Source organism: Elephas maximus, chromosome 12 (genome assembly GCF_024166365.1).
Source record: "Elephas maximus indicus isolate mEleMax1 chromosome 12, mEleMax1 primary haplotype, whole genome shotgun sequence".
Lineage (NCBI taxonomy): Eukaryota > Metazoa > Chordata > Mammalia > Proboscidea > Elephantidae > Elephas > Elephas maximus.
In genome coordinates, this window is record NC_064830.1 from 57,356,203 (window position 1) to 57,487,067 (window position 130,865).

Below are 130,865 nucleotides of genomic sequence, written 5' to 3' on the forward strand. Positions count from 1 at the left end.
TGACTCACCACCCAGTACTTCTGACCCGGCTAGTCCCCTCTGGGAGCCCCTCCCTGCCTGGCCCCTGCACCCCCATAACCTGACACCAGAGGAGGCCCTCTATCTTGCTCCCTGTGATCCCCCCAACCCAAGGCCCAATTACAGAGCTCAGCACACGCCAGGTGTCCAGAACTGTTTTCACAGAAGAAGCAAACGAGTGAACAAACTCCCAAGCGGAGACAAGAAACCAGGCAGCTTGGCCAGGGACGCCAAGTACCTCCCATGGACTCATGAGGGGTCCCTCATCAGTTGCCCTGGTTGCAGCCACTTCCTCCTTTGGCAACTTGGGAGCCCCCACCTGGCTCAGCCTCATCAAAGACCATGGTGGACAGGGGGTGGGGCAGAGCATCCAGGGGCCTAGGGGTTTGGCCCTTGGTACCCCCACCTACCACACCCACCACACTCCTTGCTACACACCTGGGTGACAACTTGAACAGGAGGTAGATCAGGCTAGTCAGCAGGAGAAAGATGGATACAGCAATGAGGGTGCTGTCTGGCTGCACCCAGGGTAGGGTCAGGGGGCCTGTGAGCAGTAGGGCCAGGGCTGTGAGCAGCTGCAGCACTGGGAGGCTCACCCATCCGTGCTCTGGGCCAAGGGGACAGGGTTGGGACAGCCGGGAAGTTTGGTTCCTGCCTGCTAAAGTACCCCTGGCCTATTTCCCCACTTGAAATTCAGTTGTCAGGGTCAGGGCATTCCAGTACCTTCTTCTGTGTGCAGGGATTGGCCCAGCCTCCCCCTAAGGAATGTCCAGCCCTCCCCGCCCACACTCCACCACCAGATACACTCACTTCTAGCTACTGGGTCCTGGAAGTCCCTGCAGTTTGGGTGGGGGGTTGTTTCATGGTGATTAACTGGGGCGGGGTTGGGGGTGACTGCCTCAGGAAGGGGGTTCCAGGGTGACAGGGGGCAGACAGGGGCACCGCCCCACCTGGTCTCTGGGGAGTAAGGAAGCACACAGGCAGGCTCCACTCGCTCCACTGGCCCTCGTAGCGCTCCTCCTCAGCCACGTCATTCTCCTGCGCCATCTGTACACGCAGCCTGGCCTCATAGGTGGAGCCAGGATCCAACTCCATGGCTTCCAGAATGAGCCAGGTCACCCCGACAATGTGGTCCTTGTGCCGGGCCTGCTGTGGGGTCAGGACAGTTAGCAGATACTGGGGGGCTGGGGGTGACCAGCTGGGGTCAACCCTTGAGGATGTACAGGCATGCACAGGCAGGCACACACAGGCACAAAGGCACACCCATGTGCACACAGAAACACACATATGCACACACAGTGATATGCATGCACAAAGATACACCCATGTGCAACATGTGTACACAAACACACATGTAGTCACATGCACATACACACACAGGCACACACATTCACATGCACATACAGGCAAATACAGGCTCATAAACACAGAGATACAGCCATGTGTACACATGCACATACACACCCACGTGTCATTGCACACAAATGCACATATACACACACACACAGGTGCACACACTCCTGGCCGTGGTCCCCTCTTGTTCTCATGGCCAGGTCCCTCCACACTCCACAATTACATCTCCCATTGTGGGTGGGCTGCCTGCTAGGAGAAGCAGTCGAGTGTTACCTCCCAGGTCTCCTCCTGCCTCTTGAAGGCCAGCTCATAGGTAAGTAGCCCAGCCATGGGCTCCAAGGCAGGGCTGATGCTCCAGGTCAGGACACAATAGTCAGAGCTAACATTGCTCTGCAAGGCAGATGGGGGGTCCAGCTTGACTGGAACAGAGGGAAGCACGTGAGGCTGCAGCCCCAGGAGTCCTCCCGGGCCTAGTCTCACATGGCAGGACTGGGGGTATCGGCTGAGCCAGGGGTGGTGGGGCATGGGCTACAGGGCCTGTCCAGCATTCAGGGCACCCGGCTCACCATGTCTCCGGGGCAGGTACTGCAGGTCCACCAGGCTGACCTGCTCCTGCCCAGCAATGCAGCGGTGCAGCGTGATGGTGAAACTGTCAGTGGGCACCAGCACCTCCTCGGGCGGCAGCTCCACAGAGCAGGCACCGGCCCGAAAGACACACCTGTGTTTGCTGCCTGGAGTGTGGTCGCTGGGAAGGACATATGTCAGCACCACTATCGTGGCGACCCCACCCTTGCCCCTGCCCCACCCAGGCGTGCCTGCCCTTTTCCCTCACCTGGTGAGGAGGAGCCAGTGGTCAGCGCCCTGGTCCAGCACTGAGGCTGACCAGTAGCAGTCGATCCGGAGGATGTTGTTGTTCAGGCAGGTGACAGTTCCAAGCCCTGGCTCTGGGACAGTGAATGACAGGCCGTGGCGGGCTGGCAACTGACACCCTAAAGAGCCATCCTCTGGGGATGACCCCAGGAGAATTCACCAAGGGCAGGGCAGGGGGACAATGGGCTCGGGCCCCTTGTACTGGGCACATCAGTCCCAAAGAAAGCCCCTGTGGGACAGACCACACAGAGGAGGTGCAGAATGCACCCCCAACAGTTTTGACAGATGACAGCACCTCCCCCACCCCCACCCAAGCACCTGGCCCTCACCTTCTCCTTCCCCTGGAAGAGGGGCTCCCCGGCAGACGCATTTGCAGACAAAGGTGCAGACCAGGAGCCACGCACCCGCTTCCTGCATTAGGGCCTTGCAGGTCCACCCTGCAAGAGATCCTACACATGAGGTGCCCGTATGAAGGGTGCCACCCATGAGGTCCTCCCTGTAAGGTGCCCCCTATGAAAGATGTTCCCTATGAGGGTACTCCCCATAAGGTCTTTCCTGTGAGGATGCTCCCCATGAAGTCTTGCCCTTGAAGGGTGCCACCGTGAAATGCTCCCTGTGATGTGCTCCCTGTAAGGTCTTCTCCCGTGAGCATGCTCTCCCCTGGGGCGCTAACAAGCTTCCAGCAGAGTGCTCTAAGGGGTCACTACTCCACCCTCACCATGTCCTGTGGGGCAGGTAGGTCACCACCAGCTTTCTTTCACCAATAAGGAACTGAAGATCCTAATGGTCAAAATCACTTGACCTGCCCAGGCTCATGGCTACGACACTCAAGCCCCAAACTCCTGGGTGGGCCTGGGCTCTGGACCAGCCACATCTCTGTGTCTGCCAAGGATGGTCCTGTCTGGGCCCAGGTCCCACCCTGCAGGGGTGGCAGGACAGGGGCTGGTCGTTACTGACAACAACCATGGGTACGATTCATTAAGCTCCTGGTGCCACATCCCAAGATGACTGCATAACACCCATGTTCCACGTTAAATCTCAGAGCAGCTGTGTGAGATACAGCATTGTCAGGGAGGAGACCAGCCCAGGGCCACACAGCCTGGGTAGGTCCAGCCAACCTCTGCACAGCCCCCTCCTCTCTGTCTCCCTCCAATAAAGACCAGCCCTGAGGTTCTGCACAGGAAGATGGAGGGCAACACAGCAAGCGATATGTACAACAAACTGCCCCTCCTGAACTCCTCTTCTTACCCCTGCCCACAGTGCCCTGTGAAGAAGAGCCCCCCAGGCAAGACTGGAACCAGACTGGGTGTCAGGAAGTGCCTAGGTGCTGGGGAGGCTGCCGACACCCTATCACCCTATTTGCAGCTCCAGATGGCACACTGATAGCCCAAGGCAGGAAGGCAGCTGGCCTGGTTATGCAAGTCCAATGCATGATAAGGAGACTAAAAAGTAACAGTGTGCACACAGACTATAGCATGCAGGTCTCAGGGAGCCAGCACAGAGCCACACATCCTCACAGAGCTGTACACCCTACCAGGCAGGAGACACCACACCAACACCTGACCCCCCACACACACATACCCTGGTAGCCTGCCCACATGCCCACAGGACAGACTTCCGCTAAGACGGATGAGCAAGAAGACCTCATCTTTCCCTAGAACTGTCCCCAAGTCTCACCTGTCCCCTCTTGGAGCAGTCTGCTGACATCCCAGCCAGCTCTCAGGTGCATGAGAGCAGGCCGAGGTGAGAGGAGGCTATGGGGCAGCTGAGCACCACCTCCTGCTGAGAGCTGCCCAGGCCCTAGGTGAAGGGACCCTGTGTCTATACAGTCAGGCAGCCATTAGCTAACCCAGGAGCAGGGTGGCTCCAAGCTCTGGCCCCGTGCCCACCCCAACAGGAAGGCAGGACCCTCCCAGGGCACCAGCAGGGGCCAGCACCCAGCCTGGGAGAGCACAGAGACAGGCATCCTGAGGGTGGCCTCTTTCACCTGTGCCCAGACCACTGTCTGTGCACCCTCCTACAGACAAAGAGACTGAGGACATGCCAGGCGCCTGTCCCCTCTGTTCCTGGCATGTGCCCCTCTGGCTCCCACACAAGCCTGTGTACCCTCACAGGGCCCACACTCCCTTCAGGAGACACTACGAATGCTTTATACACTTCACCTTCTCTGAGATGAAGCTGCAGGCAGACCCAAGCCTCCCTCTTCCCAGGGGTCCTCAGGCATTGGGAGGGGACATTTCCAAGGCAAGGCTACCCCAATCCTTGGCCACAGACACCCCCACCCACACACTTCCCAGTCCAAGAAAAGTCACCGGATGAGGCCAGGGAGTCCTGACCACACCTGGGACAACCCCAGGTCACATGACAACTGTGGACAAGAGGGGAAGCGGTATCTGCCCCTCTGGACAGAGCTCACCCCACCCCCGAGCACCTCCTCCATATTCTTGCTCCCCCCACGGCCAGTTGGGTCACTTCTCGGGGCCCATTTCCTCCATAGCCTCAGAGTCAGGGTCTAGCCTGCACAGTTACCAGGACCAGCCCCGGGAAGGGCCTCAGGCACTGCTCAACTGGCCTCACACTTGACTGTGCTGACTCAAAGGCTCTTTATATGGGGGGTGTGTGAGGGATGCCCTCAGGGAGGAAAAGCCAGGCTGGAGCTGGGAAGGGACGTGGCCAGACACAGACACCAGCACTGCAGAGACCTCAGGGCACCAGGAGATCAAGGGTAGTAGGGTATGAGCTGCGTCGGGAGGAGGGTCCCATGAAGACTACCCATCAGACCTCAGGAACCTGGGCAGGGTGCTCCGGCCACACACCCTCCCCTGCTGTCTCTTCCTCACCACAGGATACACCTGCCCTACAGCCCTCCAAGGCCAGCAAGCCACGGGCTTTGCCTGTGGCCCAGGAACACCCACCCACCCTCATCTCAAGGGTCATCTCAGCCATGCAGGAAGTAGTTTCTTCCATAATTAGAAACTCTAACAAACTCAGTGCCCCAGCCGTCCTGTCCAGAGCATTCACTCGGACCACCCCCTGGTCAGTGCAGCAGAGTTCGCACCTCTCGTGATTTCCAAGCAAGGGCACCTGAGGATGCCTCAGACCCGGGGCATGAGGCTATGGTAGACGCCACCCATCAACCTGAGCCATGGTGGCCTCTCTGACTGAGACTACCTGAGACACTCACCTCCCTGGAAGCACCTGCCCCATCCCATCATGCCTCCGGAGCTGGAGGTGTGCAGTACAGCTGTCCTGGTGAGGAACAAAGCCCCTCGCCTGGCTCAGAGACAAGTGCAGCAGTGATAACGTGAGCCTGCTCATAGGCAGACACGCCGCCTACATGGAAACCATGAGCCACCGCAAACCACTGTCACAGAAACATACCAAGCAGCTGGGGGCCAGGCGGGTTGCAGGCTGTATCAACCAGTGAGGTGACTCCTCCCAGCAAATGCAGCCCTGAGGCAGCCCAGCAGGTGCAGGCCAGGTCAGGCATGGAACAGCTAGCCTCGTCCTTCTAAGGGCAAGCTCTCCTTCCCCCAGGTAAGGCAACCTGTGTGAGTTGGAGGTGGGCGAGTGGGAAGTATTAAACATGAAAGTAATGTGACTCATTTAAAGAAAAACAAGTAACACAGGAGATGCATACGGGAGTCCTCTTTCATCTCACCCAGTGCTTCTTCAAGCAGTGAGGCACACACCCCTCCCCCCCACACCTTTCCAGGTCAACATCTGCCATTAGCAGCTCTGCAGCATGACTGATAACCCCCTGCCAATGGACCTTTGGATTGTTTGGGCTGTTTGCTTTTTTAAATGAAGGGAGTGAGCAATTCTGAGCACAAATCTTTCATCCCCAGAAGTACTTCTGTAGAAAAATGCCTAGAGGTGGATTGTGTGCTCCAAGCGTTAACAGGTTTAAAGCCTGTTTAAGACATTGATCCATACTGCCAAAATACCCTCCAAAGATGTCCCACTGCTAACCCCATCCACAGTGAAAGAATGTCTGCAGCCAACAGAATACAATGTCAGCCTTTTTAATCACTGTGGATCTGACTGGTGAAGGAAACTAGATATTGTTTTAATTTGCACTTCCTTGATTATTAGTGAAGATAAACACCTTTTCAGATAGTTACTGGCCTATGTTTTTTGTGGTACCAAATAAGGTCACGGTGTAGTGTATGTAAGTGTATGTGTATGTATATGTAAGCGTACCAAGGAGCTGAGGCCATATGCACATGTGGGTATGCATGCATATGTGTATACAGATACATGTTTGCATGTGTGTGCATGCATGTGGGTGTTCATGTGTATGCATGTGCATGTGTTTGTATGCGTGTGCATGTATGAATGCGTTACGTTTTTAGGTGTATATGAGTGTGTTCACATATACTGTGCATCCCAACATATTGGGCAAGGTTTGAATACCCCAGATCTACAGCTCTCTGGAATCTGAGAATGCCAGGATGCATCAAGAGAGACGGAATCAAAGGCTCAAGCCCATGAAACACCTAAGCAATGGCCAAGGATGCATCATATTTTTCTAATCTTCAAATTTTAGCCAGCTTGGCCCCATCTTAGCTATCACAAGAACATACTTTTCTACTCACTGGAGCCACAACTAGCTTCCTTCTGTCAGAGCCCCTCAAACGTTGCTGAAGGAGACAGAACTCACTAATGTAAGACCAGCAGAGCATATGACCGCACATCATGACCCCAGAAGTGGAGACTTCAAAGGCTAGGCAGTGAGGGAGGAAACCCTGAAAGGAAAGAGCCAGAGAGGAAAGCCCCAATCCCACAAACTCTACCCACATCTCTGGCTGACTCTGAACCACATCTACAGGCCAACTCCAAGCATCCCACCTAAGGCTCAACAACTCAAACAGATTTCAGCTGCTGTCCAACTTGGCAACACAGAGTTTAGAGCCTGCTAAAACAAAAAAAATCAACACTCTCCAAAGGATCGTAACCAAATCAAGAGAGTGTATATTATTCACAATTTACTAGATAAATCCAAGATTATTACACATATGAAGAAACAAAACTATGCGACCCAATCTTAAGAGGGAAGACAATCAATGGAGAACGACCCCAAGTCCAGTCGTTGGAAAAAGCAAAGGTTTTAAAGCAGATAGTCTAACTATGCTCACAGATATAAAGGAAAATATGTTCATAATGAATAAACAGGAAATTACAACAAAGACATAAAACTATAAGAAATAACCAAAAGTATATGTGAAAAACATGTCTGAAATAAAAAGAATAAATCACAATGGTACAGAAAACAAAATGAAGTGTCAACCATAAGGAATGCCTGAAAGAAGAGAAGCAACTGAGGTTTGATTGGCTTGACAGAGGGGAAACCAGAGCCTAAGACTCACAGGGGGGAGGACTCGTGCGGAAGTGGGCACAGGGCCTTTCTAGGCAATGGGAGGGAGCCGGAGGGGGCCTAGACAGCAGCTGGGGTTAGTCACGGTCCTGAATGTGGAACGGCCCAGGGTACAGCCCGTCCCCATATCTGCACATGTGCTGGCAGTACTAGGAGTCTGCCCACAGCTGCATACTCATGAGGGAAGAAGGCCAGCACCTCTGGGCCCAGGAAACACACTGGAGACACACCCTTGCTGACACCCACCCTTCTGCCCACAGAAATGGAGACAAGTAGGAAAACAACATCCACAGATGGTGGTGGTCCTCAACCACAACGAGCACACAACCAGGAGGCACCAAATGCCCACAGAAAACAAGCACTGTGAAAAAAAAGGCCAAGTAACACTGTAAGTCAGGCATGTTGTAAGCATTTCATATCGTGAACTACAGAAATCCTCACACCAAGGGTCAGCAAATTACAGCCTGTAAGCCAAATCCAGCCCACCACCTGTTTGTGTAAAACCTGTGAGCTAAGAATGGTTCATATTCTTAAACAGTTTAAAAAAAAATTGTCAAAATTTCATGAAACGTTAAAATGATATGAAATGCCAATCTCATTGTGCATATGTTCAGTGTGCACAAATGAACCGGGCTCTATGGCCGCTTTTGCACTAGAGCAGAGATAACTAGTTGCACTCTTCCCAGTAAAAGTGTTTCGAGTGCCACATATACTGCCACACTGCAACTTTTTATTTTTTATTACCAGCGCATACTCACCATGTCAAAACAAGAACAGGAAAGTGGACTTTGAGTGTCACGTTTTTAAAGAAGCAAAGTATGGATTATATTGTTACTGGATGCCATAGATTGAATTATGTTCCCCCAAAAATCTGTATATCAACTGGGCTGGGCCACAATTCCCTGTATTGTGTGATTTTCCTATATGTTGTAAATCTTGCCTCTATGATGTTAATGAGGGAGGATGGGCGACAGTTGTGTTAGTTTGGATTGTGCCTTGAGGCAATCTCTTGAGACACAAAAGAAAGATGCAAGCAGAGAGATGGGGAACATCATACCACCAAGAAAACAGTGCCAGGAGCACAGCGTGTCCTTTGGACCCAGGGTTCCTGTGCAAAGAAGCTCCTAGTCCAGGAGAGGATTGATGAGAAGGCTGACAGAGAGTAAAAGCCTTCCCCTGGAGCTGACACCCTGAATTTGGACTTTCAGCCTACTTTACTGTGAGGAAATAAATTTCTCTTTGTTAAAGCCATCCACTATTTCTGTTACAGCAGAACTAGATGACTAAGGCATTGGATAACATTGCAAAGAATGGGAATTTCAGCACATTTAATTGTGCTCACGAGGAACCTATACACAGACGAAGAGGCAGTTGTTCAAACAGAACAAGGGGATGCTGTGTGGTTGAAAGTCAGCAAAGGTGTGCATCAGGGTTGTATCCTTTCACCATACTTATTCAATCTGTATGCCAAGCAAATAATCCAAGAAGCCAGACTATATGAAGAAGAATGCAGCATCAGGATTGGAGGAAGACTCATTAACAAACTGTGTTATACAGATGACAAAGCCTTGCTTGCTGAAGCACTTACTGATGAAAATCAAACACTACAGCCTTCAGTGTGGATTACACCCCAACATAAAGAAAACAAAAATCCTCACAACTGGACCAATAAGCAACATCATGATAAAGGCGGAAAAGATTGAAGTATCAAGGATTTCACTTTACTTGGATCCACAACCCAACACCTACAGAAGCAGCAATCAAGAAATCAAATGACATGCTGCATTAGGCAAATCTGCTGCAAAAGACCTCTTTAAAGTGTTGAACACCAAAGATGTGACTTTGGGTGCACATGACCCAAGCCTCGGTGTTTTCAATTGTCTCATATGCATGTGAAAGCTGGATAATGAATACTCCTTGATGTTGAGTCCATCTGACTCATAGCGACCCTAAAGGACAGAGTAGAACTGCCCCATGGGGTTTCCAAGGAGTGCCTGGTGGATTCAACCTTTTGGTTAGCGGCTGTAGCTCTTAACCACTATGCCACCAGGGCTTCCAGATAATGAATAAGGAAGACCAAAGAACTGACACTTGAATTATTAGAGTGTTGGTGAAGAATAACGAATATACCGTGGACTGCCAGAAGAATGAACAAATCTGTCTTGGAAAAAGTACAGCCAGAATGCTCCTGAGAAGTGAGGATGGTAAGACTTCATCTCACATGCTTTAGACATGTTATTAGAAGGGATCAGTCCCTGCAGAAGGACATCATGTTTGGTAAAGCAGTCAGTGAAAAAGAGGAAGACCCTCAATGAGATGGGTGGACACACTGGCTGCAACAATGGGCTCAATCATAACCACCATTGTGAGAATGGCACAGGACCAGGTAGTATTTCATTCTATTATACATGAAGTCACTATGAGTCAGAACCAACTCAACAGCACCCAACAACAAAAAAGGTGGCAAAGCACCGGGTTTGTTATGCAGTGACCTTACAGCTATGCTGAAATACACTATGTCCACATTATGAGACCAAGCACTCATCACAGGAAATATTCCCAACTCACAGGAAAGCAACAGTCAGAAAAATTAGAAAATGTAAAAGAGTATCTCGTCAAGCTGAATTTCTCAGCAAAAAAGGAAAATGAGACCATAACGAAATTGTCTCTTAGGGGTTCACTTGTTAACTAAGCAAGGAAAGCCATTTATGGATGGTGAGTTAACTAACTCATGTTTTATTGCAGCAAAGACTGTTCAGAGAAAATGAATTTTTAAGACTCTCAGCCTTTGGGCAAGAACAGTTGTTCCAAGGTTAAGTGCAAGGGGACCAAAATCAGTAGTCACAATCAAGAGCCACGGAAGCAGCAGTCAAGAAATCAAAAGACGCATTGCATTGGGCAAATCTGCTGCAAAGGACCTCTTCAAAGTGTTGAAAAGCAAAGATGTCACCCTGAAGACTAAGGAGCGCCTGACCCAAGCCATGGTATTTTCAATCACATCATATGGTGTGAGAGCTGGACAATGAATAAGGAAGACTGAAGAAGGGTTGATGCTTTTGAATTGTGGTGTTGGCGAAGAATACTGAATATACCATGGACTGCCCAAAGAACGAACAAATCTGTCTTGGAAGAAGTGCAGCCAGAATGCTCCTTAGAACCAAGGACGGCGAAACTGCGTCTTACGTACTCTGCACATGTTGTCAGGAGGGATCAGTCCCTGGAGGAGGATGTCATGCTTGGCAAAGTACAGGGTCAGCAGAAAAGAGGAAGATCCTCAACGAGGTGGATTGACACAGTGGCTGCAACAATGAGCTCAAGCATAACAACAATTATAAGGATGGCACAGGACTGGGCAGTGTTTCGTTCTGTTGTGCATAAGGTTGCTATGAGTTGGAACCGACTCGACGGCACCTAACAACAACAACAAGAAATACAGTTATAGGTCTTTCATATGGAGAGTAAGACAAGCGATAAAAAGAAATAAACTTTAGGTTAAAACTTAAAAAAATCGGGGCAGATATTAAGGTAATCATAAAGAAGCCTAACTATCCTACTAATCAAAATAAAATACAAGAAAAAAACAGAGACTCAGCAGAAACAAAATCAACAACGAATAAGAAGAAAAGACAATATATAAGGATAAAACACTCAGCAGAAAAAATTAAGTGGGAAAAAGAAACTGTCAAAAACACACAAAAAAAGACATCAAACTGACAGCACGAAACTCACACCTATCTATAATTACACTGAATGTAAACGGACTAAATGCACCAATACAGAGACAGAGAGTGGCAGAATGGATTAAAAAAAACACGACCCATCTATACGCTGCCTACAAGACACAAACAAACTAAAATTGAAAGGACGGAAAATAATATATCAAGCAAATAACAATCAAAAAAGAGCAGGAGTGGCAGTATTAATTTCTGACAAAATAGACTTTAAAGTTAAATCCACCACGAAGGACAAGGAAGGACACTATACAATGATTAAAGGGACAATACACCCGGAGGATATAACCATATTAAATGTTTACACATCCAATGACAGGGCTTCAAAATACACAAAACGAATGTTAACAGAACTGAAAAGTGTGATAGACACCTCCACAATTATAGTAGGAGACTGCAACACACAATTTCCGATGAAGGACAGGACATCCAAAAGAAGTTCAGTGAAGACACAGAAGATCGAAATGCCACAATCAACCAACTTGACCTTATTGACATATACAGAGCACTCCACCCAACAGCAGCCAAGTAAATTTCTTTGCTAGTGCACGTGGAACATCCTCTAGAACAGACCACATATTAGGTCATAAAGCAAGCCTTAGGATAATCCAAAGTATTGAATAATTACAAAGCATCTTCTCTGACCATAAGGCCATAAAAGTGGAAATAGCAGAAAAAGCAGGGAAAAGAAATCAAACTCTTGGAAACTGAACAATACCCTGCTCGAAAAACACTGGATTACAGAAGACTTTAAGGATGGAATAAAGAAATTCAAAGAATCCAATGAGAATGAAAACACTTCCTATCAGAACCTTAGGGTCACATTGAAAGCAGTGCTCAGAGGTCAATGTATATCAATAAACACACACATACAAAAAAGAAGAAAGTGCCAAAATCAAAGAATTATCCCTACAACTTGAACAAATACAAAGGGAGCAACAAAAGAAACCCTCAGGCACCACAACAAAGTAAATAGTAAAAATTAGAGAAGGATTAAATAAAATAGAAAACAGAAAAACAAATGAATTAACAAGACCAAAAAAGCTGGTTCTTTGAAAAAATTAACAAAACTGATAAACCACTGGCCAAACTTATAAAAGAAAAACAGGAGAGGAAGCAAATAACCCAAATAAGAAATGAGATGGGCGATATTATAACAGACCCTCCTGAAATTAAAAGAATCATATCAGATTACGAAAAACTGTACTCAAACAAATTTGAAAACCTAGAAGAAATCGATGAATTCCTAGAAGCACACCACCTACCTAAAAACTAACGCAAACACATGTTAGAACAACTAAAGAGACCCATAACAAGAGACTGAAAAGGTAGTCAAAAAACCCCCAAGAAAAAAAAGCCCTGGCCCAGAGGGCTTCACTGAACAGTTCTACCAAACTTTCAGAGAACAGTTAACACCACTACCGAAGGTATTTCAGAGCATAGAAAAGGACAGAATACTCCAAAACTCATTCTATGAAGCCAGCATATCCCTGATACCAATACCAGGTAAAGACACCACAAAAGAAGAAAATTACAGACTTACATCCCTTATGAACTTAGATGCAAAAATCCTCAACAAAATTCTAGCCAATAGAATTCAACAACATATCAAAAAAATAATTCACCACGACCAAGTGGAATTCATACCAGGTATGCAGGAATGGTTCAACATTAGAAAAACAATTAATGTAATCCATCATATAAATAAATCAAAAGACAAGAAACACATGATTTTATCAATTGATGCAGAAAAGGCATCTGACAAAGTTCAACACCCATTCATGATAAAAACTCTCAGGGAAACAGGAATAGAAGGAAAATTCCTCAACATAATAAAGGGCATTTATTATATAAAGCCAACAGCCAACATCATCCTAAAGGGAGAGTCTGAAAGCATTCCCCTTGAGATTGGGAACCAGACAAGGATGCCCTTTATCACCACTCTTATTGAACACTGTGCTGGAGGTCCTAGCCAGAGCAATTAGGCTAGATAAAAAAAAATAAAGGGCATCCAGATTGGTAAGGAAGAAGTCAAAGTATCTCTATTTGCAGATGACATGATCTTATACACAGAAAGCCCTAAAGAATCCTCAAGAAAACTACTGCAAAAATAGAGTTCAGCAGAGTATCAGGATACAAGATAAACATACAAAAATCAGTTGGAGTCCTCTACACCAAAAAAAGAACACTGAGGAGGAAATCACCAAATCAGTACCATTTACAGTAGCCACCAAGAAGATAAAATACTTAGGAATAAATCTTACCAGAGATGTAAAAGACTTATACAAAGAAAACTCCAAGACACTACTGCAAGAAACCAAAACAGACCTACGTAAGTGGAAAAACATACCTTGCTCATGGATAGGAAGACTTAACATTGTAAAAATGCGTATTCTACCAAAATCCATCTATAGATACAATGCAATTCTGACTCAAATTCCAATGACATTTTTTAATGAGATGGAGAAACAAATCACCAACTTCATATGGAAGAGAAAGAGGCCCTGGATAAGTAAAGCATTACTGAAAACAAAGAACAAAGTGGGAGGCCTCACACTACCTGATTTTAGAACCTATTATACCGCCACAGTAGTCAAAACAGCCTGGTACTGGTACAAGAGATACGTAGACCAGAATTGAGAATCCAGACATAAATCTAACCACATATGAGCAGCTAATATTTCACAAAGGCCCAAAGTCAGCTGAAGGAGGAAAAGACACTCTCTTTAACAAATGGTGCTGGCATAACTGGATATCCATCTGCAAAAAAATAAAACAAGACCCATACCTCACACCATGCACAAAAACTAACTCAAAATGGATCAAAGATCTAAATATAAAATCTAAAACAATAAAGATCATGGAAGAGAAAACAGGGACAATACTAGGAGCCCTAACACATGGCATAAACAGTACACAAAACATTACTAACAATGCAGAAGAGAAACTAGGCAACTGGGAGCTCCTATGCTCATCTAAAGACTTCACCAAACGACTAAAAAGATAACCTATAGACTGGGAAAAAGTTTTTAGCTGTGACATCTCCAATCAGCATCTGATCTCTAAAATCTACATGATACTGCAAAAACTCAACAACAAAAGACAAATAACCCAATTGAAAAATGGGCAAAGGATATGAACAGGCACTTCACTGAAGATGACATTCAGGTAGCTAACAGATACATGAGGAAATCCTCAGGATGATTAGTCATTAAAAGAAAAAAAAAATTTTTTTTTTTTTTTTTTTTGAGAAATACAAATCAAAATTACAATGAGATTTCATCTCACTCCAACAAGGCTGGCATTAATCCAAAAAACACAAAATAATAAATGTTGGAGAGGCTGTGGAGAGACTGGAACACTTATACACTGCTGGTGGGAATGTAAAATGGTACAGCCACTTTGGAAATCAATTTGGCACTTCCTTCAAAAGCTAGAAATAGAACTACCATACAATCCAGGAATCCCACTCCTTGGAATATATCCTAGAGAATTAAGAACCTTTACACGAACAGATATGTGCACACCCATGTTCACTGCAGTACTGTTTACAATAGCAAAAAGATGGAAGCAACCACGGTGCCCATCAATGGATGAACGGATAAATTAATTGTGGTATATTCACACAATGGAATACTATGCATCGATAAGGAACAATGATGAATCTGTGCAACGTTTCATAACATGGAAGAATCTGGAAGGCATTATGCTGAGTGAAATTAGTCAGTTGCAAAAGGACAAATATTGTATAAGACCACTATTATAAGAACTGGAAACATAGTTTAAACTGAGAAGAAAATATTCTTTGATGGTTATGAGAGGAGGGAGGGAGGGAGGGAGAAGAGTTTTCACTAATTAGATAGCAGATAAGAACTATTTTAGGTGAAGGGAACAACAACACACAATACAGGCAAGGTCAGCACAACCAGACTAAACTAAAAGCAAAGAAGTTTCCTGAATAAACTTAATGCTTCGAAGGCCAGTGTAGCAGGGGCAGGGGTTTGGGGACCATGGTTTCAGAGGACATCTACGTCAACTGGCATAATAAAATCTATTCAGAAAACATTCTGCATCCCACTTTGGACAGTGACTTCTGGGGTCTTAAATGCTAGCAAGCAGCCATCTAAGATGGCATCAATGGGTCTCAACCCACCTGGAGCAAAGGAGGGTGAAGAACACCAAAGACACAAGGTAATTATGATCCCATGAGACAGAAAGGACCACATAAACCAGAGACTACATCAGCCTGAAACCAGAAGAACTAGATGGTGCCCAGCTATAACCGATGACTGCCCTGACAGGTAATACAACAGAGAACCCCTGAAGGAGCAGGAGAGCAGTGGGATGCAGATCCCAAATTCTCATGAAAAGACCAGACTTAATGGTCTGAGACTAGAAGGACCTGGAGGTCACGGTCCCCAGACCTTCTGTTAGCCCAAGACTGGAGCCATTCCCAAAGCCAACTCTTCAGACAGGGACTGGCCTGGGCTATGGGATAGAAAATGATACCGGTGAAGAGTGAGCTTCTTGGATCAAGTACCACATGAGACTATGTTGGCATCTCCTGTCTGGAGGGGAGAAGAGACATGAAAATAGAGAGTGGAGGGAAGGAGTGTGCTGTCTCATTTGGGGGAGAGCAATTCGGAGTATATAGCAAGATATATATCAATTTTTGTACGAGAGACTGACTCGATTTGTAAACTTTCACTTAAAGCGCAATAAAAATTAAAATAATAAAAAGACTATTCAAAAATCAACTAAATTCAATGCAATCCTCGGAAGCAAATCAGGAGTCTTGGGTGATGCAAGCGCTTGACTACTAGCTGAAAGGCTCACGCTTTCAGTCACCCAGAGGCACCTTGGAAGATAGGCCTGGTGACCTGCTTCCAAAAGGTCACAGCCATAAAAACCCTATATATGCAGTTCTACTCTGTACACATGGGTTGCCATGAGTCACAATCAACTCAGTGGCAACTAGCAACAACAAAAAGCAAATTGAGGGTTTAAAAAGTGAATTAAGGAACGATAAACAGATTTAAATCTGTGTTATTAGCATTTTTGTAACCAGTTTAGAATTTAGTCATCAATCTTGTGATTTAAGGTATGCTGTCAATTTAAGGTATTTAAAACACAGAGAAGGTAATATTGTACTTTTCATTTTAAATATTCAGGAGAAATTTTGCTTAAGTTTGCAATAAACAATTAAATATTTAGGCAAGTTCAATATACTAGGTTTCTATGTCTTTATTATCTGCATGACAGTATAAATATTGAAGACTGCGAGCTGACAGTGAGGAAATGTCAATTGCTTGATACACAGAAATATGAACAGCCTGGACCTTACGAAGGGCAGACATAGTGGAGCGTGTTTCTTCCCATGCACAAAAACTCCCTGGACATCAACGAAATTGTCCACTCCAACTGGCAGATGGGCTGCATGCCTACACTCCCTGTCTCTTCACACAAAAGGGTTGCCTTTCCATCACACCATCAAAGGCCCATGGCACTCAAGACACAGATCACAGTCCCACTGGGGAGTCATCACATTATAGGGGACCAGAAGCCAACACGGCTGGGCCTGCCTGGCCCCTAGTCCCTCCAGCGGTGTCCACACTGGACATTGCAGCACTTGTAGAAGGTGGTCATTGGCTCATCAGCAGAGCGGGTCTGAAGCTGCATGAAGTAGGCACGAGGATGTTCACATTTGGGACACAGCTCTGGCAATAAAAAAAAAACACAACAGTGACCCACATAACACAGAAACGATGCTCATGACCAGCACACCTGTTGAAGTCAGTGGCACTGGGGCCAAGGAAGACCTCTGCTAATATGACCTTCCTCACCAACAATGCCTTATAGCTTGGTGAAGGCACAGCCAGTGATCACAGAATTAAATCTACAAATGGGGGCATCATTCCCACTGTGCTCCAACCATAGGGGAATCAGGGGACATGAGACCTTAAAAACTCCCCTCCTCCCTTCTCAGGGTCCCATTTTCCTATTCATGTCTGATTGGAGGCCCGTTGGGGAGATAATACAGAAGGTGACTCTGGGCCTATACCTGCTGATTTCCCTGGCAAGGGTGTCATCCTCCCCAGGCATGAACACAAGCTTTCTGGTATCCCAACTAAGTTCCTGTAATTCTTCAATGACCCACCCTTGACCCACCATTTCCCATCACATTCAGGGGCCCATTTTGGCATTTGGCACTAAGGCTGCTCTTATCAAGATCTCCTGACACTTCCCATTCCTCTTCAAAGTGCTCCAAGGGACATGTTTACCTTCAAGATGTCACTCTGAGAAACTGACAGCCCTCTAAAAAGAACATTCCCAACACTGAGCACACATTTCATCTTTCCACAGCAGATTCTGCAGATGTTAATCTTTAACCTAGCGAATTTGGATGTTCCTCTCTATAGGACAGAAAAAGGAGTGCTAACCTTGAGTTAGCACTTCCCCCTCTCCATACAGGTTAGATCTGGGGCTCTCCTCTTTCCTTCCCTGGTCACAGCTATCTCTCTCGGCAAGGAGTGATTAAACATTTAAACATTCAAACAAAAAGACCATATTTTCTCCTTATACTCTGATTTTTATTGCCACTGTGACCCCAGCTACCATCTGCTGAGTGCTTCCTGAACTCAAGCGCTGTAAAACTCACTTAATCTTTGCACAGCCCATGAGCATGTATCAGCCCCAGAGAGGCCAAGGGGCTCACCAAGGCCCCATGACAAAAAGTCACCAAGAATCTAACCCAGTCTGTATGACTCCAAGGGTTATACCAATATTATGTGTCTTACGAATAAATTTTTAAAGAAGAAAGCACACAGTATGACTTCTACTTTTAGAAGCCCCATGAGAAGTACACCGTTACAGACTCTGACATGGAGATGCAGCGGGCAGCCTTGTAATTCTCTACAGCTTTGTAATGAAAAGAGCTCCCCTCACCTGCAGTGGAGTCGACATTCTCCCAGGCAGCTGCTCCCCCAAGTACATCATCTACTTCTTTCAGCTTGGGATACTTCCGATTTGTCACCTAACAAACAAAAAGTCTTCAGACTCTCCAAGGAAGTGATTGGTACAAACCCTGGGCCACCAAACCAGAACAGTCCTCAGGTGTCTTCCCAGACTTGCTTCCTCCAACAAGCAGTGGAGGAACAGTAAATAACAACAAAGTTCCTGCTCTCACAGGCCAGGGCTGTGAATATAGAGAACCTGTGACCAGGTTGGAAACCCTGGTTGTATAGTTGTTAAGCGCTATGGCTGCTGGCTACTAACCAAGAGGTCGGCGGTTTGAACCCGCCAGGTGCTCCTTGGAAACTCTATGGCGCAGTTCTACTCTGTTCTATAGGGTCACTATGAGTCGGAATCGACTCAACGGCAGTGGGTTTGGTTTTCTGGTGAACAGGTTGCCCACCAAGAGGAGAGGGGTAGTTTGAGCAGTCACAGATCTCTGGGAGGATTACCAAAAAAAAAAAAAAACCCATTTCCGTCGAGTCAATTCCGACTCATAGCGACCCTATAGGACAGAGTGGAACTGTGCCATAGAGTTTCGAAGGAGCGCCTGGCAGGTTCAAACTGCCGACCTTTTGGTTAGCAGCTGTAGCACTTAACCACTATGCCACCAGGGTTTCCCTGGGATGATCAGAGGAAGAAAAATGGGTTAGGTGTGGCCCTCCTTCTCTCCCACCTCTCCAGGGCACATGATAATCCAATATGAGAGAAACGTATAAAATGGAAACCAAAGAATACCACTTAGCTGGGTAGCCCAGACACCCCCCACCCAGGTAGAGAGAGGTTTCAAAGCAGCTTACAGTTGGCTTCTTTTATCAGACATCCCTGAAACTTTCAGGGTTACATAAGGGTTCGCTCTTCCCGTCTTTTGGGACTCTAAACTCCCACAACACAGTTATACACTAGAGTGTATGCAAATAACAAAACTGAGGCAGCACAAACATACTCTACTTCTGAAAAGTATAGTGTTCCAGATGTATTAAACCCAATGCTGTTGCACTGATTCTCACTCACAGCAATCCTATACAACACAGTAGAACTGCCCATAGAGTTTCCCAGGGAGCAGCTGGTGGATTTGAACTGCCGACCTTTTGGTTAGCAGCCATAGCTCTTAAACACTGCACGACCAGGGCTCCTCAAGATGTATTATCAATGGAAAAATACTAAAATATTGTCCACTTATAATACAGTATACCCAAAACCAAACCCATTGCCACAGAATCAATTCCAACTCAGAGAGACCCTCTAGGACAGAGAACTGCCCCATAGGATTTCCAAGGCTGTAAATCTTTTCGGAAATAGACTGCGACATCTTTCTCTCCGAGAGGCAGCTGGTGGGTTTAAACCGCCAACGTTTGGGTTAGCAGCCTAGCGCCTAACCACTGTGCCACCAGGGCTCCTATAGTACAGTATGCAGCCTTCTTTTACTAAACACCCATTCTAATGCAGGTTCCATTCCAGGCATTCAGACTAGGATACAGAAAGGGACAGAACAGAGAAAAACTCCCTGCACTCCTGCAGCTTATGTTTTAGTATTAATAAACAAAGCACATGAGTAAATTATAAAGTATATTAGAAGGTACGTGTCCCATGGAAAAAATAAAACCGGGTAGGAGAATAAAATTGAGAGGGCTGTAACTTTAGTGTAATCATTTAAGTAAAGACGGGACCACCAAGTCACGTGGATCCAGAGCAAAAGTGCGCCCAGCTGAAGAACCTATGCAAAGGCCCTGCAGGTAGCAGCGCCGGAGCATGACGGGAGATACCGCAGTGGCCGGTGCTGTTAGGGAAAAAGAGCGAGAGGGAGAAGGACGTGAGGAGGCGAAATCCGAGAAGCAGGCGGGCGGGGTCAGGGCTAGAGCCTGGGGGTGCCCTGTAAGAACTGCTTTTACTCCCAGCCGGCCGGGAACCACTGGAGGTTTCTGAGCACGGACTGCTGGGACTTGACTCGGCTCAGTGAAGAGCACACTGCGCAGGGAGCCTAGCCAGCATTTTTCTGCGATAACCCCGGGACTGTTCTACGGGATTAGAGGCTGGCTCCGATCGTCTCAAAGGCAGAGCCGACATGGGCATGAGCGGATAGCGGGTGAGGGTGGGACCCACCTTGCGGGTGATGTTGTGCACGTAAGGGCAGGTATTGCAAGCGAAGCGGTGGCAGCGCTGCCCCTCCTCCACAATCAGCCCGTTTCCGCAGCCCGGGCAGAAAAGCAGCATAGCCGGCGAATCAGCCCGATTCCGCCAGCCCCTGCAGCATCCTGATTCCCGGCAACCTCCGCGTCCGCTGGGCGCCGGCGCTCGCCCGGCCTCGAGCTCTCATTGGCCCAGGCAAGGCACTCCTCAGGCCACCAATAGGCACGCTGGCCTCGCGCTCCCAGCGTGCCCAGCAGCAGACGGTCTTGCACTTCTCATTGGTCAAGGTGGCCCGCCCCGCCCCCAAGCGCACCAATGGCTGTCCAGGCTTGCTCTGCGGTCCACAGTCCTTTTGTGCACGCAATTCGTCTTCCTCTCGCCGACTGGCCGGGGCGAGAGACCCACGGCGGACGCAGCCCTGGAGGGGGCTGAGGCTGAGGCGCGTCCCGAGGCGTCGGAGGTCGACGAGGACGACGACGAGGCGCTCCCGCACTCGGAGGTGGTGGACGTGTTCCAGGAGGGTCTCGCCATGGTGGTGCAGGACCCCCTGCTCTGCGATCTGCCGATCCAGGTGCGCAGCCGGGGTCTTTCCCAGCGAGGCCGGGGCAGGAGCGGCGGGGAGCGGACCCCGAGGTCGTGTGGATATTGCAGCCCCTGAGCTGGAGGAAGCACAGGGCTGGTCCTCGGAGGGCGCATTTTCCTGCCTATTTCTGTTGTTGTTAGGTGCCGTCGAGTCGGTTCCGACTCATAGCGACCCTGTTTCTGTGCCCTTCTTTTACTGGAGCCTCTGTCCACTTTGATCCTTAAACTTGAAAAGTATGGGTGAAATTCGAGATCGGGGTGCTGAAGAACTGCGAGCCCTAATATAAGCAAGGATCCTTTCCTCTACTTGCTTGTCGTAAAATATGGACACCCCTTTTTGGCCTCTGTCAACTTGTTTTGTTCATTGTCATTTGGGATGATGAGAAGAGCACCCCACTTTTGTCTTTTCCAGGTTACTTTGGAAGAGGTCAACTCCCAGATAGCACTGGAGTATGGCCAGGCCATGACTGTCTGTGTGTGCAAGATGGACGGAGAGGTCATGCGTAAGTGATGCCCTCCTCCCTGCCACTGTGCTTTCTCAGGGCTGCCAGAGACATCAAGGCCACCACGAACCTGCCCTGCCCCGAGGTTGGCCTGTGGTACCCACTGACCTGAGGTCTTCTCCCATTTGTATCCCTGGCTGCAGCTGTGGTCGTCGTGCAGAACGCCACAGTCCTGGACCTGAAGAAGGCCATCCAAAGATATGTGCAGCTGCGGCAGGAGCGTGAAGGGGGTATTCAGCACATCAGCTGGTGAGTGGAGCAATTCCCAAGCCAGCATGCACACGTGCTGGACCTGTGCTCTCTGGTCCTCTGCCATGACTGAGGGGTGAGTGCCCTGTCTCGAGCTCTTTCAGGCAGAGACAGGTCTTCCATGGATTCCTGCCACTGCCTCCTTTCTAAACATGCTCATCTGTGTTGTCCCGCCTCCGCTGCTTGACTCTTCACTTGGGGGCACCTTTAGGCATTTCCAGTGTGACATGAAATGGTCTCCCTGGTTACAGACAGCACTGCTCGGTCAGGGCCCACCCCTCCCTCCCTCCCTCCCTCTCTCCCTCCCTCCCTCCCTCTCTCTCTCTCTCTCTCTCTCTCTCCCCTACTCTGCACCAGTGCATTTCTGCCAAGGGTGTTCGACCCCTATGCAGCCCTTTGGGACCAGTGCCCCTTGTAGCTCCTTCAGGCCTGGTGTGCACATCATGCAGGAAGAGAACTCCTTGTTTCCTGAGTCTCCCTCTTGCAGGTCCTACGTGTGGAGGACCTATTATCTGACCTTTGTGGGAGAAAAGCTCACAGAAGACAGGAAGAAGCTCCGAGAGTAAGTCCTGGCCACATCTTGAGCTGCTGAGGGGTGTCTGGTCCTTGTCTGCCTCTAGTCCCTGTACTCTCGTAAAGGAAGGGGCTTCCCAAAAACACCTATGTGCCGGATCTCAGCCATCCCCACTAAAAGGGCAGGCAGAGGAGTTGGCTACAGCAGTCCTGGCTGGCTCTCACCACTGTGAGAACATCAGGGTCCTGTGGATGTGCACAGGTCAGATGGAGGGAAATGTAAGCATGTAGAGGGGAAGGGCCACCCACTGAACAGCATGAGCCGCTTCCTCGCTCTGCCTCCTTCTCCCTGGCACCACCCCCTCTTCTCCCCTTTCTTTCCCTTCTTTTTCACAGGCCCCAGGTAGGAGTCACTGGTGTATCTTTCTGCCCATCAGACACATCCGACCTTTCTTTCTCTTTCAGTTACGGCATCCGGAATCGGGATGAGGTCTCCTTTATCAAAAAGCTGAGACAAAAGTGAGCCTCCAGCAAGGACAGAGGTGTGGGGGACAAACTCTTCTCCTCAGGACATTACCCTTGGCCACTGTCTCCTTCACAGAAAGGCAGGTTGCAGCCTCACCCCAGTTGTGCTCTGCCTCCTCCTTCCTCCCCCATCTGGAACCAACAATGTGAGCTCCATGACTGTCAGGTCCTCATTTCTCTTCCATTTACTTGATCTGAAGCCCTCCTGAGGCCCAAACCTGACTACATGTGGATCCCACAGGACAGCCTCATATACAAAATAAATGTTTGCTTTTTAGTTTGAAAGTCAAAAAGCCAGAGTACCCCCGCCAGGAGGTACAAATGCTGCCCCATAGGGAGGTGGAGAAAGGGAGCAGGGTTGGAACACATGGGCCCTGAGGTCCAGGGTGACCACCTGTGCCCTGTGGCTGCATGGTTCCCCAGATGGCAAACTGCTCATGCCGTGATCTGTACAGCAAGGGGGACAAGCAGAGCAGCTGTCTTTGTTTCTGTTTGTGGGACCAGGGTAGAATGTGTGTAACACAGATATGGGCTGGACCAGAGGCCCCTTGGGGCTCACTGGGTGAAAAGGAGGGAGCATGGGACTGAAACTACAGCTGTTGGCTGGACCAAGCATGGGGGCTCTCCAGCAGGGCTGAGGGCAAGGGCATCATTGGGGCACCCCACCCCACCATCACCTACCAGTCACCAAAGGAAGGGCACCGTGCATCCACCCGGCTGAAGGACCTCCCTCCACAGCCACACGATCGGATCCCAGAAGGAGGAGGCAGCTAGGATTAAGGTAACGGCAGCTAAAACGCTCCCATTCGTTTACTGGCCGCGTGAGGTGGTTGTCAAAAGAGACTAGTTAGAAGGTGATTATGGGCATTAGTGTAACAAACATGGTGACATGAGAGGTTCAACAGAAGTGAACAAGGCACAGAGGTCTGTGTTCAGAAACATGATCTGGCCAGCCAGCAAGGGCAGAGGCAGGCTTGGCACCGGGCTCCAGGCCTGCTGGAGCATGGCTGCAGCCCCCACCCCTCGGGCCTAGCTCAGTGCAGCTGCGTATCTAGCTCGTACTTCTCACAGAACTTGTCAGTGAAGGGGATACAGGTGAGGAACTCACACCACTCACAACGTACAGGGTAGAAGTAGAAGAGGACCACCAGGCTGCCGAGCAACCCCAGGAACACGGCCTGGAAGATGATGATCTGGCAGCGCTTGCGGTACAGGTCAAACTTGCCAAAGCTGATGTATGGCAGGAAGGCAAAGGAGAGGAAGAGGCCACTGACAAAGCCAGAGATGTGGGCAAAGTTGTCGATCCAAGGCAGCAGCCCAAAGGTGAAGAGGAAGAGTACCACAGCCAGCAGCTTGAAGAAAGCACGCCACGGACTCGCCAGGATCTGCCAGCTCTGGAACAGCTCCACAAAGAGGCAGGCCAGAATGCCAAACTGCGACCCAGCCGGGCCCACCTGTGGGGGTTCGAGGCACCGGAGCTGACCCAGGTCTCACTTCCTCTTGCCCCACCTCCCTGGCCTGGAACCAATCAGAACCAAGGGCCAAACAGAGGGACCTGATCCAGTGCTGGACGTGGACAGATGTGCATGAGTGTACCCACCCGAGGGACACCTCACCTCTGCACGGTAAGGCAAGAAGATGGCACTGGCCAGGTTGCCAGTGATGCCACTCAGCAGGTAGATGATGGAGATGCGGTGCCAACCGGCAAGCTTCTCCAAGTCCCGCAGGATGGTCATCTGGAAGCAGACGGACACCAGGCAGTGCAGGATCCTGAGGTGGGGGAGGGGAGGGGATACTCAGGACGGTGGGAGCCTGCCATCCCAGCCTGGCCACTCCCCAGCACACCCCACCATGCCCAGTGTGTCACTTGCCCTGCGTGCAAGAAGAGGGACAACCACAGGCGGTAGAACTGGTCGGGCACCTCAGGGTTGAGGAAGGGCAGGAGCCCGCACACATCATCCATGCAGTGCACCTGCACAGAGTGGCCATTAGCACCCACGGTGGCGGGGGGGATCACCCTCTGCCCCAAGACCTACCTGAGAGCAAAGTGTGGCCTCCTCGTGAAAGTAGCCCCTCATGAAGTCACAGTACTCCCGGGAGGTGATCTCACACCTGGAAAGTCAGGCTGAGGGTGGGAGGGTGCCCCCCATGGTAGGGGGGACTACTGAGGCCCCAGGGTCAGAGGCATGTGCCCCCCACCCACCCGCCTGCCTTTGATGACCCCAGGTAAGTCCAGACCATTTTAAGCACATTCCCCTTGGTGTCTTGGATTGTTTCGGAATTCTGTGAGAGAGAAGGGCATAGTCCCTCGCCAATGCTGAGCCTGGGGACCAGCTGCACGCAGCCACGTACACACATCCTCATGCATGCATGCACCTATGCCTACATGCGTTTATACACATCTGTCCTATGTGTACACACACATATGCATAGGCTCATGCATGCACATGCATCCATCCTGCATGCACACTCCCATCCTACAAGTACACACATGGCACACACCTGCCCTTGGTGCCGATGCAGCAGGGCCGACCTGTGATGGCACAGTCCATGTGGGGATGGTTGGTGTGGTTCCCGGCGCTGTTTTTGGTGCAGATCTGGGTCACAGATGGGAATGAGCTGGAGCTGGACCAGGGCCTCCCCCAACTCTGGGCACCACACCACGCTTGGAGGGAGAGGTTAGTAGGGTAGGAAACAGGCCTCCCTTGACTTGGCACAGGCTGCTGCACCCTAAACCTCAGCCAGCCCATTTCTGTATTTGGAACAATGCCACTTGATCTCCACATGTCTGCGGGCCTTGCTCAGATCATTTGCTCAAAGGCAGGCACTGGTGGACAAGCTGGTGAAGGCCAGGCCACAGCACCAGGTAGCTGTGGTGGAGCCTAGATGGAGCCCTCAATGGTATCACTGGTGGGTAAAATGTGGCTCCCTATCCTCCATGACAAGGGTGACACCTCCAAGATCCCTACTCACCGGCCACTTGGTGATGTCATCAGGCCACTCATGGGGGTCCTCAGAGGAAGGCTCATCACACACCCTACAAGAGCACAGCACCTGGTCAGAAAAACTTCAGGCCCCTGGAAGCCTTCCTGTTCCACAGTCCTCCCCTCGCAGTTGGTGAGGGGTAGCCGTGGGGACTAACCTGGGGTCCTGGTGGCAGACAGAGCCAAACTGCCTCTTGTGGCCAGCGAGCTCTGGGGCGCTGGGATGGATGGGCCACTTAACCCAAAGTGCCAGTGTGGACTGTGGAAGACACAGGGCTCAGCCCCCAGTTAGCAGTGAGGGGGCCGAGGGAGGCAGGAGTCAAAGCAAACTATTTTTATCCTCCCTGGAGGGCAGCCTGGCACCCTCTGACCGCACAACTCGACCTCTAGGAATTTACACTCCGGAAATGCACGTGGATTTCAGGGGAGATTTTATTCAACAGCATAATTTGTATTAGATTAAAATCAGAAAATAACTGTGTCAAAAATCAGAACTAAACTACTGCCCCTCATAATGAAAACGTAGATGGGTCTTTTTTTTTTTTTTAATTGCTTCGTGAAAAAATAAGGCAATACCACTTATGTAAAAGTAAGGCGCGTGCACACAACCAGGACACATGGTGAAAGATCGTACCCACATCTGAAAACGCACATTAAAGTGGACGTCATAGTGTGGCGCGCTTGAGTAGTTTGAGGGTAAAAGGAAGGAATGCGCAGGGAGGCCTGCGCAGACCAGGCAGAGGTTCCATGAAGGTGGAGAGCAGTGACTGGCTCCACGCCAACAGCAGCGCGGAGAAGGGGGTGGCGGCCACACACACCGAGCACTCTTCCTCGGAGGTCTGCACACAGCCAGAGCGGTCGTTGCGCACGCAGCAGGCGGAGTGCCTCTCGCGCTCGCGAGCCGCGCGGATGAAGCTGTGCACCTGCGGGTCCTGTCGCATGCAGGGTGAGAACTTGGCGCCCAGGTGGATGAGGGCCTCCTGCGGGCGAGCAAGCGGAACGTGGAGCTGCGGCCAGGCACCCCCCCCGAAGCGCCGCCCAGCCCGCCGCCCTCACCCCTACCTGGCCCGCAGCCCTCACCGAGCTGGGCCCGATCCAGAAGTTCTCCTGCTGCACGTACTTGACGTTTTCATAGACGCCGCGATTCCGCAGCACCTGGGCGAGGGGGGCGGATCAGGCCACGCCCACTGGGTCCTCTAGTTCCCAGAGCCGCTAGAGGGGTGTACAGCCTGAACCCACACATCAGTCTGGGGAAGGCGGGAGGCTCACCGAGTCCACCGTCTCATGCTGCGAGAAGCCCACTGGAGCGATGCCGTAAGTGCAGACCGCCAGGATGGTGACAAGCGAGTGCACAAAGGTGAGCCAGTAGGTGAAGAAGGGCCTGTGTGGCGGAGAGTCAGCGGGTCACGCCCACCCAGCCCCTCCCGCGGACACCGCCCGCCCCGCTCGCCCACCTGTGGTCGTCCATGTCCTCGATCTGCCGCTTGACGTAGCTGTCGATGCGCTTACGATAGGTGCGGTTGGTGAGCCGGCCCACCATTCCCAGTCCGTAAGGACGCTTCTCTCGGGCGAAGAGCTTGCGCACTGGCACTGCGATGCGCTGGCCCCGCCGCGGCCCTACTGCGCTCACCACCTCCTGCCGCAGCCGCACCTTGGGCTGCGTGGCCACCGTGCCGCCCTCCTTCTGCTTTCGCCACCCACGCTCCAGAGGCCTGGAGGGCGTCACGGTTAGCTCCCGCCCGGATCCCCGCCTGCTGTGGTCCCTCCTCGGCGGGACCAGGACGCCCGTCTGTCTGTCCTACCCCTTCCTAGTGGTGAAGCAACAGCCGCGCCCCACTCCACATGGCAGGAAGGAGAGAACCAGGAACAGACATGAGGCCACAAGTGTTAATTCATGCTCCCACTGCCGCCTTGGTCCTATTCAGCCCATGGGCTCTAGGATTGAGCTCCTCTCCCACAGGGGGCATCCAAGACTTGTCCGCACACAGCCCTGGGTCCCCAGCCGTGGTGACCGAGCTGGGCTCCCAGTAACAACGCGGCCCCTTCCCTGGGCACTCCGGTCCCTGAACACCCCATCGGGTTCCCAAGGGCCCACCACACTCACAGCATCAGGTGGCTGCGCTCCAGCTCGCTGCGCTCCAGAGCCCCGCCCGTGAGGTCCGCCTGCTCCGGGGCCTTCTCCCAGTCCTTGAGCGCCGCCTCCGATGGGGTCTCAAACACTTCATCTGGGTAGGTGGACAGCTCCTCGTGGAGGACTCCTTCCTGAGCAAACACGCGTGGTCAGGTACACGGAGGAGGACGGAGCAGTATTCGGCATTGCCAGGGGTTCTTACCCGGGCAAAGAAGGACGTGTCCAGCTCGTCAGGGAAGTCAGCCGTGTCCTCCTCCAGGAAACTGGCGGGAGTGAAGCTGCAGCGATGTGCCCTGCGCCCCACGCCATCCCGCACCGAGCGGCCCTACGTGCAGTTAAGGGAGTGGCCAAGGGGGTAAATGGGGGGCTGCCACATTACACCTTTTCACCCCACCCCCTCACTTCACCCCACCCACCTTCACCAGTGCCGCAGCTGCCCGGAAGCTCATCTTGGCCACCGACTCTCGCTTCCGCCGCCGGGGGAGCCGGTTGAAGCCCGAGCGGGAGCTGGAGAAGGAGCAGAGGGAGGTGGCGCCAGGCGTGATGGGTGTGTGCGGGGCGCTCAGGCCATCAGAGGTGTCATCCACCAATCGGAAAGCCCTGCCCCTGGCCAGGGGGTCAATGATCTGTGTGGGAGAAGGCCTCTGGTGTCAGGGACGGGGATGGGCACTGTGAGGGCTCCCTGCCCACCAGACCAACCTGGGCTTGCATAGAGAGGGATCAGCTTCAACCTGTGGGCCCCTGGTCAGCTGTGCAGGCCTCATCTCCACCCACAGTATCTGGGGGGAGGTTCCTCCCCTAATCAGTAGGGCCTGTGCATAGGCTACTCACTTGGCCTGGGATACTCTCCATGGCGCCAAGGCACAGCCCAGGACTCTATCCCCTCCTCCAAGGCCCCTTTGCCTACAGTGTATCTTTAGGTGCCTTCGCATTACCATTTGCTGAGTACCTGCCCTCTCCAGACTGTGAGCTCCTGAGGAGCCACCTCCGCTCAAGACCTTGTGCCCCCAGCCCCAGTGCAAGACAGTGTCCACTGCACATCCACACCATGGGGGCGGGGGGAAGGGTTGCAAGGGCAGCAGCAGCAGGCAGGGCACACCTTCTGCATGCCCAGCTGGCACGGCCCCACGTACAGTGGGGGTGGTGTCTCGGTGCTGGTCAGTGAGATGTTGTCCTGGCTGGGCAAGTCCAGCTCCCGGATGACCTGGGGCTTCAGCTTCCCATAGCGCTGGCTGCAGTGGCGGATGCTCTTGCGCTGCCACTTCTGGGTACTGTCACTGTCCTTGCTCACTCCAAACCAGTCAGCAGTGCCCCTGCCACAGGAAGGCCTTAGCACAGGGCCATCAGACCCCCTTCCCAAGCCCTCAAGCCCTCTTCCTGGGTGTTTGGCCTCCCTCACCCCAGGCCTCTGATCCCTCCCTGGGGCAGGGGTGTAGTGGGCATGATCTGATTAAAAGAGTAGAAGTATGAGTTTGAGCCTTTGTTAACCCACTAAGCAGTAGCCAACTCCAAATTCCCACTAGAAACACAGCCACCTTGCTCAGGTGGGCATTTCAATGAGTCCTCACCCATCCCTGAGACAGGGGAGGAGCTGGGGGCTCAGCCCTTAGGTCAGTTCAAGAGCCTGGTCCAGGTAGCAGCCATGACCTGGGACACTACAGGTTCAGACAGCAGCCACTGCAGCCTGGACAGGCTGCCCACACCACTCAGACATACAAGCAGAAACATGGCCAGCACCTGCCACTAGGAGCCCCAGGGCTCGCCAGCCATGCTGGCAGCTCCCAAAAGGCCACGTGCCATGCACATGCCAGAGCATGCATACCCTGGAGTACCTGAGCAGGGACCGAGAGAGAGACTGGCGCTGCAGGAGGGCCCTGCGGGCAGCCTGGGGGCCCCAGACAGGCAGAGTGTGGACACGCTCAAAGCGTACCTGTCGGCTGCTGGGAGGGAGGCCAGCAGTGGAGGTGGGAAAAAGACAGAGAACAAGACAGCATGCACTGAGGGGAGCAGAGTAGGTGGGGGGACACAGTGGGTGCCGGAGGAGGAGGTCAGGGTCAGGTGGGGATGAACAGCAAGAACAAAGCCTGACAGGAGGGCCTACCCACAGCGCGAAGGCCTACCCAGGAGCAGTACCTGCGGATGGTCTGCGTGATGGACGTCTGGCGCTGCAGCACAGGTCTCCGGAGCTCAGGGTGGGGCGAAGGCACGCGGACGGTCTCGGCTGGCATGCTCACACTCCGAAGGAAAACCTGGCGCCTCAGGGGCTAGGAAATGAGTCAGGGTGAGGGGGCAGTCAGGGCGTCCCCAAAGCCCGTTAGCCAAGGCTTACCTGCAGGTAGCTGGACTCCTCTGTGGCTGGGGGTGCTGCAGCTGGAATGTCCAGCTTCAGCCAGGGCGGCTTCTTGCGCTGCAGGCTGCTTGTGCTGTCCCTGCGAACCTCACTCATGGTTCAGATTAGCTAGGGCGTGGCAGGCCTGGGGGCACAGGGTGTGGCTCAGTAATGACCATGGAGCCGACCTCTGACCACTGACACTTGGGCCTATCCCTGGGGAGGTGGGAAGGGAGGATGCCTGCAAGGATTTGGCATGGGTATGGGAGCCCCATGGGGCCCAGCCACAGTTCTGTGTTGCCATGCTCCCCCACAGGCCTTTCTGGCACCACTAGGTCCAAGACAATGTGGATTCACATGGCCAATATCTGAGCACCTGCTATGAATCAAGGCTTGTTCCTAGTGCTTGCAACACAGCAGTGGAGAAATAAGGAAAAACAGACAAGAATCCTGCATTCCTAAGCTTAGGTTCCAGACCAGAGGCAAACTGCTAAGTCGGTGCTGAACGGCACAACAGTGGGCTGGGGACAGCAAGGCCACCCTGAGAGGTGATACCTGAGCAAAGGCTCAAGAAGGTGATGAGGACCCAGGCTGGGGGACACAGACAGCCTGGGGTGTGCTGCTCAAGGCCCCGCCTGAGATGGGACCACTAGCGCCCAACACGCTACACGGGGTGCGGATGCATTGTACAGGATGCTGTTGCTCCATATCACAGACCAATAGCCACATGCAGACAGACTGGCGTGAATGCCAAGGGACATGCCCTTCCAGATCAAGAAGCAGCAGGTGGAGGCACCACTCTGCTCAGTGGAAGCCACCAGGGCGCAGACCCCGCCGCTAACACCAGGGGGCGCCACGTGCCCAGCGACGGCAGAAAGGCAGCTCGAGGGCCGCACCACCCCCCACCCACCTGGAAACCAAGACTCAGAGGGATCCTTTCACCCAGCCAGGCTGCCTGTCCACGGTGCCCATCCTGGGCACCTCATCCCTGCACAGGACACCAGTGCCTTCAGGAGGCCGGTGCGGTGCTCCCTCATCCAGGCCCCCAAGGCCATGCATGGCCCCGTGGGGCCTCATAGGTTAGCACCAGGCACTGGACAGGATGCGCACCTCCTTAGCAATTCAGGGGGCTATGCTGTCTACAGTGTGCCTGAGGCTGGCGGGCAGGGCCTTCGCTGCCCCCTGAGCCCACAGACTTTGTGCCCACCACCAACCACCACATGACTCAGCCTAAAAAGGGGCCAGTGCAGAAGGGAAGAGGGGCCACTGCTGGGATTCGCAGATGAGCAGGGCGGCCACCCTTCCAGGAGCCTCTCTCCACCTTTGTCCAGTATGCTTTCCACATAGGACTTTGAGGATCCTTTGCTACTGGACCCCTCACACCTCCACACGCACACACGCACCCGCACGGGCTTTCCTCACTCACCCCTCCTTTATCATGGGGCCTTTCCCTGCCGCACCCCTGCACACAACAGGGGCCGACCCCCGATTCTAGAAGGCTCAGTGGAGGGGGCTCTGGAAAGAGCTGAGTGGCATGAATGAGGAGGCAGGATCTGTAAAAGCACAGGGAGGGACTTGGGCTGCAGGGGATGTCCAGCGCAGCCCTGAGGCCAGGGCCTCCTGCCTGCATCCCCGCCCCTCATCCTTCCTCCTCACTCCCGCTCTGTACTGGGGTGGTGGCAGGAGGGTTTGCAGGGACAGGCTGGCCCCACCCCTGTGTGCCCAGCTCCCCATCTGGACCTCAAGTGAATGGGATTCATGGAGGCAGGGGTCCACAGTGGTTCAGAGGGCTGTTGAGGGGGCAGGACCAGGCTGAACAAAGGGTTGGGCAGGAAGGGTGCTGAGCCAGAGGAGACAGTGGGCTCAGTGTCTGCCTCCCCCCCACCGCAGCTGTACAGTGGGTTCTTGTTCCAAGCAGCCCCTCCTGGGGAATTCCAACCGCATCAATACAGCTTGGGCTGCTGACCCATCAGTGCAAGGTCACACAGCTCACAGCCACCCTTGTGCCCAACCCAGCCCATGGGACACCTCAGAGGGCTTGCAAAGGTGAGAACCACATAGGAAGCAAATGCTAACGTGGGGCCTAGTCCACCAGAAGGCACAAAACTGTGGGCACCCAGGGCTCCAAGCGGCTCAGGAGGAGTACGGGCACAGGGACAAGGATCCAGTCCCGGGGGCCACAGGGGCCACTGCGGCTCAAGGCTTTGAGCAAGAGGGTCAGCCCTGCATGTCGAAGCCCCACAGACTCACTCAGAAAGGGGGCTGCTGCAGCCATAGGAGGCAGGGCCTGGGGGCAAGGAGACGGTCCCAATGACTCAGGGCTGTGGACTGGGACAGGGACTGGGAATCATTCAGGCTGGCCCTAGCGTGGGTGGAGGAGGAGCCAGTGCAGTGATGCCCAACCCCACCACTGGTGCAGGCACCCTCAGGGTTCTCTACTGAGAGCCAGGGGCCATGTCGGAGCCGACACACGGTAGGCACCCACAACTCAGTGAATCAACCACAGAAGGGCTGGAGCTGACTGTGGGCCCAAAGAGAGGTGGTGGCCAGGGTGACAGGTATGAGGAGTGAGCAGAGTCCATGGGGGGTGCTGGGAACAGGATCTTTCACCTTCTCATGCAGCTGACAGGCAGGAGGGGTCAGGGGTGGACAAATTCTGCCCCTACCCACCCTTAGGTGTGAGCCACGGACACAGGACTCCGGCCTGCATCCCCCCTCCCCGACACACACACCCACAGGACAAGGCAGACAAGTATGGTTAGAAACAGAGTGGATGGCCGAGGGCCAAACCCACCAGACCCAGGCACTCCCCCACCCAAGGGACTGTCCACTGTGCCGCCAAGGTCAGCTGGAGCAATGGCCCCACCCTGGGACACCTGTCCAAACGTGTCCTTAGATCACCTGAGCTGTCCCAAGAGGGCCTATCTCCTCTGGCCTCCCCGCCTGCACCCCAGCCTCTGATCTTGACTTCTGCCTGACACCTAATCTGATCTTCAACCCTTGCTTCCCCTTGGGGTGGGGGCCACCAGCTGGCCAGCAGCTTAGAACCCAGTCCTTCTACACATGTGTTGCTATGTGGCCAAGGAAAGGCACCTGGCCTCTCTATGACTCAGTTTCCTCATCTGTAAACAGTATTGTGTGGGGAAATAACATTTGCCAGGCCCTTTGCAAATACAAACCATAAAAAAAAACAAACCCATTGCCATTAATTCCAACTCACAGCAACCCTATAAGACAGAGCAGAATTGTCCCATAGGGTTTTCAAGGAGTGCCTGGTGGATTCGAACTACTGACCTTTTGGTTAGCAGTCAAGCTCTTAACCACTATGCCACCAGAGTTTCCTTGTAAACACAAGACACCCCTCAAATGTTCCAGGGACCCTGAGATACAGTCGCTTCTGCTTTTCCGAGGAGGAAACGTGGTTTTGCGCAGGGGCCCAGCCAGCAGCCCACAGGACAATGTACAGGGGCAGAGAGGGAGCACTATCCGGAGGTAGCGGGGGACACGGCCCATGGCCCACTGCCCACCCCACACATGAGGCCTGGGGACTCAGAGAGCCAGGATGGAAGTTCCTGACTCGATGGCCTCATACAGGCTTAACCCGGGGGTTCAGAGAGGCTAAGGGACCTGTCCAGGCCACACAGCCTGCAAGGGGGTAGAGCTAGAATTTAGTGAGAGCAGATTCAGGGTATCCGGCCCTCTGAGATGGACACTTTGGGTCCCCAGTCTGGAGTATGGCCAGGCCCCAGGAGTTAAGTGAAAGCCCCCCAGGCTGGAAAGGGGAGAGGCTGCACTCCAACACAATGGCCCAGAAAGGCCCCTGACTGACCCCATACAGGCTCTCTCCTGGTGTGGCCCCTACATCAGGCAGAGCCAGAAATGAGAACTTAGGGGGACAGAGTCACCATACCTGCCTCAGTCCTGACCCTGCCTGACCCCACTGAACTGTCACAGACCCTGAAGGAAAACAGGTCACAGAACCTAAAGTGGGTTAAAAGCCTCATGCCATATCCGACAAGGGGTTGGAGGTGGATGGGACCCAGCCTGCTGGCACTGCGAGCCCTGGCCAAAGACCCCAGGAAAAGGCCAGACCACCTAGGCTCCTCAGCCTCAGGGCTGTGGGGGGCTGCCAGGTCCCCGAGGCCCCCACTCCTCCACCTCCCACTGGGGGCATCTCAGTTGAGGGAGGAGGGAGCTGCCCCCAAACAGACCCAGCCCAGGAAACAGAGGGGTCTCCAGCCAAGGAATTCGATCCTGGGCCAAGAGTCACTTCTGTCACTGATATGAGGGTGGGGGCAGGGTGGGTAACTGGAGCCAGCACTGGGAGGGGGGGTCCTCACATCTCAGGGAGGGGGCTGAGGCCCCACAGGAGCAACTGAGAGGCCCCTGAGGAGCCACTGGGGCTGGGAAGATACAGGCAGAAGGCCCAAGGTAGTCCCTGAAAGGCAGGAGGCAGCCTGGGGGCTCCGCCTGAACTGAGCCCCCCCCAGATGCACGCTTCCCAGGGTGGGGAGTTGTGCCTGGAAATGAAGCTGGGTCATGTAGCAGCTCTTTGGCCTTTGGTCTGCCTGTCTCGGCAGTGGTGGGGGGAGGTGGCCAGTCGGCTGGTGAAGAGGTTGGAAGGGGCCCAGGCCAGCGCCTTCAGTCTGGAGCCAGCAATTCCTGTGCCCTCCCCCTTGCCCCAACCCCATTCTCAGGGGACCCAGTACACCCAGAATGTTTGTGGTGAAAGGGGTTCTGGCTCAGGGAGCCTGTTCAGCCACAGCTAGGTGCTTGGACCCCCCGCTGCACACAATTCAGGGTCGGGGGCAAGGGGGCTGGAGATGGCTCCATGGGGGTGGGGCGATCTCAGCAGGGACTCTCCTGGCTTCAGCATCCAGCTGGGCCAAACCTGAAAAGCCAGTTTCATCCTTGAATCTTGTCTCTGCCAGGAAGTCCCAAGGTGGGGGGTGAGTGGGTTCCCAGCATGGGGCTGGGGCCTCCAGATCCAGGCCCCACCCACCTAGACAGGCTCACAACTCAGAGCTGCACACCCAGACGAAGGAAACCCTTCTGGTTTGGACCATTTGGGCCAAGGCCTGGCCTAAGTGGGGGCTCTCCTACCCCACAGACATGCCCCCAGCAATACAGACAGACAGCCTCCCACCTCTGCCCTGAGCGCTGGGGTCTCGCTGTCACCCCACCAAGGGAAAGGGCCTTCTCCAAGGCACTGGGCAGTGGCTGAAGGCTCACGCATGGCCTGCTGCTCATGGCCTGGGCTGGGGTCTTTGAAGGAGCTCCTGGCACCCCGTTCAGTGTTGGCAAATGAGGGGCTGAAGCCGAAGGTAGGTCAGGTTCCCCACGCTTGAGTGGCAGCTGTTCTTACTACAGATATTATTCCCATCTTTGGTCAGTCCCGGAAAGTTCCACCCTCTGAGCTGGAGTTTCAACTGGGAGACACCGACAGCCGCGGCCGGCCGGAAGGGAAGTGTGAAGGGTGTCCAGAAAAGTCTGGGGACCCCTGGACTTCGAGCCCTCCCGCTGCCTGGGTCCCTCAGCTGTTGGGCGGCGGTTGGAGCCGAGCTGTCCTCAGGCCGCCGGACGTGTTAATCCGGCCAAAGGCTATTTTTGCGGCGCGCCGGTCCTGGAGGAATCCAGCGGGGCTGGGCCGTCTCCGCGGGCGGCTCGGGAAACTCCGGGAGGAAAGTCCGGGCCCGCCGGGCGGGGACTCGCCGCAGACCAGACCCTGGACCACAGACCCTGCCTCGGACCCCACCCGGGCCGCCGCGCTCGGAGCCTCCCGGGGACCTCGCTGGGCCGAGGATGGGCCCCCCGTTGGGCTGCCGCCAGCCCCGCCGAGCCCCATGCCCCCTCCCGCCGCGCCTCTCACCGCCGCCGCCGGAGGTCCAAGGATCCTGGGAGGGGCCGCCGCAGCCGGCCGGGAGGTGCGCCGGGGCGAGTCCCAGACCGCGCGCCCGTCTGCCCGCCCGCCTGGGAATGCCATGAAGCGAGGGGCGTGCGCGCCGGGGGCGGGCCCGGCGGGAGGGGGCGGCCGCACTGACTCAGGGCTCTGGAATGCGCGCGGGCTCACCGTCCCCCCCCCCCCCGGCCCAGTCACTTCCTCCGAGAAGGCCGCCAGGCTCCGCTCTCATGCCGCGGAGGGGCGCCTGCGGGGCCACCTGCGGCTGAAGGGAGGGGGGGATCGCCTTGGTTGGGGAGGGATGGGCCGTACTTTGAGGATCTGGTGGCCCACCTGGAAAGAGCCTGGTGGTCAGCGAATCAATTCTGGCACCCAGAATCCAAGCTCTCTGGGACCCCAGAGTGAATCCTGACCTCATCTTGAGACCTGGGGACACAGGCCTGGGGAGGTGGTATTGCTGCGTCTCCTTAATACTCACACTAACAAGCCACTTATCCCACAAAAATCCAATCCCATGGGAACACACTCATGGGGAACATTTACTCACACATGTATATACACAGGCTCATGCTCACACATTTGCTCATATATCACTCATGCATGCACACAGTAATTGTATACTCACGCATGTATACACACACGTTTGTATACCCACTCACGCTTGCACACAGTAATGGTGTACGCTCATGCTTACTCACACATGGACTCATACACCTGTCCATAGACTCACACTCCGAACAGTTGCCCCTCCCTGTGCCCCTGTGCCCCCACAGGCTGGGAAGCAGGGCCCCACCAGTGGGATCTCAGGTGCTGCTGAGGCTTCTGAAACCCAGAGAGCAGAGGCAGCAGAGCCACTTCCTATGTCCACTCTGTGCCCTGCCCTTGGTCCCAGCCTTTGCCCACCCTCCCTGGTAAGGCCTTGTGGCTCATTCTGCACTGTCTGAGGTGGACACAAAATGACCTTTCTGCTTTCAGCTGAGGCTGCTGGTGGGAACTCCCTAGCATTCCTCTGACCTGACATGGCAGGAGTCGATGGGGCTGACCCACCCAGAGAAAGTCCTGGAACAGGCGGGTCTGTGTGTGCACCAGCATCGGGGCCCAGGCGTTTCCATCTGCTGTGAACACTCCTGCTGGTGAGTGTGAATGTGTGAGTGAGAGTGTAAGTATGAGGGAGAAAGTGGACCAGACTCTCTGCTCCCAGGTTTTGAAATTATACACATCCTCCCCTCACCTTCCTCCTCCACTGAAAATCTCCCTGGAATTGTCACCACAAGCTGGACACTCTGAAGGCCATGGTGGCCCAGGTACACGCCCAATGCCCGACCTGGGGAGACAGGTGCACAGGACAGTGTGAACATGATGCCAGTCAGAAGTGCAAGCTGTCCATGCAGATGTTCAGGGTGGACCCACCCCAGGGCTTGGGCCAGCAGTCCAGTGGATGCCAGGAGTGAAAGAGCTAGCTTGTTGTGGGTCACGGGTACAGGACGGCCCTTCCTTTTGCTGAAAACATAAGTTCACACTCAGGTGATGGTGATGTGTGTCCACTGGCCATAGGACCTTGTGGGCACAAGTTTTCTTGTGGGCACAAAGGACAGGGTGATGCTGGTCAGTGTGGGCCCTGTGAACTCGGATGGAATCCACTTGATTCTTAGAGTGAGAGAGAAAATCTTCGAGGGGTGGAGGGGTGACAACCAGCAGGTGGGAGCCTGCTCCTGTGGCCTCAGATGCATCCCTTTCGCTCCAGGCTCTCGCCCAGAGGCAGGACAGTCCTCATGCCCAGCATTCTCAACCCTGCCAGGGATGACCTCCTGTATGGCCTGGGTGCCCAGACAGGTGACAAATGTGGTGGGTGGACCAGCAGGGGGTACCAGCTCCCTGGGACCAGCTCACTTCCAAACCTGCACAGCTGGATTCCTGTGGTGGCAGGGTCCCCCTACAGGGACACCCCTCCAAGGTGGCACCAGAGCACTGGCCTTAGCGTGTGCTCAATGGGGCCTCCCCAGGAGCTACCTTCAGTGGAGGGCTGCCTTGCCCAACCTTGCCCCCTCACGGGGCAGGGCCATCTGCATCCAGAGACAGGGATAAAAGCTGCCTCAGCATTGATCCAGGGGATTCCAAGGGCCCTCCCACTCCCTTGCCTTCTCAGGGGCTGCCCCACTGCATGCAGTCTCTGACTTAGTACCTCATGCCTGCCCTACAGGTACCCACGCTCTGGTGGAGGAACCCTGACTTGGACACACACATCCACCCTTTTATTTCCCCTTTATGAGGCCCTGAAGACATGGCACTGCCAGACAGGCATCTGGACCACCCTAGAGCTCTCAGACCCTAACTCCAGGCCACCCTGGAATCCTCGGCTCAGCTCCCAGGCCACACTGCATCACCCCACGCAGTTGCCTCTGCCAGGGGACAAAGCTGCAGGGTTGACCAGGACAAACCCTGGCTATTTGGGGAGGAGGCGGAGGTGGGCCAGGCCAGTCTGAGGCCTGAAGTCACTGGCTATTTCTGAGGCAGCTGCCCCCTTGGCTGACTCAGGGCATGGCAGGGGGAATCCTCTAGGCATCTGAGCCCAAGGCCCAGCAGCTTGGCAGCACAGCCCCAGGAGGCAGGACAAGCCCAGTGGCTGGCCCCTCTGCCCAAGGAGCCCCTAATCCCCCAGGGCCCATCAGATACAGTGTGCCACAAAGGCCCAGACATTCAGGGTGCCAGGAGCCACTCTGCCAAGAAGCTCAGGCTGACTCCAATGCTGACCACAGGCCCCATTCCCACATCCAGATTCTCAAGGCCTGAGGTGTCCTCACCTCCATCTTCCACTGACATCCTTGCCTCCTCCTCTAAGCCTCTCCCCGCCTGGACCCAGGGGACAGAGGAGGGCCAGCCCTTGGCCTGTACCACCTCCCCTCACCCCTGCCTGCCCGCCCTCCAGACCACAGTGGGAATGCTCAGCCCACCACTTCCAGTCTGTGGCAAAGGCCCCAGAGCACAAACCAGGAAGTGGGGGCGGGGGGGGGCAGATGTTGTGAAATCCCCCACAGCTTAGGCGCAGGAACTTCTGGAGAAGTGTTTCCGCCTCAGGACCTGCCAGGCTGCCCTTGGCCCAGCCTCTCCTCCTGCCTCCTGCTATGTCTGGGTCCTCCAGGAAGAGAATCTGGATGGCTACAAGGAACATGCACCACTTGTGAAATCAGAAAAAAATTAGCACAAAAGAACAGTACCCTTCCCCTGCCCTCACCAGGGAGATAGTCCAGGCCTGCTAAACACCTGGCCTCAGTTTCCCTCCCATAGACAGGGTGGGGCTGGACCCACAGGAAGGGGGGTGGGATTGTTGGGGTAGAATGGGTGTGGGAGGAAGGAGGTGGGGAGGGGTCACGTTCAGAAGCCGATGGTTTATGACCCATTGTTCACCACCTCCACCCCGCTCCCCCACCCCATGGGAAGCAGCACACAGTGCCACAAACAGCAGGCACTGCCCCTCCCTCCCCAAGAAGTCCTGGTTGGGGCTTCCTGGGTGGGACAGCTTGATTGGGCTGGGGTAAGCTAACTGGGACTCGGGCCTGGGCTGGAGCCATTGGAGACCAGGGTCCTGCTCTGCTGGCCATGACCTGGGACAAGGCACCAGGCCCATCTGACATGGGCCTGTCCTTCCCTATACGTCCCACCCAACACCAGCTGTTTCAGGCCCCTAGGGCTGCCCTGCTAAGCAGGTAGCCCCCACCCCCACCCAGGGTCAGAGAAATCAAAGACAGCTAGGGACAAGTCCCTCAGAGGACTGGGAAGTGGGGTGCCAGGGTGGGACTGTGCCTGTCCTAGCAGAGAGGCAGGGGTGAGGAATGGCTCTGCTGGTGTCAACTGAGCCACAGTTGCTGGTTGTGTGTGCCACTCCCTCCTGGGGCTTCCCCACAAACCAGCCCTATGTGTGAAACTCCACCATGGTGGTTTCCTTCCTCTGGGCCTGGCATTTCCTTTCCTAGCTACCCACTCATGTGGGAATCACTTGATTTGGGAGTTTGCTGCCTAGACCCAGGGCAGAAGAGGGAGAGGTCAGAGTGGCGGGGAGGGGGTGTCAGAGGTGGAGGGCGAGACCTTCCCCAGGCTGCACCTTCTCCGGGCCTCAGACCTGGGGTCAGCACAGCCAGCCAGATAAGCAGGGTGGTGGCGATCCCACAGGTCACCCCCAGGAAGTGGACCTGGTTCCCCCAGCATCCTTAGCTGCAGGAGTGGTCGGGGCTCCCCTGGGAGACAGAACCCTGCTGCTCCCTCTTTCTTTTCTCAGGCTAGCCTGTGAGCACCGGCCCGCGTGGGGGCTTCTGGCCAGGCCTTCCATCCACTTCCTGGACAGGGTATCACCAGCCCACTCCGCCCCCCAAGCTGCCGTCTGTACCCAAACGCCTCCACTCACTCTAGCCCTCCTGGAGCTACTCACAGACCCCAGTGAACCCTCAGAACACTCTACAACCTATCCGCCAAAACCATGACATCCCCAAAGGGGTCCGTCGAAGACGGAGTCAAGGTTCATGTCGGACCCGTCCTCTTGGCGGTCTGAACCACTGGCTGCAGGTAGGGTGGGCTCTGCAGCAGTCGGGAAATCGGGTTACAGGTGGGGGCGGATCACTGGGCGTGGAAGGCAAGGGTCTCGCCCCGCCCACCGCTCCCTCTCTCCTCCCACGCCACAATGGGAGGGGCCAGGCCTGGAGGCTCAGTCAGACCCCGCCCACAGGACTCCGCAAGGCTCCGCCCACAGACACCGTCCCTCCCTGAGGCGGAGTCTGCGCCCTGCGTCCGCCCCGACCCGGCCTCCTTCCCCGCTGCGCAGGCGCCGACTCCACCCCCGGCCCCGGCGGCGCTTCCTGACCTGGTGTCGCTGCTGGTGTTCCACCTGCGTGTGTTCCGGATTCGGTTAGAGGCGGGATCCGCGTCAGGGATTCCCGCCCGCCCTAGCCGCCTGATGCCTGCGCGAAGCGGGGCCCAGGTGAGTGCTCCCTGGCGCCTCGCTGGGAGGCGCTGGTAGGGTTTAACCCCAGGAAGCTCTGCTGCCCCACGTCTGGCCACACACACTCGGCGGTTCTGGGGACGGACGCCCCCTGGGCGGACCCGTAGCGTCCAGGCTGTCGGGAATGGACGCTGCCGCGACTGTCTCTGCAGTCCGGTCCACTCCTGCCCTGGGTTTCGCTCCGAGGCCTCCCCACAGGAGGGATCACTTTGGTTCTTCCTAACGTCCAGCCAGGGGTGCACCTGGTCCTGTTTATCCTCAGAACCGTGTTGTGCTGCCGATGTGGTTCTTCCCTGTTCTTGCAGTTGAGGAAACAGGCACAGATGCCTGGTGGCATTTCCTGGGGCCCCTCTCTCCCCATAAGCCTACATTTCTCACCAGGGCTAGGACTGGGAGGCGCGCCCGCGAGGAGCCTAGGTGCACAGTTCAACTGCGAGTGGAGGGTGGCCTTTCCACAACCCCTGCCCCAAACTTCCATAACCTGAAGGCAAATTCGAATGCTAGGTCTGGGATGGGGAAGCCGCGGCCTGGCGGAACCTCCGTCCCCGAGGGGAGACCCGAGCACCGGGCGTCGGGCCTCGTGGGGCAGGTGGGTGCTCAGCCCTCCCTCCAGCCTGAGCCGTTTCACAAGTGGAGCAGGGGCCAGAGCTTCCAGGGAGTCAGAGCCCATGGCCTTGGTAGAGCGGCTGGGCTGCAGAGACAGACACGTCAGCATCCATTCCCAGCAACCTAGACCTGTCTTGGTCCAACGTGGAATCTCAGCACCTCAACACTTAATGTTAGAAACAATGGGTCTGTCATGTGCAGAGCGAGATGCAGGTTCCAGCTTAAGTTCTAGTTCTGTTTTTATGGTTCTAGTTCTTATGTTTAGGTCACTGATCCATTTTCTTTGTAATGTGCCCTGGTGGCAGAGTGGCTAAGTGCTTGGCAGCTAACTGAAAGGTTAGCAGTTGGAACCCACCAGCTGCTCCTTGGGAGAAAGGTGTGGCAGTCTGCTTCCATAAAGATCACAGCCTTGGAAACCCTATGGGGCAGTTCTACTCCGTCCTGTAGGGTCGCTATGAGTAGGCATTGACTCAAGAGCAATGGGTTTGGGTTTTTTTTGATCCATTTTTGATTTTGCTATACGGTGTGTGGTGTGTCCAACTTCATTCTTTTGCATGCAGAGATAGTTGTTAAAGCACCATTTATTGAAGAGACTGTTCTTTTCCCACTGAATGGACTTGGCATCCTTTTTGAAAATCAGTTGACCATAGATGTATTGGTTTATTTCTAGACTGTCAACTCTTTCTCATTGATATGTAAGTCTATCCTTATACTAGTGCCAGATTGTTTTGATTATAATCCATTTTGAGTTAATTTTTGTGAAAGATGTAAGGTTAGTGTCTAGATTCATTTTTGGCATGTGGATGTCCAGTTGTTTCAACTCCATTTGTTGAAAAGATTGCTTTCTCCATTGAGTTGCCTTTGCTCCTTTGACCAAGATAGGTGGACTATATTGTGTGAGTCCATTTCTGGGCTCTCTATTCTGTTCTAGTGATCTGTTTGTTTCAGTGGCAATGGGTTTGGTTTTTTTGGTTTTTTTAATACCACAGCGAGGAGCTCTGGTGGCTCAGTGGTTAAAAGGATTGACTGCTAACGGAATGATTAGTGGTTTGAAACCACCAGCGGCTCCGCGGGAGAAAGATGTGGCAGTCCGCTTCCGTAGAGGTTTACAGCCTTGGAAACCCTATGGAGTCACTACAAGTCAGAATCAACTCGATGTCGGCGGGTAGTGGGTAAATACCACACTATCACTAAAGAGCCAGTCCTCAAACTCTGTCCTTATTCAGTGTTGTGTTGGCTGTCCTGGGTGTTTTGTCTTTCCTTATGAACTTTAACATCTGTTTGACAATATCCACAAAATACCTTGCTGGAATTTTGATTGAGATGCATTGAATTTATAGATCAAATTGGGAATAATTGACCTAATAATATTAAGTCTTCCTGTCCATGAACACAGAGGGCAGCGGCAGAATTCTTACCTTCCATGCAGGAGACTTGGTTTTGATTCCTGGCCAGTGCAGCCACCACTTGTCTATCAGTGGAGACTTGCAGAGCTGAAATTCATACATCATGTATCAGGCAAAAGGAACTGAGGTTCTTTTCATTGTAATCTCCTAAAAGCTCTGTTGATGTTGATGTTGATGTGCTGGCAAGATATGGAAGGAGGGGAAGTGTTCTATAACCCTATGATTAGGTCTAAGTTTTTTAGAGAGCCTGTGCCACTGGCTGTGATCATCACAAGTGTTCTCGGCTTTTTTTTTCTTCACTCCTTAAGTGAAAGGAAGGCTGGAGGGGGCTGGAGTTGGGTATTTCCCTTCCTCCATGTCAGTTAGGCTCTGATAAAAACCCTGTTGGTTTGGCTCTGGTCAGATAGTTTCCCTTGAGGGCAGGCCGTTGTTAAGACAGAGTTATTTCAAAATGGTTATTTCTCCCCCACCCCTGCTGCAAGTACTGGAAGTATGGGGAATTTTTCTCTGAGCTTCACAGTGAGAACCTGGTGGAGCTCCTGGAGGCTCCTCACAGAAGCATGGGGACCATAAGTCTGGGCGTCCAGGAGTTTTTACCTCTCCAGGTCATCCACATTCAGTCTCCAACACTTAGTCAATTGCCCTTTAAGTGTTCCTGCCCTGTGCTGAATCCGGAGCTGGTGGTTCCTAGTCCTGGTAAGCAGTGATTATCTGTATCTGCCTGTCTGTCCAGTTTTCTGGGGGATGGTTTGCCCTGTGACCTCAATTCTCTGACGGATCTAAGAAGAGTTGTTGATTTTCAGTTTTTTTGTTTTTTTTTTATTGTTTTTAGCTTTTCTCTTCTTGTGGACATGGGAGTGAAGACTTCTAAGCTCTCTACATGCTTGACCAGAAACTAGCAGTCTGTATTTTTAAATTCTGGATCAGGGTGGAGAGCAAATAGCAAGGTTCAGGAAACAAGCTCAGGAAGTTTGCTCAAGGGCTGAGTGATGAGTAGAAAGTGGAGGGGGTCCAGCCCTGATGCCTGAGGCTCAGGGTGACCACCCTCGGAGAAGTCCAGAGCCTTAGGGTGCCATCACCCCCTCCCAGGTCCTGCAGACGGTGGCCTTGCACTCTGTCTTCCGCCGTGTGCAAGGTGCTCAGCCTTCCCTCCAGCCTAGGCTGTTTCACATGTGGAGTAGAGGGGCCACCCTGCTGCTGCCTGCCTGTCCCCATGATCACTGCCCAAGGGCCTCCTGGTGTCCAGCACTGGGCTGTGTACATCAGGTGCAGCATTCTGTTTGCACTTCAGTCCTATGAGGTGGTCACCCCACTTTGCAGATGAGGAAACTGAGGCAGAGCCATCGAATCCAGTCTTCAAGCATCTTGAGCCTGATTCGCAAGCGTACACCGACCTGTCTCCACTCGTTCAGACAATTTGCTTCTGTTTTTTCCCATTACAGCTTTCCCGCAGGGTGGGACAAAAGAAGCAGCGCCTGTCAGATGCAGAGACGAGCCAGATCCTGCCTGACGCTGCCAGGACGCCTTACCCCAAGGAGCCCTGTTCGGGGCCTCATGCCTGCTTGGGGCCACCCGCTACCACAGGCCCCCAGCGTAGCATCTATTTCTTGAACCATCCGGCCCGACTGGGATCTGAGTTTTTCGACCAGCCGGGGTCTCATCTGGCGCGGGCATTTCTGGGACAGGTAACGTACACACAGCTTCTTGGGCAGACGCAGCCTCTGTGGAAGCAGTCATCACCACGCAGGTGTCTCACCTGGCTTTCACCACTGGACTTAGGTTTGAGGCCAAAGGCTGGATGCCCCAACTGGGCCCACAGTTGTCCCTGCTCAATGCCACATCTGTTGCTTGTCCACCTGGGTCTCCTTCAGGGCAGGTTTCTTGACAGAACCAAAGGCAGTATTAACCTCTAGCATCTGTGAGGGGCTGCCTCTCTCTACTCTGAACCCTCACAGCCCCCAGTGTAAGTGCCACCTGAGGCTCAGTAGTTTTGGTTTTTACACACGTGAGAACTGTGGCTGACACTGGGCTCAAGCATTGAATTTGCCTTGAGACAGGGCAGGAGCCACCCCACAGCTCAAACACTGGTCCTGGATCTTGGCTTGCCCATCAGACGTGCCCTCCCTAGGCCTGGAGTGGGAGGTCCACCTAGGACCCATCCCAGCTGCAGCCTCCAGGGTCTGTCCCGGCAGTATCTGGTATGGTTTACATCATGTGTGAACACACATGGTGGTGTGTGCCAGCAGCAGAACCTTTTCCGGATCAGTCTGGAGCACCAGTTGGGCGTTGTTCCTGATGCAAAAAAACCCAAGCCTGGCTCTCTGGTCCTCCTAGAGGTGCTCTGACATACTTTTAGGTTAAAATAGCTAAGGAGAGTTGGTTTTTGTGGCTAATAGAAAAACTAGTATGAAGAGTTGGGTGCTGAAAGGACCAGACCCTAAAATGTGGACTTGGCTGAGTGGAGGAGGAACCAGAGTTTGTCCCATGAGGTTTTAGGCTGCAAGGACCAAAGACTCTTCTGAAAGCACCTTAACTTATAGGGGGTTTATGACCTCACATAAAAAGATATGTGGAGGCAGGTGAGTCCTGGGATTGACCAAGAATTCAGGGAAGCTGTCAAGGACCAAGATCAGTCTCTGTGCAGCTGCCCTTGGTGCATGGCAGGGTCTCCCAGTAGGCCCCCGTCATCCAGAAAAGAGGGTGGTTCACCCCAAGGGCCCTTTTGAAACAGGGAGGGCAGCCTTTTCCAGACCTTCTCAGACCCTCAGTCAGCCAAGATCAGGTCATTACTCATGCTGGAAGCAGGTCACTTGCAAGAAAAATGAGTTGCTGTCGTGACCCATCTGGGGCTGAAGAGAGGGTCACCTCCCCCAGGACCCAGGGTTCTCGGGCTCCCCAACCAAGGAGGAAGTGTGTGCAGTGCTATCAGGGTGAACTTCAGAGCAGAAAACCAGGATGGGGCTGAAGGAGCCTCTCTGAAAGTAGGACCCACCAGCGTGGCTCAGAAAGGAATGGCAGGAGCACACAGTGACCGGCCGTTGTGCTCAGGGCAAGCACTGCCCATGGATACTGGGTTGATGCCACGTGAGGAACACTCACTCCAAGGCTCCTGAAGAGATGGTCTGGAAAAGCCCCAACGTGTTTGCTCCCATCTTTCCCACTTTGAATGCACAAGGAGACTCCTGGCTTCCAGTGGAAACATCAACCCCCACCTCTCTCCACTCTCCTCTCTTGGTAGAGGTGCTGCTGTCCCCAGGAAGGTCTCCTAGACTGCTTCCCCCACTGAGCCCTCCCAGGTCCCCTCCCAGTCCCATGACACAAGCACCATGGGGAATCCTGGGCTGCAGCATGGGCAGACCTAGCCTCTGGCTGATGACCTGGCCTCAAGACTGGGCGGGTGCTGGAGATGCCCCTGGGGACATAGGCTGGCCTCAAGAGTCCACTAGGAACCCCTGGAGGAGTTAGGCCTTGGGGCTCCTGGCAGTGGGCACAGCCTCCAGTCATCCCTGGGCTCTGGCCAGTCATGCTGCACAGCCAGGCAACAGTCACCATGTTAGGGTGAGAAAGGTTCACAGGCTCAGAGGCCTTGGTTCTGGGCACACTTGGCATCGGACAAGGCCTTCGCCCTTCTCTGTGGCCTGGGCTGCTTTCCAGTGTATTCTGCTGACCCAAGAGCCCCTGCCCTCCAGCGATAGCCCCCAGCTGGGCTCAAAGCTCGTCGGTCCCAAAGGACAGGCATCTCTCTGCCTGCCCCAGGTGTGGTCCCAGTGAGTGGACTGTAGCCAGCTTTCCCACTCCTGCCTGCACTGACCAGGGCACTGCAGGGGCAGCTTAGAAAGGCTCTTTGAAAAGACCTGGAAACCCAGGCAGCCTTCCAGAGCCAGGCTGGTGGAAGCCATGTGGGAGTCCTTTGTGGCTGCCCTGCAGCCTGTAGAGTGTGGGCCCCATGGGCTCTGGAGGATTCCAGGTGGCTCCTGTCAGGACACACTCAGGGCCATGTCCTCTGTGCCCACCCACCCAGCCCCGTGCTAAGCACTGGGGTCCCTCTTGGGGGTTCTGGGGGAGGAGGCAGGGGGACAGGTGCTGGTTTGCTTGAGGGGGCTGCAAACCTGTGGGCAGGACTGGTGGTCTGGGAGGAGACAGCTGGTGGCTGAGGCCTGGACAGTGGCCTTTTGGCTCCCAGAAGGGAGGAGGCAGCGGGGGCGCCTGGCTGAATCTGGCGCCTTGCGGCACTCCTGAGCCAGAGTGTGGGATCCAGGCCCAAGGGAGTGGCAGGGTGGTGTTTGGAGGCCAGCCCTTCCTGGCCCCAAGCAGAGACTGAGTGTGGCCTGCAGGTCCTCGTGCGGCGGCTCACAGACAACACGGAGCTGCGCAGCCGCATTGTGGAAACTGAGGCGTACCTGGGCCCAGAGGATGACGCTGCACACTCGAGGGGTGGCCGGCAGACAGCCCGGAACCGAGGCATGTTCATGAAGCCGGGCACCTTGTACGTGTACACCATCTACGGCATGTACTTCTGCCTGAATGTCTCCAGCCGGGGTGAGCAGAGGGAGTGGGGTGGGGCGGGGGAAGGTGTGCGGGGGCTGGGCCAGCAGGAGCCAGGGCCGGGCAGAGCCCCTCAGCTGGCATACCCCAGACATGGGTGAGCGTATGACCAGGCAGGTTTGGTTTCCAGGAGCACAGTCTGTGGCACTGACCAGGGAGAATGTGAGGGGCTGAGGGGACAGGACCAAATACAGAACAGACGGGTCTAGGCCCCTGGCATCACTATTGGCTTCACATGGACTCCGGAGGGGCTGGTCCTGGGGAAAAAAGGGTAATAGGGAGTTGAGGTGTGCTCAGCTCAGGCAGAGCCCTTGCCAGGCAGCCAGTTACAGGGTCTAGACTAGTGCTTCTCACAGGGGCCACTTTACCCCCAGAGGACCCTGGGTGATGTCTGGAGACATTTTTGGTTGTCAACAGTTGGGTGGGTGGCAGAGGCCAGGTATACTGCTCAGCACCTACAGTGCACAGTTCAGCCACAAACATCAACAGTGCTGAGGTGGGGAACCTGCTCAGCTCCCTCAGGGGCTGTCTGGGTGGTCTGTGCTCAGGGAGGAAGCAGCCGAATGGGCCCTCAACCCCTGGCACTGTCTAAACCCTCACCTCAAGATGTGCAATTACCTGGGGGGGCCATAAGGGGTAGGTCTCATGTTTGTTGGATGGGTTAGGAGCCGGGCCACTGGAGCAGGTAGTTGGTGGCCTGAGCCATGCCACAGCCAAGGGTGAGGGTGAGAACCTGAGATTGGACCCCAAGTTTACACACAGCAGGTGTTTATCAAGACTGGAAAGAGTGGGTGTCAGATGGTGGGGGCCCATCTGGCTGCACCCTGAAGAGCTCGGTTGTCACTGACAAGGCCCTTATGCAGGGCAGGACAGAATTCAGAGAATGGGGAGAGATGTAGAGACAGAACCCAGTAAAGAAACAGGGAGGATCCCAGGGGGGCTGGGTTTCCAGGGTAGGGAACGGGGGTGTGACAAGTCACTTCCTGGGCATATAACTAAGCTGCCCCGGGGATGTCCAGGCCTGGGAGGGCAGGACCCTACACACAGACCTGATGACGGTAAGGGCCAGCATCATGCAGGGGAGCAGAGAAAGGGGAGGCTGAGGACTGGCTGGGGTGTCCCCGCTGAGGTGGAGCAAAGGGGCTGGGTTTGAGGAGGGAGGAGGGTTGAGGGATGGTCAATGGTAGGGGAGCGAGGGATCGGAGCGTCACAGGAAGAGCAGGATGTCAACGTTGCTTTACTGGTTGCGATGTGGAAACTCATGCTCCGTGGGAAAGGGCCCAGAGTGGGAGCGTGTGCTGGGCAGACGGGCAGCCAAGCTGCTTGTCTCTGAAGTAGGAAAATGAGATGCATCTGCGGGACTCAAAAGATGGGGGTCCTGGGGATCTGCTCCTGCCCAGAGGCAGCCCTAGAGCTCTGCACACGGGTGGGCTGAGAGCAGCCCAGAAGCTGCAGACAAGGGCCATGTTTCAGGACTTCCCTAGCCCACTACCTTGTATTTTTTGAAACTGGTTAAGGGACACCTGTTCACAAGCTTGGGCCTAGGAGGCTGGGCTGGGCACATGGCTCCTGCGTCTACCCACAGCAGGCTCCCAGGTGCCGTCAGGATGGTTTTGAACCAAGGCTCCAGGGAGGCTCCCGTAGGCCAGTGGTCCTGAGTGCAGCCCTGGCCTCACGTAGGGGTCTGAATCTGGGAACCTTGGGCTGGGAAGGGGGCCCAAGAGCGGGGCTGAGCCTCTCAGACCTGCAGGTGGTTCTGGCCAGTGTGGTGTGGAAGGTACACAGGTGAGTCTGGGTAGGGGTCCCAGGGGAGGGGTCCACTGGTGGTTATCAGTTATTTGACCTTTGGCCTTGGGAATCTAGGGGCCTTCCCTGCCTCCCAAAACAATTTGGATAGACACATCCCTGGGCTGTGGAGTCACCACCTTAGGCCTCTGAGATGGGTGGGGGAGGGGATCCCAGGAGGGTCAAGGGTCACTATGTGGGCCTCCCACCCTCTGGAACCACAGGGCAGTGGCTGCTCCAGCCAGCTTCCCAAGTGCCCAGCATGGATTCAGGTGTGTACGGTGGGCAGGGATCTGTGGAGCCTGGCAGGGAGCCTGGGCCAGCCAGGGGTGGGAGTAGGCTCTGGGACTTCTTTGGTAGCTGCTGATCCCAGACCAGGGGAAGGCCCAGGAGGAAGGAGGCCCAATGCCAGACACCGCCCCCACCAGGTGTGTTTTCACAGGTTCTCCACAGTGGGGTCCAGGGCGGGCCAGTCAGTGGGTGTAGGCTTGGAGTAAGAGGAGTTGGGCCAAGGGGTCTAAAGATGAGGAACCCTCCCTCCTCCCACATGGGAGGCAGCTGCATCCTCCTGCAGCAACAGACATGCACGGGGGTCTGGGGGGAGCAGGAGCCCTGGGAGGCTTCCTGTCCAGCCTGTCCATCTATCCTGCAGGGGATGGGGCATGTGTCCTGCTGCGAGCGCTAGAGCCCCTGGAGGGCCTGGAGACCATGCGGCGGCTCCGTAGCACCCTCAGCAAGGGTGCCTCTGGCCGGGCCTTCAAGGATCACGAGCTCTGCAGTGGCCCCTCCAAGCTGTGCCAGGCCCTGGCCATTGACAAGAGCTTTGACCAGCGGGACCTGGCCACAGATGGGGCCGTGTGGATGGAGCGCGGCCCCCCAGGACCTGAGCCAGTTGTGGTGGCTGCAACCCGGGTGGGTATCGGCTGCAAGGGGGAGTGGGCTCAGAAGCTCCTACGCTTCTACGTGCAGGGCAACCCCTTTGTCAGTATGGTGGACAGGGCAGCCGAGCAGATGCGGGCCTGAGCCAAGGGTCTGCTCCAACAGGCTTTTAATTCTTTAGGAACCAAATAAATCCTTTTGTTTCTAGAACACTGGTGTCTGAGTCCTGGCTGGAGTCCCTCAGTGTCAGCACAGTCTGCAGCCAGCCCTGCTCACTGACAGAAAGGGCAGGGGTCCTGTGCATGGGGGGCCTGGCTTGGATGCTCCTGTCAGCCCTGCTGTGGAGGACCCCCCCACCCCTGCCTGTCCTGCAGGGACCTGCAGAGATGACAGCTCAGGCCCTAGCATCCAAGTGTGGAGGTTCTCAGCAGGACAGGCAGAGGCAGGGCCACAAAGGGCAGCCGTGGAGGGAGGAGTGACAGGTAAGGTGTTCCTGCCTTGTTGGGGGAAACACAGAGGCTGGGAGCAGTCGGGAAGAGGGAGGAGGTCTGAGGGAAGTACACTGGGGCCATCAGAGACTGCTGGCCCCCCCACTGTTGTGCCTCAGGGCCTGGTGAGCTGGGGCTCACTGCAATAGCGCCTGGAAGACGGCAATGATGGGGTCCTCATGGGTGGTCACCACCAGCACGCTTCGGAACTTGTCAAAGAGCATAAGCAGCTGGGAGCGCCGCGTGTTCTCGTTGTACATGATCTCCTCCAGGTGGTGGCGGCCCCGAAAGTAGTGTAGCAGCCTGGGAGTTGGGGGTACCAGCCTTAGCCCTGCTTGGCCCCAGGCCCTAACCCCCACCCCATGCTACTCACCCCACAGGAGGGTCACATCCCGGCCAGGGAGCCCTACCTGGCGAACATGCGCAGGTCTTCGGGGTTCTGGGCAGCGGGCACGCTGAGGATGGCCTCACGCTCATGCTCCGATAGGCTGGCCAGCAGGTTCTCTGTCATCCTCTTGTTGAGTGGTGAGTCCCCACTGGGGAGCAACTCAGCACTAGAGTTGTCCATGCTGGGGCTGGTGAGGGTCATGTCATCACTGCTGGCTGTGGGGCACACAGGTCAGGGCTCTGGGTTTCCAGACCCTGAGGACCCCAGATTGAGAATGCCATGGCCCCGTCGAAGCCCCTTCAGTGCCCATGAGCTCAGCTGAACCTCATCCCCAAGGTGTGACACCATCTCCATGAACCCCTGGTGTGGTGGTCAACCCAGAACATGGAGCACCTCCCCCTGAGGAGCAGCATGAGGGCCCTGAACAGAGGCTCTGAGTAAGCAGTTCTTGCACTGAGAGGGGAGTAGGGTGGAGTGTGTAAGCACTTGTGTGTGGGGATTACATACGAGAGCATGAGACTGCACGTGTGACTGTGTGTGTGTGTGTGTGTAGCCATGGGAACGTACCCTGTCACTCAAAGTACCCATGTGCCTCCTGGCCCCCCGCCCCCACTGCCAGAAGGATGTCCTAGGGGCCTTCTTACTTGGGGAGCCAAAGCTGAGGGCGTTGGGTGTGCTGAAGCTCCGGCCCCCAACACGGGCAGCAAGGGGCAGATCTTCTTCTTGGGGCCGGGCCTCTTCCTCATGGGGCGCGGCCATCAGGCAGACGTAGGTGTGCAGCTGGACGAGGAGCCGGCGCTGCAGCATCCACACCACCATCTGGATGAGCTGTGTCTGCAGGTGGGGTGAGGTCAGCAGTGGGGAGGGGCTCCCCCACCTCGTTCCCTTCCCAGATGTGACCCCACAAGTCACCTCTGGGGGCAGCCAGGACAGGAAGGTCCCTCACCTTAGAACAGGAGTCCTAGCAGCTGGCCAGATCTGCAAAGCAAACTTTCCCTCCAGGGGGATCAGAGAGCACCCACTCGACCCAGATCACACCTGCAGCGCCCACCTCACCCCTGGGCTGTCCCAGAGTGGGGCAGGATGGCCCAGGTGTCTCACACCCCTCAAGTGACTTCCACCTCCTACTCTGTTACCGCCTCCCCCCAATCACCTCATGGAGCTGGGCCTACAGGGACCCCCTTTCTGCAGTCTGGAGCCAAGAGCAGAAAGGCCCTCCTTCGATCAACCTGAAAGCCTGCACCAGTGGGTGTCAGAAGGAGGCCGGGGACAGGGACCCAGCTGAGGCTGGGTAGCCCCTGGAGTGTGACGCTGACCTCACCCCTGCCCTCCCTAAGCAACAAAGAGTACCCTCCCTGGCGTGCAAGCACTTCCCAGATGTGGAAGGAGCCATGCGGCATGCATCATCAGCATAGACACGACAGTCTGTGCTGACAGCACATTCACAATGTCCTTGCAAAGACCAAGGAGCTGCTTTCTGGGCTGCCTCCTGAGAGGGGCTGGGCGACCAGAGAAAGGGCAGGAAGGGACGAATCATGGTCAAAACCAAACAAAAGGTAAAAGGAATGTAAAATACCTACACTAAAAATCAAAGTAAGAAATAAAACAAGCTTAGTAAGTCTTCAATTGTGTATCCCAACCGCATGCAGGGGGTGGGGAGTCAGGGAGGCCCCAACCTGGGCCTGTGAGGGCCTGACGGGCTTACTCCATCCCTTGAAAGGGCCACAGCCTGGAAAATCCACCGTATACAGACCATGGAAGCTTCTGCCGGAGAGCCGGCTAGCCCCCAGGACTGCCTGGGACGGAGGTGTGTGGACACACAGGGGCTTTCGTTCAGCCCAGCCTCACTCAGTGCCCGGAAACAGCACCAGGAGAGGCTGTGTCCAAGCAGAGAAAACTGGGATGTCTCACTCAGTCTCAGAGTGAACATAGCCTGGCCAATCTGGCACTTACTAACAAGCACTTTACTTTTGAAGATGAAATCTTGAGAATACCAACCACCCATCCCCAACACCTGTCCCATTGGGCCTGCTGCTGCGATGAAGGGACATGGCCAAGTCATAAAGGAAGCCACCGTCCTGGCCACAGACCTCATGCCTGCCACCTCTTAAGCCCCAGCCCTTGAAGGGGGCCCTGGGCCTGTCCTAGTCAGACCCTCTCGGTGCCGAGTGGATTTGGAAACAACTGTCCCGACAATCACATCCTCAAACCCTGTGGTTACTGGGCCCAGGCTCCAAGAGAAAAAAAGCCATCTTTGCCTCCTCAGTCTGGGGAAAACCCCTAGGCAGGACCAACACAACTCTGTCCTCTGTCAAGCTGGGTCTCCAAATGTGCCCTGACTAGAGCTCCACCCACCAATGCCGGGTTGGCCTCCCTGGGGGAAGGGAGTGGCCCAGTGCTGACCCAGCAGAGCATCCACGTCACCCTGGACAGGCAGGCGGGAAGTCACTACAGGTCAGGCCTCAAAAACAAAGCTTGCAGCAGCAATGGTGGCACTGAGGGTCCCTGTGGTCAGGACTGCCAGTGGGCATGGGGCCGCTCTACCCGCAACTGCCACACCTGGCCCCCCACAAGCTCTGTGACTCACCTCCGGCACTGGGGAGGCCAGGGGGCTCCTGAATTCCGATAAAGAGACAGGCAAGGAAAACTTGGCGAGAACGGACGGCAGGTCGTGCGACGGGAACTGGCGAGAGAACTGTTCGGCTAGTGGAGAGTACCTGAGCAGCAGGCAGCATGCGGGGGTCAGCAGCAGAACCCCCACACTGTGTTTCAGGCTTCATGCTGAGCTTTCCAGGGAACTGTGCCCTGCAAGGCGTTGCAGGGATGGCGGGGCTGCGGTCTAGCAGCAGTAAGGGGTCACAGGACCCCAGGGGAGATGGCACACGTCCACCTGTGACACTGCCCTCAGCTAGGTGGAGCTCAAGGACATTCTCTGGGGTGGCCAGAGCCAGAACCCCTTAGTTTTGGGCCTTCCCCTCTGAGCACAGGCCACCTGCACCTCCCTAGGGTACAAAGCTGGGACATGGGGCATGGGAAACCCACCCCACCCAGGCTTCTTCACCCAATTCTGCACTGACAGCCGCTGCCACAGCAGTTCGGGGCACTCACAGACACACACTGGCGTTGGGTGACAGCATGTAGACGTTGTTCTCACACAGCGGGTAGATGATGATGGCCTTGCCCCAGTACACCAGGTGGGCTGCAAGCTGGAACACCTGTGGGCACAGATGGGTGGCTGGGAGAGCACCCCACAAGGCCCTCTGACACCTGGTGCTGTCTCACCATGCCTCAGCCTGAGGCTGTCCTGACCCTCACCCCTGGAACACAGGCACCCACCAGGGCCTGACATGGGGACAGTCTCCACATTCTAGACCCTCCCACAGTTGACCAGAGCCTGTAAACAAACACTATTTTGAAAAGCACAGACCTGCCCATCCTCAGTGTGCTCTCTGGCTCAAGGCACACCTGGGCTTGGCTGAACTGCCTGTGGGGCCAGTGCCATCACCCCCAGAAGTCAACAAGTATCTACAGGGCTGGAGCCCCAGGAGGCTATGTACAGCCATACCAGGAACAGACACAGGCAGAAGCCACCAGTAGCAAATGAGGGCTGCAAGGAGGCCAGGCAGAAAGTGAAGGGGATATGAAAAGGATATCAAAGCTCTGTTCAACGCAGCTTCCACTGCAAGGGCAAGGCAAGATGTCAGGACACATGGACTTTACATCAGACAGCCCTACAGACAGAGCAGCCGGCTCCTTTCACAGCTTAAATGTGATCAACAGGCATGTCCTGGGTGCCTCTGGGACCACTCCTGCAGCTCCATTCACTCTGCAGCACTGGCCTATGCCACACTGATGCCATGCGATGGTAGGACAGATCTTGTTGGGTTCTTCCATCCAGACGACCATATGGAAACGGCCAGGTTGAATCTGGTCAATGCCCTCACAGATGTGGCTCACAGGTGTGGGGGGAGAAGTGAGACAGAGGAGGAGGGGCTTAGTATGAACATAAACCCGCTGCTGTTGAGCTGAATTCCAATTCATAGCAACCCTATAGGACAGCATACAAGTGTCCCCATAGGGTTTCCAAGGCCGTAAATCTTCACGGAAGCAGACTGCTGCATCTTTCTCCTGTGGAGCAGCTGGTGGGTTCAAACCACTGACCTTTTGTTTTGCGACTGAGTGCTTAACCACTGCGCCACCAGGGCTCCTTTACTATGAACAAGAGACCTCAGAAAGGCTTCTTTGGGAAAAAGACAGCATGCTTTGGGCCTCGTGGATGTGAGGGAAGAAAGGTACTGGGGGCTCCCACTTTCTGGGGGAGCAGCTCAGCAGGGATGGCCAACAGAGCCAGAGGGGCCCACATCCCCCCAGGGCTGCCCTTTCCCAGCCTGGTTTGGAACTCTGGGTGCCACGTTGGCAGTGCTTGGTGGGGTCCCAGGACTGGGCCTCTGCTGCCCCCTGGTGGCCACACGGTGCACACTGGCCCCTGCATTTTCTTCACAGCCCTGTGTCTGTGGACCCTCCACTCCTGAACCCTTGTCTGGCCTCACATGCACAGTGCCTACTGCCAACCCCAGCCACCAGTACCACTGCCCTGCTTGGTCCTGAATGCTCCTGAACGACTAGCAAGGTCAGTGGTCTGTTCCCTAAGATCGTCCCCTCAACGGCCTCTGCCCACAGCCTCTGGCTTCCCATGCTTTTCCTCACCTTCAGATACTGCACCCAGACCTCAAAGCACTGCTGGCTGATCACAGACACAGTCCAGTGGTCAGGGCCATGGGTCTAAGCCAATGCCCTGCACTTAAGTCCTGGCACTGAGTGTGGCCAGAACCTGGTCTGAGCTTCCAGGCCATTCCCCCCGTAAGGTGAGACTGCCCAGTGTGAGGCTCTGTGGCCTCAGCAACCACACGTGCTCCTGCCTGAACTGTGCCCCCAGCCCCGGCATGGGAGTCACCTCCCTCACCCCTCATACAGCCAGCACCACCCTCGACACACAAGGAGGTCAGTCCCATGGACCTGAACCCGGTCTGTCTGACTCAGATACCAGAACCTAAGCCTAAACCAAAGACCGCCCTGCTATGGGAGACCCCCTTCACCCAGGCCCTGGGCAATACCTGCAGCAATGCCAGGTCAGCATCCTGGGCCAGTTGCTGCAGGTTCTTCACGGCCGTGGTGGTCTTGATCACGCGCACCAGGGCCGGGGAGCAGTCGACGGGCAGCTGAGCCAGCAGGGACTTCTCATCGCTGAGCAGCAGCAGGGCGTGGTAGGGGCTGCAGGCAGAGAACACAGAGGTGTACAGGGCAACTGGAGCCCATGAGTGAGGAGAGTCTGCGGGGTGAGAGAGAAGGACCATGAGGGACACTCACCGGATGGCCTTGAGGCTCCGCTCGATGGCTTCAGGTGGGATGAGGCTCGCAGCCACATAGTGGATTTTGTGGGGCAGGCAGAAGCTCACCTCCAGCCAGTTGTTGATGTGGAGCTGCACCACGCCCGAGGAGCAGAGGCTGCAGTGGGCACAGGGGACTCTGGGTGCAGTGTCCAAGGCGCCCCCTGTACTCCCAGACACATGGTCAGGCTTGCCAGGGGACGTGGGGCAGCCCGCGAAACAATGTGTTGGTAACCTCAAACTATTTCTGGCAGCCTTGGAATCTCTAGTCCAGCCAGAACACCTGGCGCTGCCTCTGTCCTGAGGCTGAAAGCACTGCACAGGGTGAGAACTGGGCGCACTCCTGCCCCCAGGCTCCTCGGGCCCCCTCATCCACACAGGCCCCAGCCGTGACCAACAGCCATACCCAGGGCCTGCCCTGACCCCTGACGGAGGCCTAGTCACAGGTGTGGCCAGGCCGAGGACCTGTCTCCAAAAGTGAGGGGCTGGCAGGAGGGCCCAAGCAGGTGATGCCAGGTCCCATGAGAGCTTGCTGGTGCTGGCAGCTCCCCCAGTGCAGTGCTGGGTCCTCTTACCTGCAGAGATCAGCAGCCACTGTAAGCGACCCATCAAATCAGCCTGACACCTCTGCAGCTCCCACATACTCCCCATCTCAGAGATGGTGACTCCATTCCTTCAGGCCCTTAAGTGTGACACTGTCCACACCCCACTTTGAACCATCGCCAATCCCGTCTGCTCTACCTGCAGAACACAGCCAGAACCCAGAGCACCGCCCGGTCCTGGCTGCCCTACAACACGCCTTGACCCAACATCCACCTTCCGTCCAACCATCCGCCCTCCATCTGTTCAGCCCTCCATCCACCTGTCCCAATGTCCCTCCCTCCCTCCATCCGTCCGTCCATCCACCCACCCACCCATTCCAACATCTATCCATCTAGTCCTCTGCCATGGCCCTGCCTCAGCCATGAGCCCCATGTGACTGGCCAAATCTCTCCAACATTCCTCCAGCCCTGTCTCTCAGGCACCCCACTTGCCGACACTTGTGGCACCTTTGCTCCTCACGTCTCTGCTTGTCTCCCAACCAGAATTCCAGCTTGAGAGCAAAGGGGACTTTGGGTCCCATTCACAGCTCAGCCAGCACCTAGTCAAGTGTCTGGCACGTGGCAGGCATGCAGAAATATTTGAGGAAAAAGAAAAGTGGCTGAAGAACCCCTGCCCGCTCTGGGTGGCCTGACTCTGCCTAGAAGTCCATCCCAGAGGGTCCTGGCTCCAGACAGGATGTGTGGTCCATACCCGTGGGCAGGGTTTAGGCGTCAGGGCTACCCCAGGTCTGGCCCCAAGGGGAGATCCCAGGTGACCCTGCCTGGCCCAGCCAAGCTGAGAGAGATAGGGAGTATCGGCCACAGGTCCAGGCCAGCTATGAACAAGAAGAGAGTCGCTGACAGCACTGAACCCTCCACACAGACATCCCCAGGTCCAGGGGGCTGATTTCCTGGTGGGCCACACCCCCCCACCCCTGCCCCACTGATGGTCTGAGCTGCCTCAGGGGAGTGGGGAGGGGGTTGGTGTTCGAGCCTGAGCCCAGATCCCTCTGTCTAGAGGGCTTTGGGTGAGGCTCCAGGAGGTCCCTCAGTGCCTGACCTGGGTCCCCTCCCCAAGAGCCAGGTGGAAGCACAGCTGGCTGAGAACCTCTGGCTCCACTCAGCACAGCAACCCAGGGCTCCTGCCACCACGACTCCTATGAGAGTCCACTTCTCCACCCCCACCCACCACCTCTGTCCTCTGCTCACTGCCCCTGCCCTTTTCACCCTGGTCTGCTATGCCCAGGGGTCAGGCCTGACAAGATACCCACATCCAGGCGAGTGGGGGTGGCCAACACTTGCCCCAAGTCAGAAGGCAGCTAATGGCCCCTCAGCCTCTCTGCTGCGTGCAGGAGGGTAGAGCTGGTGAGTGCGGCCGTGTGCCTCCCCACGAAGCCTGTCCAGTGGGCCGACTGTTCCACTGCCCTCCCACAGCCCCGCTGGCAGCATCTGTGGTCACGTATCGGCAGCAGCGACAAGCCTCCATTCTCTCATTTGGGAATGGACGAGAGAGGAAGCAGCAGAAAGAGAACAGAGCACAATGTGACCCTCACTGTCTGAGGAGAACCCCAGCACTGGCTGTCACTTGCCACATCCTGTGCAGCAAATGCTGTGGTTGCCACGCTTGGGGACACCAGGAGCACTGGATGCCACCTCCTCCAGGCCTCAGCTGCCACAAGAAGCCCTTAGGAGCAGTGGCCAGAACTTCCTGGCTACAGCTGGGTGGGGAGGCCACTCAGGACATAGTCCCAAGTCTGCTGGGGATGATGGGGTCACCGGCTGACTCCACAGTCTTACAGGGTGAGCATGAGGCACCAGGCAGGCTAAGATGTGGGGAAAGACCTAGGGACTGAAAACCAAAGGGGCCTGGATGAAGGACCACTGTGGCTTCTTCAGAAGAGGGCACCAGCCAAGTATATTGGAGTGGACAACGAAGGAGCTCAAGGATGGGCACCACACTCTGTGCCATCACCTGCAGAGGCTGTGGCTGCTGGGGCACCTGTGCTGCCCTCCACTAAACTTTGCACGTGGCCGGGGAGTTATCCAAGTGAAAACACAGGTCTGTTTAAAACACAGCTCCCAGGAGCTGCTGCAGCACCTAGAGTCGGAAGTAAAGAACATGGAGGCCTGCCTGGCTCTGAGGGACCACCTGCCTCTGTGGGGCCACACCTACGCAGTGCCATGTGTATCATCAGCATTACCCAGTGTGTTCACATACCAGATTGGGCATGAACCCCTGCTCTCGGGGAGACTAACACACCATCCGGGGTGCTGCAGCACGAGCACTACGGGAGAGGGAACACGAGGAGCAGGATAAAGGGGACGTGGGTGGGGCAGGCAGGCTCAGGACAGGCTTCAGGCGTGTGTGTCAATAGTGCCGGGGCTGTAAGGGGACATGAGAGACTGAGGCCCTACAGTATGAGCCTGTGAAGCGTGGTTCCCTCCACATCTCCAGAGCCACCTGCTCTCAGTCACACTGTCACCATCTGTTCCCTCAGCTTCCATGGGATCTCACTTCCGTTTCTCCAGGCATGCTTACCCACTGGCCTCTGCCTCCCTCCAGGCAGCATGTGTTGAGGCTGGTGCCACTTTGCAACTGGAGATGCCAACAAAGCCTCCAGGAGGCTCAAAGGGTCAGGGGCAGACCCAGCCTGAGTCCCTGAACCCCGCAAAAGAGACCAGGAACGTGCCTGCCACCACCACTGGCTCCCAGAACCCCCTGGCTTGGGGTGAGCCAGGAGCTGCCCCAGAAGTACGTTATGGGGAGGAAACAGAAAAGGTCTGTCTGTGCTCCTAAGTCAGTAATTTTAAGATGAGACCTTTCAGCAGAGAAGGGCCTGGCCCTACAAGCTTTTCTGTGAAGCTTTACTTCTCTTTGCAGGGCTACTGATGAAACACCTGGCAGGATGACACTGCGCACTGAGGCTCGCCAGCTCCTCCAACAGCTGTGGCCCGTCACACCCAAGCCTGGAGCAGGACCACAAGGGCAGAACATAACTTTCCAATATGCCCTCACCTCCACGTTCAAAGTGGAATATGACACCTCACTCCATTACCCTCACAAGTCGACACCTGGGAAAGAGCTTTAATTCCTGACTTTAGTCCTTTCTGGGCTCTCCTTTGGACAAACACTGTATTGCCTGCCCTTGAACCCCTCTGATCCCAGCGCCTGGAGCTCTTTACCTCTGGGCTATACTTCAAAAGGCCCAACTGAAATTTCAAACAGAATTTTATATGTATGTGTATTTTTATGGACACAGGGACTATGATACTCAGGATGTTTGCAAAGGGCCAGTGGCCCACGCTGCCTTCAGACATTAGCAGTGTGCAGGCACCTCTGCAGCCATAATGCTCCAGGCTGACCACAGGTGGCACTCTCCAAGCTATGGCTCCCCATAGGCCATTAACCCAGAGGACGGTGTAATAAGTCACTGTGTGACTCCTGTGACCCCTTCTATCAGCAGCCACATCTGCTCATAGCCACAAGTACTCAGTGTCGGTTCTACCACCCTCGTCTGCACATCAGGAGCCTCAGCTTTTGGTTTCTGTTCTATGCCACAAGGGGGTGCGTGTGCTCTGCTGCACCACGGTGGCATTCACGAAGTCTCTGCTCCCTCTCACTCAGACCCAGGCCCGTGCAAGGGGCACAGTGTGGGTGAAAAGAAAACCACGTCCTCTAGCTGGCACTGCATCTCAGTCTGGCCCAGCAGCAGGCTGTCCTGGTTGCCATTAGCTTCTAACTTCCCAATGCAATCCAGACAAAAGAAATCACATTCCGGTTTTTCCTTTAGAAATGTAAAGTTGATGGGTTGCCTTTTTTTAAATTCCAGGTTAACGTGGAGTCTAATTCTAATTGAGGGATGCAGATTCCCCACTCAGAATAAAGCTACGTTTTCAAAGTAAGGGATTTTTGGGACAAGCAACTCAAGACTGGAGGGCGGTAATGATCTTATCACAGAGAAAACTCCAATGAGATAATGTGAAACACAAAGACAGGGATGGACCACAGGATCGCTGAGGCCTCCTTCAAGGTTCAGGTACATGGGGCAGAAGGGGCCAAAAATCAAAGCATTCCCCCGACAGGGCCTGTTTCAAACTGCCTGATGGCAATGGGGACAGCCCATACCAAGAGGTCACTGAAATTAGGTCAAAGATGGGCAAAAAACTATCTGCAATTCATATCACAAAAGACAGGTGTCCTTCCTGTAAAGACACCTACACATCCCGACAGTAAGATGAGGCAGGGAGGTGGCGGGTGGCTCCAAGAACATGAACACAAGTCATGGCTGCTTGAAATACCATCTCGCACCTAAATAAAGTTGGTGCTGAGCCACCCGATATAACCAGAACACCTGTGAGGCTCCTGTGACATCTTTTCCTGACAGTTGCCGCCCTCAGACACTCAACACCCCTAACCCCAACTTCTCCCAACACCTAGCTTCACCCGCTGACATAGGGGTACAGGCTCGGGCCCTGGCTCTGTGTCATGCTTGGTACATACCACTTTCAGATCCGCACACCTAACTGCAGGTAGTGGTGGAAATGGCCCAGCACTCGTAAGACAAAGGTGCTGGCACTTAGAATGGCAGCTCGGTGGCCCACAGGGCCACCTCTTCTTGTCGCCCTTCACCCTGACCTCCAAGGGGCTTTCAACATCCACAGAGAAGAGAAACACCACCCCAAGGTGGCCTGGGGGCATGGTTACCTGTCTTACCTGTCATATGCTTCCTTGAGGTCCCTGGCCAACTTGCACTTGGGCAGGATGTGATGGAAGGGGGACTGAGGGCCTTCGTTTGCTGCAAGAATCACAATACAGGATTTACAGCTTCCAAACCAGGAAACCTTTATAGGCCACAACAAGGAACATATAAAAAAAAAACTAAGTAACTTTAAATCAAACATCAGGAAATTCTCCACTACGTTTTCATAAAATCACTGCAGCCAGCTGAATCAAAACTAGAGGCAGGCCGATCTGTTCAGTGTATCATGAAACATGTATGTTTAGACTTCACTGGGCCCACCTTTCAGCACAGGAGCACTTCTACTGCCACTCTCGGAGAGAGTCTCCACAGACCACCAAACCCATGCTTTGCCTTCTCTACCAGGCACCCCTACTCCACTCCCCACCCCACACATAAGTTTACGTCATGCAACTGAGTTTCATGACTGAAAGTCTTTTACTGACCCTTTTTCATGAATCTCTAACACACAAAAAAATATGTACTTAAATTGGTATTTTTTTTTACTTCCTGTGACCTCAAGACTCTGAAAAGAATGATTAAAAAAAATTCTCATGAAGTCTGCATCACTACAACTATAATTATTATAATAATTCACCAAAGCATGAATATACTTCAAATTTTGACAGTCAGTAATCAAAAATGCAAATTCAAGGTCCAAGAGCTTTATTTGGAACAAACCCGCTGAGCAGACTTTCCCAATATGACACCACAGGCACACTTTAAATCCTTCCTCTCACTTCCAATCACCTAGAAGACTCCTGTACCCCGAGTCCTGCCCAGCGTCAGCACAGAGGTGGGTGGTATAGGGCCAGGAGAGCAGCTGCACCCTGACTGCACAGGGGCACACTCACCGTCAGACATGGCAGAGACCTCGTCCTGCAGTGCCAGGATCAGCTTGGCCTCGTGGGTAAGGTACTGGCAGCGCCTCTCCTCATGCTGCAGCACCACGGCGATGCGCCGTGAGAGGGTGTGCAGACAGCTGATGACCGACGGGTCTGCGTTGGCCTGCAGGGGTGGTCGCACACAGCTCACACGCATGCGCGGGAATGCAAGGGTGGGGGAAATTGGATAGGCACAGGCAGAGCTGAGCCCTACAGGAGCCCACACGACAGGACCCCCCACTCCTCTTCCTCAAGGCCACAGATGGGCCGTTCCCTGCATCCCTTCCCGAGACTGTCCTCAGAAGTGACGGCAGCACCTGAATATGTGGCCTAGCGGCACGAGGTATAGAGGTGTGGTGGGGACAGCCATGCCTAACACTATCCTGGAAGTCACCGCAGGGATACAATGCAGGGCTCTGCGGGGTCCCCTGTGGGTGATGCCACATGGTGGGGCCATGGTGTTGGGGCTGCATGGGAGGGTAAGGGGAGGCCAACTACCACTTGGGCCCTGGCCAGGGTGGCCCAGAGAAGGGCTCAGGGCACAGACCTGCCCACCCACCTGCCATGTCACCTGGGTCCCGGCCTCCTCATTCAAAGACAAACCACGGCTACTGAGACGCAGAATGTGGTCAAACATGTACTTGGAGCAGTAACACCCAGGGCAAATGCCGTGCAGTGCTTATGGCCATGCCTGGCCTGCAAGATGTAGAGGCAGAACCAAAGGCTACATCGCAACAGGGCACACTATTATCCCAACAGGGCACACTACTCCAACCATTCCCTTAAACACTTTCCTCCTGAGTGTGGGAAGCTCTTCCCAGTGGATCCGGCCCCACTCCCATGCCCCACCTAAGCCAAGCACTTAGTGGAGGTATGTCAGTTCTCAGTAACGAGATGAGCCTTGCCTTGGCTTCTGGAGCCTATCAGTGCCACAAGTGGGCCAGGCAGGTCTAGAAAGGTGCTCCAGGAACAGATAGTGGGCTGCTGTGACTCAGGGTTTCAGGAGGCCAACAGGACTGATGAGTCATTTTATGGGTGGAGGGGAGAAGGCAGAGGGACGACTGGTGCCACTGATTGGGGCCTTAGGTGCTGCCTCCCCAGTGCTTATCTGGTAAGCAGGCCCAGGCCCACATCAAGGGCCATAGTCGACCTCTGGCCCAAACCCAATAAGCCTGAGCTCAGCAGGCATGTTTTCCACCTGGAGAGAGTCAAACAACTCAAACCTTGGCAGTGTCCCACCTGCTGGGCTGTGAAGGTAACAAGTATGCTCCCACCCCAGGCAGCAGCCTTGCACCTTCTGCGTCTAGGGTGTCCCCTCAACAGCCTCTCCCCTAAAGGTCACAGGACTGGGGCCTGGTTTTCTAGGGTAAATACGATCACCTCAAAACAAAATACATGTGAAAAAGATCCTGGGTAGCAAAACTCCCCCAACCAGAACAGGGTAGGACAAGGATCCTGGTCACCTGACTACTCCCTTAAAGAACAGGTCACACCAATGCTGTCTGTGGGTGAACACACTAAGTTACTCCAAGACAGGCCATCCCCAGTGGAAGTCTTAGGGCCATGCACCTACCAGACACGACAGCAGCAGTAAAGAGTACAGAACCGCACCCTCAGCTGTTCTCACCCCAGAATCTCATACTGGGGAGTGATCAAGCTTCAGAGCTGATGTCCCGTTGGCAGACACTCAGGCACAGAGAGCAGGTCTGACTGTCTGGACAATCAGGTTGGGGGCAGAGGGTGTTCTAGGCTGGCCGGGATTTAAGAGGCCTTGTGCTGGGGGGGCTAGGCTTGCGCCTGGTCAGACAGCCCAAGGCGAAACATGTTTCAGCAACTGGGGGCATTTTCAACGGAGCTGATGCCAGCGTCTTGTAGTGTATTTTTTCAGGCATGAATGGAGCATCGTGGCATAAAATAAAATGTCGATAAAGAGTTGCAGTCTGAAATAAGTCAGGGTGAACAGACACAAGGTCTGGGTTTGCCTGAAAATACCTGAGCAATGATAAGCGAGAGGAGGAAGCAGTGTAGTCAAGGTGCAAACTCGATGGTTATGAACCTCAGACGGTGTGTGAGGGCTCTTCAAATCGAGTATACATTTTTATACGACTACTGGAAAGAAGGAAAAAATCTTGTCTACCCTAAAAGACCAACTCTTGGCATTATGAGATTTTTCTCCCCTTCACGCACATATAGCCAGCTGAAGTCCTGTGCTATTTCGTTCCTGTTGCACCTCTCCAAGGACCACCTTGTCCACGTCTCTGGCCTCTAACACCCACGTGCCACTCCACGTAAACCTCCGTGTCTCAGGACCCCCAAATGTAGGACACTGGGTTTCCAGTGTAATTATGACCATTAAAATCTTTGTACAGTCTTACAACGTGCACACGTCCTGATATGCTCCTGAAGTAGGACTGTGGATCAAAGGACCTTCCCTCACTGCTCTCCAGAAGGGGGCCCACCTGCACTGCCCGGGGTGGGGCCATGATGTCCCCCATTAACAGTGCTGACAGGGACAGTACTGTCATAGTTTGTGTTTGTTTATTTAATTCACTGCACTCTCTGGTCGTTTTACAAGGGTAATGTAGAAAGTTGATGCCAGTGTCTTTCCCGAACCTCATACCCCAGGGACAGCCCCTGGTCATGGGCAGTGCTGTTTTAACTTGTGTCCTCTACTCACTAGGAGGGTGGCCATCCAACAGGGGCTTTTCTCTGTCATGGCTATGACTGAACCATCTGCACCCATGAGCCTCTGTGGAGAAGACCCTCCTGGAGCCTTGGTGGCAGCTCACTTGACAGGCCCTGTTTTGCCCCTCTGAAGGACTGCACTTTGCTCTTGGTCACTGAGGCCTGGCCACCACCCCTGACACCCTCTGTACATAAGCTGTTGGGCAGAGCCACGTGCTGGCCAATAGGACTCTCAGTTCTCTGGCAAAAGCTGACCCCAGGGCATCTGTGACTCTGAGGAATCCCCTTATTTAACCATCACTGAGTACAAGTGTCTTCGGTACCACCAAGTCCTTTATAACATAACCCTGGCCTCACCCAGGGGTGCATTTTCTGTTTGTCTGCATCTCTGTATCTTGACAGCTTCGTTGAAAAGGAATTTCCTATAACTGGTCAAGACATAGCCTGGGACAGGGCTAGGAACTGCCTAATAAGCAATGAGGGCTGGGTTCTGTCTGCACCCAGGAGGGCCTGTACCACCGGAGAGGGCTACACCCCAGGAGGGGGCTCTGCATCCCAGAAGAGCCACACCTGCCACATTCTGAATTGTTGAGTCAAGGACACACTCACGAGAAATGATCTGCCTCCTCTCCCCTCTGCCTCCTCCTCCCTAGTCTTCACTTCAGCTGTTTACACAGACCACTCACCCTCAGAGCAAATACCACATTAAAAAGAATCATTGTGGGCGTCTCTCTCTTTGGGGACGGATCTGTTTTGGATACCTGTAAAAGAGACATAATTCTATAAATCAAAGCCACAGCTTCCAAGAAGAGTTGTTTAGAGCCACTGCGGTGCGATGGATTGCTTTTGTGTGGCCCTTCCCGCTATGGTCTTGGAACGCCCACCCAAGTGCAAATAGGGTAATTGTGGCCCACCAAGGGGACTGGTCAGTTTTGCCATCCCACTGGGCTTGAAATGAGCCACCCCAAGGTGCGAAAGAGAGGATCCCACCACCACCAAGGAAGGAGAACCAAGAGCACAGCGTGTCCTTTGGATCCCTCTGCTGAGAAGCTCCTGGATCCAGGAGACAGAGAGCTATAACACTGAAGATAGCAAGAAGTGGTGGCAGAGAAATGGCAGCAAGAGTGACCCATAGGAGAAATGATACACGGAGCTTCCCAGCCTAGGCAGCAAGAAAGCTGAGTGCCTAAACCAACAGGCTGAGGTTTACTAGTGGAGTGGGGTGCCTCTCAGTACTTACCGGCAGAGCTAAAAGAGCTTTGCAACACTTGCCTGAGCAGGGCACAGGCTGAGAGGCCAAAAAAAGGCATGCCTGCAGTATGACCGGGAAGAAGCTGTCCCGATGGAAAAACTGTATCCTGAGCATTCCTGAATCTGAAATGTAACCTGTTACTTCCCTAATAAACCCCATAATCGTTGAGTATCATCTGCGAGTTCTGTGTGGCCATTACAATGAATTACTGAACCCAGCAGAGAAGTAGAGAGTGCCACGGAAGGGACAGCTGGCATCAGAATTGGTAAAGATGGCAGAAAGAGGAGGCATGCCTGACTTCCGCCTCATGGGAATCAGCCTTGGGTTGTTAATCTTGAGTTTCCTTCCTTGTGAAGTTAGAGATAAGACACCACTCTGTTTTTACAGTCATTGTACTTCAGGCCCAGGAAAATGCACCAGGGTGTAGCAGAGCCAGAAGAAAATAGAGTTTGGGGTCCCTGAGAGCCAGGCACATGCTTGCCACACGGAGAGGCAGAGCCAGGCTACCCATGACTACAGGTGGAAGGTCTAGGGCTGGGCTCAGTGGCACAGGACCTTCCCATGAATGCAAGTGCTCAGAGGAGCCAGGACAAAGTGGGGCTGGAATGGATGGAATGCTGTCTGCCTGACCCCTCTGTCCAGTGTCTACCTGGGTCCACCCAGGCTTCTCTGCAGGTGTGACAGCACTCACAACAGTGCCCAGGGCAGCAGAGGCCTGAGCAGGCCTGGGCGAGGCAGTGGCAACTGCCTTACTCAGAACAGCCTTTCTCTCTGGACCCTGCTCCATCATCTCCCCCCACCTCCTCCAAGGGCTTACACCTGAACTCTACAAAGCTGATTCCGGTGTTGCCAGCAGACAGCACTGGAGCTCTGGGACCCAGGGTGGGCAGCTACAGGCAGGCACCAAATTTCTGCTCCTTTCCCCACAGGGGGATGGGCCACGTCTGTGGGGGCCGCAGTGAGGCAGGAACATGGCATCCATGGCCACATAGAGCACCTGCCAGGCGAAATGGGACAGCCTCGTGTCCCGCTACACCCAGCACCCAGGAAACTCCTTCCAGGCACTTATTTAAAGAGCAGGCTTGGGATCCCACACAATTCCTAGATCGTGCAAATAGGCCTAAATAACATCTCTACGTGGAAACCTTTCAGATTCTGCCTGCAGGGTCTTAGGAGCTGTCCTCTGGAGTGGCCAACAGGGACCTGGCATCTCATCCTGGTGAAACTCCTCCAGTGCATATAAAGAGTTTGGCACTATTGAAGGTGCTCAACAGCATTAGTTCTTATATCATTGCATAAGTAAGAATAAATGCTTGCGCCACTTCATAGAAAGTTCAAGGGTTTGTCAGACACTGCTTAACTCATTTCCTTGGCCTCCCTGGAAGCAGACATCCTTACGTGAGGTACAGCCAGAGTCAGCATAGAACCAGAATACAGAGGACTTTGCAAAAGCTTGGGGTTGGGATTGAAGCAGCTGGCGGTGAGGAAGGCCTCTCTCTCTTTCCCCAGTGTACCCCCAGAGCCTGTAACGATGCACAGCGCAAGCCACTGTTGCAGGAATCAGCCCTCAGCGCCAGGAGGGGCCGTGCCTGCCCAAGGAGAACTGTCCCCGCCCAGGGAGAACTATCCCTGCCCAGGGGGAACCATACCTGCCCCAGAGCATGCTGCAGCAGCGTTGGGTGCCCAACAAACCGCACGTTATCTATCTTCAGTTCAAATTTTTGGCCACACATTTCAGACTTGGTTGCCAAAATTGTTGCCAGAATAACATCTGAAAACCTTAAAATTAAAAAAAAAAAAGAGTAGAGAGGAAATAAGTTAACACATGCCACAACACCATGCCCACTGCCCCAGGTTTCAGTAAAGGGCAGCTTCATGGAGCTGCTGTGCCCCACTGCAAACAGGAAGTGTCTATCAGTCATCTCTGGGGTGATTCCCAAGATCAGGAACATTAAATCACCAGAATTACAAGGTGGAAGGGCGCAAGAAGCAGCTGGGCACGTGCAGTGCAGTCATTTCTCGGTGCTTTACGAGATTCAGGAGGTAGATAAGGCGCAGGTGTGCTTTAGAAGGAGGCGCATCAGCATGAGCTGGCCCTGCCCTAAAGGTTTGCTAAGGCTCAGGGAGAAGGGCAGCTCTCCTAGTGTGACCGGGTCTGTGACCAGGTTGGCACCCCTCATCCAATGTCACCACAGGAGACAGGGGCCTTGCTCAGTATAGGGACAGTGCGCTAAGGAATGCCTCACAACTCAGCCTCCTAGTTCTTTCCTTATTGCGAATGCTTAAACCTTCCACTTTGTATCAGGAAGGAAACTTTTAAAAATGTACAAATTTACAGGCCCACTACAGCCACAACTATTTTAAAATGATACTAGCATAGGGATAAATATGAATGGGCACCAGAGAGAAGTGAAAACGGTTGTACTGTGAGTAAAAACAGTTTGTGGATATCGGCACTGCCAAACTCCCAGTCAAGGTGTTATCTGTACACTTTTGCCTCCTACTGACACCCTGCTCCCTCCCACCTGAAGGGGAGAGGCTGTGTGTGGATGGGCACTGACCACAGCCCAAACTAGAGAGGGAGGAGACCGCGCCCATTTCCCTACTCATGGAAAGCATTTCTAACATCCTGTTCGGGAGATCACATGCTCTTGGGGACCACATACTGCCCCAGGCAGAGAGACCCCTACAGCTCCTAAACCACACAATGGAGGACAGATGCCCCAGACACCTTTCTTCTGGGAGACCCTACAGTTGGGAAGGCGACAAGCTAATGGGATAACTAACACCACGCTAACACCATAAAGCCTGTTTTGTGATGAAAGGGGGACATCTGCTGCAAACTGCTGCTGCACTTCAAACTGTTAGAGCAAATGATGGTGGGATAAAAGCATCTAGGAAGGGCCTTTCCTCCCAGGTGCCCCAACATACAACAGGGCTCCCTGCCTGCTGGGAGGAGCAGCCTCTTGAGCCCAGTGGGGAGGCCCAGCACTGCCAAGGCTCTGGGGGAGCTGTGCTGGTTTCTGGGCATTGGCCAGGACTCACGAGGTCCTCTAACCATCCAGGGTGGCCCTGGTGGCTGAAGAACACACCAGTGCCATAGGGTGTGGCCAGGACTGCAGCTGGGGCTCCCATGATGTCAGTGTGAGCGGGGCCGGGATGCTCAGCCCAGGCTTCTGGGCTGCCCATCAGCATGTGCCTGGAATGCTGTTCTCTGCTGTGATAAAACCAGAGACGGAAGAGTCCAGCATCTTAGACCAGACACACAGAAGGTGACACATGCTTCCTTCAAAAACTTCAAAGGAAATCCCTCTAAGTGGCTTACTCTGTCCTAGAACTCCCGTACGGGGTACGTGGTCACGATAAGGAAGAGTGTAGCGAATTAAAACCAAACACTTCTGCTTTATAAACTGATCCAGTGCCAACATTCCATGTCCCATCCAAACAGCACCCGCAGCACTGCCCAGTGACTCCGGAGACACGCAGATAACAGAGAAATGACCTCGCCCTCGCCAGAAAGCTCACTTTTCCTGTGATAGCCAAAAATCTCCACTGAACCATGGCTGTTATGATGAGTCATAGACAGGCCCCAAACTCAGTCACCAGTCCAGGGGCCTGATGTAGTTTGGCTGTGGACTGGGACTTGGGCTCCTCAGAGACAAGCAGAGATGCCCCAGTTCACAGCTATAAATACCCGATTCCCAGGTGCCCTGCCATAAGCCAAATAAAAGTGCTTCCCCCTGGGCCTGGAAAGGGCAGGGAAAAGGCATGGCCGCCAGGGTCTGCAGTGAGAGCAACTGGGTGGCCAAGAGCTGTAAGAATCAAGAACCACGTTGTCCATGAGGCAATCTCAGGACTCTGGGCGGCCAGCAGGGTGGTGACTGGGCCTGTCTTGCAGCTGAGCAAGCCTGGCCCCCCACAGAAATCCACTCACCGCAGCTTAACATTTTATGTTACAATGAAAAAATGCTTGAGTAGCTTTATACTTTACATATGGTAATAGAACATACATAGAAACACAGAATATGTCATGAGATAAAAAGCACAATTGTTATAAACAGCAAATTAAACCATAAACAAGTGACAACAGTGATTTGCAAGTTTCCAAAATTACAAAAATTCTTTTCCTTTGCACTGATGTAAATGTAATCGCCTGGTACATGTATTGCAACACAGAAAACTAGAGACTCCTGGAACATCTTGGAAATTCAAGAAAAACAAACTTAGGAAAATGAAACCACGTAGCTGGAAAATCAGCCAGGATCTCCTATCCCTGCTGACACACCTGCAGTCCGGCTTTCTGAGGCAGCCTGAAGGATCCTCCAACCACCTCCCTGCTGGATGCTCACGCACGCTACCTGCACAGTCTGACTTAGTCACCTCCAACTCCCAGAAAGAGGACTGCTGTTGGGGGAGGCAACCAGGACAGGTGACTCAGGAAAGGGGGGGGTCCCATCTCACCCACAACCCCGTGAACAAGTTGTCTAAACTCCATGGAAAATGTCTTTGCCTGAGCATCACACCCAACATCCACCCTTGAGAGAGGCCCCCACCAAACCTCTGAGAAGTGGAGAAAGGAGTGGGGCTTTTATCAGGTGGAGAGGGCTGGGAAGATGAGGACTCGCTGCTGCTTCCCCACCTTCAGGGCTGCCCCCAAGTGGGGGCTGAGGCTGCCGCCAACCATGACTTGGCCCCTTGAGGGAAAGGAAAATAATACAGAGTAGCTACATAACCCAGGGTGGAGGAGAGGGCAGAGGGCCATGAGACCGGCAGTGAGGTACAAGCCAGAGCTGTGTGCTTCGTTAGTTCATTCTTTAGCATTGAGGAGATCAGGAATTAAGCACAATTACGAGACGAGAAGGAAGCAGGACTCAGGCAGAAAGACGGTGGGAGGTCTTGGTCTTACCCTGCAACCAACTGCTCATCGGTTGGAGGACAGGGCTCGCTGGAATGGGAACACGACCATCAAGACCAAACAGAAACACACTGCTTTTAGAAACCATGAAAAATTACAAGGTGTTTTATGAAAACAGTATTAAAGTCTAGCAGAAGCACCATCATTAAGCTTAAATGCTGAGTGTCAAAGCCAAGCAACTTACCGGACAGGAAAGAAGATACAAAAACATTCCCCACCTTGAACACCTGTCACGCAGTTTTCTTAGTAAAGCTCAAACTCTGATATGTACATACAAGCTGGCGCGAACAGGAATCACTTTTCAGCAGCAAGTGTAGGCTGGAGGACTGGGTCCAAACTCCAGCTCCACACATATTAGCCAGACGCCTGTGCACAAGTATTTAACCCTTCCAAGAATAGGTTTCTCACCATCTCCACAGGGACAAGGAAACCCATATACCTCTGAACAGATAAATACCATCAGCCCGGTTCTGGGGCTCCTGCAGCTGCCCAAGCCCCTCTGAATGGCAGGTGGCCACAGCCCCAACAGAGCTTCTGCACAGCCCCATGCAAGGCAGTCAAGGCAGAGCTGCATGTGTGTGCACACAGGATCCCTCGGGAACTTGTACAGAGTGGAACTGGGAAGTGTGGTCAAGTCAGAGGACATGAGCTGTCTGCTGGAAGCCTGACTCGGTCCAGCTTTTGGAAATGCACACAGCACAGGGCTCGCTCTCCAGCAGCTCCAGTCCTCCGCCCATCAAGCTACACACTATCAAAGGTTAAAACGTTTCATGCACTTTCTGCAGATCGCCCAGAGTCTGACAGCTCTATCTCCTACAACTAGACTCATCACAATGAAGCCTTCACCTGCATGGGAAGTGGGGGTTGAGTGGGATCTGGAAGGAGCACATGGGGTTTTCCACATGCTGGCGGCATCCTGACCAGGGTGTGCTTGTGTCTGGCCCTCTGAGGGAGGCAGAGGCAGGGGTGCCCCACAACCTGAGGCATGGACTACACTATCATCCTACCAAGGGGATGTGGCTCACAGGGTAGGGAGTCTTCCGAGGACCACACACTGTTGAAGGCAGAGATGAGATCAGGCCGAGATGAGATGGAACCTTGTGCTGCCTTTGTCACTCCATGCTGACCTACGGGGACCAGACAGCCACAGACACAGTGGCTGAGGGCTGAGAGAGGGTAGGAGATGCCCAAGCCTGGAGGTGATGCTGCATGTCTGTGCTCCGTGTGCTGCCCTTGGGCCCAGAAAGTAGGAGGCATCTCTCTAACATGTCATGTAAGAGCTCTAAACCCACTCCTTGGGGGAGAGCTGCACAGAGGCCCTGGAGGAGCCTTGTGAACGCCCAGCTGAGGCCCTGCATCCCACCCAGAACCCGACTGTGCCCTTAAACTGGACCCATGGCTCTGAAAGAGGTGGCCGGGCCTAAAGAAGTCAGTAGTGCCTGCCGGATTCCTCCTACTGAGAGCTACAGGATGGGAACAGAAACCACTACAGGTCAGGAAGGCCTTCTGAATTGTACCTAAAGGAAAATGAGTTCTGACTATGTGATGCTAAAACAAGTTAAAAAAAAAAAACTCCCCAAGCCACCAGCACTCCTTTGAGACAGTGGTCAGAGCACTGCTCGTGACTGCCTGGAGGAGGACAAGAGACAGCCACCACAGCAGGAGGGGGCATGCCCATAGCTGGACAGAACATGCCCACGCCAGCCCTTCTGAGGGGCACCAGGCTCTCTCTCACACCTCTCTTGATGGTTTCTGCCCCTACAGGTGTGGGGGACCCATGACACCATCACGGAGCATCTGGCCCCTAACACCCAACCAAGAGGAACACTACAACTTTTCTGAACTTGAATGTCAAGTCTTAGAGACAATGAACAATGTCCATTTTCTTCTCTCCTTACTGAGTTCTAGAAAAGAAAAAAAAAAAAAAAAGTGACAGCTAATTCCTATGCCTTGATACATAGGTGATTCACTTTATAAAACCAGCCCACTCTCTAAACCAGCTCTGTCCAACGGAACTGAATGTTCCAAATCAGCACCATTCAGTCACATGTGGTCACTGAGCCCCTGAATTGTGGCTAGTGCGACTGAGAAGCTAATTATTTTATTTCAATGAATTTAAATTCAAATGGTCACACTGGCTAGTACTAGACAGTGCAGCTCTGTGCATTCACCTCCCTAAGGAGGGCCATCACCACACTCACAAGTTACTGTGCAGCCTGTTAGCATCATTTCTTTCTGGCAAACTGACAAACAGGGATATCCTGCTGGCTTCAAAGAGAAAACCAGCTCTAACAGTGACAACCAAGGAAACCCCAGAGAATGGGCTTGATGCACCTTTACTGCACCGCTCCAGGAAGAGGACTCTGAACTATGACAGGGGTTCCCACAGGTGCCAGGGAAGCAGGGGGTGCCAGCAGGCTTCTTTAACAAAATTAAGCAAGAGGGGAACTGAACCCTAAGGTATTACTCTCCATCTCTGAAAACAGGGAGGTGGGGGGAGACATTAACAGATGCTATAATGTGTTAAAACTATCAAACGAATTCATCCTTAAATTTAATAAAAAAGATTCTAAAGAGAAGCAGCTGTTTTAGGGGGACTATTCCTGTCTGTGGGCCCCATCGACACACCCACAATATATTACTCCCTTCTCACGATTTTCCGTGTTCATTAAACAGTCAATTAATTCCCTGGAAAACATCTTCCTGGCTATTTTGGTTATTTCATTATATACCTCTGAAAACTAACCATAGGAGTTAGGTACTGCAGGCCCTTCCAGAAGACCTTCCACGCAGGCTGTTTCAAGAATGTTTTCTGAGTATGTGACCAGCCTGAGCCTCAAGTCTGCTGGTGTTCAAAGGAGTCTGGCAGAAGGAGAACAGCGGGCAGGGGTCAGCCCTGCTCAAAGCTGGTCAATGCGGGCAGAGAACAAAATGTAGACACCAGTGTGCAGGGGGCTAAAAGCTTTCTAGGCACCTGTGACAAAAAGAGTATGTCCCAAGTTGCTACCTTTAAAGGACAAGACAGCCACAGGACTCTACATCGAGCAGAATATTCCACACACACCCCACCCCAGGCCCCTCCTGCGCATCTCTCTTCTAAAACCAGCTCCCCTTGGAGATGGTAACTAGTCATGCTGAGGGTTCCCAACATTCCCACAAAAAGAATAAAAGCCACACTTTTAAAACTGTATATAGCTATGGTCAATGTGCTGCCTGTGAGGGAACTGGAGAGGACACTGGATGAGCGTGTTGTACGGCAAAGGCCCAATTTAGAGGTCTCAGCACTTTCGCCCTGGGACAGTGAAGGATGAGTCCTTTACCCCTCGTAGGGGACCCAGGACAGGCAACTTATAATCTTCTTCCCTCACCTGGGCTTGTGTTATCACTTACTAAGCTTTAAAATCAACATAAGAAGGTAGAAGTGGTCAATTCTGATGTTTTCCACCCTGATAGCTCTCCCCAGAGACAGCAGAGGTTCCAAAATTCAGGAAGGAACAGGGCCCTCTTTTCATCTGTGCCCTAAAAGAACTTCAAGGCTCAGACTAGCCCAGTCTCAGTCCCGCCACCCATATCAAGACCTGAGCCTGGCCAGGCTGTGCTGCATATGAGCCTCAGGATCAACCTTGGGGTCAACCTCAGGACACGTGCAGGAGGCACAGTGTCTGAGGACAGCACTGGGGTCTGCTTCAACTTATATCCTTCTCATAGGGCATTAAATGCCCTGCATGACATGGCCAGCTTTACCAACCACACAGCCCACAGCTGGAACATATGCTCAAATTAGGCAGTGAGGCGGACACTGGCAATGCAACTACAAGCTCTGAGCTATCTGGAAGCACCAACTTAACATCTGGAAAAAGAGCAGTGGGTTTTTAGGGGAGAAAGCATCTGGGGCAGAAGAAGGGGGGCTTTGTCAAGGGCTGGCAGACAGGACTGGCCCAGTTCTGAGGTGGCAGCAGAGCCCTTACCTGGAGTCCCCGTCCTGGTCCTCAGAGTGGTCGCCTGTGCTGTTAACAGCATATCTGCTACTCGGCTTATCTGAGTGAGGGCAAAAGGGGAGAACAGCTGGGAAAATGGATTCATCCACATATTAGTGAATTATGGAGCCATTAAAAGGGATGGTTTCCCAGGAGTTAAAATAACATGGGGAGATGCTTTTGCTACCACATTAAGTTTAAAAAAAAAAAAGGGATTAAATACGTGTGTGTGTGTTTGTGTACACACACACAGACACCCTCTCTGTAAAATGGCAACTAGGTTGGAAAAATCATAGGCAAAAGGATTAATTTTTAAATGTTCATGTATGAATAGCCTTCACATACATAAACAATAATAATTTACAATGGCAATTTTAAAAAGTTTACACACCTAGGCATGAACCTAAAAAGATGAATGCAAGAGACACATGAAGAAAACTCTAAAATGCTAACAAGGGAGACAGAAGTCTAGAAGACATACCATGTTCTTGAAAAGGAAGATTCAACATAAAGATGCCCTTTCAATACGTTTAAAGCTACCTTCAATAAAAATACCAACAGTTTTGGGAGTGAGGCCTAAAGCAGCTGATTCTAGATTCACATAGAAAAGTAAGCAAGGATAGCCAGAACAATCCTGAAAGATATGACTCTGAAAATAGGAAAATATGCTCACTCTCATTCATAAGTGAAATAAATGCACATTAAATCTACTATGAGAGAAGCAAAAGCAGGAACACAAGCAGAAACTTATAAACCAACGTTCATTGCAGCACTTTTCACAAAAGCCAAAAGGTGGAAACAACCAAAATGTCCATCAGCAGATGAATGCACGGACAAAATGTGATGTATATACAATGGAATATTGTGCAGCTATAAAGAGAAATGAAGTTCTGACGCATGCCACAACATAGATGAGCCTTGAAACCATACTGAGAGTGAAATCGGTCAGTTGCAAAAGGACAAATACTGTATGGTCTCACTTATATTAAATAAATCTATAAAGGCCAAAGATTATTAATGGTTACCAGGAGTGGGAAGGAGAGAGAAAGGGAGAGTTTTTGTTTGGGATGCACTGAGTTTATGTTAACGGTGGCGGAATATTTTGGAAGAGGATAGTGGTAATGATAGTAAAAAAAAATTTTTTTTTTTACATCATGAAAAATGTAATCAATGTAAATAAATTGTAAATGTGGAAGGTATATTGGCAAATATTTTGGTGTGTATATTTTCATCACGATAAAAAAAAAACACCTATGAGATACAATTTCTCACCTATCAGATTAGCAAAGATGAAGAAAGCTGATCTATTAAAAATAAAAATACTCATTATCCTTTAGACCCAACCATTCCACTTCTGGATTCTATAGATAATCAGCAAAATGACATATATACAGTCAGCAGCACTGTCTGTATTAACAGAAGATTGGGAACAACTTAGCATCCATCAACAGAGATTCACTGCAGTCATTAAAAAGAACAAGGTTGCTCTGTACATTTTGATTTTCTATCCAACATGTAAAGTGAAAAAAACAGGATCAGGACAGTGTGTATGGTGTGCTATCACTTGTGTGTAGAAATAAAAGTTCTGTGTATTTACACAGAAGGTTCTGAAGACATGCACAGGAAAATGGTAATACTAACTGCCCCCCAAAGGGGAACTGGGTAACTGGGGGTCAACTGTGGTAAAGAACTTCTTCTTTTCATAACCTAAACCCTTTTATACCTTTAAAATTTTGTACCATATTAGCAAGTTTAAAAGTAATTTTAAAACAATTTTTAAGTTAAAAATCATTCGTAATAGTGAAAAACTCCAAGTATCCTAAATGGCCATCCATAGGAGAAGTACGCAATGATATGCTGCAAGAAAGAATGCCGTTGATCTCTATTATACTAAATTGGGAAGGGCTTCAAGGCAGGTTGCTCAGTGGAGAAAACGGAGGCTGCAGAACAACACATGTATGTGAGGGAAAAAACCTCCTATTTTACCATGAATACAGATTTTTATCTATCTACAGAAAGAGCAATTACCAAAATAAATAATTCTTTCTGAAGTGCGGAAGAGGAGCAAAACTGGGGGGAGGTGGTCAAAGAAAGCTTCAGACTTATTTGTAATTTTACATTTTTTCCAGATGAATACATCCACACAATGTTTACATGTTTAAAAATATAATTCTTAAAAGACTGGAAGAATGACCAAATGTCTGCAATAGTTGCTTTGGCATAGTGAGTTGAGTGATTTTTTTCTTGTTTCTTTTCTATACTTCCACACACTCGATGATAAGGCACCGACGTGCATTCAGGAAAAGAATGCAAGACCCTGACTGAGAGGGGACAACCGCGCCACTCCGTGGCCACCAGGCGCATACGTGGGAACGCCCGCTGCCCAGCGCCCACTTACTTGTCTGGGACGCTGGGTGCTCCTGGCTTCTCTGGAAGGGGTATCTGAACAGCAGCTTATTGCCCCTGCTCCCTGAGCTCACCAGAATCACGCTGATGGGGCTGGTGTTGTCCCCCATCCTGCCGTGGGAGATGGTCTGAAGTAGTCACACCCAAGAACACGGGGGTGGGGGTGGGGGCGGAGGCAAAGAGGGAGCCCTGAGAAGGGACGCGGGGTCCGAGCGGGGTTGAGGGAGTTGGGGGTTGACCGGGCTGCGGCTACAGGAAGCCCCAATAGAACTGGACCGGGGGCGGGGCAGCTACACAGCCCCGGCACAGTAAACGAACTGACGCGCGGCCTGCGCAAGTACCGGAAGTGCCTTCTGCCGCCCTCGCGAGACTTCGGCTAAGAGCCCAAATGCGGCACTGTAGGAGCCCGGGCACCAGAGGGGCGTCTGCGTGGGCGAGAGCGGTTGTGCGCAGGCGCGGGGCTTTTTCCGCGCACAGTGTGGCACTGCCTTCCGGTCTTCGGAGGCGGAACCGGGGCAGTTGCCCAGGGGGAGGTTCTCGGCGTTTAAGACAGCTTTTATCTAAATGTTGTTTTCTTCACTTATAAAAGTAACACTTGCTTCGGGCGGAAAGTTCAGCTTCGCTTAAAAGTAAAAAAAAATCAATTCGAAGTATCACAGACCTAAATGTGAGAACTGAAACTGAGGAGAAAACGTAAATCTACAATACACATGGAAACCAACGTTTGTTGGTGGTTACCTGGATGGAGGGGGAGGAGGAGTCACTCTTAGATTAAAAAAAAAAAAAAGTTGCCGTGGAATGGATTCCGATTCACAGTAACCCATTAGTACCCAGTGCCGTTGAGTCGAACCCATTAGTAGGCACTTGGTATTTGGGTAATGGGAAAAGTAACACCAAAGGTGGGTGAAATGTGCACAACTTTACCAAGGTAAGGGCCGTCACTAGGAAATACGCAAGAATAGGGAACATTTTGGTAGATGATATATAGTTTTGCAACAACAACCAAAAAAAGTGTGGTTACATAGATGGGTATGTATGCTACATGTGTATAGAAAAAGAGTATATGTGTGCATGTGTAGGTATAATCTATAGGCATATGTATGTACATGTAAAGATATGTTGCATATATATTCGCATATATAACAAAGCACAGTTTAGGGGGCACAGTTAGGGATACTTCTTAGACATAAGCAAACACCTCCTGGGATTGGTTTACTGCATTTGAAGGCTAAGGATCAGAGTCTAATGGGATAACTCCATCAACTGGCATAATATAATTCATAAAATTTATGTTCTATATCCTAGTTTGATGAATAGCATCGGGGTCTTAAAAGCTTGCATGCAGCCATCTAAGATAAACTATTGTTCTGTACTTATCTGGAGTAAAAGAGAAGGAAACCAAAGACTCAAAGAAGAAACTAATCTACCCTGAGATCAGAAGAACTAGGTGGTACCCTGCTACCACTACCAACCTTCTGCTCAGGGTCAATAGATAGGCCCTGATAGAATAGGAGAATAATGTAGGACAAAACTCAAATTCTAAAAAAGCCCAGATAGAGACTAGAGGAACCACCAAGACTATCACCTCGAGATACCCTCTAAACTGAACTGAAACTACTCCTGGAAGTAACCTTTCAGCTAAATAACAGATTGGTTCATAAAATAAATATCATCCGTGAGTACTGTGATCTTTTAAAAAATCATCTATGTGATATCAAATAGTCATTTTACTCTAAAGCAAAGATGAGAAGGTAAGGGGGGAGGGAGGGAGGAAGCTAGATTAATGAAAACAGAACAACCAAAGCAGAAATGAGGATGTTGACACTGGAAAATGTAACCAATGTCACTGAACAATTTGTATAGAAATTGTTAAATGGGATTTTAATTTGCTGTGTAAACTTTCACCAAAATCGCAGTAAAATATTATTTTTAAAAAAGTAAAACTTAAGAACATTGGATTAGACAATGGTTTCTTAGCACTAAATGCATAAGAGATTACAGAAAACATAGCTCAATTGGACTTACTCAGATTAAAACTTCGTGCGCAAAGGACACCATCGAGAAAGTGAAAAGACAATCTACAGAATGGGGGGAAAAATTGCAAATCATATATCTGATGAGGGACTTACAGAATCCAGCTGTAAAAATTTTAACAACTCAATAAAAAACAAAAAGTGGGCAAAGGACTTGAATAGACATTTCTCTAAAGGAAATATGTTGTTGTTAGGTGCTGATGAGACAGTTCTGACTCACAGCAACTCTATGTACAACAGAACAAAACTGCCAGGTCCTGCACCATCCTCAGAATCGTTGTTATGCTTGAGCCCATTGTTGAAGTAACTGTGTCAATCCATCTCATTGAGGGTCTTATAAATGGCAAACACACATAAAAAGCTGCTCATCAGGAAAATGCAAATCAAAACCACAATGACGGAACACTTCATACCCACTAGGGTGACTACAATCAAAGAGACTAAATATCACTCCATACCCGCTAAGATGGCTATGATTTAAAATAACAACAGAAAACAACAGGTGTTGGTGAGGATGTGGAGAAACAGGAACCTTTATCCATTGCTGGTGGGATTATAAAATGGTACAGCAGCTGTGGAAAACATTTTGGCACTTCCTCAAAAAGTTAAACATAGAATTACCATAAGATCCAGGAATTCCACTTTTATGTATATACCCCAAAGAATTGAAAGTATGAATGCAAACAAATAATTGTACACCAGTGTTGACTGCAGCACTATTCACAATAGCCAAAAGATGGAAACAAATGTCCATCAACAGAGAAATGGATAAAAATGTGGTACATACTACCATCCACAAAGAGAAATGAAGTCCTGATACATGCTACAGCATCAATGAATCTTGAAAACATCATGCTGAGTAAAATAAGTTGCAAAAGGACAAATACTGTATGCTTCCGCTTATATGAAATACCTAGAATAGGCAAGTGCATACAGACCTCAGGTTATTAGTGGTTACCTGGGGTGGACTGGATGGGGGGGAGGGATTCATTTCTTAGGAGACACTGAGCTTCTGTTAAGGGTGATGGAAAAATTTAGAAATGGATAATGGTGATGGTTGCACAACATGATGAACACAGTGTCACTGAATTGTACATGTAAAGAATGTTGAAATGGCAAATGTTACATGTATATTTACCATGATAAAAAAAAAGTTAATCTAATCTACATTAAAGTTTTTCTAAGACACACACACACAAAAAAAAGACAAACTAACAAGTGTTGGTGAAGATGTGGAAAAACAGGAACCCTTGTACATTGCTGGTAGGATTGTAAAATGGTTCAGCTCCTGTGGAAAATTGTTTGGCAGTTCCTCAAAAGGTTAAATAGGGAGTTACCATATGACCCAGCAATTTCACTCCATTCCAAGACAAATGAAAATATATGCCCACACAAAAACTTGTGTAGGAATGTTCATAGCAGCATTATTCATAATAGCCAAAAAGTGGAAATAACCCAAATGTCTATCAACCTGATGAATGCATTAAAAAAATGTGGTCTATTTATTCAGTGGAATAACGTTCAGTCACTGATACATGCTACAACATGGGTCGACCTTGAAAACATTATGGTTAGTGAAAGAAGCCAAAAAGGCCACATATTACATAATTCCATTTATGTGAAATGTCCAGAACAAGCAAATCCATAGAGACAGCAGATTAGTGTTGCCTAGGACTGGAAACAAATTGGGGGGAAATAGGGAGTGACTGCTAATGGGCATAGGTTTTCTTCTGGGGGGGGTGATGAAAATGTTAGAAAATTAGATTGTGGTATAATAGTTGTACAACTCCGAATATACTAAAAACCATTGAAGTGTACATTTTAAATAGGTGAATTGTATCATTTGTTAATGATATCAGTAAAGCTGTTAAATTAAAAAAAAAAAAAACAGTAAATAAAAAATCACCCTGCCTATCCCTGGAGGTGACTATTTCTAAATCTTTCCCGAACACATCAAATACATCAGATCGTAACCAATTGACTACGGGATAAACATTCTCTTGCTGAAGTAACTGTTCTTGTGCTAACACTGTCTCATACTCATATTTTGCAGGGTGGATTCCTGGGTTAAAATCACCAGGGCAAAGGGGACATGCATTTGAAATGTCCTAGGCATTACAGATGGATTCATTGCCCTGCATATGGCTGAAGAGCATTGATTTTATTTTAAATTTTTCAAAAATTGTTGCAAGAAAGTAGTATTTTATTCCATGTTGCCTGTCTTTGGTTACTGCTGAGGTGGAGAATTCTGTCATTTGACATTGCCTTTCTGTCCTCCTGACCTGGTTTTCTGTGGGTCGTTTGTCCTTTTTTGATGACTTGGGTGGTCACCCTGTGTTACAGATTTTCTCTTATTGTACAGATTTATGTACAATCAAAAGCTTTCTGAGTTCCTCCCACACTTCCCAGGAGAATCTCTGGAATAGAAATGAAGGCCAGAGCAGGACTGAGTCCAGCAGGGCAGTGGGGAGGGATTGGGAAGGATAGGGAGGAAAGAAGCCAGGAGAGGCCAGATGCCTGGGAGACAGAGTGGCAGTGATGGAGGTCCCTATGTTTCCCTTGTGGCGAGGATGTGGGTGTCGGATGTGGGACGAGGACTCAGAGATGGGGAGAAGAGGAGGGACGTGTAAGGGGGCAGTGGTGACAATGGTGTGCCCAGGCCAACCTCCACTCCCCTCAGAGCTGTGCCTCAGACTCCTCTCTGCTTTGACCCCAAACCTCTAAGCCTACATGGTGCACCCTCTGTAACTCTTGTTTTTTCGCCTGTTTTTTTCAAGGTAAATGGAGTTTTGGAAACTCCAGCCTGAGCACAGGGATGGGGGGTGGTGAAGGGTGGAGGCCACTTGGATCAACTGGGCCTTATCAATCCTGCCACCAGGTTGGCTGAGATAGGGCTGCCACCATCTGCCAGAGGGAGGGCTGGGTGGGGCTCTGAGGGCTGGGTGGGGCTCCCAGCTGACTATCTGGGAGACCACCTCGAAACCCCTACCCTCTTGGCTACACCTTCTACCCTGCAGGGAGACCAGCCACAAGGATAGTAACAATAATAATGGAATCCACGCACTGAGCCTGCACAGTGGGGACTTGGCACAGATTATCCTCATCCTGAGGTGGGGGCTGTTGTAACCCCTCTTAAAGGCTAAAACAATGAAATTGGGGCTCAGACAGTTACTCTGCCTGCCAGGGCCACCCTGGCCTCCCGCCCTCAAGCATGACCAGGCACCTCTCTGAGTTCAGCACCCACTACTCAGGACCTGCCTGGGCTCGGAATTTGGCCCAGAGACCAGTAGTTCTCAGCATCCTGAAGCACTGCTGGGGTTGGGTCTCCCAGTATTGTGGGTGGGGAAACCAAGGCACAATAGCCCGAGCCCTGAAAAGCCAACAGCCCAGCTCACATCTAACAGAGGTCACCTTCCTGGTCTGGGTTGCCTCCCACCTGCACTGAATCCTTGGACAAATTTCATAACCCCTCCCCCCAGTCTCTGTTTCCTTACCTTAAAAAACAGAATAATAATAATAAAATGAAACCTCCCTCACAGAGCGATGTGAGGTCAAAGACCCAGCAAGAAGAGTGTTTGGCACCGTGTCTGGGACTTAGCACTCCATTGATGTCAGCTAAAAACGGACAGGCTTAGGGTGCGCGTCTGGGTGGCGAAAGCCCTTGAAAAGCAAGAAAGTGAGTTAGGGTGGGGTCACCTCTGGGGAGGTGATTGGGGTATTGAGGTCTGCATCATAACCATTCATTAAGCTATAAAATGTGTATTGTGCTTCATTCCACAATGAAAAAAGGTTTAAACAAAGAGAAGAGGGAAAAGAAACAAAGCCGGCCCACAATGCTTTGCAGGGCTTGGAAGTTCCAGACACAAAAGTGGCCCCCTGTGGATTCCTCTCCTGTGGGGCTAGGGGCCTGAGAGGGTGATCCAGCAGGCAGAGAGGAGGCTTTGGGGCCCAAGAGAAGCTGAAGACCTGTACCCTGCATGGAGCCCTAGGAGAGGGAACCTGGAGCCCACGGCCAGCACCACCCTTGTCAGGGGATGGGCAGCCCCACTGGTCCAGGGCCCTGGGCTGAGGGTGCTCCTGGCACATGCCTCATGGAGACCTGCCTGTGCTCATCTTCACGGCTCTGTATGCTTCCCACTGCCTCCTTTTGTCTTCTCTGACTGTTTCTCTCCCTGTGCACCCTCTCTCCTTTCCAGAGCCAAAGCCACAGGACTGCCTGAGTCTGGGGGCAACAGCCTCACACCCCCATCCCATGTGGCCGGGGGAGGCCCTGGGTGCTGGGTTGATGGCCGAGAGTTTCCTTCTTAACCAGTCAGCAGAAAGGGGCGTCCAGAGAAGGCCAGGCAGGCCTCAGGCTGGGATGAGCCCCAGAGAGACAAGGCCACACTCCTGGCAAGCATGCTGGAGCCACTCGGATGGCACCAGGCAGACCTCTGGGGGACCCTGCCCCATGAGGGAAGAGCAGCAGTGAATTATAAATAAGAGAGAGACACGAAGGAGGGGGTCAGGCAGTGCTGGCAGAGGTTCCCAGGAGGGTAGACAGGACCTGCAGGCCTGGATAGTTCATCCACATATGGGCACCAGCAGCCAAGGGAGCCCATTGCCCTGTATGCTAAGTAGAGGGGATGTTAGACATGCTCCTGCCTCAACCCTGACAAGCATGCCACTTCACAGCTCAGCACAGATGAAGTGAGCACAGTAAGACAGCTCTAGCACAGCACTGGGCATACCGATGATTCTCCATACCTGTGTATGTTTGTATATATGTTTCCTAACTCACAGGGCTTGTCCAAGCACCACAATTTTCTTTAAGAATAATTCAGCAACATGTCTGTTACCAAAACTTTGCATGTAGGAAACATTTGCCTCTGGTTCCACCAAAATCCCAGCCCCAAACCGTCTGCCTGCCTGATGCTGGTGAGGCCCTGATGAAACCCAGAGCCTGCTGGAACAGCAGCTGGGTGAGTCAGTGACCTGGGGCCCTGGGGCATGGGCTGGCCCTGCAGGGAATGGCTGTCCCCTTACCCTTGGGAGGTAAGGAGGTAGGTCCCAGCCTGTCATGGTACCCACCCAGGGAGCAGTAATGTCTCAGAAACCCCAAACAACAGCCCCAAGAGGCCTAAGGCCCTTGTAGTCAGAGGAGGACCTAGTAGCCAGTCTCTTGCAGCAACCCAACAAGCAAACACATGCCCTCAACCCTGGGCTTCTCGGCAGACCTCATCCCACCCTGACAACCTCTTTCCAAACTGGTCCTCTCAAAGTCACATTCACGGTTCTAAACTGGCAGACTGCTGGAAGGAGTGCAGACCCAGCTCAGAAGGAAGGCACAGATGCTGAGCCACAGGTATGTGGGATGGTAAAGGGAGTGTGGGGAGCTCAGACAACCTGCTTCTCCTCTCAGTTGTGAGAAGAGTCTGCCTATAGCTCTCCCAGAGCCTGAGCGCCACTCTCCATGCTGAGGAAGTTTCATTTGGAGAACGGGGCCCAGGGTCCCTAGGTACCACAGGTGAGCACCTCCTGAGACCTCTAACACGTGTCTACTGTGTTTCATGCACCAAGGAGGTGTCCTCTGGCCCAAGTTGAGGGGGTGCATCCCTAGTTCTGTGTCCCCTCACAGTAATCTCTCTAGGGGGGTGAAGTCTCCGCCCAGCGTGCCTCAACTTTAACATGCATGTTTGATTCAGCAGGTCATGAGAGATACCCAAGCCCCTGGACCCCAACCACACCTGAGCAGCAAGGATTTGGAGTCTATTCTAGATCTCTCTCTCTGACTCCTCCTACCCCGTCCCTGACAGTCCAGAGAGGGCTGCCCCTCCTGCAGTGGAAAAAGGCTCAGCTTCCTGGGAGCTCTCTCATTAACTTGCAGTGGGACTTAGAGCAAGTCACTGCCCCTTTCTGGGCCTCAGTTTCTCCCTCTGGAAATGAGCCTGGATGCTCTCTGAGGCCCTACTCAGCTCTGACAGTCTGGGATTATACAGTGCAGACTTTTTGACTTAGGAGTCACCACTGTTGTCTCCCAGCCTCTTGGGCACTGACTGCCTCCCATTTGAAAACGAGCCCTCCTTCATGAGCCCCCAATAGCAGCCACAGAGGCAACCCTGCCAATGCTTTACAGAGACTCTATTCCCTTCCTGCCTGAGTGAAAGATAGAGAACCACAGAAAATGAAGCTTGAAGAGCCTTAGAACTTTTCTAGTTTAAGAAAGAGAAACTCGACCTACCAACACCTGTGAGCAAGTGGCAGGGCCAGGAAAAGACCAGCTGCCTACTGGAAGGGTAGGCTCTGATGTGGGCAGGCTGAACTTGAGCCACTAACCCAGGTGAGATTTGCTCTTGGAAAGCAAACCTTGGGGAATAGATGAAACGACAAGCTACACAGTGGGCAAAAGACTTGAATAGATAGTTCAGCAAAGAGGATATGCAGATGGGAAATACGCATGTGAAAAGATGTTCAACATGACTAATCATTAGGGAAATGAAAATTAAACCCATGACAGCTATTTCACAGCTGATAAAATTGCTAAAAAAAAAAAACAGAAGGCTGGCAAAATTGCAGTCAGCTCAGGCTTTCCTTCATTGCTGGTGAGAATGCAAAATGGCACAGCCACCCTGGAAAACGGTTTGTTAGTTTCTGATAAAGTTAAGCATACACCTACAATATGACCCAGCAACCTACTCCTAGATATGGTATTACCCTAGAGAAGTGAAAACATATGTTCACATAAAGACCTCTGCACGATGTTCATAGCAGCTTTATTTGTAATAGCTCCAAACTGGAAACAAACCAAACATCCTTCCATAGGAGAGTGGGTACACAAGTATGGTATAGACATACTATGGGATGCTACAGAGCAATAAAAAGAAATGAACTACTGATACACGCAACAACTTGGATGACTCTCAAAGGCATTATGCTATTTAAAAGAAGCCAATCGTAAAAGATTACATACTGTATGTCATGGATTGAATTGTGTCCCCTCAAAAATCTGTCAACTTGGCTAGGTCATGATTCCCTTGCATGATTGCATGATTGTCTACCATTTTATCTTCTGATGTGATTTCCCTATATGTTGTAAATCCTCTCACTATGAAGTAATAAGATGGATTAGCAGTAATTATACTGATGAGGTCTACAAGATTAGGTAGTGTTTTAAGCCAATCTCTTTTAAGATATAAAAGAGAGAAGCGAGCAGAGATGTGGGAACCTCATACCACCTAGAAAGCAGTGCCAGGAGCAGAGTGCATCCGTTGGACCTGACGTTCCTGTGATGAGATGCTCCCAGACCAAAGGAAGACTGATGCATCACAAAGACCTTCCTTCAAAGCCGACAGAGAGAGAAAGCCTTCTCCTGGAGCTGGTGCCTGGAATTCAGATTTCTAGCCTATTGCTCTGGGAAAAAATAAACCTTTTGTTGAAGCCATCCACTTGCAGTATTTATGTTATAGCAGCACTAGATGACTAAGACAGTGTGTGATTCTACCTATATGGCATTCTTGAAAAACAAGATACAATTTTAGTGAAAGAGAAGAGATCAGTGCTTAGCAGAGGTGTGGGGTGGGGGGATGAGACTGCAAAGGGGCGTCAAGTGAGAGTGTTGGGGTGCTGGTGCTGTTGGGTATCCTTATGGGGGTGGTGGTTACACAAATCTATACCTGTATTAAATTCATAGAACAGTACACTTTTTTAATTTTTTTTTATAATTTTTATTGTGCTTTAAGTGAAAGTTTACAAATCAAGTCAGTGTCTCACACAAAAACCCATATACACCTTGCTACACACTCCCAATTAAAAATTTTTTTTTTTTTTTTTTAATGAGACAGCCTGCTCTCTCCCTCCACTCTCTTTTTTTGTGTCCATTTCGCCAGCTTCTAACCCCCTCTATCCTCTCATCTATCCTCCAGGCAGGAGATGCCAACACAGTCTCAAGTGTTCACCTGATCCAAGAAGCTCACTCCTCACCAGCGTCCCTCTCCAACCCATTGTCAGTCCAATCCGTGTCTGAAGAGTTGGCTTCAGGAATGGTTCCTGTCCTGGGGCAAAAGAAGGTCTAGGGGCCATGATCACTGGGGTCCTTCCACTCTCAGACCATTAAGTCTGGTCTTTTTATGAGAATTTGGGGTCTGCATCCCATTGCTCTCCTGCTCCCTCAGGGGTTCCCTGTTGTGTTCCCTGTCAGGGCAGTCATCCGGTTGTAGCTGGGCACCATCTAGTTCTTCTGGTCTCAGGGTGATGTAGTCTCTGGTTCATCTGGCCATTTCTGTCTCTTGGGCTCATAATTACCTTGTGTCCTTGGTGTTCTTCATTCTCCTTTGATCCAGGGGGGTTTCAAGCAATTGATGCATCTTAGATGGCCGCTTGCTAGCATTTAAGACCCCAGATGCCACTCTTCAAAGTGGGATGCAGAATGGTTTCTTAATAGATTTTATTATGCCAATTGAATTAGATGTCCCCCGAAATCATGGTCCCCAAACCCCTGCCCCTGCTACACTGGCCTTCGAAGCATTCAGTTTATTCAGGAAACTTCTTTGCTTTTGGTTTAGTCCAATTGTGCTGACTTCTCCTGTATTGTGCGTTGTCTTTCCCTTCACCTAAAGTAGTTCTTATCTACCATCTAATTAGTGAATACCCCTCTCCCACCCTCCCTCCCTCCCTCCTCTTGTAACCACAAAATGTTTTCTTCTCAGTTTAAACTGTTTCTCAAGTTCTTACAATAGTGGCCTTATACGATATTTGTCCTTTTGCAACTGACTAATTTCACTCAGCATAATACCTTCCAGGTTCCTCCATGTTACGAAATGTTTCACAGATTCCTCACTGTAGAACAGTACACTTTAAAAAGTCAATTTATTGTATATCGAAAATAAAACTGAAGGAAATGTTTGCCTCGATATTATACGATCTCACCTACATGAAATACCGAGAATTGGCTATTATATAGACATCAAAGTTTATAAGTGGTTACCAGGGGTGGGAGCAGAGGGGACACTGAGTTTCTGTTATGGGTCGTGGAAAAATTTGGATAGTGGTGGTGGTTGCACAAATTAATGAACATAGTTAATGTCACTGAATTGTAAGTGTAAAAAATGTTGAAATGACAAATGTTTTGTTATATATATTTGTACCACAATTTTTAAAAAAGGGATCAACATAGTCAAAAAAAAGAAATGTTTGTCTCATTATCTTCCAATGACTGTTGTAGAGTACACTACTGATTCCCTAAGAGTGCACAATATTGCATGGACTCTAGTTCATGGACCTGCCACCTGGTCCAGCTAGTCAGGGGAGCACACCTTTCCTCAATGCTGGGTTCTCAGAATTATTGATTTCCTGAAAAAAAAAACAAGAATGTAGAGCTAGAGGAGGAGGGGCTGCCATGGGGCTGGCTGGGGCTGGCCCAGGAGTTCAAAGGGAGCCCACTGAGGAGTCCAATGAGCCCAGTGAGGGAAGCAGGTAGGGCATGTTCCAGCCAAGGGGGTGAATGTTGGGCCCTGCTCCAAGCATTCCCCCCATTTTGCAATTCCAGAATGGATAAGGAGTCAGGCTGCAGATGCAAGGGTGACCTTCTGGGTGTCTAGGCCCCTATCTCACTCCACTTGTGGTCAAGCTGTGGCCAACGCCCCCTGGAAGGGGAGTGAGGGTGGCAGGAACGATAGCCCCTAACTTCACCAATCCCACCAGGCCTGACTGCCCATTATCACGAGATCTGATAAGAGACCTCAACTCCAAAGCCCCCTCCCCTCTCCCAGGGTCTTGGCTAGGCCCTCAGCTCCATAAAACAGGCCCTGGAGGCTAAGCACCACCGAGGCCAGTCCTGAGCTCCACCAGCTCCTGCCACTGCCATGTCTCTGACCAAGGCCGAGAGGACCATCATCGTGTCCATGTGGAACAAGGTGTCCACACAGGCTGACAGTATTGGCACCGAAGCCCTGGAGAGGTAAGCACGCAACAGGACATGAAACGGGGCTGGGAAAGGGCAGTAGTGAGGAGGGGTCAGTGAGGAGGGGTTACTGTGCAAAGGTGAGTGAGGAAGATCAGTGAGGAGGGGTGAGTGAGGGGGTCAGTGAGAAGGGGTCAGTGAGGGGATCAGTGGGGAGGGATCAGTGAGGAAAAGACAGTAAGGAAGGGGTCAGTGAGGAGGGGTGAGTGAGGGGGATCACTGAGGGGGGTCAGTGAGGAGGGCCAGTGATGAGGGATGAGTGAGGGGGGTGAGTGAGGGAGGTCAATGAGGAGGGGTCAGTGAGGGGGGTCAGCAAGAAGGGGTGAGTGAGAAGGGGTCAGTGTCAAGGCGTCAGTGAGGAGGGGTCAGTGAGGGGCATGAGTGAGAAGGGTTAGTAAGGGGGGTCAGTGAGGAAGAGTTAGTGAGGAAGGGTCAGTGGGGGGGGTGAGTAAGGTGGGTCAGTGAGGGGATCAGTGAGGTCAGTGAGGAGGGTCAGTGTGGAGGATGTGAGTGAAGGTGAGTGGTGGGAAGGAGAGGGCATGGGGTCAGTGAGTAGGGTAGGTAGGTGAGGATGGATGATAAAGGCATGGACTGAGTCAGTGCCCAGCGTTGCCCAGCACTGGGTATCCACAAACATCTGTTGAATGAATGAACGATGAGGCAGTGTCATACTGGAACCTGGACAACAGAAAAAATCAGCAATACCGACTCTGTTCGTATTTAGAATTTTAAAGTTTTGTTCATCACGGGCTTTTTGTATTTTTATTTTTTTAACATTGCATTAAATATAATTTATCTTGACTACTGGGTTTTGGGCGCCCCTTACGCTTTGGCCCGAGAGTCTTGCTCACGCCCCTGTCCCACCAGGCTCTTCGCCAGCTACCCCCAGACCAAGACTTACTTCCCGCACTTCGACCTGCACCCTGGCTCGGCGCAGCTGCGCGCGCACGGCTCCAAGGTGGTGGCCGCTGTGGGTGACGCGGTCAAGAGCATCGACAATATCTCAGGCGCGCTGTCCAAGCTGAGCGAGCTGCACGCCTACATCCTGCGCGTGGACCCGGTCAACTTCAAGGTGGGCGCGGCGGAGCGGGCCGGGGTGGGCGGGGAGAGGGGCGGGGCGGGGTCTCGGCCAGGGTGGCCCAAGCGAGGCCCTGAGCCGTCTCCGCCCCCAGCTCCTGTCACACTGTCTGCTGGTGACCTTGGGCACGCGCTTCCCCGCTGACTTCACGGCCGAGGCCCACGCCGCCTGGGACAAATTCCTGTCCGTTGTGTCTTCCGTCCTGACCGAGAAGTACCGCTGAGCGCTGTCCCCAGTCCCCCGAAGACAGGCTGAGGCCCTTCCCGGCCCCAGGCCTCAGGCCCCTCATGTCCCGCAGGACGCGCCAATAAACAAATCAACTTCCACCTGGTCTATGTGGTCACTAGGCCGCTGTAAGGAGAGCATTGCCTTGAGGTCACTGGGTGGGCTGTAGGGATCTTTCGCATTGATCCCAGGATCTCTCGGAGGTCGGAAGGTCTGGGCCTGGGGTATGGGTTACTTGGACCAGGTGGGATACCATAGTGGCTTCTCTGCCCTTTCTCCTCGGAGGGCAGCGCTGAGCCCCACTCAGCCCCTCAGAAATAGCCCTACCTGGGTCACATAAGTGTTCCTTCTTCTCGGAATTTATACTATTTCCTGGCTATGCATGATCTGATCCCATTCAACCCCTAATGGAACAAAGAGGGGAGTGATAGATGTATTCATTCCTAGACTAAACAAACACTTATTGAACCCAAAACAGGGTCCAAGCACCACCGCTATGCATATTACAGCAGCTAAAATAAGCAAAGCTTCCTGACACCCAGGGAGCCCACAATTAGTGGGAAGACTGGCAGGATATCGGAGTTCACAGAAATAAAGAAAATGTTCCTTCAGGGTAAGAAAGAAACTTGACCTCACTCATAATAGGAGAAACGCACATTAACAGCACACTAAAAACCCACCAGGGCCGATTTCTCACCTACCGGATGGGCAAAAATTCAGGAGTCTGACCATATCTGTTGCAGCTGAGAAAGAGACCTCTCCTATATATGGGAGGTAGGGCAGGACACATTGTTGAGGGGACAGGACACAGATGCAAAATGACTTGGGGCTCCTTTATTTGCAAGACATTGGAAAACTCAAGTGTCCATCACAGGTGACTGATGAAATAAACCAAAAATATCCACACATGAGACTGTGAGCCCAAAGAAACATGAGGACAGTTTCTAGTGATGGATTAGAAGTGATAAAATTAGAAGTGATAGCCAGGATTTATTGAGTAAAAAAAGGGAAAGAGAGACAGAAAGAAAAGAAAAATGTAGCATGGTGTATATAGCAGGCTACTTTTTGTGTAAGAAAAGAAGGGAAATACATATGTATGTACATGTATATATATGTGTGTACATATATATTATATACACACATATATATACATACTTGTTAGGTGCTGACGAATTGGCTCCAACTCATAGCGACCTTATGTACAACAGAATGAAACACTACCTAGTCCTGTGTTATCCTCACAATCATTGTTATGTTTGAGCCCATTGTTGCAGCCAAGGTGGCAATCCATCTCCTTGAGGGTCTTCCTCTTTTTCGCTGACCCATTACTTTACCAAACATGGTATCCTTCTCCAGGGACTGGGCCCTCCTTATAACATGTCCAAAATATGTGAGATGAAGTCTTGCCATCCCTGCTTCTAATGAGCATTTCAACTGTACTTCTCCCAAGACAGATTTGTTTGTTCTTTTGGCAGCCCATGGTGTATTCAATATTCTTTGCCAACACCATAATTCAAAGGCGTCAGTTCTTCTTTGGTCGTCCTTATTCATTGTTCAGCTTTCACATGCACATGAGGTGATTGAAAACACCATGGCTTGGGTCAGGCACACCTTAGTCTCCAAGATGACATCTTTGATTTTCAACACTTTAGAGGTCTTTTGCAGCAGATTTGCCCGTTGCAATATGTCATTCAATTTCTTGACTGCTAATGTTGCTTATTGGTCCAGTTGTGAGGATGTTTTGTTTTCTTTATATTGAGGTATAATCCATACTGAAGGCTGTGGTCTTTGATCTTCCTCAGTAAATGCTGCAAATCCTCTTCACTTTCAGCAAGCAAGGTTGTGTCATCTGCATAACTCAGGTTTTTAATGAGTTTTCACAAAATCATGATGCCGCATCCTTCTTCATAGTCCAGCTTCTTGGATTTTTTGCTCAGCATACAGACTAAAGAAGTATGGTGAAAGGATATAGCCCATATATCTGATGGATCTCGGCTGAAAGCAGAGAACACCAGAAAGATGTTTACCTATATTTTATTGACTATGCTAAAAAAAAAAAAAATTTTATGCTAAGGCATTCGAATGTGTGGATCATAACAAATTATGGATAACATTGCAAAGAATGGGAATTCCAGAACACTTAATTATGCTGATGAGGAACCTGTACATAGACCACGAGGCAGTTGTTTGGACAGAACAAGGAGATACTAACTGCATGGTTTAACATCAGGAAAGGTATGAGTTAGGGTTGTACCCTCTGACCACGCTTGTTCTATCTGTATGCTGAGCAATGTACACATATACACACACATATATACTTGTTTTTACAAAAAGTAACAATGGAAGGACAGACGGCAAATGATACAAACTATCCATCCATAGTGTGAGATGGGGATATAGAAGAACAGAGCAAAGCTTCTCCAAGTATAACTCTTTACATAATTTTGATCTTTGAATCATGTAAATATTTTACTTATTGAAAAATAAAGTTAAAAGAGCAAAATCCAAAACCCCAACATTGAAAATCAAATAAAATAAATTAACCTAACAATGTTAGAGAAAGTAATTGTCCCAAGTGACTTCTGAACACAGTACCATGGCTATAATGGAAGGAGTTGCAACAACAACAACAAAAAAACCCTAACGTTTGCTCTTTTTTTTTTTTTATGTTTGCTTAGTTCGTTGTTCATAATAACACTATCATAACCTTGTAAACTTTTCTTTTGAAATATCTCAAACTATCAAAAATCTGCAAATAATACAGAGGTAGGAGAAATGGGGAGTGGCTGCTAGGGGGAACAGGGCTTCTTTTTGGGTGATAAAAATGTTCTAAAATTGAATATGGTGATGGTTGCAAAACTGTCAATATGCTTAGAAAACATGTAATTGTACACTTTACTGTGTGAGTTGTATGACACGTGAATTATATTTTAATAAAGATGTTAAAAAAAAAGAAGGCAGAATTCCAAATAGCCTTCATCCAAATTCCTCAGTTATTAACGTTCTACCACATCTACCTTCTCTATCCATTCTCCTACTTTCACTTGCTCTCTCTTTTCTTTCTGAACCTTTTGAGAGTAGAATGCAGACATGATTTCCCATTACCCTAAATACTTCAGTGTGAGTTTCCTAAAATCAACAAGGACACTCGCCTGCACAGCCAAAAAACAACCATCAAAGTCAGGAGGTTAACACTAATCCCAACCAATTAATGCACAGAGCTCAGTCACATTCTGTCCATTTCCCCAATCATGTCCTTCATCAGTCCGGGATCAAACATTGCATTTAAGTGTCAGGTCAGTCTCCTTCAACCTGGCTCTTCAATCTTTCCTTGTGTGATCTTAATAATTTGAAGAGCAAAGTCCAGTTACATTGTAGAAACCCTCAGTTTGGGTTTGTCTGATGTTTCCTCATGGCGAGATTCAGGCTGTGCATTTTGGGCAGGAATATCACAGAAGTGATGCTGTGTCATTCTCATTGCAGCTCACCTGGGTGTATGATGTTGAGTTGTTCCTTTACTAGAGAAGTTCATTTTGACTACTTGGTTAGATGGTGTCTGCCACGTTTCTCCAATACAGTGTTATTAATAAGAGTTTTATGATTCTTCATTAGTATTTTGCAAAGCAATAGTTTGAGACTGTGTAAATATCCTGTTCTTTAGACAACTTTCACCCCCTGATCTTAGCATCCATTGATGGTTATTGTCTGAATCAATTGTTACTACGATGGTTGCTCAATTCTCCATCATTCCTTCCATACTTACTAGATGATACTCTACTGTAAGGAAGAGCTGTCCTCCATTATTTCCTTTTTTATATTGGCATGAATCATAAATTCCCATTGTATTCAGTGGACTATAATCTGTTACCATCATTCTTTATTTTGAGGCTCAAGTTGTTTCAGATTTCAGCCAGTGGAAGCCCCTTCAGGCTGGCACCTGTGTCCTTTGACTTGTCTCCATCATTTTTTCAGTACACTATTTCTTTCTGGCATAAGAGTCTCCAGGCTCATCTTGTGCTTTACCTGCCCCAGCGCTGAAATCAGCCATTTCTCACAGAGATCTGTTTCCTCTTAGTGGAGAGTGATATTTGATACCCAGGATTTGGGCACTGGGTACGTTCATTGTTTCTAGAGTATTACTCTTCCCAGGCTGTGGACAGAGCCAGGAAACATGTTTATGTATACACATACATACATATATCTATATCTGTTTCTATGCCTATCTAAATATGGAAACCCTAGTGGCATAGTGGTTAAAAGCCAAAAGGTTGGCAGTTCAAATCCACCAGGTGCTCCTTGGAAACTCTATGGGGCAGTTCTACTCTGTCATATAGGGTCGCTACGAGTCAGAATTGACTCAATGGCAATGGGTTTGGTTTTTTTTTTTTAATCGAAATATAGTAGAAACCATGACCTCACACCAGTGCCTCCAATTACATTCCAACACCACATGGTTCATTTTGGCCAACCCCCTTTTCGTATTTGTGCTTCCCTTCTCTAATAGGGAGCCCTGGTGGTGCAGGGGTTAAGAGTTTGGCTACTAACCAAAAAATCTGTAGTTCAAACCCACCAGGTGCTCCTTGGGAACCCTATGGGGCAGTTATACTCTGTCCTATAGGGTTAATATGAGTCAGAATCGACTCAACAGCAACAGGTTTGACTCTTTTTTCTCCTCAAAATATTAACTATCTGCTCAATCCCTTGTATGTTACCAGCATTCCAATCAGGCAAACTCATGACACATGTGTGGTGCAAATTGTTAAGCCTCAACTACTAGCTAAAAGATTGGTGTTCGAACCCACTCAGATGCTCTTTGGAAGATAGGTCTGGTGATCTGCTTCTGAAAGATCATAACCTTAAAAACCCTATGGAGCAGTTCTACTCTGCACCCATGGGGTCACCATGAGTTGGAATCGACTCGCCAGCAACTGGATTCCTTTGGCCTTGAGCAATCTATTCACTGGGTCTGAGGAATTTTTCTTTCCCGAGGCCCAAGCTGGCCACTGACAGGCCTCTCCTCTCTCCTGAGGCCTGTTTTTCCACCTCCAGGTGACCCTGAGGACCCTTCATATTTCAAAGGATCATCACCTGTTTGTGCTGGTGAAACTGAAGACAAGTGTGCAAGGCCAGCTCATTGAAGACAGGACCAGCCTCTTTGCCCACCATGGAGCAGGTATACGTGAGCCCAAGTATGCTTCAACCCCTCCTGTGCATTTGCCCCACAAGGCTCAGTGTCACGGGGACCCACCAGCTCTGTGTGAAGCATGGTGGGCACCCCTCAAGAAGCTGGTGAGGCTGAGGTGCTTGAGGGTTTCTGGGTGCCTGCTATGGGCAGCACTGTGCTTTGGATGCTTGGGATAGATCAATAAACAAAACAAAAAGTTCCTCCCTTCCTGAGCTTACATTCTAGAGGATAATACACAATAAAACAAAAACTTTTTTTTTTTTTCTGAGAAAAGAAGAAAAAGTGGAGTGGGTGGGGAAATTGGAAGAGCAGGTGGGATGGGGCTGGGACTGTGGCTTTAAATCGAGTGGTCAGTGTGGTTCACATGGGGCACAGGCTTCAGGCTGAGGGGTGGAGAAGCCCCAGCAGGACTGTGAAGCAGGGGACATGAGGACGGGAGCTGGGGGAGGGGGTTCAGTAGAATGAGGGACAGTGATGTGAGTGTGTGGGGTAGGTCCAGGGTCACCGTGGTGGGAGTGGGGCAGAGCAGGAGGCTGCTGAAAATGTGATTTGTCTAAGACAATGCAGATACACAGGGACGACATCTGAGAGGACCCACCAGGGTCACTTGGGCACAGACCCCACAGTAGCAGACGGGGGGACGAGGGGACAGGACAAGACTGAGCCTGGGACATTTGGCATTTACAGTTAACATTGAAAACAACTCACTCAGCACTGTCTGGGGGCCCCAAAACTATCCAGGAGAAGAAAGAAGTGGTGCAAAGCTGTTGGAGTGAAGGGAGCTGCCTATGGTGCTCTCCACTTAGGCAAAGGCTGGGAGAGGCCTGGACACCGAGCTTAAGCCTGGGGAAAGGGGAGACCTTGCCCAGACCAAGGTCCTGCCCCCTGGAAGGGGGCTGCCGGCTGCCTTCCCGGGCCCTGTGAGGGGCCTTTATCTCCTGCCCTTGGGTCTCCCTTGTTCCTCCTGCCCTTCTCACTGTCCCTCTCTTGGGCCATGGATGGTCTTCTCTGCCGCTCCCTGCCCCGGCATTTGGAATGCAAGGTTGCCCACTTGGCAGGAGGGAGCTCAAGGCTGGAGTCCAGGTGGATTTACCACACAACCTCTCAAGTCTGCCCACCCCACCCCACTCCTCCCCACCCCACCAGCACATAGGTCCTGTGAGTCTGTCTCATCTCCTCCCCCCATTCTATCTGGAAGGCCTCTCTGGGTTCTGGCCAGAGGGGGCTGCAAGGGAGGAATTCCCGAGATAAAGGGGGCTGCAGGCTCCTGTGGGGGCCTCCTACCCCCTTCTCCAGCCTGGGGTCAGGATGGCTGTCCCAGGCTAGGTTCCCTCTGGCACTCGTGACCTTTCAGATGGGGAGGGCCTGGGCCATCTGCCCAAAGAGCTCTAGGCACGGGGAGGGTGGGGGAATGATGCCAGAGAAAAGGGGTGACAGTGACCTGAGAAAATATTTGCCCAAGAGTAGACAGGGTCAAAACGCCTGTACCTAGAAAGTTTGTAAAATTGACCCCAGGGGCCTGCCTTGAGCATCATGCTCTTTTAAGAACTATCTATATGGGATCAAACTGACAACAGCAGCTTGAAAGACTGATAGAAACCTTAGGGCACAGTGAGTTTATGTTACTGAGAGAAGAACAACTCAGAAAAAGAGGGTGAGAATGGTTGCACAACTTGAAGAATGTAATCAATGTCACTAAATTGTACATGTAGAAACTGTTAACCCTCAAATTCCCCACACCCACCATGTGAGCATGCCAAGAGCTCACTTTGGAGCTAAAGTCAATGTCTTAGGCTGGGCTCTATAGAGAAGCAAAACAAGTGTATAAATATAAACGTTGTTGTAGTTAGGTGGTGTCGAGTCAGTTCCAACTCATAGCAACCCGATGCACAATAGAACAAAACACCAGTCCTGCGCCATCCTCACAATTGTTGCTATGCTTGGACCCATTGTTGCTGCCACTGTCAATCCATCCCATCACTGATCCTCTATTTTATGAAGCAAAATATCCTTTCCCAGGGACTGATCCCTTCTGAAAACACATCCAAGGTATGTGAGACATAGTTTCGCCATCCTTGTCCTAAGGAACATTCTGGCTGTACTTCTTCTGAGACAGATTTGTTCCTTCTTTTGGCAGCCCATGGTATATTCAATATACCAACACCACAATTCAATGCCACAATTCAAAGGCATCAATTCTTCTTGGTTTTCCTTATTTATTGTCCAACTTTCGCATGCATATGAGGTGATTGAAAACACCAAGGCTTGGGTCAGGCACACCTTAGTCCTCAAGGTGACATCTTTGGTTTTCAACACTTTAAAGATGTCTTTTTTTTTTTTTTTTTTGTAGCAGGTTTGCCCAATGCAATGAGCCTTTTGATTTCTTGACTGCTGCTTCCATGGGTGTTGATTGTGGATCCAAGTAAAATGAAATCCTTGACAACCTCAACCTTTTCTCCATTTATCACGATGTTGCTTATTGGTCCAGGAGTGAGGATTTTTGCTTTCTTTATGTTGAGGTATAATCCATACTGAAGGCTTTGGTCTTTGATCTTCATCAGTAAGTGCTTCAAGTCCTCTTCACTTTCAACAAGCAAGGTTGTGTCATCTGCATAAAACAGGTTGTTAATGAGTCTTCCTCCAATCCTGATACCATGTTCTTCTTTGTATGGTCCAGCTTCTTGGATTATTTTCTCAGTAATACAGATTGAATAAACATGGTGAAAGGATACAACCCTGACGCACACTTTTCCTGACTTTAAATCATGCATTATCCCCTTTCTGTTAGAACAACTGCCTCTTGATCCATGTTCAGATTCCTTATGAGCACAATTAAGTGTTCCAGAATTCCCATTGTCCACAATGTTATCCATAATTTGTATGATCCACACAGTCAAATGCCTTAGCATAGTCAATAAAACACAGGTAAACATCTTCCTGGTAGTCTGCTTCTAGCCAGGATCCATCTGACATCAGCAATGATATCCCTGGTTCTACATCCTCTTCTAAATCCAGCTTGAATTTCTGGCAGTTTCCTGTCAATATACTGCTGCAGCCCCTTTTGAAAGATCCTCAGCAAAATTTTTTTCGCATGTGATATTAATGATATTGTTCGATAATTTCTGCATTTGGTTCAGTCACCTTTCTTGGGAATAGGCATAAATATGGATCTCTTCCAATCGGTTGGCCAGGTAGCTGTCTTCCTAATTTCTTGGCATAGACAACTGATCACTTCCAGCGCTGCATCCGTTTGTTGAAATATCTCAATTTGTATTCCTTCAATTCCCAGAGTCTTCTTTTTTGCCAATGTCTTCAACGCAGCTTGGACCTCTTCCTTCAGTGCCATCGGTTCCAGATCATATGTTACCTCCTGACATGGTTTAATGTCAACCAATACTTTTTGGTATAGTGACTCACTCTTTCTATTTTCTTTTGATGCTTCCTGTGTCGTTTAATATTTTCCCCATAGACTCTTTCAGTATTGCAACTCTAGGAATGAATTCTTTTCTTCAGTTCTTTCAGCGTGAGAAATGCTGAGTGTATTTTTCCCTTTTGGTTTTCTATCTCCAGGTCTTTGCACATTTCATTACAGTACTTTGTCTTCTTGAGCCACCCTTTGATATCTTCTGTTCAGCTCTTTTACTTCATCATTTTTTCCTTCTGCTTTAGCTACTCAACATTTAAGAGCAAGTTTCAGAGTCTCTTATGACATCCATTTAGGTCTTTTCTTTCTTTTTAATGACCTCTTGCTTTCTTCATGTATGATATACTTGACGTCATTCCACATCTTATCTGGTCTTTGTTCTTTAGCGTTCAATGTGTCAAATCTATTCTTGAGATGCTTTCTAAATTCAGGTGGGATATACTCAAGGTCATACTTTGGCTCTCGTGGGCTTGTTCTAATTTACTTTAGCTTCAACTTGAACTTGCATATGAGTAATTGATGGTCTGATCCATGGGTGGCCCCTGGCCTTGTTCTGACTGATGATATTGAGCTTTTGTATCATTTCTTTCCACAGACGTAGTCAATTTGATTCCCATGTATTCCATCTGGCGAGGTCCATGTGTATAGTCACTGTTTATGTTGGTGAAAAATGGTATTTCCAATGAAGAAGTCATTGGTCTTGCAAAATTTAATCATGCAATCTCCAGCATCATTTCTATCAACAAGGGCATATTTTCCAACTACTGTTCCTTCCTCTTTGTTTCTAACTTCCCATTCCAATCACCAATAATTATCAGTGCATTCAGATTGCATGTTCAGTCAACTTTGGACGGTAGAAGCTGGTAAAAATCTTCAATTTCTTCATCTTTGGCCATAGTGGTTGGAGCATAATTTGAACAATAGTTGTATTAACTGGTCTTCCTTGAAGGCATATGGATATTATCCTATCACTGACAGCATTGTACTTCAGGACAGATCTTGAAATGTTCTTTTTGACCATGAATGCAATGCCATTCCTCTTCAAGTTGTTGTTCCTGGCATAGTAGACCATATGATTGTCCAATTCAAAATGACCAATACAAGTCCATTTCAGCTCATTAATGCCTCATGTATCAATGTTTATTCATTCCATTTCATTTTTTACTATTTCCAATTTTCCTAGATTCATACTTCATATGTTCCAGGTTCCAATTATTAATGGATGTTTACAGCTGTTTCTTCTCATTTCGAGTCTTGCCACATCAGCAAATGACAGTCACAAAAGCTTTACTCCATCCATGTCCTTAACATCGAATCTACTCTGAGGAGGCAGCTCTTCCCCAGTCTTATTTGGAGTACCCTCTACCCTGAGGGGCTCATCCTCCAGCACTATATCAGACAATGTTCTGCTGCTATTCCTAAGGTTTTTACTGGCTAATTCTTTTCAGAAGTAGACTGCCAGGTCCTTCCTCCTAGTTTGTCTTAGTCTGGAAGCTCAGCTGAAACCTGTCCACCGTGAGTGACCCTGCTGGTATTTGAATACTGGTGGCATAGCTTCCAGGATCACAGCAACACACAAGCCCCCACAGAACAACAAACTGACAGACGCCTGGGGGGTAAATAGAGAGAGAGAGATTTATATCAAGGAAATGGCTCACTTGGTTATAGAGAGCATGTCCCAAGTCTGTGGGTCAAGACAGGGGCTTCTCCTGATTCACATACCCACAGGGCTGGCAAACCCAAGATCAGCAGGTCAGAGAGCAGGGCTCTTGCTCACAGGCTATGAAGACTGATGAATCCCAAGATCAGCAGGCAAGACCTCAGGTAAGCTGCTAGCTCTGGAGGTCAGATGAGCATGAGCCAGCTTCATGATCCAGAGCTAGCAAAAGCCCCAGAGCCTTGCCAGAATGTCCACTTATATTTGATGCAGGCCACATGCTCAAGGAAACTCCTTTCAACTGATTGGCTACTCACAGCAGATCCCATCATGGAGGGGATCACATAATATCACATCTCATCATGGAAGAGATCACAGCATTATATGACTGCCAAACCACTGAGAGTTATGGCCAAGACAAGGTGATACACAACCTTAACCATCATAGTCCATAACATCACCTGAAAAGCAATTGGCAGTTGTCTTAAGCTAGGTTCTCTAGAAGATGAACCCCTCAGTTGGAAGGCACTCAAAATACAACTGGGGAAGAGCTGCCTCCTCAAAGTACAATTGACCTTAATGACATGGATGAAGTAAAGCTTTTAGGACCTTCTTTTGCTGATGTGGCACAACTCAAAATGAGAAGGAACAGCTGCAAAAATCCATTAATAATGGGAATATGGAATGTACAAAGTATGAATTTAGGAGAACTGGAAGTCATCAAAAATGAAGTGGAACACATAAACATTAACATCCTAGGCATTAGTGAGCTGAAATGGACTGGTATTGGTCATTTTGAATCAGACAGTTATATGGTCTACTATGCTGGGAATGACAAATTGGAAATGAATGGCATCGCCTTAATCATCAAAAAGAACATTTCAAGATCTACCCTGAAGTACAATGCTGTCAGTGGTAGGATAATATCCATACACCTACAAGGAAGACCAATTAATATGACTATTATTCAAATTTACACAACCACCACTAAGGCCAAAGATGAAGAAATTGAAGATCTTTACAAACTTCTGCAGTCTGAAATTGATCAAACGTGCAACCGAGATGCATTATAATTACTGGCAATTGGAATGTGAAAGTTGGAAACAAAGACGGAACAGTAGTTGGAAAATACGGCATTGGTGATAGAAACAGAGCTGGAAATTGCAGGGTAGAATTTTGCAAGACCAATGACGCCTTCATTGCAAATACCTTTTTTAACAACGTAAACAGGAACCGTACACGTGGACGTCACCAGATGGAAGACGCAGGAATCAAATCGACTTCATCTGTGGAAACAGATGATGGAAAAGCTCAATATCATCACTCAGAACAAGGCCAGGGGTCGATTGTGGAAAAGACCATCAATTACTTATATGCAAGTTCAAGTTGAAGCTAAAGAAGTTTAGAACGAGCCCACAAGAGCCAAAGTACAACCTTGAGTATATCCCACCTGAATTTAGAGAGCACCTCAGGAATAGATTTGACACATTGAACGCTAAAGAACAGAGACCAGATGAGATGTGGAATGATGTCAAGTATATCATACATGAAGAAAGCAAGAGGTCATTTAAGAGACAGGAAAGAAAGAAAAACCAAAATGGATGTCAGAAGAGACTCTGAACATTGCTCTTGAACGTAGAGTAGCTAAAATGAAAGGATGAAATGATGAGGCAAAAGAGCTGAACAGCAGATTTCAAAGAGTGGCTCTAGAAGTCAAAGTAAAGTATTATAATGAAACATGAAAAGACCTGGAGGTAGAAAACCAGAAGGGAAGAACACACTCAGCATTTCTCAAGCTGAAAGAACAGAAGAAAAAATTCAAGCCTAGGAAGAATTCTACAGAGAAAATATTGAAGTACACAGCAAGCATTAAAAGAAGATGGAAGGAGGCAGAGCGAAGATGGCGGAATAGACGCTTCTGGTGAGCCTCTTTACAACAAATACCCGAAAAAAAAAACAAGTGAAACGAGTATATTTATGACAAGCTAGGATCCCTGCTTTTTTTTTTTTTTTTAGGATCCCTGAGCATCAAACACAAGCTTAGAAAATGAACTGAGGGGCAGCAGGAGGAAGAGACCATTCAGAAGTGGAGAGGAGTTACTGAACCTGAATTACGGGGAGCCCTCAGGCACCATTCCCAGAGCCACAGCAGCGGGCTGGTACTAGCGTTCTGCCACAGTTTCCTCAAGGAGAAGCAGCAAGCCACACAGCCTACTCACACCTGCGGATCCAGAAAAGAATGGCACTCTCGGCAAAAGATAAGGACTGTGTATATTTTACCGCACTCCCAAGCCGGTTTCAGCGGCTGAATTCCCTTATCCCGAGACAGGCCCTGTTGTGCACCTAGAGCCATCCTCCCTGCCTTGGAGAAGGAAAAAATTTGCATTTGGGGAAAAAGATAATTTACCAGCTCCACTAACTGGGGGAGCTCAGGACAGAAGCAGGTTCTGTCCAGGCATAAACAGTCCGTGGATTTTGAGCACCTTTCCCCTTTCCATGGACCTGTGTGGGCCTATTTCAGGAGAATAGGCCTTTGTTGGTAGACTCCAAGTGTTTCGGCTATGCGGAGGAGAGGTGGGTATTTGAAGTTTGACACTGCTTTGCCTATTAAACAGGGTCCTCCCCTACCCGTATCAGGGTCCTAAGGACTGGTAGCTCCACTCAGGTCACCCAGCCACTCATGACAAGGGTCCAAGGATAACTGGTACATCCCAGTCCTTATGACAAAAAACACTGGGTGACCATAGTCCATCTGCAGAACCCATCCACCTGCACACTCTTTGGAACAGGGATGCACTTTTCTCAGAGACACTCAGGGGTCAGTTCTCAACCCCCTGCCTTGTTCAGAGCGTGACCCCCTGCTGCAACCAGATAAGGGTACCTACACCAATCACCCCTGCCCCTCTAAGACGGTAGGACAAAGCCTGTACCACATATTTGATGATCAGCTACCTGAACACCTCAGCTGAATTCATACAAGAAAAGTGAATGGACTCCTAGACTGATATACCTGATAACAGCTCTAGTGACCTGGGGAGAGGGTGTCAGAGCTCCAAAGGTGAAAATAATCAAGCTAGCTCACTCAAGCAACCCATAGGGGTATACCAAAACAAAACAAAGCAAGAAGCTACGACACTGTCCACTCCAACCAAAAAAACCCACTACCGACAGTAACCAAGCATAAATGAATAAATAACTTGTAGACGGCTCAGAGACAACAGTCAATATCAAGTCACATAAAGAAACAGACCATGATCACCTCAACAAGCTCTCAGAACAAAGAATCCAGGGATCTTCTAGATGAAAGTGCATTCTTGGAATTACCAGAGGCAGAATACGGAAGTTTAATATACAGAACCCTTCAAGACATCAGGAAGAAAATAAGGCAATATGCACAACAAGCCAAGGAACACACCGATAAAGCAGTTTAAGAAATTAGAAAGATTATTCAGAAACATAAAGAAAAATTTAATAAGTTGGAAAAATCCATACACAGCAATCAGGAGTTCAGAAGATTAACAATAAAATTACTGAATTAGACAACTCAATAGAAGGTCAGAGGAGCAGACTTGAGCAAGTAGAAGCCAGGATTTCTGAATTTGAAGATAAATCACTTGGCACTAATATATTTGAAGAAAAATCAGATAAAAGAATTTTAAAAAATGACGAAACCTTAAGAATCACGTGGGACTCTATCAAGAGAAATAACCTATGAGTCATTGGAGTACTCGAACAGGGAGGGATAACAGAAAATACAGAGAGAATTCTTGAAGATTTGTTGGCAGAAAACTTCCCTAATATCGTGAAAGATGAGAAGATATCTATCCAAGATGCTCATCGAACTCCACATTAGATAGATGTTAAAAGAAAGTCACCATGATATATTATAATCAAACTTGCCAAAACCAAAGATAAAGAGAGAATTTTAAGAGCAGCTAGGGATAAATGAAAAGTCACCTACAAAGAAGAGCAAGAAAGAATAAGCTCGGACTACTCGGCAGAAACCATGCAGGCAAGAAGTCAATGGGATGACTTATTTAAAAAAATGAAGGAAGAAAATTGCCAGTGAAGAATCATATATCCAGGAAAACTGTCTCTTAAATATGAAGGTGAAATTAGGACATTTCCAGATAAACAGAAGTTTAGTCGTAAAAGCCAAAACAAAACCAAAAGAACTACTAAAGGGAGTTCTTTCGTTAGAAAATCAGTAATATCAGGTATCAACCCAAGACTAAAACTCTCGGCCGTGCAATCAGAAATCAACCCAAACAGGGAAATAAAAAAAAAAAAAAAAACAAAGCAAGATTAAAATTTTTTTTAAAAAAGCTCAAAACACGGTAACAGCGATGTTATTACATAACAGAAGACAACATTAAAACAATAAAGAGGGACTAAAAAATGTAATCATAGACCTTCTATATGGAGAGGAAGATACAGCGATACAAAGAAATAAAAGTTAGGTTTAAATTCAGAAAAATACAGATAAATAATAAGGTAACCACAAAGGAGACGAACTATTCTACTCATCAAAGTAAAATACAAGAAAAAAAGAGGCTCAGCAGAAACAGAATCAGCAACAACGAATATGAGGAAAGGACAATGTATAAAGATAATCTACTCAGCACATAAAATTAAATGGGAAAAAGAAACTGTCAACAACAGACAAAAAAACACATCAAAATGATAGCACTAAATTCATACCTATCCATAATTATGCTGAATGTAAATGGACTAAATGCACCAATAGAGACAGAGAGTGGCAGAATGGATTAAAAACCACGATCAGTCTATATGCTGCCTACAAGAGACACACCTTAGAGACACAAACAAACTAAGACTCAAAGGATGGAAAAAATATATCAAGCAAACAACAAGCAAAAAAGAGCAGGAGTGGAAATATTAATTTCTGACAAAACAGACTTTAAAGTTAAATCCATCATAAAGGATAAGGAAGGACACTACATAATGATTAAAGGGACAATATACGAAGAAGATATAACCATATTAAATATTTACACACCCAATGACAGGGCTGCAAGGCACATAAAAGAAAAAACTCTAACAGCATTGAAAAGTGAGATAGACCGCTCCACAATAATAGTAGGAGACGTCAACACACCACTTTCGGTGAAGGACAAGGCATCCAGAAAGAAGCTCAATAAAGACAAGGAAGATCTAAATGCCATAATCAACCAACTTGACCTCATAGACTTATATAGAACACTCCGCCCAACAACAACCAAGTATACTTTCTTTTCTAGTGCACGTGGAACATTGTCTAGAATAGACCACATATTACTTCATAAAGCAAGCCTTAGCAGAATCCAAAACATTGAAATATTACAAAGCATCTTCTCTGACCATAAGGCCATAAAACTGGAAATCAATAACAGAAAAAGCAGGGAAAAGAAATCAAACACTTGGAAACCGAACAATACCCTGTTCAAAAAAGACTGGATCATAGAACGCATTAAGAATGGGTAAAGAAATTCATAGAATCCAATGAGAATGAAAACACTTCCTATCAGAACCTTTGGGACACAGTGAAAGCAGTGCTCAGAGGTCAATTTATATCAATAAACGCACACACACAAAAAGAGGAAAGGGCCAAAATTAAAGAATTATCCTACAACTTGAACAAATAGAAAGAGAGCAAAAAAGAAACCCTCAGGCACCAGAAGAAAACAAATAATAAAAATTAGAGCAGAACTAAATGAAATAGAAAACACAAAACAATTGAAAGAATTAACAAGACCAAAAGCTGGTTCTTGGAAAAAATTAACAAAACTGATAAACCATTGGCCAAAATGACAAAAAAAAAAAAAAAAGGAGAGGAAGCAAATAAACTGATTAAGAAATGAGATGGGCTATATTACAACAGATCCAACTGAAATTAAAACAATCATATTAGATTACTATGAAAAATTGTACTCTAACAAATTTGAAAACCTAGAAGAAATGGATGAACTTCTAGAAACACACTACCTACCTAAACTAACACAAACAGATGTAAAACAATTAAATAGACTCATAACAAAAGAAGAGATTGAAAAGGTACTCAAAAAACTCCCAGCAAAGAAAAAGCCCTGGCCCTGACAGCTTCACTGTAGAGTTCTACCGAATTTTCAGAGAAGAGCTAACACCACTACTACTAAAGGTATTTCAGAGCATAGAAAAGGATGGAATACTCCCAAACTCATTCTATGAAGCCAGCATATCCCTGATACCAAAATCAGGTAAAGACACCACAAAAAAAGAAAATTACAGACCTATATCACTCATGAACTTAGATGAAAATCCTCCACAAAATTCTAGCCGATAGAATTCAACAACATATCAAAAAAATAATTCACCATGACCAAGTGCGATTCATACCAGGTACGCAGGGATGGTTCAACATTAGAAAAACAATTAATGTAATCCACCACATAAATTGTTTGGCAGAGTACAGGGTCAGCAGAAAAGAGGAAGACCCTCAACAAGGTGGATTGACACAGTGGCTGCAACACTGAGCTCAAGTATAACAACGATTGTTAGGATGGCGCAGAACTGGACAGAGTTTTGTTCTGTTGTGCACAGGGTCACTATGAGTCGGAACCAACTCGACGGCACCTAACAACAACCACATAAATAAAACAAAAGACAAGAATCCCATGATACTATCAATTGATGCAGAAAAGGCATTTGACAAAGTTCAACACCCACTCCTGATAAAAACTCTCAGCAAAATAGAAATAGAAGGAAAATTCCTCAACCAAATAAAAGGCATTTATACAAAAGCAACAGCCAACATCATCCTAAACGGCGAGAGCCTGAAACCTTTCCTCTTGAGAACGGGAACCAGACAAGGATGCCCTTTATCACCACTTTTATTCAACACTTTGCTGGAGGTCCTAGCCAAAGCAATTAGGATAGACAAAGAAATAAAGGGCATCCAGATTGGCAAGGAAGAACTAAAATTATCTCTATTTGCAGACAACTTGATCTTATACACAGAAAACCCTAAGGAATCCTCAAGAAAACTATTGAAACAGATAGAAGAGTCAGCAGAGTATCGGGATACAAGATAAACATACAAAAATCATTTGGATTCCTCTACAGCAACAAAGAGAACATTGAAGAGGAAATCACCAAATCAATACCACTTACAGTAGCTCCCAAGAAGATAAAATAATTAGGAATAAATCTTACCAGAGATATAAAAGACCTACACAAAGAAAACTACGATATACTTCTGCAAGAAACCAAAAGAGAACTACATAAGTGGAAAAACATACCTTGCTCATGGATAGGAAGACTTAACATTGTAAAAATGTCTATTCTTCCCAAAGCCATCTATACATACAATGCAATTCCGATCCAAATTCCAACGGCATTTTTCAGCGAGATGGAGAATCAAATCACCAACTTCACATCGAAGGGAAAGAGCCCCCGGTTAGGTAAAGCATTACTGAAAAAGAAGAACAAAGTGGGAGATCTCACACTACCTGATTTTAGAACCTATTATACCGCCTCAGTAGTCAAAACAGCCTGGTACTGGTATAACAAAAGATACATAAACCAGTGGAACAGAATTAAGAGTCCAGACATAAAACCATCCACATATGAGCAGTTGATATTTGACAAAGGCCCCAAAACAGTTAAATGGGGAAAAGACAGTCTGTTTAACAAATGGTGCTGGCATAACTGGATATCCATCTGCAAAAAAATGAAACAAGACCCATACCTCATACCATGCACAAAAACTAACTCAAAATGGGACAAAGACCTAAATATAAAACCTAAAACAATAAAGATCATGGAAGAAAAAATAGGGACAATGTTAGGAGCCCTAATACATGGCATAAACACCATACAAAACATTACTGACAATGCAGAAACTGAGAGCTCCTAAAAATCAAACACCTATGCTCACCCAAAGACTTTACCAAAAGGGTAAAAAGATTATCTACAGACTGGGAAAAACTTTTTAGCTATGATATTTCCAATCAGCGCCTGATCTCTAAAAATCTACATGATACTGCATAAAAGACAAATAACCCAATTAAAAAAATGGTTAAAGGATATGAAACAGACACTTCACTACGAAGACGTTCAGACAGACACATGAAGAAAAGCTCACGATCGTGAGCTATTAGAGAAATGCAAATCAAAACTACAATGAGATTCCATCTCACTCCAACAAGGCTGGCATTAATCCAAAAAATACAAAACAGTAAATGTTGGAGAGGGTGTGGAGAGACTGAAACACTTATATACTGCTGGTGGGAATGTAAAATGGTACAACCACTTTGGAAATCGCTTTGACGCTTCCTTCAAAATCTAGAAATAGAACTACCACCCGATTCAGCAATCCCACTCCTTGGAATACATCCTAGAGGAATAAGAGCCTTTACACGAAGAAATATATGCACACCCATGTTCATTGCAACAATGTTTACAATAGCAAAAAGATGGAGGCAACCAAGGTGCCCATCAGTGGATGAATGGATAAATAAATTATGGTATATTCATACAATGGAATACTACAAATCGATAAAGATCAGTGAGGAATCTGTGAAACATTTCATAGCATGGAGGAGTCTGGAAGGCATTATGCTGAGTGAAATTAGTCAGTTGCAGAAGGAAAAATATTGTATAAGGTCACTATTATATGAACTCAAGAAATAGTTTAAACAGAGAAGAAAATATTCTTTGATGGTTACGAGAGGGGGGAGGGAGGGATGGTGGGAGAGGGGTATTCAATAATTAGATAGTAGATCAGAACTACTTTAGGTGACAAGAAAGACAACACACAATACAGGCGAGATCAGCACAACTGGAGTAAACGAAAAGCAAAGAAGTTTCCAGAATAAACTGAATGCTTCCAAGGCCAGTGTAGCAGGGGCAGGGGTTTGGGGACCATGGTTTCAGGGGACATCTAAGTCAATTGGTATGATAAAATCTATTGGAAATCATTCTACATCCCACTTTGGAGAGTGGCACTTTGGGTCTTAAATGCTAGCATGGGGCCATCTAATATGCATCAATTGCTTGAAACCTACCTGGATCAAAGGAGAATGAAGAACACCAAGGACACAAGGTAATTATGAGCCCAAGAGACAGAAAGGGCCACATAAACCAGAGACTACATCAGCCTGAGACCAGAAAAGCTAGATGGTGCCCCACTACAACCCATGAACGCCCTGACAGGGAACACAACGGAGAGCCCCAGAGGGAGCAGGAGAGCAGTGGGATGCAGATCCCAAATTCTCGTAAAAAAAAAAAAAAAACAGACTTAATTGTCTGACTGAGACTAGAAGGACCTTGGTAGTCATGGCCCCCAGACCTTCTGTTGGCCCAGGACAGGAACCATTCCCAAAGCCAACTCTTCAGACAGGGATTGGACTGAACAATGGGTTGGAGAGGGATGCTGGTGAGGAGTGAGCTTCTTGGATCAGGTGGACACTAGAGCCTATATTGGCATTTCCTCCCTGGAGGGGAGATGAGAGCGTAGAGGGGGTTAGAAGCTGGTGAAATGGACATGAAAAGACTGAGTGGAGGGAGGGAACGGGTTGTGTCATTTGGGGGAGAGCAATCAGGAGTATGTAGCAAGGTGTATATAAGTTTTTGTGTGAGAGACTGACTTGATTTGTAAACTTTCACTTAAAGCACAATAAAAAAAAATTAAAATTAAATAAAAGAAGAAGATGGAAAGAATACACAGAGTCACTGTACCATAAAGAACTGGTCAACATTCAACCATTTCAGGAGGTAGCATATGATCAAGAATCGATGGTACTGAAGGAAGAGGTCCAAGCTGCACTGAAGTCATTGTCAAAAAACAAAGCTCCAGGAACTGACGAAATATACATTGAGATGTTTCAACAAATGGATGCATGACTCATCTATGCCAACAAATTTGGAAGACTACTACCTGGCCAATTGACTGGAAAAGATCCACAATTGTAACCATTCCAAAGAAAAGATATCCAACAGAATACAGAAGTTAATAAACAATATCATTGATATCACACACGTAAATTTTTTTTTTAATTTTTATTGTGCTCTAAGTGAAAGTTTACAAATCAAGTCGGACTCTCATACAAAAATTTATATACACCTTGCTATATACTGCTAATTGCTCTCCCCTAATGAGACAGCACACTCCTTCCCTCCACTCTCTATTTTCGTGTCCATTTGGCCAGCTCCTAACCCCCTCTGGCCTCTCATCTCCCCTCCAGACGGGAGATGCCAACATAGTCTCATGTGTCTACTTGATCCAAGAAGCTCATTCTTCACCGTTATCATTTTCTATCCCATTGTCCAGTCCAATCCCTGTCTGGAGAGTTGGCTTTGGGAATGGTTCCTATCTTGGACTAACAGAAGGTCTAGGGACCATGACCTCCAGGGTCCTTCTAGTCTCAGTAAGACCATTAAGTCTGGTCTTTTTATGAGAATTTGGGATCTGCATCCCACTGCTCTCCTGTTCCGTCAGGCGTTCTCCGCTATGTTCCCTACCAGGGCAGTCGTCAGTTGTAGCTGGACACCACCTAGTTCTTCCAGTCTCAGGCTGATGTAGTTTCTGGTTTATGTGGCCCTTTCTGTCTCTTGGGCTCATAATTACCTTGTATCTTTTGGTGTTCTTCATTCCCCTTTGCTCCAGGTGGGTTTCAAGCAATTGATGCACCTTAGATGGTCCCATGCTAGCATTTAAGACCCAAAGTGCCACTCTCCAAAGTGGGATGTAAAATGATTTCCAATAGATTTTATCATACCAATTGACTTAGATGTCCCCCGAAACCATGGTCCCCAAACCCCTGTCCCTGCTACACGGCCTTCAAAGCATTTGGTTTATTCAGGAAACTGCTTTTCGTTTAGTCCAGTTGTGCTGACCTCTCCTGTATTGTGCGTTTTCTTCCCCTTCACCTAAAATAGATCTTATCTACTATATAACTAGTGAAAACTCCTCTCCCACCCTCCCTCCCTCCCCGCTCTCGTAACCATCAAAGAATATTTTCTTCTCTGTTTAAACTATTTCTTGAGTTCTTATGATAGTGACCTTATACAATATTTTTCCTTTTGCAACTGACTAATTTCACTCAGCATAATGCCTTCCAGATTCCTCCATGTTATGAAATGAGTCACGGTTACATCATTATTCTTTATTGCTGTGTAGTATTCCATTGTGTGAACATACCATTATTTATTTATCTATTCATCCACTGACGGGCATCTTGGTTGCTTCCATCTTTTTCCTATTGTAAACAGTGCTGCAATGAACATGAGTGTGCATATATATATCTGTTCGTGTACAGGCTCTTATTTCTCTAGGATATACTCCAAGGAATGGGATTGCTGGATCGTATGGTAATTCTATTTCTAGCTTTTTAAGGAACTGCCAAATCGATTTCCAAAGTGGTTGTACCATTTTACATTCCCACCAGCAGTGTATAAGTGTTCCAATTTCTCCACATCCTTTCCAACATTTATTATTTTGTATTTTTTGGATTAATGCTAGCCTTGTTGGAGTGAGATGGAATCTCATTGTAGTTTTGATTTGCATTTCTCTGATGGCTCATGATCGTGAGCATTTCCTAATGTATCTGTTAGCTACCTGAATATCTTCTTTAGTGAAGCGCCTGTTCATATCTTTTTTTAATTGGGTCGTTCGTCTTTTTGTAGTTGAGTTTTTGCAGTAGCATGTAGATTCTAGAGCTCAGGTGTTGTTGGGAAATGTCATAGCTAAAAACTTTTTCCCAGCCTGTAAATAATCTTTTTACTGGTTTGGTGAAGTCTTTGGATGAGCAGAGGTGTTTGATTTTTGCTTGTTATTGTTCTTAGGTGCCGTCGAATCGGTTCTGACTCATATCGACCTTATGCACAACAGAACGAAACACTGCCCGGTCCTGCGCCATCCTTACAATCATTGTTATGCTTGAAATCATTGTTGCAGCCACTGTGTCAATCCACCTCGTTGAGGGTCTTCCCCTTTTCTGCTGACCCTGTACTCTGCCAAGCCTGATGTCTTTCTCCAGGGACTCATACCTCCTGACAACATCTCCAAAGGATGTATGACGCAGTCTCACCATCGTTGCCTCTAAGGAGCATTCTGGCCGCACTTCCTCCAAGATAACTTTGTTCATTCTTTTGGCAGTCCATGCTATATTCAATATTCTTCGCCAACACCACAATTCAAAGGCGTCAATTCTTCTTTGGTCTTCCTTATTTATCGTCCAGCTTTCACATGCATATAATGCAACTGAAAATACCATGGCTTGGGTCAGGCGCACCTTAGTCTTCAGGGTGACATCTTTGCTCTTCAACACTTTGAAGAGGTCCTTTGCAGCAGGTTTGCCCAATGCAATGCGTCTTTTGATTTCTTGACTGCTGCTTCCGTGGGTGGATCCAAGTAAAATGAAATCCTTGATAACTTCAATCTTTTCTCTGTTTATCATGATGTTGCTCATTGGTCCAGTTGTGAGGATTTCTGTTTTCTTTATGTTGAGGTGTAATCTGTACTGAAGGCTGCGGTCTTTGATCTTCATTAGTAAGTGCTTCAAGTCCTCTTCACTTTCAGCAACCAAGGTTGTGTCATCTGCACAATGCAGGGTGTTAATGAGTCTTCCTCCAATCCTGATGCCCCATTCTTCTTCATATAGTCCAGCTTCTCATATTATTTGTTCATCATACAGATTAAATAGGTATGGTGAAAGAATACAACCCTGACGCACACGTTTCCTGACTTTAAACCAATCAGTATCCCCTTGTTCGATCCGAACAACTGCCTCTTGATCTAGGTAAAAGTTCCTCATGAGCACAATTAAGTGTTCTGGAATTCCCATTCTTCACAGTGTTATCCATAGTTTGTTATGATCCGCACAGTAGAATGCCTTTTCATAGTCAATAAAACACAGGTAAACATCCTTCTGGTATTCTATGCTTTCAGCCAGGATCCATCTGACATCAGCAACGATATCCCTGGTTCCACATCCTCTTCTGAAACCAACCTGAATTTCTGGCAATTCCCTGTCGACCTTCAGCAAAATTTTGCTTGCGTGTGATATTAATGATATTGTTCTATAATTTCCACATTCTGTTGGATCACCTTTCTTGGGAATAGGCATAAATATGGATCTCTTCTAGTCAGTTGGCCAGGAAGCTGTCTTCCATATTTCTTGGCATAGATGAGTGAGCACCTCCAGTGCTGCATCTGTTTGTTGAAACATCTCAATTGATATTCCATCAATTCCTGGAGCCTTGTTTTTCGCCAATGCCTTCAGAGCAGCTTAGACTTCTTCCTTCAGTACCATCGGTTCCTGATCATATGCCATTTCTCGAAATGGTTGAATATTGACTAATTCTTTTTGGTATAATGACTCTGTGTATTCCTTCCACCTTCTTTTGATGCTTCCTGCGTCATTTAATATTTTCCCCATGGAATCCTTCACTATTGCAACCCAAGGCTTGAATTTTTTCTTCAGTTCTTTCAGCTTGAGAAATGCCAAGCGTGTTCTTCCTTTTTGGTTTTCCATCTCCAGCTCTTTGCACATGTTATTATAGTACTTTGTCTTCTCGAGCGGCCCTTTGAAATCTTCTGTTCAGTTCTTTTACTTCATCAATTCTTCCTTTTGCTTTAAGAGCAAGTTTCAGAGTCTCCTCTGACATCCATCTTGGTCTTTCTTTCTTTCCTGTCTTTTCAGTGACCTCTTGCTTTCTTCATGGATGATGTCCTTGAGGTCATCCCACAACTCGTCTGGTCTTCGGTCACTAGTGTTCAATGCGTCAAATCTATTCTTGAGATGGTCTCTAAATTCAGGCGCGATATACTCAAGGTCATATTTTGGCTCTCGTGGACCTGCTCTGATTTTCTTCAATTTCAGCTTGAACTTGCATATGAGCAATCGATGGTCTGTTCCACAGTCGGCCCCTGGCCTTGTTCTGACTGATGATATTGAGCTTTTCCATCGTCTCTTTCCACAGATGCAGTCAATTTGATTTCTGTGTGTTCCATCTGTTGGTGAAAGAAGGTATTCGCAATGAAGAAGTCGTTGGTCTTGCAAAATTCTATCACTCCATCTCCGGCATTGTTTCTATCATCAAGGCCATATTTTCCAACTACTGATCCTTCTTCTTTGTTTCCAACTTTCTCATTCCAATCACCAGTAATTATCAATGCATCTTTTTTTTTTAATTTTTATTGAGCTTCAAGTGAACGTTTACAAATCAAGTCAGTCTGTCACATATAAGTTTATATACACCTTACTCCATACTTCCACTTGCTCTCCCCCTAATGAGTCAGCCCTTCCAGTCTCTCCTTTCGTGACAATTTTGCCAGCTTCCAACCCTCTCTACCCTCCCATCCCCCCTCCAGACAGGAGATGCCAACACAGTCTCAAGTGTCCACCTGATACAAATAGCTCACTCTTCATCAGCATCTCTCACTGTCCAGTCCCTTCCATGTCTGATGAGTTGCCTTCGGGAATGGTTCCTGTCCTGGGCCAAAAGAAGGTTTGGGGACCAAGACCGCCGGGATTCCTCTAGTCTCAGTCAGACCATTAAGTACGGTCTTTTTGTGAGAATTTGGGGTCTGCATTCCACTGATCTCCTGCTCCCTCAGGGGTTCTCTGTTGTGCTCCCTGTCAGGGCAGTCATCGGTTGTGGCCGGGCACCAACTAGTTCTTCTGGTCTCAGGATGATGTAAGTCTCTGGTTCATGTGGCCCTTTCTGTCTCTTGGGCTCATAGTTATCCTGTGACCTTGGTGTTCTTCATTCTCCTTTGATCCAGGTGGGTTGAGACCAATTGATGCATCTTAGATGGCCACTTTTTGGCATTTAAGACCCCAGACGCCACATTTCAAAGTGGGATGCAGAATGTTTTCATAATAGAATTATTTTGCCAATTGACTTAGAAGTCCCCTTAAGCCATAGTCCCCAAACCCCCGCCCTTGCTCTGCTGACCTTTGAAGCATTCAGTTTATCCTGGAAACTTCTTTGCTTTTGGTCCAGTCCAGTTGAGCTGACCTTCCATGTATTGAGTATTGTCCTTCCCTTCACCTAAAGTAGTTCTTATCTACTAACTAATCAGTAAATAACTCTCTCCCACCCTACCTCCCTCCCCTCTCATAACCACAAAAGTATGTATTCTTCTCAGTTTATACTATTTCTCAAGATCTTATAATAGTGGTCTTATACAATATTTGTCCTTTTGCCTCTGACTAATTTCGCTCAGCATAATGCCTTCCAGGTTCCTCCATGTTATGAAATGTTTCACAGATTCGTCACTGTTCTTTATCGATGCGTAGTAGTCCATTGTGTGAATATACCACAATTTATTTAACCATTCATCCGTTGATGGACACCTTGGTTGCTTCCAGCTTTTTGCTATTGTAAACAGAGCTGCAATAAACATGGGTGTGCATATATCTGTTCGTGTGAAGGCTCTTATTTCTCTAGGGTATATTCCGAGGAGTGAGATTTCTGGGTTGTATGGTAGTTCTATTTCTAACTGTTTAAGATAACGCCAGATAGATTTCCAAAGCAGTTGTACCATTTTACATTCCCACCAGCAGTGTAAAAGAGTTCCAATCTCTCCGCAGCCTCTCCAACATTTATTATTTTGTGTTTTTTGGATTAAGGCCAGCCTTGTTGGAGTGAGATGGAATCTCATAGTAGTTTTAATTTGCATTTCTCTAATGGCTAATGATCGAGAGTATTTTCTCATGTATCTGTTAGCTGCCTGAATATCTTCTTTAGTGAACTGCGTGTTCATAACCTTTGCCCACTTCTTGATTGGGTTGTTTGTCTTTTTGTGGTTGAGTTTTGACAGAATCATGTAGATTTTAGAGATCAGGCGCTGGTCGGAGATGTCATAGCTGAAAATTGTTTCCCGATCTGTACGTGGTCTTTTTACTCTTTTGGTGAAGTCTTTAGATGAGCATAGGTGTTTGATTTTTAGGAGCTCCCAGTTATCTGGTTTCTCTTCGTCATTTTTGGTAATGTTTTGTATTCTGTTTATGCCTTGTATTAGAGCTCCTAACGTTATCCCTCTTTTTTCTTCCATGATCTTTATCGTTTTAGTCTGTATGTTTAGGTCTTTGATCCACTTGGAGTTAGTTTTTGTGCTTGGTGTGAGGTATGGGTCCTGTTTCATTCTTTTGAAAACGGATATCCAGTTATGCCAGCACCATTTGTTAAAAAGACTATCTTTTCCCCAATTAACTGACACTGGACCTTTGTCAAATATCAGCTGCTCGTATATGGATGGATTTGTATCTGGGTTCTCAATTCTGTTCCATTGGTCTATGTGTCTGTTGTTGTACCAGTACCAGGCTGTTTTGACTACTGTGGCTGTATAATAGGTTCTGAAATCAGGTAGAGTGAGGCCTCCCACTTTCTTCGTCTTTTTCAGTAATGCTTTACTTATCCGAGGCTTCTTTCCCTTCCATATGAAGTTGGTGCTTTGTTTCTCCATCACATTAAAAAATGACATTGGAATTTGGATCAGAAGTGCATTGTATGTATAGATGGCTTTTGGTAGAATAGACATTTCTACTATGTTAAGTCTTCATATCCATGAGCAAGGTATATTTTTCCACTTAAGTAGGTCCTTTTTAGTTTCTTGTAGTAGTACTTTGCAGTTTTCTTTGTATAGGTCTTTTACATCTTTGGTAAGATTTATTCCTAAGTATTTTATCTTCTTGGGGGCTACCGTGAATGGTATTGATTTGGTTATTTCCTCTTCAATGTTCTTTTTGTTGATGTAGAGGAATCCAAGTGATTTTTGTATGTTTATCTTATAACCTGAGACTCTGCCAAACTCTTCTATTAGTTTCAGTAGTTTTCTTGAGGATTCCTTAGGGTTTTCTGTGTATAAGATCATGTCATCTGCAAATAGAGATAATTTTACTTCCTCCTTGCCAATCCGGATGCCCTGTATTTCTTTGTCTAGCCTAATTGCTCTGGCTAGGACCTCTAGCACAATGTTGAATAAGAGCGGTGATATAGGGCATCCTTGTCTGGTTCCCATTCTCAAGGGAAATGCTTTCAGGCTCTCTCCATTTAGAGTGATGTTGGCTGTTGGTTTTGTATGATTGCCCTTTATTATGTTGAGGAATTTTCCTTCAATTCCTATTTTGCTGAGAGTTTTTATCATAAACGGGTGTTGGACTTTGTCAAATGCCTTTTCTGCATCAATTGATAAGATCATGTGGTTTTTGTCTTTTGTTTTATTTGTATGGTGGATTACCTTAATGGTTTTTCTAATATTAAACCAGGCTTGCATACCTGGTATAAATCCCACTTGGTCATGGTGGATTATTTTTTTTTATATGTTGTTGAATTCTATTGGCTAGAATTTTCTCGAGGATTTTTGCATCTATGTTCATGAGGGATATAGGTCTGTAATTTTCTTTTTTTGTGATGTCTTTACCTGGTTTTGGTATCAGGGATATGGTGGCTTCATAGAATGAGTTAGGCAGTATTCCGTCATTTTCTATGCTTTGAAATACCTTTAGTAGTAGTGGTGTTAACTCTTCTCTGAAAGTTTGGTAGAACTCTGCAGTAAAGCCATCCGGGCCAGGGCTTTTTTTTGTTCGGAGTTTTTGGATTACCATTTCAATCTCTTTTTTTGTTATGGCTCTATTTAGTTGTTCTACTTCTAATCGTGTTAGTTTAGGTAGGTAGTGTTTTTCCAGGAATTCATTCATTTCTTCTAGGTTTGCAAATTTGTTAGAGTACAATTTTTTGTAATAATCTGATATGATTCTTTTGATTTCAGTTGGGTCTGTTGTGATGTGGCCCATCTCGTTTCTTATTTGGGTTATTTGTTTCCTTTCCTGTATTTCTTTTGTCAGTCTGGCCAATGGTTTATCAATTTTGTTAATTTTTTCAAAGTACCAGCTTTTGGCTTTGTTAAGTCTTTCAGTTGTTTTTCTGTTCTCTAATTCATTTAGCTCAGCTCTAATTTTTATTATTTGTTTTCTTCTGGTGCCTGATGGATTCTTTTGTTCCTCACTTTCTATTTGTTCACGTTGTCGGGACAGTTCTCTGATTTTGGCTCTTTCTTCTTTTTGTATGTGTGCATTTTTCGATATAAATTGGCCTCTGAGCACTGCTTTTGCTGTGTCCCAGAGGTTTTGATAGGAAGTATTTTCATTCTCGTTGCTTTCTATGAATTTCTTTATTCCCTCCTTAATGTCTTCTATAACCCAGTCTTTCTTCAGCAGGGTATTGTTCAGTTTCCAAGTATTTGATTTCTTTTCCCTAATTTTTCTGTTACTGATTTCCACTTTTACGGAATTGTGGTCTGAGAAGATGTTTTGTAATATTTCGATGTTTTGGATTCTGCAAAGGTTTGTTTTATGACCTAATATGTGGTCTATTCTAGAGAATGTTCCATGTGCACTAGAAAAAAAAGTATACTTTGCAGCAGTTGGGTGGAGAGTTCTGTATAAGTCAATGAGGTCAAGTTGGTTGATTGTAGTAATTAGGTCTTCCGAGTCTCTATTGAGCTTCTTACTGGATGTCCTGTCCTTCTCCGAAAGTGGTGTGTTGAAGTCTCCTACTATAATTGTGGAGGTGTCTATCTCACTTTTCAGTTCTGTTAAAATTTGTTTTCTGTATCTTGCAGCCCTGTCATTGGGTGCATAAATATTTAATATGGTTATATCTTCCTGGTCAATTGTCCCTTTTATCATTAGGTAGTGTCCTTCTTTATCCTTTGTGGTGGATTTAACTTTAAAGTCTATTTTGTCAGAAATTAATATTGCTACTCCTGCTCTTTTTTGCTTATTGTTTCCTTGATATATTTTTTTCCATCCTTTGAGTTTTAGTTTGTTTGTGTCTCTAAGTCTAAGGTGTGTCTCTTGTAGGAAGCATATAGACGGATCGTGTTTCTTTATCCAGTCTGAGACTCTCTGTCTCTTTATTGGTGCGTTTAGTCCATTTACATTCAGCGTAATTATAGATAAGTATGTGTTTAGTGGTGTCATTTTGATGCCTTTTTATGTGTGTTGTTGACAATTTCATTTTTCCACTTACTTTTTTGCGCTGAGACCTTTTTTTGTAAATTGTGTGTTCCTCATTTTCATAGTATTTGACTTTATGTTAGCTGAGTTGTTATGTTTTTCTTGGTTTTTATTTTGAGTTATGGAGTTGTTATACCTCTTTGTGGTTACTTAATATTTACCCCTATTTTTCTAAGTAAAAACCTAACTTGTATTGTCCTATATCGCCTTGTATCCCTCTCCATATGGCAGTTCTATGCCACCTGTATTTAGTTCCTCTTTTTGATTATTGTGATCTTTTACATATTGACTTCAATGATTCCCTGGTTTGAGCATTTTTTTTTTAATTAATCTTAATTTGTTTTTGTGATTTCCCTATTTGAGTTGATATCAGGATGCTCTGTTCTGTGACCTTGTGTTGTGCTGGTATCTGATATTATTCGTTTTCTGACCAAACAATTTCCTTTAGTATTTCTTGTACCTTTGGTTTGGTTTTTGCAAATTCTCTAAGCTTGTGCTTATCTGTAAATATCTTAATTTCGCCTTCATATTTCAGAGAGAGTTTTGCTGGATATATGATCCTTAGCTGGCAGTTTTTCTCCTTCAGTGCTCTGTATATGTCATCCCATTGCCTTCTTGCCTGCATGGTTTCTGCTGAGTAGTCTGAACTTATTCTTACTGATTCTCCCTTGTAGGAGACCTTTCTTTTATCCCTGGCTGCTTTTAAAATTTTCTCTTTATCTTTGGTTTTGGCAAGTTTGATGATAATATGTCTTGGTGTTTTTCTTTTTGGATCAGTCTTAAATGGGGTTCGATGAGCATCTTGGATAGATATCCTTTCATCTTTCATAATGTCAGGGAAGTTTTCTGCCAGCAGACCTTCAACTATTCTCTCTGTGTTTTCTGTTATCCCTCCCTGTTCTGGGACTCCAATCACACAAGTTATTCTTCTTGATAGAGTCCCACATGATTCTTAGGGTTTCTTCATTTTTTTTCAATTCTTTTATCTGATTTTTTTCAGCTATATTGGTGTTAATTCCCTGGTCCTCCAGATTTCCCACTCTGCATTCCAACTGCTCGAGTCTGCTCCTCTGACTTCCTGTTGCGTTGTCTAATTCTGTAATTTTATTGTTGATCTTTTGGATTTCTGAATGCTGTCTCTCTATGGATTCTTGCAACTTATTAATTTTTCCACTATGTTCTTGAATAATCTTTTTTAGTTCTTCAACTGTTTTATCAGTGTGTTCCTTGGCTTTTTCTTTAGGTTGCCTTATTTCATTTCTGAGGTCATCCCTGATGTCTTGAAGCATTCTGTAAATTAGTTTTTTATATTCTGTATCTGGCAATTCCAGGATTGTATCTTCGTTTGGGAAAGATTTTGATTCTTTAGTTTGGGGGGTTGTAGAAGCAATCATGGTCTGCTTCTTTATGTGGTTTGATATCGACTGCTGTTTCCGAGCCATCACTAAGATATTGTAGTGATTTATTCTATATTTGCTCACTGAGTCTTATCTTGTTTTGTTTTCTTTCAGTATATGTAGATGGGCTACTAGATTGCACTGTCTTGATTGTTGTAGCCTTTGACTCACTTATGACCTATAACCAGCTGGTTTGGGCTGTTACCAAATATATATGCCTGAGTCCATTCACTACTCTTGAGTAGAATCTGATTTTGGGTCATCAAGTGTGTGATGCAGACTGTCACCTATCCACCTAGAGAAGTAGTGGTGATAGTTGTGTGCACCAGATTCTAGTAGCAGCTGGGGTTCACACTCCAGGAGGGGCAGGATGCTGACAGCCTTCCCCCAAGTGTCAGTGAGGTAGGTGTGTCTCTATTCCTAAAGCATCTTGGTGGGTGGGCTCTGCAGCTGCACCTTAGGCCCCCAATGCAAGTACCTCTACAGATTGGTAGGTGTCACCCTCCTTAAACCCCTAAGGCAGGAGGCTAGGTGGTCTGGGGGGAGCTTCAGCCCTCAGTTCCCTGTTGTGGGTCAGTGAGGGCTCTGTTGAATACGCAGAGATATCAGACCTGGGAAACTTGTCTTTCCAGTAAATCCGCTAAAACTATCGCAGTCAGATCCATATCAGAAATGCCTTTGCATTATAATAGCCACCTTGTTTCCTGTAGGGATGAAAGCCCGAGACTGTGGATCACATATGCTTGGCTGGAGCTGATTCTGTGTTTTTAGTCCAATTAGGGAAGGATTTTTGGTCCCTGGGTTTTTTGTGGTTGCTTCTCTCAGGCCAGAAGAATGGGTTAGGAAAAGACCAAAAAAAAAAAAAAGGAAAAGAAAAACCGCGGAGCAGTTCTCCCTCTGTCTCAGAAAATTCCAATGTTAATGAAGCCGCCTGGGAAGGGGAGGGGAGGGTTCAGATAAACAGGAGATTGTAGCACCCCAGAACATAGACAAAGTTACTTATCTTGCTTTGGATGACTGTTTTATCTGAGATTCCTGAGGGGCACGTCACCTGTTGTGCTGGCTGGGTAGAGATTGCCCCCGAGGGTCAGGCCTGCTTCCCGTGCTTGCGCTGTGTCAGAAGCCAAGGTCAGTTCCTCCGTTGCCAGTCCAAAGCCCAGCGTCAAGGTTCCCCGGCTGGGATGCCGCACTCCCGGCTCCGAAAACAGTCCCTGCCTCCTGGTGACTTCTCCTCCTGCCAGCCGCGTTGCTGCGCCGCCTGTGTGCACTGACTGGGCTTCCCCCGAGGACAGTTCAGGGGGCTGGGGCTGCGCCCCATGTTTGCACCATCACAGGATGCCATGCTCAGCTCCCCTGTGCCCAGTCCAAAGCCCCACGCCAAGGTTCCCCAGCTGGGACGCCGCACTCCCGGCTCCAAAACCAGTCACTGCCTCCCTGCGACTTCTCCTCCCGCCAGCCGCGTTGCGACGCTGCCCATGCGGACGGGCTGCGCCCCCTCCCGAGGTCAGTTCAGGGGAGTAGGGCTGCGCCCCGTGTTTGCGCAGTCACAGGATGCCGTGCTCAGTTCCCCTGCGTCCAGTCCAAAGCCCGGCGCCAAGATTTCCTGACTGGGACGCTGGCTCCAGGCTCCGAAAACAGTCGCTGCTTCCCCGTAGTTGTTCATTCTCGGTCTCTGTCACTCAGGTCAACTCTTTAAATCTGTGTTTGTTGGTCAGGGTTCGTAGATTGTCATGTATGTGATCGATTCACTTGTTTTTCCAAGTCTTTGTTGCAAGAGTGATCCGAGGTAGCGTCTACCTAGTCAGCCATCTTGGCCCCACCTCCTCTATCAATACATCCTGATTGCATGTTCAATCAATTTCAGACTGCAGCAGCTGATAAAAATCTTTTATTTCTTCATCTTTGGCCCTAATGGTTGGTGCGTAAATTTGAATAATAGTAGTATTAACTGGTCTTCCTTGTAGGCTTATGGATATTATCCTATCACTGACAGTGTTGTACTTCAGGATAGATCTTGAAACGTTCTTTTTGACGATGAATGCAATACCATTCCTCTTCAAGTTGTCATTCCCAGCATAGTAGACTAAATGATTATCCAATTCAAAAAGGCCAATACCAGTCCATGCCTAGGATATTGATGTTTATGCGTTCCATTTCATTTTTGACGATTTCCAATTTTCCTAGATTCATACTTCGTGCATTCCAGGTTCTGATTATTAATGGATGTTTGCAGCTGTTTCTTTTCATTTTGAGCCGTGCCACATCAGCAAATGAAGGTCCCGGAAGCTTGACTCCATCCACGTCATTAAGGTTGACTCTACTTTGAGAAGGCAGCTGTTCCCCAGTCCTCTTTTGAGTGCCTCCCAACCTGGGGGGCCTATCTTCCAGCACTATATCAGACAATGTTCCACTGCTATTCATAAGGTTTTCACTGGCTAATGCTTTTCAGAAGTAGACTGCTGGGTCCTTCTTCCTAGTCTGTCTTAGTTTGCAACTCAGCTGAAACCTGTCCTCCCTGGGTGACCCTGCTGGTATCTGAATACTGGTGGCATAGCTTCCAGCATCACAGCATCACACAAGCCCCCACAATAGGACAAACTAACAGACACATGGGGGGTTTGATTTTTAGGAGCTCCCATTTATCTAGTTTCTCTTCTGTGTTGTTGGTAACATTTTGTATACTGTTTATGCCATGTATTAGGGCTCCTAACATTGTCCCTATTTTTTCTTCCAAGATCTTTTTGTTTTAGATTTTATATTTAGATCTTTGATCCATTTTGAGTTAGTTTTTGTGCATGGTGTGAGGTGTGGATCTTTTTTCATTTTTTTTGCAGATGGATATCCAGTTATGCCAGCACCATTTGTTATAAAGACTGTCTTTTCCCGTTTAATTGACTTTGGGCCTTTGTCAAATATCGGATGCTCATATGTGGTTGGATTTATGTCTGCATTCTCTATTCTGTTCCATTGGTCTATATACCAAGCTGTTTTGACTACTGTGGTGGTATAATAGGTTCTAAAATCAGGTGGAGTGTGGCCTCCCACTTTGTTCTTTTTCAGTAATGCTTTACTTATCTGGGGCCTCTTTCTCTTCTGTGTGAAGTTGGTGATTTGTTTCTCCATCTCATTAAAAAATGTCGTTGGAATTTGGATTGGAATTGCATTGTTTCTATAGATGGATTTTGGTAGAATAGACATTTTTACAATGTTAAGTCTTCCTATCCATGAGCAAGGTTTGTTTTTCCACTTACGTAGGTCTCTTTTGGTTTCTTGCAATAGTGTCTTGTATTTTTCTTTGTATAGGTCTTTTACATCTCTGGTAAGATTCACTCCTAAGTATTTTGTGTTCTTGGGGGCTACTGCAAATGTATGGATTTGGTGATTTCCTCTTTGATGTTCTTTTTGTTGGAGTAGAGGAATCCAACTGATTTTTATATGTTTATCTTGTATCCTGATACTCTGCTGAACTGTTCTATTAGTTTCAGTAGTTTTCTTGAGGATTCTTTGGGGTTTTTTGTGTATAAGATCATGTCATCTGCAAATAGAGATACTTTTACTTCTTCCTTCCCAATCTGGATGCCCTTTACTTCTTTATCTAGCCTAATTGCTCTGGCTAGGACCTCCAGCACAGTGTTGAATAAGAGTTGTGATAAAGGGCATCCTTTTGTGGTTCTGGTTCTCAAGAGAAATGTTTTCAGACTCTCTCCATTTAGGATCACGTTGGCTGTTGGCTTTGTATAAATGCACTTTTTTATGTTGAGGAATTTTCCTTCTATTCCTATTTTGCTGAGAGTTTTTATCAGGAGTAGGTGTTGGACTTTGTCATATGTCTTTTCTACGTCAATTGATGAGATCACGTGGTTCTTGCCTTTGTTTTATTTATATGATGGTTTACATTAATTGCCTTTCTAATGTTGAACCATCCTGCTTACCTGGTATGAATCCCACTTGGTCATGATGAATTTTTTTTTTTTATATATGTTGTTGAATTCTATTGGCTAGAATTTTGTGGAGGATTTTTGCATCTAAGATCATGAGGGATATAGGCCTGTAACCTTTTTGTGGTGTCTTTACCTGGTTTTGGTATCAGGGATGTGCCAACTTCATAGAATGAGCTTGGGAATATTCCGTCCTTTTCTATGCTCTGAAATATCTTTAGTAGTAAAAAAAAAAATTTAGTAGTAGTGGTGTTAAATTCGTCTCTGAAAGTTCTGTAGAACTCTGCAGTGAAGCTATCAGGGCCAGGGCTTTTTGTTGTTGTTGTTGAGAGTTTTTTGATTATCTTTTCAGTCTCTTCTTTTGTTATGGGTCTATTTAGTTGTTCTACGTCTGTTCGTGGAAACCCTGCTGGCGTAGTGGTTAAGTGTTATGGCTGCTAACCAAAGGCTTGGCAGTTCGAATCCACCAGGCGCTCCTTGGAAACTCTATGGGCCAGTTCTATTCCGTCCCATAGGGTCGGTATGAGTCGGAATTGACTCGATGGCACTGGGTCTGGTCTGGTCTGGACCTCTGTTCGTGTTAGTTTCGGTAGGCAGTGTGTTTCTAGAAATTCATCCATTTCTTCTATGTTTTCAAATTTGTTAGAGTACAATTTTCCATAAAATCTGATATGATTATTTTAATTTCAGTTGGGTCTGTTCTAATACCGCCCATTTCATTTCTTATTCAGGTTATTTCCTTCCTCTCCTTTTTTTTTTTTTTTGTCGGTTTAGCCGATGGTTTATCAATTTTGTTAATTTTTTCAAAGAACAGGCTCCTAATCTTGTTAATTCTTTCAATGGTTTTTCTGTTTTCTATTTCATTTAATTCTGCTCTAATTTTTAGTATTTGCTTTCCTTTGGTACCTGAGGGTTTCTTTTGTTGCTCTCTTTCTATTTTTTCAAGTTGTAGGGATAATTCTTTGATTTTGGCCCTTTCTTCTTTTTGTATGTGTGCATTTATTGATATAAATTGACCTCTGAGCACTGCTTTCACTGTGTCCCAAAGGTTCTGATAGGAAGTGTTTTCATTCTCAGTGGATTCAACGAATTTCTTTATTCTATCCTTGATGTCTTCTATAACCCAGTCTTTTTTGAGCAGTTTCCAAGTGTTTGATTTCTTTTCCCTGCTTTTTCTGTTATTGATTTCCACTTTTATGGCCTTATGGTCAGAGAAGATGCTTTGTAATATTTCAATGTTTTGGTTTCTGCTAAGGCTTGCTTTATGAAGTAATATGTGGTCTATTCTAGAGAATGTTCCATGTGCACTAGAAAAGAAAGTATACTTGGCTGCTGTTGGGTGGAGTGTTCGTTGGTTGATTGTGGCATTTAGATCTTCTGTGACTTTATTGAGCTTCTTTCTGGATGTCTTGTCCTTCACTGACAGTGGTGTGTTGAAGTTCCTACTATTATTGTGGAGCTGTCTATCTCACTTTTCAATGCTGTTAGAGTTTGTTTCATGTATCTTGCAGCCTTGTCATTGGGTGCATAAATATTTAATATGGTTATATCCTCCTGGTATATTGTCCTTTTAATCATTATATAGTGTCCTGCCTTATCCTTTGTGGTAGGTTTAACTTAACGTCTATTTTGTCAGAAATTAATATTGCCACTCCTGCTCTTTTTTGTTGTTTGCTTGATATATTTTTTTCCATCCGTTGAGTTTTAGTTTGTTTGTGTCTCTAAGTCTAAGGTGTGTCTCTTGTAGGCAACATATAGACGGTTAGTGTTTTTTTTATCCATTCTGCCACTCTGTCTCTTTATTGGTGCATTTAGTTCACCTACATTCAATGTAACTACGGATAGGTATAAACTTAGTGCTGTCATTTTGGTGTCTTTTTGTGTGTCTTGTTGACAGTTTCTTTTTCCCATTTAAATTTTTGTGCCGAGTAGTTTATCTTTATATATTGTCTTCCCTCTTATTTGTTGTTGATTTTGTTTCTGCTGAGTATTTTTTTCTTGTATTTTATTTTGATGTGTAGGATAGTTAGTCTCCTTTGTGGTTACCTTAATATTTACCCCTATTTTTCTGGGTTTAAACCTAAAATTTATTTCTTTATATCACCCTGCCTTCCTCTCCATATGAAAGATCTATGACTACATTTCTTAGTCCCTCTTTATTGTCTTAATGTTGTCTTCTTTTACATAATAACATCACTGTTTCCCTGTTTCAGTGTTATTTTATCTTGATTTATTTTTGTGATTTCCCTGTCTGGGTTGTCATCTGATTGCTCTGTGCATTGTTCTAGTCTTGAGTTGATACCTGATATTGTTGATTTTCTAACCAAAGAGGTCCCGTTAGTATTTATCATAGTTTTGGTTCGGTTTTTACAAATTCCCTAAACTCCTGTTTATCTGGAAATGTCCTAATTTCACCTTCATATTTGAGAGACAGTTTTGCTGAATATATGATTCTTGGCTGGCAGTTTTTTTTGCCTTCAACTTTTTAAATAAGTCATTCCATTGCTTTCTTGCCTGCATGCTTTCTGCCGAGTAGTCCGAGCTTATCCTTATTGACTCTCCTTTGTAGGTGACTTTTAATTTATTCTTAGCTGTTCTTAAAATTCTCTCTTATCTTTGGTTTTGGCAAGTTTGATTATAACATGTCTTGGTGACTTTCTTTTAGAATCTACCTTGTGTGGAGTTCGATGAGCATATTGGATAGATATCTTCTCATCTTTCACAATATCAGGGAAGTGTTCTGCCAACAAATCCTCAACAATTCTCTCTGTATTTTTTGTTATCCCTCCCTGTTCTGGTACTCCAGTCAGTCATAGGTTATTTCTCTTGATAGAGTCCCACATTATCCTTAAGTTTTCTTCACTTTTTTAAATTCTTTTATCTGATTTTTCTGCAAGTATATTGGTACCAATTGCTTTATCTTCAAGCACAACAATTCTGCCTTCCACTTACTCAGTTCTGCTCCTCTGACTTTCTGTTGAGTTGTCTAATTCAGTAATTTTATTGTTAATCTTCTGAATTTCTGATTGCTGTCTCTGTATGGATTCTAGCAGCTTATTAAGTTTTTCATTATGTTCTTGCAAGAACCTTTTTAATTTCTTCAACTGCTTTATCTGTGTGTTCCTTGGCTTGTTCTGCATATTGCCTGATCTCCTTCCTAATGTCTTGCAGGGTTCTTGTACTAATTTTTTGTATTCTGCTTTTGATAATTCCAGGAAGGTACTTTCATCTAGAAGATCCCTGATTCTTTGTTTTGAGAGCTTGTTGAAGCAATCATGGTCTGTTTCTTTATGTGATTTGATATTGACTGTTTTCTCTGAGCCATCTGTAAGTTATTATATTTGTTTATTTTATGTTGCTTACTGTATCACAGGTTCTTGCATTGTTTTGTTTTGATATGCCCGAATGGGTTGCTTGAGTGAGCTAGCTTGAGTATTCTCACCTTTGGACCTCTGATGTCCTGTCACCAGATGGCTAGAGCTGTTATTATGTATATCAGTCTGGGAGTCCATTCACTTTTCTTGTATGGATTCAGCTCAGGTGCCCCGGTAGCTGCTCCTCAAGTGTGTGGTACAGGCTCTGTCCGACAGTCTTAGAGGGGCAGGCGTGATGAGTGTAGGTACCAGTATCTGGTTGCAGCAGGGGGTCACCATCTGAGCAAGGCTGAGAGCTGAGAATCATTCCCCAAGTGTCTCTGAAGAAAGCACGTCCCTGTTCCCTACAGCGTACAGGTGGGTGAGTTCTGCAGATGGACTATAGGCCCCCAATGCTTTTGGTTGTAATGACTGGGAGGTACCAGTTATCCTTGGACCCCTGTCACGGGTGGCTGGGTGACTGAGTGCAGCCATCAGTCCTTAGGTCCCTGATGTGGGTAGGTGAGGACCCTCTTTATTATGGAAAGCAGTGTCAAACATCAAACAGCTACCTCTCCACTGCACAGCTGAAAACAGTTGTAGTCTGCCAACAAAGGCCTATTCTCTCGTAATAGGCCTACACAGGTCCATGCAGTGGGGAAACATATTCAAAGTCCACGGACCGTTTATGCCTGGACAGGTGCTGCTTCTGTCCACAGCGCCCCATGTTAGTGGAGCTGGCAAGTTATCTTTTCCCCCAGTTGAGAATTTATTCCTTCTCCAAGGCCGGGAGAATGGCTCCCAACACTCAACAGAACCTATCTCAGGCCCAGGGAAATCCATAGCCACTGAAGCTGGCTTAGGGGCGAGGGGTGTGGTAAAATGTATGCAAATACTTCAGTTTCGCCAAGAGCGCCTTTCTTTTCTGGTTCCAGAGGTGTGAGTAGGCTGTGCGGCTGGCTGCTTCTCCCTGAGGGAACTGTAGCCAAACACTACCACCAGCCTGCCGCAGCCGCTCCTAGGAATGGTGCCTGAGGGATCTCGGTGACTCAGGTCCGGCAACTCCTCTCTGCTTCTGAACCATCTCAACCTCCCCCTGCCACTCAGTCCATTTTCTAACTTTGCCTTTGATGTTCAGGCCTCCTAGCTTGTCATGAATACAATCGTTTCAATTGTTTTTTCCAGTCTTTGTTGTAAGAGGGATCGCCAGAATCATCTGGCTATTCTGCCATGTTGGCCCCACCTCCCAGAAGTAAAATTTTGCTGAAGATCATTCAAAAGCTGTTACGGCAGTATATTGACAGGGAACTGCCAGAAATTCAAGCCGGATTCAGAAGAGGACATGGGACAAAGGATATCATTGCTGATGTCAGATGGATTGGAAACCCTGGTGGTATAGTGGTTAAGAGCTATGGCTGCTAACCAAAAGATTGGCAGTTTGATTCCACCAGGGTCTCCTTGCAAACCCTACGGGGCATTTCTGCTCAGTCCTATAGGGTTGCTATGACTCAAA

At 49.0% G+C, this 130,865-nt stretch overlaps 7 protein-coding genes across 23 annotated transcripts in view; 3 read left to right on the forward strand and 4 right to left on the reverse strand.

Moving 5' to 3' along the window:
- The window catches only part of IL9R (interleukin 9 receptor), a gene marked incomplete at its 5' end in the record, with an annotated part of 6,547 nt that extends 4,162 nt beyond the window's left edge, over positions 1 to 2,385 (reverse strand). Inside the window, 5 exons of the mRNA XM_049904988.1 lie at positions 457 to 562; positions 969 to 1,167; positions 1,645 to 1,790; positions 1,938 to 2,116; positions 2,204 to 2,385. Coding sequence (XP_049760945.1) covers positions 457 to 562; positions 969 to 1,167; positions 1,645 to 1,790; positions 1,938 to 2,116; positions 2,204 to 2,385 — 812 coding nt within the window. The remainder of the gene's footprint in view (positions 1 to 456; positions 563 to 968; positions 1,168 to 1,644; positions 1,791 to 1,937; positions 2,117 to 2,203) is intronic.
- A 14,197-nt stretch (positions 2,386 to 16,582) lies between these two features.
- POLR3K (RNA polymerase III subunit K) lies at positions 16,583 to 20,669 on the reverse strand. Its single transcript, XM_049902874.1, has 3 exons — positions 20,464 to 20,669; positions 18,295 to 18,382; positions 16,583 to 17,066 (listed from the first exon to the last, which is right to left on the reverse strand). Exons 1-3 carry the CDS (start codon positions 20,572 to 20,574, stop codon positions 16,939 to 16,941), a joined length of 327 nt encoding a protein of 108 aa, XP_049758831.1. The 5' UTR covers positions 20,575 to 20,669; the 3' UTR covers positions 16,583 to 16,938.
- Positions 20,670 to 20,977: 308 nt separating this feature from the next.
- SNRNP25 (small nuclear ribonucleoprotein U11/U12 subunit 25) lies at positions 20,978 to 22,894 on the forward strand. The gene is made up of 5 exons (XM_049902876.1): positions 20,978 to 21,061; positions 21,485 to 21,575; positions 21,719 to 21,824; positions 22,312 to 22,386; positions 22,803 to 22,894. Exons 1-5 carry the CDS (start codon positions 21,020 to 21,022, stop codon positions 22,858 to 22,860), a joined length of 372 nt encoding a protein of 123 aa, XP_049758833.1. The 5' UTR covers positions 20,978 to 21,019; the 3' UTR covers positions 22,861 to 22,894.
- RHBDF1 (rhomboid 5 homolog 1) lies at positions 21,832 to 36,265 on the reverse strand. 10 transcript variants are annotated; one of them, XM_049902855.1, is made up of 21 exons: positions 36,176 to 36,257; positions 31,733 to 31,859; positions 30,307 to 30,451; positions 30,111 to 30,241; positions 29,077 to 29,290; positions 28,394 to 28,603; positions 28,180 to 28,302; positions 27,951 to 28,108; positions 27,301 to 27,558; positions 27,116 to 27,227; positions 26,909 to 27,001; positions 26,665 to 26,826; positions 26,005 to 26,105; positions 25,836 to 25,899; positions 25,365 to 25,459; positions 25,101 to 25,145; positions 24,899 to 24,974; positions 24,734 to 24,834; positions 24,479 to 24,632; positions 23,987 to 24,316; positions 21,832 to 22,065 (listed from the first exon to the last, which is right to left on the reverse strand). In XM_049902855.1, exons 3-21 carry the CDS (start codon positions 30,421 to 30,423, stop codon positions 21,925 to 21,927), a joined length of 2,685 nt encoding a protein of 894 aa, XP_049758812.1. In that variant the 5' UTR covers positions 30,424 to 30,451; positions 31,733 to 31,859; positions 36,176 to 36,257; the 3' UTR covers positions 21,832 to 21,924. The 10 variants fall into 10 exon arrangements, with proteins under 10 accessions (XP_049758812.1, XP_049758813.1, XP_049758811.1 ...); XM_049902857.1 differs by lacking the exon at positions 31,733 to 31,859 and adding an exon at positions 23,544 to 23,632 and having other exon boundaries at positions 21,942 to 22,065; positions 36,176 to 36,265; XM_049902859.1 differs by lacking the exons at positions 21,832 to 22,065; positions 31,733 to 31,859 and adding exons at positions 23,251 to 23,309; positions 23,544 to 23,632 and having other exon boundaries at positions 36,176 to 36,265.
- Positions 36,266 to 39,563: 3,298 nt separating this feature from the next.
- MPG (N-methylpurine DNA glycosylase) lies at positions 39,564 to 50,560 on the forward strand. 2 transcript variants are annotated; one of them, XM_049902872.1, is made up of 5 exons: positions 39,564 to 40,762; positions 40,923 to 41,174; positions 44,650 to 44,892; positions 47,542 to 47,746; positions 50,190 to 50,560. In XM_049902872.1, the coding sequence occupies exons 2-5, from the start codon at positions 41,151 to 41,153 to the stop codon at positions 50,558 to 50,560; spliced, it is 843 nt and encodes a 280-aa protein (XP_049758829.1). In that variant the 5' UTR covers positions 39,564 to 40,762; positions 40,923 to 41,150. The 2 variants fall into 2 exon arrangements, with proteins under 2 accessions (XP_049758829.1, XP_049758830.1); XM_049902873.1 differs by having other exon boundaries at positions 40,479 to 40,762; positions 41,019 to 41,174.
- A 481-nt stretch (positions 50,561 to 51,041) lies between these two features.
- NPRL3 (NPR3 like, GATOR1 complex subunit) lies at positions 51,042 to 78,463 on the reverse strand. Of its 7 annotated transcripts, XM_049902870.1 has the most exons (14): positions 78,111 to 78,463; positions 75,704 to 75,773; positions 71,727 to 71,765; positions 68,470 to 68,599; positions 66,255 to 66,329; positions 62,854 to 63,007; positions 61,975 to 62,056; positions 56,660 to 56,797; positions 56,407 to 56,563; positions 54,401 to 54,507; positions 53,880 to 54,009; positions 51,937 to 52,126; positions 51,315 to 51,507; positions 51,042 to 51,207 (listed from the first exon to the last, which is right to left on the reverse strand). In XM_049902870.1, the coding sequence occupies exons 1-14, from the start codon at positions 78,226 to 78,228 to the stop codon at positions 51,042 to 51,044; spliced, it is 1,749 nt and encodes a 582-aa protein (XP_049758827.1). In that variant the 5' UTR covers positions 78,229 to 78,463. The 7 variants fall into 7 exon arrangements, with proteins under 7 accessions (XP_049758827.1, XP_049758821.1, XP_049758822.1 ...); XM_049902864.1 differs by lacking the exon at positions 71,727 to 71,765; XM_049902865.1 differs by lacking the exons at positions 66,255 to 66,329; positions 71,727 to 71,765.
- Positions 78,464 to 89,866: 11,403 nt separating this feature from the next.
- Positions 89,867 to 91,455, forward strand: HBZ (hemoglobin subunit zeta). Its single transcript, XM_049903742.1, has 3 exons — positions 89,867 to 90,085; positions 90,956 to 91,160; positions 91,261 to 91,455. The coding sequence occupies exons 1-3, from the start codon at positions 89,991 to 89,993 to the stop codon at positions 91,387 to 91,389; spliced, it is 429 nt and encodes a 142-aa protein (XP_049759699.1). The 5' UTR covers positions 89,867 to 89,990; the 3' UTR covers positions 91,390 to 91,455.
- The last annotated feature ends 39,410 nt before the right edge of the window (positions 91,456 to 130,865 follow it).

Excerpts from the sequence above, each read along its gene's own strand:
- MPG (XM_049902872.1), top strand. The coding sequence starts at position 41,151 with ATGCCTGCGCGAAGCGGGGCCCAG. Across the intron at positions 41,175-44,649 it reads CTGCGCGAAGCGGGGCCCAG|CTTTCCCGCAGGGTGGGACA; the intron begins GTGAGTGCTCCC and ends TTCCCATTACAG. Across the intron at positions 47,747-50,189 it reads CCTGAATGTCTCCAGCCGGG|GGGATGGGGCATGTGTCCTG; the intron begins GTGAGCAGAGGG and ends TCTATCCTGCAG.
- SNRNP25 (XM_049902876.1), top strand. The coding sequence starts at position 21,020 with ATGGTGGTGCAGGACCCCCTGCTCTGCGATCTGCCGATCCAG. Across the intron at positions 21,576-21,718 it reads GATGGACGGAGAGGTCATGC|CTGTGGTCGTCGTGCAGAAC; the intron begins GTAAGTGATGCC and ends CCCTGGCTGCAG. Across the intron at positions 21,825-22,311 it reads GGTATTCAGCACATCAGCTG|GTCCTACGTGTGGAGGACCT; the intron begins GTGAGTGGAGCA and ends TCCCTCTTGCAG.
- HBZ (XM_049903742.1), top strand. The coding sequence starts at position 89,991 with ATGTCTCTGACCAAGGCCGAGAGGACCATCATCGTGTCCATGTGGAAC. Across the intron at positions 90,086-90,955 it reads GGCACCGAAGCCCTGGAGAG|GCTCTTCGCCAGCTACCCCC; the intron begins GTAAGCACGCAA and ends CTGTCCCACCAG. Across the intron at positions 91,161-91,260 it reads TGGACCCGGTCAACTTCAAG|CTCCTGTCACACTGTCTGCT; the intron begins GTGGGCGCGGCG and ends CTCCGCCCCCAG.
- RHBDF1 (XM_049902854.1), bottom strand. The coding sequence starts at position 30,423 with ATGAGTGAGGTTCGCAGGGACAGCACAAGCAGCCTGCAGCGCAAGAAG. Across the intron at positions 27,559-27,950 it reads GAGCGCAGCCACCTGATGCT|GCCTCTGGAGCGTGGGTGGC; the intron begins GTGAGTGTGGTG and ends GACGCCCTCCAG. Across the intron at positions 27,228-27,300 it reads GAGGACATGGACGACCACAG|GCCCTTCTTCACCTACTGGC; the intron begins GTGGGCGAGCGG and ends TCCGCCACACAG.
- NPRL3 (XM_049902870.1), bottom strand. The coding sequence starts at position 78,228 with ATGGGGGACAACACCAGCCCCATCAGCGTGATTCTGGTGAGCTCAGGG. Across the intron at positions 56,564-56,659 it reads CGGAGCCTCAAGGCCATCCG|CCCCTACCACGCCCTGCTGC; the intron begins GTGAGTGTCCCT and ends CTCTGCCTGCAG. Across the intron at positions 51,208-51,314 it reads GACCTGCGCATGTTCGCCAG|GCTGCTACACTACTTTCGGG; the intron begins GTAGGGCTCCCT and ends CCCAACTCCCAG.
- POLR3K (XM_049902874.1), bottom strand. The coding sequence starts at position 20,574 with ATGCTGCTTTTCTGCCCGGGCTGCGGAAACGGGCTGATTGTGGAGGAG. Across the intron at positions 18,383-20,463 it reads TGCACAACATCACCCGCAAG|GTGACAAATCGGAAGTATCC; the intron begins GTGGGTCCCACC and ends TTTGTTTGTTAG. Across the intron at positions 17,067-18,294 it reads GAATGTCGACTCCACTGCAG|AGCTGTGTCCCAAATGTGAA; the intron begins GTGAGGGGAGCT and ends TTTTATTGCCAG.